Source organism: Pan troglodytes, chromosome 4 (genome assembly GCF_028858775.2).
Source record: "Pan troglodytes isolate AG18354 chromosome 4, NHGRI_mPanTro3-v2.0_pri, whole genome shotgun sequence".
Lineage (NCBI taxonomy): Eukaryota > Metazoa > Chordata > Mammalia > Primates > Hominidae > Pan > Pan troglodytes.
Window position 1 is genome coordinate 53,919,357 of NC_072402.2, and position 144,179 is coordinate 54,063,535.

A 144,179-nucleotide genomic window follows, 5' to 3' on the forward strand; every position below is an offset into this window, starting at 1 on the left:
TGGTAGGGAGGACAGGTATTTATCCACGCGGCCCAAAGCTGGGTTTCGGTCGCTGGATAACACTTATTATTGACCCTTTTGTAGAGATAGCGTTGGGTGTGTTTGTGTTGCGCGGACGCAGAAATCTGGGAAGGGCGCCGCACAGCGTTGTCCAGCGCTGGGGAGACGCCCCCGGCCCCTTAGTCGCACCTGCCCAGGTGTGCTCGCACGGTGGGACCAGGGTGGGCAACAGATTTCGCCCCGGGCAAGTTCGCACCCGGAGCTCCCAGCGCCGCGGGTCTCGGAGAAGACGCCTGCCTCCCCGCCCACCCCGCGCATTTCCGGTGACGTGCTGCCGCGCCGCCCAATCAGCGCCCGGAGCCCGCGGGCTTGGGATTCAAACTGCTGCTCCTCCGGCTGGCGGGGATCAGCGCTGGCGCGGCTGCGGCCGCTGCTGCCTACGCGCCATGGAGCATCGCATCGTGGGGCCCGGGCCGTACCGAGCTACCAGGCTGGTGAGTGAGTGTGCTGGGGCCTGGGCGGAGCACCCGGTGCCGCGAGCCCCCAGTCAGCGCGCGGACAGAGTGCTTGTCAGTCTTCGCTTCCGCAGGCCAGCGGGGCTCGGGTGTGGAGCATTTCAGCTGGGACTACTGGGGCTGCCTTTTAGTGGACGAGCCTCAAAGAAACGCTAACGGGGCCCAGAGCTCAGCCGGCCGGGGGTGAGTGCAGCTTTGTCCATGAGATGTTGACTGGGTTCTCGGCAGTAGATGGCGCCTCTCTGTTTAAAGACCCCAAGACCAGGCTGTTCCCTGCCTTTTGTCCTCTGGAATCTAACCGACCCGGTCGGTAACCTGAGGGGCCACCACGTACCCCGTAACGCTCAGCGTTCGCGGCAGTCCAGGCAGGGCGTGTCTCCTTCCTGAGTGACACCTGATGATACCTGACGAGGTATTCGAACAAACGGTGCCCAGAACAGAGGGGCATCGCGCTGGCCACATTTCCGGCCCCTGGCGTTTCTGTTTCTGTCAGCACCGATCCAGATGAGGAGCTGGCCAGGACAGATGTTTTAGGAGAGTCTTTGCCGACTCTGAGTTCCTGGTTTTTTTTTTTTTTTTTTTTTCTGGGAGAAAAGCTTTGGTATTGAGGTGTACTTGGTCTGCTTTGACTTGGAACAAGTAATTTTAGTGATTTCTACCTCAAAGGCTTACTATAATGCAATAAAGGGTGACAATTTGGTAATGTCTGTGGCACGTTTTTAGAGGACTTTCTGTGGAAGTGTAATGGTAATTTGGGAGGACAGTAACTTGCTCCTTGGTCTGCCGACCTCTCTGGCCACATTTAACATGGGAATTACTCTCATCGTTCCATGCATTGTAATGAATACACAGGAAAAGATGGGAACTAACATCCAAACTCTTACTCAGCTAGACTCATGGAAGAGGTGAGGATGCTGGGATACAGATAATGTAAATAGGGTTTCCTTTTCTTTCCAAAGCCAGCCACACACTGTACCAGTAAGTCAAGCCAGAGCTGAGAAGGCCAGCTTCTGGAAGAGAAATCATAGTTGGGGCTGATGGGTCTTTACTTGTTAAATTTGGCTCATAGATCACTTTGAGAATCTGATGAAGATTAAGGATCTTCTTCACAGAAAACTGCACATGGCACATACTCATGAAATTTTACATGATTTAAGGGGACGGATCACTTGAGGTCAGGAGTTCGAGACCAGCCTGGCCAACACAGCAAAACCCCGTCTCTACTAAAAATACAAAAATTAGCTGGGCATGGTGGCATGCGCCTGTAATCTCAGCTACTCAGGAGGCTGAGGCAGGAGAATCTCTTGAACCTGGGAGGCGGAGGTTGCAGTGAGCTGAGATCACGCCATTGCACTCCAGCCTGGGCAACAAGAGCGAAACTCCATCTCAAAAAAAAGTAATAATAATAAGGAGATTGGGAGAGTCTGTGACATTGTTTTATTTGGCATAAAGACAAGCATTTTATTTGCTCATCCTTTGGATCAGTAATCTGGGCTAGACTCATGTCAATGGTTCTTTTGTGGAGGTCACTCATGTGCCACAAATAATGTGACTTGGCTAGTACTGGATGATGGAAGATGGCTGCTTGACTTGGTCCTGGCTGTTACCTGGGCCAGATATCTCTAACAGGTTATCGGAGGCATCTTCACGTAGTGGTCTCATGGTTCCAACGTAGCTAAAAGGAAGTTTCAGCTTGTGACTTTTTCTTCGAATCTCATTGGTCAAAGCAAGTTAAACAGCTAAATCCAGATTCTAGAAATTCAACTCCACTTCTTGATGGGCAGGGTGGCAAAGCCACAGAGGTGCATGTGGAGAGGATGGGAAGAATCATTGCACTCATGTTTGCGAACACTCTATACAGACACCAGAATGATCTGGGGTCAAGAATATTGATAGGTCTAACTTTAGGGAGGAAAATAAGGCATTTGATCATTCCCTTCACCAGTTTATTTACAGCACTTACATAAGGAAAACATAGCAAGGCTCTGGTTCTTGACGTGACTAGTCTTCATTCTTCCTGCATTAGACTAAAAAAAAAAAAACCTCATAATTGGAATTGTATTTTAGTCTCATATTCACAGAATTGTATGAGGTACTTCTTTTCATGGATGCAGAGGGTCCATATATAGATACTGCTGGATTCTTGAGTCACATTAAAATATTATCAAAGGAATTTGTTTAATTAAAAAAAGGTGCTCTCTGCTCTCTAGAAGTCTTCAGTCCCTAACAAATAATATTCAGGCTAAATTTAGGTTGATTAAGTTAAGAAGATAAATGACATGGATAATTAATGAAACAAACACCTCAGTTTCACCAGAATTTCCCAGGTAATCAATTCAGTTCTCAACTTCATAGTGTTTGAGGAACATAATATTAAACTAAGATGTGGAAAACAGAAAACAATAGCCAATTTTTTTTTTCAAAAGTGAGTATTCCTGCTGTCAGTGATTGCAGCCAACATTGAAGATGCTTCTTTCCATTGTAAAATCTGTAATTGTTTCCCCAGTGTAATTCAGGTGTGACTTAAAGCTTTTGCTAGGTAAATCATATATTTAATAGTTTGAGACTAGTCCTCTTTTTACTTGTTGGACCTAGTTGGCCTTTCCTCCCTCTATCCGCAGCATACAATTTCTCCCTTTTCCCATCATGCTCATTCTAAACTTTCTTCAGGGGAAGCTTGGTAAAAATCTATTGGGATACAAAAACTAGGCCTTTATTTTGTCCTTTCATGGCTCACTTTACTTTCTCAAAGCATGTACAGCTTTAGAAAAAGCTCTTTGGTGCTTTTTCTAAAGCACCAAAGTCTTATTTGAAAATAACATTTTGTGGATTAGGTAAAATGTTATGACAAAAGTCAAATGACAGCCCCAACTCATGATAAATGTGAAGCTAATTAGCCATTTATACATTTTCACTGAAATAACTTTCATCTTTGTAAACTTGGTATAAATAGTTCATTCAAGTAGAGAGAAAAATTTTTTTTCTAGAAACTGCTTAAATCTTTGAACTTATTCTGAGTTATATATATGGTCTGATGCAACTGATAAATTTTAAAAGACATACAGCTTTCATTGAATCTGAGAGTTAGAATGGCAAGATCACACAACGAGGTTGTGGCAAGTGCAAGTAGATCTAGGATTGGTTGTCACTGAACTCCCAGACCAGTCAGTTTTCTTTATAGCACCGCTATCATAATATTTTTGGTACTAAGAAGAAATGAAATGGAATATCCTGGAGAAAAGAACAGGATGCACAGCAGTAGGTGTATGTCTTATAGTTTGCCTCATCATGTTAAGAAAAAACAATTGTGTGATTTTATTTTTTCCTGAGAAACTAGGGGACTGAAATTAATAAGTAGAGCAAAACAAAAAGTGTTTTAAAATCATAAAACAAATCTGTTTTGTTCCATTTGTTGTAAAGATTCTCTTCAAATATAATGTCATGAAAAAAAAATTCAAGCTCTTTCTTGTTCTTTATTGACATAGGATATTTTGTTTCCAAAAGTGACTGAGAATGGTATATTGTTAGATTATTTAAGATAATTATTTTTCTTTCTAAGCAGAGTAGCCAAATAACCCCTTAGTTATATTTGGAAATAAGTGGGAACAGAGACCAAAGTGACCTCAGTAGGCTTTGAAAAATCTAAAGTATCTCATATATTAAGGAAATATAACCCATAATGATAAATGCCATTCAAAATCAAAATGAGTAAATTCAAAAGTCTATTTATAAATGCTCTTTTTAAAAGGGGCAATGAGACTTTGATAAAGATGTTTTATTAGACATTTTCTAGTATGAAATAAAAGTCAGTAGCAATAGAGCAGTTAATCCATTCTGAATCCTAATGGATTTTTTTTTCCTGTGTGGGAGAATGCAATGAATTGAAAGCTCATGCTGAAGAGTAAAATTCTGAGAACTGAAAAAAGTTTTCCCTCACAAAAAGAAATGAACTTCACAAAAAGAAATTTTCACGCTGTGTGCGGTGGCTCATGCCTGTGATCTCAGCACTTTGGGAGGCCGAGGCGGGTGGATCACGAGGTCAGGAGATCAAGACCATCCTGGCCAACATGGTGAAACCCCGTCTCAACTAAAAATACAAAAATTAGCTGGGTGTGGTGGCACATGCCTGTAATCCCAGCTACTTGGGAGGCTGAGGCAGAAGAATCACTTGAACCAGGGAGTCGGAGGTTGCAGTCAGCCGAGATCACGCCACTGCACTCCAGCCTGGGCACCAGGGCGAGACTCTGTCTCAAAAAAAAAAAAAAAGAAAGAAGTTTTCACATTCTCTTACAAAGAAGACAGGGGCCTTGTCCTACCAGGGATTTATACTTGGTATTAATTGACTGTAATGACAACTGTATGATATTACACAGGAACAGATAGTCGCTCAATGGGATAGAAACAATCAAGAACTGTGATATGTAAGGTTACTTAATAGTATTTCTGTTCATTTAGAAAAGCATGGCATAATTGACTCTTGATATGGTTTGGACGTTTATCCCCTCCAAATCTCATGTTGAAATGTAATCCACAGTGTTGGAGGTGGGGCCTAGTGGAGGTGTTTGGGTCACTGGGGCAGATCACTCATGAATGGCCTGTTGCTGTCCTCATGATAATGAGTGAGTATTCACTCTGAGTTCATGTGCGATCTGATTGTTTAAAAGTGTGGCACCCTGTCCCTCACTCTCTCTTGTTCCCCCCTTGCTGTGTTACGTGCCTCCTTCTGCCTGCTTCCGCTTCACCTTCTGCCTTGAATAAAACCTTCCTGAGGCCTCACCAGAAACTGAGCAGATGCTGGCACCATGTTTCTTGTACACTCTGCAGAACCGTAAGGTGATTAAACCTCTTTCCTTTATAAATTACCCAGTGTCAGGTATTTCTTTACAGCAACGCAAGAATGGACTAACACAACTCTCCATCCAGAAAAAAATAGTGATCCCCTGCCTCCCACCATATAAAATTCAGTTAAAGGTTTACATATTAAAAAACATACCCTCTAAAATATTAAAAGAAAATTTTGATAAATATTTTAATACCTCAGGATAGGGAAGCTTTCTTAAGAGAATAAACCCTGAACTGATAAAGAAAATAGATAATTATTTCCTTATAAAAACATCAACATCTACAACAAAATCATTGTATAGCTAGAGACTATGTAAAGAAATTGATAGTCTAAGATAAAACATTCATAACATAACAAAAAGGTTTAATATTCTATATTCATCAGTACATATTAAATGGGTATACTATATGTCTGGCACTGGTCTTTGTTGTGAGGATATTGAACTGAACAAAATCGATTAACTTTCCTGACTTCTGTGCCCTTAAACATTAACAGATTAAACAGTTCTTTAAATTGATTTTAAAAAAGAGATAACCCAGTAGAAAAATGGCAAATCTCAGAAGAAGAAATGAGTATGACTAAAGGTAAAGATATGAAAATGCAAACAAAATATGGATCTATCATTTCTTTTACATAGATTGGCAGAAATGAAAGAAATGATAACATCTAGTGTAGGCCAAAGTGTAAGGCTTTAGGCTCCCACATTGTTGGTGGAAGTGTGAATTGCTACAACTGATTTAAATATGCTGATACTTTCTAGAAATCTATCAAAAGTAAACAAAAGCCTTGGTACTTTAGGTTATATAAACAAGTATAACTTGTAACATATTTGTAAAAATTGAACTGGGCAGAACTTGTATGACCATTTGTTAGAAAATGGCAGAAGAAATTATGGCACATTCTTAAGAATGGGTTAGATCTGCAGGTATGACGCAGGGAGGTGTCTGTTAGGTGCAAAAGCATGTTTTAGGATAACATATACAACATGATTGATCTCATTTTTTAAAATGGCAAACAACAATAAATGACATACCTACAAAGGAAAAATTCTGTCTATGTGTCTGTATGTGATAGGTATGGAGTAAGACATGCAAACTCTTTTGTGTATACTTCTGTATTTAATTTGTTTGTTTCAATGAGTGTTATTACTTCTGTAATTAAAAGAACAACAGAACTGCTAACCAGACTGGGTCAATTAGTGGATATACCTAGTGATATTTGGAAATATTGGGTCCTAGAGAGCCATGTCTTCATTATGTTTATGTAATGCATAAGGTATTATGCATTAGGTAATTTTAGTTCATGATTATGATTGTTCAACCAACATAAACAAAAATCTTTTTTATTACCCCTTCCCCCGGCCCTACATACTTGATTATGCCTTTTCGGTGCAAAAATCTAATGATAAATGAAAGCTAGGTATCAGAGCATGTATTAAAAAATCAATAATCAATGATTAAAAATATGGGAAAATTGTTTAAAGGTATGGTAATATCCATAGGTACTTGGTATAGTGAAATGACTACTCGAAGAAAAGTCCGTAGCACAGGATTCCAGATCTTATTCACAGAGTAAGTACCTGAATGACATTTGCTAAGTTGTGTATCCTGCTAAGGTCTTCATTTTGTCCCAAAGATTTTTTCCAGCTCTAGAATAGATTGAACCTTATAATTTAACAGATATCCTGGACATTTTATATATTATCCTTAAATTTGAGGAACACATTTTTAACAAAGGACTTTTATAGTCATGATCTCATTTGATCTTACAATAACCTTGTAAAGTGGGTGGATAGGTAGAGAAGTTAAATCAGCGTTCTTGGACTCTTTATGGGCTTCCTTTCTACTATTCATTATTTAGCCTTTGCTCTGCTTTTCCTGTTTACATACTTTCCCTCCTTCATCCACTCACTTGGTTTCTTCTCCAACCTCCCTACTGTCTTCCACATCCAGTTTACCACCCCAACCAACCAGTTCATATTTACCAACTTTCATGTGGGTAATAATTTTAGTATGTGAGCATGTGCATATGTGTATGTATGTGTTTTTGTTTTTAGGTGTTAATTAGGCATAATGTACAGAAAAATGCTCAAAAAAATTTGTTGAGTTGTATAAAAAGTGTACAACTCAACAAATTTTCATGAAGTGAGCATCCCATGTAACCAACATTCAGATCAAGGAATATCATATTACTAGCACCGCAGAAGTCTCCTTTCCCCCACTTGGTCCCTACCTCCTTATGAAGGTAACTGCTATCATTATTTTAAATATCATGGATCATTTGGCCTGCTTTTGAGCTTCAAGTAAATGGAATCATATAGTATTTACTTTTCATATGTGGCCTGTTCATCTCAATATTATTTTCTGAGATTCATTTATGTTATGGCATGTAGCAATAGTTTGTTCATTTTCACTGCATTCTATTGGTGAATATATTATAACTTATTCTTATGTTGATGGACATTTGGGTTGTTTCTGCCTATTATGGATAGTGCCATTATGAATAATGTGTCTTTTGGGGAACATATATATGGATTTCTGTTGGGTATATGCTTAGGAGTAGAATTGCTGAGTTATAAGGTGTTCAGATATTTAGCTTTTGTAGATATTGCCAATCTGTTTTCCAAACTGGTTGCACCAATTTACATTCCTTACAGCAGTGTATGAGATTTCTAGTTCTTTCACATTCTTACCAGCACTTAGTATTGCCTACCTTTTTTCTTATTTTTTAAGTCTCTAAAAAAAATTTTAGTTTTGTAAATTGTAAACTGACAAATTATAATTGTATATATTCGTAGGGTACAAAATGATGTTATGATTTATGAATTCAATGGAATAATTAAATCAAACTAATTACCATATCCATCACCTCAAATACTTAATATTTTTTTGTTGTACACTTGCAATTTACTCTCAGATTTTGAAAGTACATTATTATTAATATCTTCACCATGATGTCAAGATATCTCAAATAAAAAAGATAATTTCCTGTCTAGTTGAGGCTTTGTACCTTTTGACCATTATCTCCCTGTTCCCCACTCCCCTCAGCCTCTGGTTACCACCATTCTGCTTTTTGCCTCTTTGAACTCAATTGTTTTAGATTCCACGTATAAATGAGAATAGGCATTATTTGTTTTTCTCTTCCTGGCTTATTTCACTTGGTATAATGTTCTCCACTTCCATCCATGTCGTTGCAAATGACAACATTTCTTTCTTTTTTTAAAGGCTGAATAGTATTATATTGTATATGTATACTACATTTTCTTTATTCATTTATCTGTTGATGGACTTTTAGGTTGATTCCATAACTTAGCTCTTGTAAATAGTAAATGACATGGGAGTGCAGACATCTCTTTGACATCTTGACTTCAAATGTTTTGGGCAAATACCCAAAAGTGGGATCATTAGATCCGCCTGTCTTTCATTTTAGTTATTCTGACAGTCATGTCGTGATATTGACTTGTCGAGTTCTTTTACATTGCACTGATAATTAATGAGGTTTAACATCTTTGTATATGTTATAGGACATTTGAAGATCTTTTTTTTATGATATACCTGTTTAAATTTTTTTTTCATTTTTTAATTGGAATGTCTTTTTCTTATTGATTTTTTTTGTTTTGTTTGGAAATGATAGATATATCTTATCCTACTCAGTGGCTTGCCTTGTTTCTGTGTGTTTTTAAGTTAAAAAAGATTTTAAATTTGGACTAACTTAATTTGGAGCATGACTCACAACAGTGTCAAAAGAAGTAGAAAGATTAACGTAAGAATAAAAAGCTATTTCAATTTGGCCAGGAGAAAGACATGATTAGCAATTAGTGGGATTAAATTTCTTGAGGTTGAGAAGTTGGTTTAAAAAAGTAGAAAAAGTGCTGGGTGTGGTGGCTTACGCCTGTAATCCCAGCACTTTGCATTACCTGAGGTCAGGAGTTCAAGACTAGCCTGACTAACATGGTGAAACCTCATCTCTACTAAAAATATAAAAATAAGCTGGGTGTGGTGGCGCATGCCTGTAACCCCAGCTGCTTGGGAGACTGAGGCAGGAGAATCGCTTGATCCCGGGAGGCGGAGGTTGCATTAAGCTGAGATCATGCCATTGCACTCCAGCCTGGACTATACGGTGAGACTCCGTCTCAAAAAAAAAAAAAAAAGTAGAAAAAGTGAAAGATCGATTAAGCACTTGCTTATTGACTACCTAGTGTGGGTCACACACTGTGCTACACATCCGGGGTACATGCATACACAAACCCCACTTCTGTCCCTCAAGCTCCTGCTGTTGTATGCTCAGGAATTATGAATGTGGCTGAGAAGGTTAGCCATCAAAAATAAAAGAGAAATAGGATAATAGTTTCTCAGGTGGTTGGGCAGCAGAGAGTATGAAGAGAAATCTGGAAGAAAAGTCATGATTAGAAGGGAAAACATGACCCAAGGTTGGGCAAAAACAAACAAACAAAACAAACAAAAAACAACTCTGAGATCAGAAATACAGTTTAAAGAAAAAGGTGACATCAGAAAAATCTGATTTAAATAGGAAGAGAGGTGAGAGACAAAAGATTCAGAGTTTGTAAAGTGACAGACTTGAAAGAGAAGAGTAAGAGAAAATGAGAATATGACTATGAATTTTAAGGACTTTAGGAGGACTGGCAGGGAGCCTACGTTCCTAAAAAGATGTTGAAATAATTATGTAGAAAGAAATTAGAAATATGTTACACAATAAAAGTTGCCTTATATTCCTTCTTCAAAAGAGATGACTTTCCTTTATTTTTAAGTTTGTTGTATATTCATTTAGCTTTTCATATGCATATACCAAAGCAGATAGGATCAGATTAAATATAGTGTTTTGTACATTTTTCTTCCACTTTTTTATATTTATGATACCTATTTCTGTCTGGAACTATTGATAGTATTTTGTTTTGTGGCTATTCCACACTTCAGTCAATTTTACTCAAATTAGTTCTAGTTTTTCTCTGATTATAAAATGGCAAATTAGTTCTAATTTTTCTCTGATTATAAAGCATAAATATACTTATGTTTGTAAGTATATAAAATGCTTATAAATGCTTTCTCTGAAAAAACACTCAGGTTTATTAAATATAATTCAACATGTTTAAATAAAATTTAACTTGTAAATACTTTTATTTTATCTTTCTTTGAGACAGGGTCTTACTCTGTCGCCCAGGCTGGAAGGCAGTGGTGCAATCATGGCTTACTGCAGTCTTGACCTCCCAGGCTCAAGTGATCCTCCCACTTCAGCCTCCCCGCTCAGTCTGCCAAGTAGCTGCAGCTACAGGCACACACCACTACACCTGGCCAAGTTTTAAATTTTTTGTAGAAATGGGGTTTCCCCATGATGCCCAGGCGGGTCTCGAACTCCTTGGTTCAAGTGACCTACCCACCTCATCCTCTCAAAGTGCTGGGATTAGCGGTGTAAGCCACTGCACCTGGCCTGTAAATGCTTTTTAATCCGTTATATTTCTGCTTCTACATGGTGAATCCCTAAAAGTAAAGTGGCTGAAAAAAAAAAAAGAGATCACATCTTATATAAGCATTTATTAAACAAGTACTTATGAGATTCTTTTCTAGAGCTAGCTTTAAAACAATATGGAGATGAGACTGTTATTTCCCTTTAACATTTTTGTTAAAGCAAATAAAAGTCATTTATTTGCTTCCTGATTTCCTGCTCACTGATATAACTTCACAGATATAAGGAGAAAGAAGCTGAATTGTCATGAAGTTATTTGAAAGTAACATTTAAGAGAGACATCTGGTTTTTGTCTTCAAGGATGCTATGAGACATGGCAGTTCACCTGCCGCCTAGTGGCATCTTGTAGTGGAAGGAAACTGGATTTTTTTTCAGTTCTTAACCATGTGCCAGGGCCTGGGCAACCAGTATATGGCAGAACTGGGATTTGAACTCAGGTCTGACTCCATACCTCATGTTTTCCCCATTCCTCAGGGATTGATTCTGTTATCCTGAAGTGGTCCAGTGTTTCTTAACTTGAAGATTAGGATCATTGTGTGGTGAGCATGGCCAGCAGAGACACGCCACTGCACTCCAGCCTGGGCGACAAAGCTAGACTCTATCTCAAAAAAAAAAAAGTTTTTATTTTTTTTTAATTGTGGTAAAATATATATAATATAAAACTATTTTAACTGTTTTTTATGTGTATAGTTCTACGGCACTAAGTACATTCACAGTGTTGTACAGCCATTACCACCATCCATTCTCCCAAACTTTTCTTTATTAGAGTTTGAAGCCTGTAAATAAAACATTTTCAAGGCTCTACCTGTTATTAAAGCAGTTTAAGTGGAAAAATTGCATTCTTTGCTTTAATTATTTGAGATGTAGTAATCTTAAAAAAATCAGTTGATTACTAAATGCCATTCTCTTTCTTTCCCCTAGTGGAATGAGACCGTGGAGCTTTTTCGTGCTAAGATGCCGTTACGGAAACATCGCTGTCGTTTCAAGAGCTATGAGCATTGTTTCACAGCGGCCGAAGCTGTGGATTGGCTGCATGAGCTGCTGAGGTGCAGTCAAAACTTCGGCCCTGAAGTGACCCGCAAACAAACGGTCCAGCTGCTAAAAAAATTCCTGAAGAATCACGTTATTGAAGACATCAAGGGAAAATGGGGTCAGGAAGATTTTGAAGACAATCGTCACTTATACAGGTAATGGCAACATGTAAACCTGGAAGGTGAGGAATTGGGGAGATTGCTGAGAATGATGGTTTCCAGCTTCATCCATGCAAAGGACATGAATTCATCCTTTTTTATGGCCGCATAGTATTCCATGGTGTATATGTGCCACATTTTTTTTTTTAAATTATACTTTAAGTTCTAGGGTACATGTGCACAATGTGCAGGTTTGTTACATATGTATACATGTGCCATGTTGGTGTGCTGCACCCATTAACTCATCATTTACATTAGGTGTATCTCCTAATGCTATCCCTCCCCCCTCCCTCCTCCCCATGACAGGCCCTGGTGTGTGATGTTCCTCACCCTGTGTTCAAGTGTTCTCATTGTTCATTTCCCACCTATAAGTGAGAACATGTGGTGTTCGGTTTTCTGTCCTTGTGATAGTTTGCTGAGAATGATGGTTTCCAGCTTCATCCACGTCCCTACAAAGGACATGAACTCATCCTTTTTTATGGCTGCATAGTATTCCATGGTGTATATGTGCCACATTTTCTTAATCCAGTCTATCATTGATGGACATTTGGGTTGGTTCCAAGTCTTTGCTGTTGTGAATAGTGCTGCAATAAACATACGTGTACATGTGTCTTTATAGCAGCATGATTTATAATCCTTTGAGTATATACCCAGTAATGGGATGGCTGGGTCCAATGGTATTTCTAGTTCTGGATCCTTGAGGAATTGCCACACTGTCTTCCACAATGGTTGAACTAGTTTACAGTCCCACCAACAGAGTAAAAGCATTCCTATTTCTCCACATCCTCTCCAGCATCTGTTGTTTCCTGACTTTTTAATGATCGCCATTCTAACTGGTGTGAGATGGTATCTCATTGTGGTTTTGATTTGCATTTCTCTGCTGGCCAGTGATGATGAGCATTTTTTCATGTGTCTGTTGGCTGCATAAGTGTCTTCTTTTGAGAAGTGTCTGTTCATATCCTTAGCCCACTTTTTGATGAGATTTTTTGATTTTTTTCTTGTAAATTTGTTTAAGTTCTTTGTAGATTCTGGATATTAGCCCTTTGTGAGATGGGTAGATTGCAAAATTTTTCTCCCATTCCGTAGGTTGCCTGTTCACTCTGATGGTAGTTTCTTTTGCTGTATAGAAGCTCTTTAGTTTAATTAGATCCCATTTCTCAATTTTGGCTTTTGTTGCCATTGCTTTTGGTGTTTTAGTCGTGAAGTCCTTGCCCATGCCTGTGTCCTGAATGGTATTGCCTAGGTTTTCTTCTAGGGTTTTTATGGTTTTCGGTCTAACATTTAAGTCTTTAATCCATCTTGAATTAATTTTTGTATAAGGTGTAAGGAAGGGATCCAGTTTCAGCTTTCTACATATGGCTAGCCAGTTTTCCCAGCACCATTTATTCAGTAGGAATCCTTTCCCCATTTCTTGTTTTTGTCAGGTTTGTCAAAGATCAGATGGTTGTAGATGTGTGGTATTATTTCTGAGGGCTCTGTTCTGTTCCATTGGTCTGTATCTCTGTTTTGGTACCAGTACCATGCTGTTTTGGTTACTGTAGCCTTGTAGTATAGTTTGAAGTCAGGTAGTGTGATGCCTCCAGCTTTGTTCTTTTGGCTTAGGATTGTCTTGGCAATGCGGGCTCTTTTTTGGTTCCATATGAACTTTAAAGTAGTTTTTTCCAATTCTGTGAAGAAAGTCATTGGTAGCTTGATGGGGATGGCATTGAATCTATAAATTACCTTGGGCAATATGGCCATTTTCACGATATTGATTCTTCCTATGCATGAGCATGGAATGTTCTTCGATTTGTTTGTGTCCTCTTTTATTTCGTTGAGCAGTGGTTTGTAATTCTCCTTGAAGAGGTCCTTCACATCCCTTTTAAGTTGGATTCCTAGGTATTTTATTCTCTTTGAAGCAATTGTCAATGGGAGTTCACTCATGATTTAGCTTTCTGTTTGTTATTGGTGTATAGGAATGCTTGTGATTTTTGCACATTGATTTTGTATCCTGAGACTTTGCTGAAGTTGCTTATGAGCTTAAGGAGATTTTGGGCTGAGACGATGGGGTTTTCTAAATATACAATAATGTCATCTGCAAACAGGGACAATTTGACTTCCTCTTTTCCTAATTGAATACCTTTTATTTCTTTCTCCTGCCTGATTGCCCTGGCCAGAACTTCCAACACTATGTTGAATAGGAGTGGTGAGAGAAGGCCTCCTTGTCTTGTGCCAGTTTTCAAAGGGAATGCTTCCAGCTTTTGCCCATTCAATATGATATTGGCTGTGGGTTTGTCATAAATAGCTCTTATTATTTTGAGATACATCCTATCAATACCGAATTTATTGAGAGTTTTTAGCATGAAGGGCTGTTGAATTTTGTCAAAGGCCTTTTCTGCATCTATTGAGATAATCATGTGGTTTTTGTCATTGGTTCTGTTTATATGCTGGATTATGTGTATTGATTTGTGTATGTTGAAGCAGCCTTGCATCCCAGGGATGAAGCCCACTTGTTCATGGTGGAAAAGCTTTTTGATGTGCTGCTGGATTCGGTTTGCCAGTATTTTACTGAGGATTTTTGCCTCGATGTTCTTCAGGGATATTGGTGTAAAATTCTCTATTTTTGTTGTGTCTTTGCCAGGCTTTGGTATCAGGATTATGCTGGCCTCATAAAATGAGTTAGGGAGGATTCCCTCTTTTTCTATTGATTGGAATAGTTTCAGAAGGAATGGTACCAGTTCCTCTTTGTACCTCTGGTAGAATTTGGCTGTGAATCCGTCTGGTCCTGGACTTTTATTGCTTTAATTTCAGAGCCTGTTATTGGTCTATTCAGGGATTCAACTTCTTCCTGGTTTAGTCTTGGGAGGGTGTATGTGTCCAGGAATTTATTCATTTCTTCTAGATTTTCTAGTTTATTTGCATAGAGGTGTTTATAGTATTCTCTGATGGTAGTTTGTATTTCTGTAGGATCGGTGGTGATATCCCCCTTATCATTTTTTATTGTGTCTATTTGATTCTTCTCTTTTCTTCTTTATTAGTCTTGCTAGCGGTCTATCAGTTTTGTTGATCTTTTCAAAAAACCAGCTCCTGGATTCACTGATTTTTTGAAGGGTTTTTGGTGTCTCTGTCTCCTTCAGTTCTGCTCTGATCTTAGCTATTTCTTGCCTTCTGCTAGCTTTTGAATGTGTTTGCTCTTGCTTCTCTAGTTCTTCTAATTGTGATGTTAGGGTGTCAATTTTAGATCTTTCCTGCTTTCTCTTGTGGGCATTCAGTGCTATAAATTTCCCTCTACACACTGCTTTAAATGTGTCCCAGAGATTCTGGTATGTTGTGTCTTTGTTCTCATTGGTTTCAAAGAACATCTTTATTTCTGCCTTCATTTCGTTATGTACCCAGTAGTCATTCAGGAGCAAGTTGTTCAGTTTCCATGTAGTTGAGCAGTTTTGAGTGAGTTTCTTAATCCTGAGTTCTAGTTTGATTGCACTGTGGTCTGAGAGACAGTTTGTTGTAATTTCTGTTCTTTTGCATTTGCTGAGGAGTGCTTTACTTCCAACTATGTGGTTAATTTTGGAATAAGTGTGATGTGGTGCTGAGAAGAATGTATATTCTGTTGCTTTGGGGTGGAGAATTCTGTAGATGTCTCTTAGGTCCACTTGGTGCAGAGCTGAGTTCAGTTCCTGGATATCCTTGTTAACTTTCTGTCGTGTGGATCTGTCTAATGTTGACAGTTGGGTGTTAAAGTCTCCCATTATTATTGTGTGGGAGTCTACGTCTCTTAGTAGGTCTCTAAGGACTTGCTTTATGAATCTGGGTGCTCCTGTATTGGGTGCATATATATTTAGGATAGTTAGCTCTTCTTGTTGAATTGATCCCTTTGCCATTATGTAATGGCCTTCTTTGTCTCTTCTGATCTTTGTTCGTTTAAAGTCTGTTTTATCAGAGACTAGGATTGCAACCCCTGCTTTTTTTTGCTTTCCATTTGCTTGGTAGATCTTCCTCCATCCCTTTAGTTTGAGCCTATGTGTGTCTCTGCACGTGAGATGGGTCTCCTGAATACAGCACACTGATGGGTCTTGACTCTTTATCCAGTTTGCCAGTCTGTGTCTTTAATTGGAACATTTAGTCCATTTCCATTTAAAGTTAATATTGTTATGTGTGAATTTGATCCTGTCATGATGACGTTAGCTGGTTATTTTGCTCGTTAGTTGATACAGTTTCTTCCTAGCCTTGATGGTCTTTACAATTTGGCATGTTTTTGCAGTGGCTGGTACCGGTTGTTCCTTTCCATGTTTAGTGCTTCCTTCAGGAGCTCTTATAAGGCAGGCATGGTGGTGACAAAATCTCTCAGCATTTGCTTGTCTGTAAAGGATTTTATTTTTCATTCACTTATGAAGCTTAGTTTGGCTGGATATGAAATTGTGGGTTGAAAATTCTTTTCTTTAAGAATGTTGAATATTGGCCCCCACTCTATTCTGGCTAGTAGAGTTTCTGCGAAGAGATCTGCTGTTAGTCTGATGGGCTTCCCTTTTTGGGTAGCCCGACCTTTCTCTCTGGCTGCCCTTAACATTTTTTCCTTTATTTCAACTTTGGTGAATCTGACAGTTATGTGTCTTGGAGTTGCTCTTCTCCAGCAGTATCTTTGTGGTGTTCTGTCTATTTCCTGAATTGAATGTTGGCCTGCCTTGCTAGGCTGGGGAAATTCTCCTGGATAATATCCTGCAGAGTGTTTTCCAACTTGGTTCCATTCTCCCCGTCACTTTCAGGTACACCAATCAGACGTAGATTTGGTCTTTTCACATAGTCCCATATTTCTTGGAGCCTTTGTTCATTTCTTTTTACTCTTTTTTCTCCAAACTTCTCTTCTTGCTTCATTTCATTCATTTGATCTTCCATCACTGATACCCTTTCTTCCTGTTGATTGAATCGGCTACTGAAGCTTGTTCATGTGTCACGTAGTTCTCATGCCATGGTTTTCAGCTCCATCAGGTCATTTAAGGTCTTCTCTACACTGTTTATTCTAGTTAGCCATTCATCTAATCTTTTTTCAAGGTTTTTAGCTTCTTTGCGACGGGTTCAAACTTCCTCGTTTAGCTTGCCGAAGTTTGTTGTTACCGATCTTCTGAAGCCTTCTTCTCTCCACTCGTCGAAGTCATTCTCAATCCAGCTTTGTTCTATTGCTGACGAGGAACTGCGTTCCTTTGGAGGAGAAGAGGTGCTCTGATTTTTAGAATTTTCAGCTTTTCTGCTCTGGTTTCTCCCCGTCTTTGTGGTTTTTGTCTACCTTTGGTCTTTGATGATGGTGATGTACAGATTGGGTTTTGGTGTGGATGTCCTTTCTGTTTGTTAGTTTTCCTTCTAACAGTCGGGACCTTCAGCTGTAGGTGTGTTGGAGTTTGCTGGAGGTCCACTCCAGTCCATGTTTGCCTGGGTATCACCAGCAGAGGCTGCAGAACCGCAAATATTGCAGAATGGCAAATGTTGCTTCCTGATCATTCCTCTGGAAGCTCTGTCTCAGAGGAGCACCTGGCTGTATGAGGTGTCAGTTGGCTCCTACTAGGGGGTGCCTCCCAGTTAGGCTACTCGGGAGTCAGGGACCCACTTGAGGAGGTAGTCTGTCCATTCTCAGATCTCGAACTCCATGCTGGGAGAACCACTACTTTCTTCAAAGCTGTCAGACAGGGACGTTTAAATCTGCAGAAGTTTTTGCTGCCTTTTGTTTGACTATGCTCTGCCTCCAGAGGTGGAGTCTACAGAGGCTGGCAGGCCCCATTGAGTTGCGGTGGGCTCCACCCAGTTCGAGCTTCCCAGCTGCTTTGTTTACTTACTCAAACCTTGGCATTGGCGGGCACCTCTCCCCCAGCCTTGCTGCTGCCTTGCAGTTCCATCTCAGACCTCTGTGCTAGCAGTGAGCAAGGCTCTGTGGGCATGGGACCCTCTGAGCCAGGCGTGGGATATAATCTCCTGGTGTGCTGTTTGCTAAGACTGTTGGAAAAGCACAGTATTAGGGTGAGCGTGACCCAATTTTCCAGGTGCTGTCTGTCATGGCTTCCCTAGGTAGGAAGGGGAATTCCCCGACCCCTTGCGCTTCCTGGGTGAGGCGATGCCTCACGGTCAGTGGGCTGCACCCACTGTCCTGCACCCAGTGTCCGACAAGCCCCGGTGAGATGAACCCGGTCCTTCAGTTGGAAATGCAGAAATCACCCGTCTTCTGTGTCGCTCGCACTGGGAGCTGTAGACTGGATCTGTTCCTATTTGGCCCTCTTGGAACCTCCATGTGCCACATTTTCTTAAGTCAGTCTATCATTGATGGACATTTGGGTTAGTTCCAAGTCTTTGCTATTGTGAACAGTGCTGCAATAAACATACGTGTGCATTTGTCTTTATAGTAGCATGATTTATAATCCTTTGGGTGTATAGCCAGTAATGGGATTTCTGGGTCAAATGGTAATAATTCAAGATGGATTAAAGACTTAAATGTTAGACCTAAAACCATACTGATTTCTGTAGTAGTTATCCTAATTTACTTTCCCCCCAACAGTGTATGAGAGTTCCCTTTTCTCTGCCTTCCTGCCAGCATTCGTTGCTGGCATTTGTTATTTTTTGTCTTTGACAATAGCCATTCTAACTGAAGTAAGATGGTATCTCATTGTGATTTTCATTTGCATTACCCTCATGATTAGTGATGTTGAGCATTTTTTTCACATGCTTATCGGCCAATTGTATGTCTTCTTTTGAGAAATATCTATTCAGATCCTTTGCCCATTTTTTAATTGGATTATTTGAGTTTTGTTGTTGAGCTCCTTGTATATTCTGGATATTAGTCCCTTGTTGGATGAATAGTTTTCAAATATTTTCTCCCATTCTACGGGTTTACTCTTCATTGTGTTGTTTGCTATGCAGAAGCTTTTTAGTTTGATATAGTTCCATTTGTCTATTTTTGTTTTTGTTACCTGTGCTTTTGTAGTCTTACCCATAAAGTCTTTGCCTAGATCAGTGTCCTTGAAACATTTCCCCTGTTTTCTTCTAGTAGTTTTATAGTTTCAGGTCTTACAGTTTAGTGTTTAATCCATTTTGAGTTGACTTTTATACATGGTGAGAGATAGAGGTCTAGTTTCATTCTTCTGCATAAGGATATCCAGTTTTTCTAGCTTATTGAAAAGGATATCCTTTCCCCAATGTATGTTCTTGGCATCTTGGTTGAAAATCATTTGGTTGTAAACACATGGATTTATTTCTGAGTTCTTTTTTCTGTTCCATTGGTTTATGTATATTTTTATACCAACACCATTTTGTTTCATTACTATTGCTTTGTAGTATATTTTGATGTCAGGTAGTGTGATGCTGTCAGCTTTGTTCTTTTTGCTTGGGATTGTTTTAGCTATTCAAGGTCTTTTGTGGATACATACAAATTTCAGGATTGTTTTTTTCTGTTCTCTAGAATGTCATTTGTAATTTGATAAAGATTGCGTTGAATCTGTAGATTGCTTTGGGTAGTATGGTCATTTTAACAGTATTAATTCTTCTGAGCCATGAGCATGGGATGTCTTTCCATTTTTTTGTGTCTCTCTTCAATTTCTTTCAACAGTGTTTTGTAGTTTTCATTATAGAGATTTTTTTACTTCCTTGTTAAATTTATTCCTAGGTATTTTTTTTTGTAGCTACTATAAATGGGATTGCTTTTTTGATTTCTTTTCAGCTTGTTTGTTATTGGTGTATAGAAATGCTACTGATTTTTGCGTGTTGATTTTGTATCCTATAACTTTATTGAATTTATCAGTTCTGAATTTTTTAGTGGCATCTTAGGATTTTCTCTATATAAGTTTATGTCGTTTGTGAAAAGGGAGTACTTGACTTCCTGTTTTCCAATTTATATGTCGTTTATTTCTTTCTCTTGCTTAATTGCTCTAGTTAGGACTTCCAGTACTATTTTCAGTAAGAGTGGTGAAACTGGGCATCTTATCTTGTTCTAATTCTTAGAGGAAAGGCTTGCAGCTTTTCTCTGTTCAATGATGTTAGCTGTGAGTTTGTCATATATGGCTTTTATTGTGTTATATTCCTTCTGTACCTAAGTTATGGAGAGTTTTTGTTATGAATGAATGTTGAATTTTATCTAATGCTTTTTTTCTGCATCTATTGAGTGGTCATATGGTTTTTATCCTTCATTCTGTTGTTGTGATGTATATATATAAGTAAATCTTTATTTCTTTCACTGCATTCTCTCTTTCTTTTTGAGACAGGGTCTTGCTCTGTTACCCAGGCTGGAGTGCAGTGGTGCGATCTTGGCTCACTGCAGCCTCAACCTCCCAGGCTCAAGCGATCTTCCCACCTCAGCCTCCTGCATAGTAGGGACTACAAGCGCACGCCACATGCTCAGCTAAATTTTTTAAAAATTTTTTGTAGAGACAGGGTTTTGCCATGTTCCCCAGGCTGGTCTTGAACCCCTGAGCTCAAGAAATCTGCCGGCCTCAGCTTCCCAAAGTGCTGGGATTATAGGCATGAGCCACCATGCCTGGCAGATTTGTGTATACTGATCCTTCCTTTCATCCTTGAGCTATGTCCCATGTGATTATTGTATATTACCTTTTTGATGTGTTGTTGGACTTGGTTTGCTAGTAATTTGTTGAGGATTTTTGTATCTATGTTCATCAGGGACATTGGCCACTTTTTTTCTTTTTTTGTTGTATCTTTGTCTGGTTTTGGTATCAGGGTAATGCTGGCCTTATAGAATGAGTTAGAAAGAATTTCCTTCTCTTCAAATTTTTTGGAATAATTTGATAAGAATTGATATTAATTCCTCTTCAAAGGTGTGGTAGAATTCATTAGTAAGGTTGTCCAGTCCTGGGCTTTTCTTTGTTAGGAGACTTTTTATTAGTGATTCAATCTTGTTACTTGTTATTGATCTATTACAGATTTTCTATTTATTTCTGGTTCAATCATGGTAAGTTACATGTGTCTATGAATATATCCATTTCCTTTAGGTTTTCCAATTCGTTGCTTATATTTATTCATTAAATAGGTTTTCTATGCCTTTTGCCATCTTTCACTTTCTGAAATGCTCAAGATACACATATTTATTTGCTTAATGGTAATCCCATATGTCATGTAGGCTTTCTTTATTTTCTTTATTCCTTTTTCTTTATTTATTTTTTATTTTTATTTTTTTAATTATACTTTAAGTTTTAGGGTGCATGTGCACAATGTGCAGGTTTGTTACATATGTATATATGTGCCATGTTGGTGTGCTGCACCCATTAACTCGTCATTTAACATTAGGTATATCTCTTAATGCTATCCCTCCCTGCTCCCCCCACCCCACAACAGGCACCGGTGTATGATGGTCCCCTTCCTGTGTCCATGCGTTCTCATTGTTCAATTCCCACCTATGAGTGAGAACATGTGGTGTTTGGTTTTTTGTTCTTGCAATAGTTTGCTGAGAATGGTGGTTTCCAGCTTCATCCATGTCCCTAACAAAGGACATGAACTCATCCTTTTTTATGGCTGCATAGTATTCCATGGTGTATATGTGCCACATTTTCTTAATCCAGTCTATCATTGTTGGACATTTGGGTTGGTTTCTTTTTCGTTTTTATCAGACAGGGTTATTTCAAAAGACCTGTCTTCAAATCGATAAAGTTTTTCTTCTGCTTGGTCTAGCCTATTGAAATGTTGGTTGTATGCTTTTTTATTTCATTTACTGAATCCTTAATTTTCAGGATTTCTGTTTGGTTCTTTTTAATTATAACTATCTTTTTATTAAATTTCTCATTCAGAGCTGGGTGTGGTGGTGTGTACCTACAGCCCCAGCTACCCAGGAGGTGAGAGTATTGCTTGAGTAGGGGAGTTTGAGTCCAGCTAGGGCAACATAGTGAGACCTTGTCTCTTAAAAAAAAAAATTATAATTCAGATCATAAGCTATTTTCCTTATTTCTTTGTATTGTCTGTCTGTGTTATTTTGTATCTTATTGAGCTTCCTTGAAATCATTATTTGAAATTCTTTTTCAGACGTTTCATTGATTTCCTTTTCTTTGAGATGTTAATGGGGAGTGATTGCGTCCCTTTGGAGGTTTCATGTTTCCTTGCCTTTTCATGTTTTTTATGTCTCAATGTTGTTATCTGTGTATCTGGTGGAACAGTTGCTTCTTCTAGTTTTATGGATTGGCTTTTGTAGGTAAAGACTTTTTTCCTGTAGATCTATCTATAGTGTTGGCTGGTTAGAGTGCCTTCCCTTTGATTTTGGGTATGCACAGTAATTTAGTCTCTATTATTTCTTTGGCTGTAATCAATGCCAGTGGTGTCTGTGAGTTCCTCAATGGCTTAGGTTGTTGGCAGAGGCTGTGGCAAGGCTTTTCTGATGATGTAGATGCCAGGCAGGCTGGTCCTGCCGCTCTGGGTGGTGTATGTGTGCCCTTGGGTGGTGGTAGTGGGCAAGGTGTGATGGTCCTCAGGTCCCTGGGTGGTATATGCAGGTGCTGGCATTGGTGGTGGGGGGCCTGGGTGGGCTGGTCTGAAGGGAAACATTTTGTAAGTAGTTCTGAGAATACCGGAATGGACATTGAAGGGTTCTTGCTGGAAAGGAAGGAACTAATGTTCTAGAGCTTCTATGATGTTCCATCCTCATCACATAATTCATTATTTAACTCAACACCTGTAGGTGGAAATGGTAGTATCCTAGTTGTAAAGATTAGGAAATTAATAAAGCCCAAATAACTAACTTGTCCAAAGTAATCCAGGTAGTGGTAGAAGAGTCAGGATTTGAAATGAGGTCTTCATCTCTGAAGCCTATGCCAGGCTGCCTCTATTTTCACAACATGAGGTTGACTTAGTTTATCAAATATATTAGTGAATGAAAGAGTAAACACACAGAAAAAGCAAGAAACATTTGATGTAATCAACACATTTATATTCACAAAGTTCTTGCAATGCATTAAGTACCATGTAATACGTATTAAATGATGAACTGTCTTCTTCAAGAAGTTCTTCTCAAATAAAGAAGGCAAGGGAAACATAACCTAAATACTTATATAAATATAGCAAAAGAGAGGTGGTTTCCTTTATCTATTTGTTAGAGAAAGCTACCTGAAATATAAGGGTTCTTTTTGTATATTTTGAAGAGAGGGAATTTGCATATATATATGTTAGAGAATTTTATAACAAAGATGATTAGTAAAGCCCTTATTTTGGAATATGTCAAAAATGATTTCTAGATTTAAAAAATGCATGTCATATTTGTTCTGTGAATGCATTTAAATTTGTAAGTTTTTTTTTTAAAGACTCAAGATGTTCAGTATAGAAAAATTGAAGGGAGGAGTGAATTTTAGTGTATAAGAAAGGAAAGCAAGTTTGTAATATCTGAATGCCTATAATAATAATGAGATGTTACAGAGATGTACTCAGCACTATACTTCTTTCCTGTTAACCAACAGCAATTACTAGAAAGAGTTCTGGGTTTGCTGCTGGTGAAAACAATTTTACATTTCACTAAATGGTGCTCATGGTTGAACCAGATGTTGTTGTCTGTGTCTTAAATCTTCATGACCCTAAACTTCTAATGGATAAGGAGATTGAATTATACTACTTTATATGTTTATAAGAAATTTTGGTTTATGAACCATTTCTACTTCTGTGATGTCATTTAATCTTTGTGATCTCCTCTGATCTTTACGACAATTCTATGAGGTAGACAGGGTACATATTTAATCCTCAGACACTTTCCCCTTTAAAATGTCTAAACAAAACACCAAGAATGTTCTAATTAAAGAAATTCTGTACTTACTGCTTCTGCCCATCTGTGTATGTGAACAATTATGTAATATTATTTAAACCTAACTTAGTGGGTTCTATACAAATAAAAATATATATTATGATAATTGTTTTGGATTATTTAATGAGAAAGGTGTTTGTCCTGTTGTAGCCCTTTAGCAGGAAAGGTTTCTCTGGCATGGAGCCTATACATGGCTCCTGACTTGCTCTCATCACTGGTGCTAGCTCTGGTGGGTGGTTGAACTGGGAAGGTTTTCATGGCTTACAGGTAGAAATTCACAGCTCAGATGGTGGGGATTGAGATCTAACATGTAGGGACCATTTTCTTTTTATTCTCCTGCCTGTCTCATTCCTTTTTTTCTTTCCTTCTCTTTTTTCTTTTTTGTTTCTACCTCTGTGTGTGTCATTCTCATGTTTCAACTTCTCTTTTTCTTCCTCTTTCTTTCTATTCCTTTTCTCTCATACTTTCTTGTTTTTCTGGCCTATTTCCAAAATACTGATTTTAATTTGAAACTAAAGTTTGTTATGTAGCTATCGCCAGATTTATTGAATAATGTTACTTTCACAGTTCTTAATGTAAAAAGCAGAGGAATCATACTACCCAGTTTTATGGCTTAGTATAGAAAGCCACAGAAGTTAATACTATGGTGTTGGTGAAGTGAAAGACATATAGATCAGTGGTACAGAATAGAGAGTCCAGAAACAGATACATATAAATATGCCAATAGATTTTTTTACAAAGATGTAAATTCTATTTAATGGGAAAAGATGAGTATTTTCAGCAAATTATGTTGGAATAATTGGGCATCCATCCATGCATGTGCCAAAATAAAAAAAGAACCTCAACATAAACCTTATACTTCGTACAAATATTAGTTCAACGTGGATCATAGATTTAAATATAAAACTATAGAACTTTTAGAAAAACAGAAGAAAAATCTTTGTTTTGGTATTAGGCAAAGAGTTTTTAGACATGACACTAAAAGCACCAAACATAAAGGAAAAATATGATAAATTGGATTTCATCAAAATGAACAATTTTTGCTCTGTGAAAGACATTGGATGAGAGGATGAGAGGACAAGCTACAGATGGGGAAAATATTTGCAAACCACATATGTGACAGTGGAGTGGTATCAAGAATATGTAAAGAACTCATCACCTCAACAGTAAGTAAACAAGCAATCCAATTGAAAAATGAGCAAAAGACTTGAAAAGACATATCACCAAAAGTATGCAGTTAGCAGATGGGCATTTGAAAAGATGTTTAATGTAGTATACATTAGGGTGATGCAAATTAAAGCCCTAGGGAGATACAACTATGTATCTATTAGTATGTTTAAAATAAAAATACTAATGATATCTAGTGCTAGTGAGGATGCAGTCACTGGAAATCTTATACATTGCTGTTGGACACCTAGATTGTTAGTCACTTTGGAAAAGTTAGTTTCTTTTAAAGTTAATAAGTACATTGACTATATGATTCAGCATTCCTACTCCTGGGTATTTATCCTAGAGAGACAAAAACAATGTTTACACAAAAACTCGTTAAGTGAATATTTATAGATTGCCAGTAACTGGAAATAACCTAAACATTCTTCCATGGGTAAATGGATAACTGTTGTACATCCATACAATGTAGCACCATTGGGTGGGAGCAGGGTGCGACTGTAAAGGGAGAGCAGGAAGGAGCGTTTTTGGGAGTAATGAAATAGTTCTGTTTCTTGATTTTGGTGGTAGATACACAAATGTATACATGTGTTAAACTTGATAGGGCTATACACCAAAAAAAAAAATTTTTTTTTACCATATGCTAATAACTTTCTTAAGCTAGAGATTTGCAAAACCTGTATTTGTACCTCCAGTGAAAGAATCTCAAATTTAAGTTGTTTGAGGGAGGTGGCCCTTAAGTCATTTTCTGTGGCCCTGGGAAAAATTCTTTCATCACTACCCAGTAGGTCTTTTGGACCCGTTTTAGATACCTCACCTTTAAATTAATGGACTACTTCCTCCCTCTAGTGGACATCTTTTGTTTTTCTAGGAAAGCACAAAACTTGTTAGTGTGATTTTATTTTTCTTTTGTTTTTACTCATTTCATCGTCATGGGTTGTTGTCCTGTGATTAGTTGGATAAGTTCTTAGCCTTACTGGGCATTGTTTTTCTCAAATATAAACTGACAGGGCAACAAAGTGATACCCTGTCTTTACAAAAAGTTAAAAGTTTAGTTAGGTGAAGTGGTGGCATGTACCATAGACCAAGCTACTCCAGAGGCTGAATGGGGCAGATTGCTTGAGTCCCAGAGTTCAAGGGTGCGGTGAGCCATGATCATGCCACTGTACTTCAGCCTGGGTGACAGAGAGAGACCTTGTCTCATAAAAAAAAGAAAAAATAAAAAAGAAAAAAATGACAGGGAGGACTAGATCTTTAAGATCCTTTTTAGTTCTAAACTTTTATGTTTCCAGGTATGGAGTACCTATCACATGTTTTCCAATCCGTGGCAGTGAAGGATCTAAAAAGGAAATACAACGTGATTCTTTATCTGCCTGACTTTATAATCTCTTTTGAGAGAGAGAGAGAGAGAGAGAGAGAGAGTGTGTGTGTGTGTGTGTGTCTGTCTGTATGAAAAAGATTCTGCTACTTAGCAGAATCAAGACAGTATTTAATTAATTACCTAAAATAACCCATAACAAACAATCAGTTACACTGGCAGTCATTGGGTTGACATATCTATTTTGTTTGACCAGCATTGTGGTTTAGTCATCAAGTTTTTTCTATCTCCTTTTTATTTTTAAATTTTGTATATTTTGTGAAGATAATACATTTATGTGGTTCAAAATTTACAAAGTACAAAAGGGCATATGCAATGAAAAGCCTTCCTCACATATCCCTCCCCCAGCCACTCAGTTCTCTTTCTCATAGACACTTAACATTATTAACTTCTAGCACAGTGTCTTAATACATTATGAACTGGAAAGTCTTTAGATGGGGCAAACTCACTCCAGTGGCCACATTCCCCACCATTTCCCTATAATATTATACCAGACTGTATTATGATTATGTTATCTGCCTGGCCATTGTAGGAATTGTGTCTGTGATCCAGTTGGTGTGGACTGGAGTGTTTGGAACCTCATGGAACGGGAGGGGGATGGGGAGGAGAAGGAGAAGGGGAAGGAGACGGAGGAGGAGCAGGACTTCAGCCTGGGTCTGCTAAACAGTGCAGGATCTGGATAAAAAGAAGGGATGGGAAGGAAAAGGAAAGATGGCAAGATCAAGGCTGTCAGTCAAAAACACACAAATAAGCTTCCTGGGAGAAAAGGGAGGAGGATGACCTGGCTGGAACAGAAATCTTAGGTCAGGAAATCATGAGGGATACATTTGGTGGAATTTCTTACATTTCTGACTACGGAGTAGGGTTTTATTTCAAAAGGAGAAGTTATTAAAGCGAGGCATAGTGCCATGCGCCTGTAGTCTTAGCTACTTAGGAGGCTGAAGCCAGAGGATTCCTTAAGCTCAGGATTTTTTTTTTTCATTATTATACTTTAAGTTCTAGAGTACATGTGTACAACGTGCAGGTTTGTTACATATGTATACATGTGCCGTGTTGGTGTGCTACAGGATTTTTAAGGCCAGCCTGGGGAACATAGTGAGACCCTGTCTCTTAAAGAAGAAAAAAAAAAAAAGGCCGGGCACGGTGGCTGACGCCTGTAATCGCAGCACTTTGGATGGCTGAGGTGGGCAGATCACGAGGTCAGGAGATCGAGACCATCCTGGCTAACACAGTGAAATCCCGTCTTTACTAAAAATACAAAAAAATTGTAGCTGGGCGTGGTGGCGGGTGCCTGTAGTCCCAGCTACTCGGGAGGCTGAGGCAGGAGAATGGCATGAACCCAGGAAGCAGAGCTTGCAGTGAGCCGAGATCGCGCCAGTGCATTCCAGGCCTGGGCAACAGAGCAAGACTCGGTCTCAAAACAAAAAACAAAAAAACAAAAAAAAAAAAAGAAAAAAGAAACAGAGAAGGCAGCTACTGTTAGTGTTTTGAGCAGTGATGGAGTCTTTGTTCTAGAACAGAGTTAATTGAATAATAGGGACAGAATAGATTGTAAGGCAGAGAAGCTGGTGAGGCGTTTAAGGTAACTGGTGAAAGCGATATTGCCTAGATGAGAATGCTAGCCATAGGGCTGAAAAGGAAGGAAGGGCCTGTGTTTTATAGGCAAATTTCAGGCTAGACCCTGTAACTGCTTTGTATGTAGTCCGTAAGCTTTGAAGTCTGATTATTTTTGAACAAAGTTTTAAACATATTGTTCATTAATCTGAAATTGCTATTTACATTTAGAATCTTTGTTAATGTTTAGCATCTGCTTACAGAGGCTTGGAATGTAACTGTAACTGTTTTCAAGCCAATGAACAGTTCTTCAAACATACCTGCAGTGTTTAGTGGGTGTCTAAGTCTTTGTGATGGCTTTGTTCCTAGGTAATCTCTCAAGGATTTTGGAGTCCCTGGAGCTGGGTGACTGTCTCAGAGTCTGTACCCACATCTCCTACAAAGATCAAGAATGAATGCCCAGGTTGTTGTGGGATAATGATGAAAAAAATATATAGGGACAACTTTGTTGCTGCCAGGCATTTCTTTTCTATTTCTGTTTCTTGCCAAACTCCTTTTCTATTTTGTGGGAATCCCCATTTGTGTGGGTGTTGGTGGGAGGCAGGGCCCTGTGCCCTACAGTGGAAACCGACAGGGGTGAGACACTCCTGCTTCCTACCCCTGGCAGTGAGGGCTCAGGCATGTCTTCTCCTTGGCCATTTGTATGTTCCTCCTTAGGACTTTGAATCTTGAATGAGGCATGCAAAGGGGAAGGGACAGCTTAGAATCCTCCTGTGACAGAAGTGGTGGACTGCAGGAGCAAGGACAGAAGTACACAGAGGCATCCAGAGCTACTGGCAGTGGCTTTAGGACCAGATTATTCCTGGAGCATGAACTCACTTGTGCTTCCTTCTGTGTGTGCTGGGTGGCCTCCTTTTCCCCCTTTGTCTTATCCGCCACCCCCATCCTGTTTCTCCAGCTGTCCAATTGATTTTGTGCTCTATTTGATATCTCCAAATTCCTTTATGGTTAAATCAGCCAGAATTTGTTTCTGTTCCTTACAGTTGCAACTAAGAACCCAGATGGATATAACAAGCAATGGCTGTAGAGTGAGCAAGACTGGGGCAGCTTTTTGGGCCTAGGAAATAGCACAATGACTATTATGTGTTTGTGACTGCAACAGATTATTAGGTGTATGTGAAAGCAAAGCAACAGATCAGATTGATCTGTAGCAATCACAGATATGGGGGATGGATTTGAGTTCAGGATCCTTTGTAGGCACTGAGGCACAGGAGCAGAGTCTACCAAGTATAAGTAGTAGGCCAGTTATATGTGGACCCAAGGTTCAAAGTTATGTATTAAGCTGTTAAGTCAAACTGATTCTGGGGTTATGTTATCATTGCCATCTTTGCAAAAGAACTAGTACATGTAGGTGTGTTAAATAGAATGTTGAAATATATTGCCCTGAGTCATAAAAGGTAATTCCTGGTTATTGATAGACTTTTGTTTTATAATGTCATTTTTTAGGCTTTTTGGTGATTAACTCATGATAATTTCAAATCCTTGGCTTATTCTTCTATCCTGATCCTTCATTTGGGGTCATAGTTCCTGCTGATTTCTTTATCCTTTTCTTTTATATTTATTTGTTTTAAACACTTGGTCTTACAAACTGGCCTTGAAATTTTTTTTTTTTAAATATCCTTACCCAGGTTTCTTTGCTGAGAATTCATGATGCCTAGTTATCCACTAGTGTCCTTAACCTGTTTATTCCTGAGGTTGCAATTTTTTGAATTTTTGCAATCAGACCTTGGTGGTGACCTTGAGCAGTAGGATAGAGATGACTCCCACATGCTTAGCGTTCCAATAATGGAACACTAGGCATAAATGAGTTTAAATGGGACTCCAGAAATATGAAAGGAGCACGGCTGACTGAAAGCTCCCAATTTACACAGAAGAGAACACTCGTTTGGAGAGAACAGGGATTGAACAAGAGTAGTTCTCAGATATTATTGACCTAGAAACAAAATAATAAATATCATATAGGCATTAATCAGTTGTAAACTATAACTTGCTGAGAAGAGTGGTAACTTGCCTTGAGATGTTGGTTGTTAAGACTAGATTTATAAAAGTTGTTGAAAGCTGGGGTATACTAATCCCTGAATTTGTGGAGTTGACAAGCTCTCAAACTAGGAATGGGAGAGGCCCACCAAATGTTTCCTGTGAACATAAGGAAGCACAGTCAGCTTAAGCATTTTATGCAGCTAGTGCCCAGTCAGCATTTCCCCAGTCACTTGATTAACACTTCTTTTCTGGCTTCTTAGCTCAGTTTTGTGTTTTTGGGTCTCTGTTAATTAGATCCTCACATATGCTGCTTCTTCCAGTGCCCCCCGCTCCTCCTCCTCTCCTTTCTCAGGCATCATGGAGTTCCTGTTGTATGCCAGGCATGGTGCTAAACACTTTTGATGCATGCCCCTATCTATAGTTTAGTTAGAAAGACAAACAGATAAATTCGAATTTATTGTTTCAAATACTGTAATGTATGTGAATTCATTGTTATAGGAGGGCTGAGGAATTAACTCTGCTTGAATCAGTCAGAGAATAGTTTGCTGTAGAGGTGACACTTGAGTCTTGATGCATCAACAGGTGTGTGTCAGGGAAGGAAGAGAGACAGGTTGGTCAGGGTGATCAAGGGCGCGGGAACCCAGTAAACAAGTTAGGTATTATTACGCAGGCAGTTGTGGGAGATAAGGCTGTGAAAGAATTTGCCTTTTATCTCTGTGTCCTCAACACCCAGCATAATGCCCAGTATTTATTGACAAAGAAGTTCAAAGGTTAGTCAGTGAGTTCCCTTTCTTACTGTGAAGGAGTTAAACAATAATCACCCCACCTCTGTTCCCCAGTTAAGGTCTCTCAGTCCTCCCCATATCAGGTGAACTGCAGTTAAGTATAATGTGAGCTTAGTATGGAAGGACTATAACAAACACAGGTTTAGAATGAGGCAGGCCTGGGGTCTAATCTCAGCTTTCAGTTACTACCATTCATATGATCTTAAGCAAAATGCTGACACTCTCTGAATCTCTGTGACCTCATCTACAAAGTAAGACTGCTAACATTTCTGTTTTTAGGATATACTGGTCACCAAAATAGATGTAGGTATGACATGATTTGCCTCTGTGTCCCCACCCAAATCTCATGATGAATTGTAATCCCCACATGTCAGGGGAGGGACCTGGTGGGAAGTGATTGGATCATGGGGGAGGATTTCCCCCTTTCTGTTCTTGTGATAGTGAGTTATCACGAGATCTGATGGTTTAAAAGTGTGGCACTTTCCCCTTTGCGCTCTTTCTTTCTCTCCTGCCACCTTGTGAAGAAGGTGCTTGCTTCTCCTTTGCCTTCTGCCATGATTTTAAGTTTCCCGAGGCCTCCCCAGCCATGTGGAACTGTGAGTAAATTAAATCTCTTTTCTTTATAAACTACCCAGTCTCAGGTAGTTCTTTATACCAGTGTGAAAACGGACTAATACAAGGTATTTACCAAGTCTGCTGTAACTTGCGCTCAAATTGAATGAGCCAGTTGTTGGGGATACAGTGGGAACATGACAGACAGACTTTTTACCCTGGTGAAGGCTATACAACAAGCAAATAAGTGTTCCTTTATCTCTGTATCCACCAGACCCAGGTCAACAAACTTGTTCTGAAAAGGGCCAGATAGTGAATATTTGCAGGTCATATAACCTCTGTCAGAATTGCTTAACTGCAGTTGTAGGGAGAAAGCAGCCATACACGGTGTGTCAATGAATGGACATGGCTGTGTTCCACCAGTAAGACTTTACCTCTAATAAAGCAAGTGGTGGGATTTGGCTCACAGGGCATAGTTGTTAGACTCTAAGTTTCTTGAGGGCAAAGACTGTTGTTTATTCTTGTATCTTTGTTACCTATTGGTGTCTGATATGTGGCAGCTACTTACATTGTTTGCACTGATCTGAATTCATTACACATAAATAAGTACAAACTAATAGGAGACTCCATTAATTCAGGTCCTCTGAGAAGAGAAGCAGATGCCAAGAGGGAACTAGATGTGCAAGAGATTTAATGCCAGGGGTTGGGGTGGGGCACCAGGAAAGGATAAATGGGGAAGGGAACAGGAGGCGATGGAGTGAGCCTATAGGCTGTGATGAACGCCTGACCTCAGGGAAAGCAGAGGGGAAAGAATTGGGTAGCAAGAGCCTAAGACCACATGCCACAGTTCTGAAAATTTCCCCGGGCTGATGGGGAGTTCCCAAGCAAAGGATGCTGTTAGAGGAGTCTTAGGTCTTCTGGAAGTATTATCTTGGCTCATTACCTTGCTGTGCTCCTTGGTGGGCTGGAAGCAGCCTGGGGAAGTGTGAAAGGTAGAGCAGCTGGGAGCTGTTGGCTTCTTGGAGGGAAATGTGAGCTGTGCACCCCTATGGCCAGCACAGTCCATTTCTTGTGCTTCACGGATCCGCTTGCCCACACGTTGGTGCTTTCTTCTTGAGTGGAAACCTAGAAGATGGAAATTACTAGGAAGACTATAGCCCCTATTGTTGCAGTTAGTCTCATTGCTGCAGCTGGTACTCATTCTCTCCCTCCTTGACTCTTCATCCTCAATCCCCTTACTGTCAGCCATCACCTTGGCAGGCCTTGGGTGCCTTACCTGGTAGTGTGACCCAAAACTTCATTCCTAAAGATCTGGACCCATGGTAATCATGCACTTTTTGAGCTAATGTTTCTGTACAAACCCATTCACAGTTACAGTGGGACAAGGAAGTATCAGGAAGTGCCATGTAGATCTCCAGGAAGTGCCACAGGTGTTTCTCCCTGCCCCGATTGTGTAAATGCAACTCTCCTGCCTGCTGATCAGGATCCATGACCTCTGCCAAGATAGTGATTCCTTTTCTCTTCTCACCTGCTGCTCCCTGGCCACAAGGAGTCCAAATTACCCTTAGTATGTCCCCTGTCAAGAATATGTCCCCTTGAGTGACAAGACTGCTAATTGCAGAGCCCAGGGTTATAGAGATGGGAAGCACAGGGAGGGATGGTAAGTAGGGCCACTCCTGCTTCCACCCTCTGGTTCCCAGTACCTGTATTCTTCCTAGGGGGATACAATGCCATATAGAGTCCTCTGACTTAATTCATATACCATTCCATTCTACATGTGTAGCTTGTCTCCATTGAAATCAGGTAATGTGAGTCCTCCAACTTTGTTCTTTTTCAAGATTGTTTGGGTTATTCTAGTTCTTTTTCTTTTTCATATACATTTTAGAATCAACTTGTTTATTCCTATAAAAATTCTTGCTGGGATTTTGAGTGAAATCATATATTTAGGTGCTTAATCTCTCAGCATTTTTTTTGTAGCTTTCCTGAGTATATAGATCCTGAACATATTTTGTTATTTTTTATTTTTTTGAGACGGAGTCTCGCTCTGTTGCCTAGGCTGGAGTGCAGTGGCGCAATCTCAGTTCACTGCAAGCTCCGCCTCCCTGGGTTCATGCCATTCGCCTGCCTTAGCCTCATAGTAGCTGGGACTACAGGCGCCTGGCACCACGCCCGGCTAATTTTTTGTATTTTTAGTAGAGACGGGGTTTTACTGAGTTAGCCAGGATGGTCTTGATCTTCTGACCTCGCGATCTGCCCGCCTGGGCTTCCCAAAGTGCTGGAATTACAGGTGTGAGCCACTGCGCCCTGCCTGTTATATTTATATCTAAGTAGTTCATGTTTTTTGGTGCAATAATCACCCCACGTATTTCTGGGGTGATTATTTTGGTGCAGTTTTCACCCCACCTATTGTGGGGTTTGGTGCAATAATCACCCCACTTATTGTGGGGTTGTGCTTTTTTAAGTGGTTGTAGTTTTTCTTGTAAATCTTGTATATGTATATATTTTTAAGTCATAGATATTTTATAGATTTTTTTCTGTTGCAAATGGAATTTATTTTCTAAATAACTATTGTTAATTTAAGGTAGGAGTGTCTTTCAGATAAGCTCACCTCTCTCCTTAAAAATGCTCACTTGATCCTTTACTTACAATGGAATCTTTATTCATGTGGAATAAGGAAAGATTTCTGAGTTTGGATTTTAAAGCCTTCCTTAGTTTGGTTTCCAGCTTCATCTCCCATTCTCCTTTCCTCAAACACTTTATGTTCCTGACACACTTTCAGAAAGTATTGTGAAATGTAATCATTAGCAGTTTTTCAGCATTTAGGTGATATATACCACTAATGGGCTCAAGAAATATGTTGAATGGGTTTACAGAGCACAGCAAAACCCTACAAATTGGTATGGTTTTGCATAACTCATGGATTTCTGGGAAATAGTAGTCTCAGAAGGATCAGCCCATATAATAAACAATATCTGGCTGTGTTTTTTTGTATTGTTGTTTGCTTTTTGTTTTGGGGTACAAAGTCTGTAAGTTAGTAAGGCAAGGAGGCAGGCTGGCCAAAGCTGTTGATGTTGCAAATTTCTGCTGATGCTTCCACAGTATATAGTTAATCTCTTAAAAGGGCTTTAAATCATTGAGAGAGCTATCATTTATCAAGTTTATTAAGATTTATAACTATGTTTCTTTGTGGTTTAGATGACTTAGAATAATTTTATTGATTTATTAGGTAATAAATCCTAATTTTTTTACAAGTAAATTCACCAGAGGATAGTTCTGGTATGAATTATTTTTAAATTGCTTTTCTCCAGCCAATATTTGGCAGTGGTGGTGGCACTAGGAGACCTGCTTGTTTGGTTGGACAATTAGCTGTGGCCAGTAACTTTTCTGGCCTTAATTTCTTCAGTGTACAAATGTGTAATTTGTTCTAGATGTTTTCTAAGGGAGTTTATAATTCTGGAATCCATGATCATGTTAGGATTAAATTTACAGTTTTTAAAGCAAAATGAAATTTAGCCCACTAGAGGGAGCTCTGCTCTTTTTTTAAAATGTCAGTTTTATTGAGAAAGACATCCTTCATAAAAGAACGTATGCTAATTTTTCTTTCAGTAGCAGAAAATATTTGATGTTGACTTAAACTTTTGCCAATTTGATGTGTGTGAAATTCTGTTTCATGATGTTATTTTGAATTTCCTTGATTACTGATGAGCTTGAGTATATTTTTATGCTTATTCACCGTTCCTAATTCCATATCTGGAAATGCCTGATTCATGTGTTTTGCCTTTCTTCACAGAAGTTTTTTCTTATAGATTCATTGTGGTTTAAAAAAATATATTCTGGGCCGGGCATGGTGGCTCATGCCTGTAATCCCAGCACTTTGGGAGGCCGAGGCAGGCAGATCACCTGAGGGCCAGGAGTTCGAGACCAGCCTTGCCAACATCATGAAACCCCGACTCTGCTAAAAATACAAAAATTAGCCAGGCGTGGTGGCACACACCTGTAGTCCAAGCTACTTGGGAGGCTGAGGCAGGACAATTGCTTGAACCTGGGAGGCGGAGGTTGCAATGAGATGAGATTGCACCACTGCACTCTAGCCTGGGCGACAGAGCGAGACTCCATCTCAAAAAAAAAATATATATATATATAAAATATCCATTTTATATATATATATAAAATATCCATTTTATATATATATATAAAATATCCATTTTATATATATATAAAATATCCATTTTATATATATATAAAATATCCATTTTATATATATATAAAATATCCATTTTATATATATATAAAATATCCATTTTATATATATAAAAATAAAATATCCATTTTTTATATATATAAAATATCCATTTTTTATATATATAAAATATCCATTATATATATAAAATATCCATTATATATATATAAAATATCCATTTTTTATATATATATATAAAATATCCATTTTTTATATATATATAAAATATCCATTTTTTATATATATATAAAATATCCATTTTTTATATATATATAAAATATCCATTTTTTATATATATATAAAATATCCATTTTTTATATATATATAAAATATCCATTTTTTATATATATATAAAATATCCATTTTTTATATATATATAAAATATCCATTTTTTATATATATATAAAATATCCATTTTTTATATATATATAAAATATCCATTATATATATAAAATATCCATTTTTTATATACAGAAAATATCCATTTTTTATATATAGAAAATATCCATTTTTTATATATAGAAAATATCCATTTATATATATATAATATCCATTTTTTATATATATAAAATATCCATTTTTTATATATAAAATATCCATTTTTTATATACAGATAAAATATCCATTTTTATATACAGATAAAATATCCATTTTTTATATATATATAAAATATCCATTTTTTATATATATATAAAATATCCATTTTATATATATATATAAAATATCCATTTTTTATATATGTAAAATATCCATTTTTTATATATGTAAAATATCCATTTTTTATATATATGTAAAATATCCATTTTTTATATATATGTAAAATATCCATTTTTTATATATATGTAAAATATCCATTTTTTATATATATGTAAAATATCCATTTTTTATATATATGTATTCTGGATATTTACACTTTATCAGTTATATGGATTACAAAGATCTTTCTTTTTTTCACTTTATGGTGTCTTGATGAACAGAAAAGTTCTTAATTTTAATGTAGTTGAATCTATCAGTCTTTTCCTTTATGTTGTATGGTCTTAATACCTTTCTTAAAACAAGTCCCTTCATTACTCAAAGTCAGAGAGATATATTTTCTTTTATCTTAGAATAAGAGATATTTTTGTGCCTTATGTTTAATGGTTTTGCCCATGATTTTTTATTCATGCTGTGAGTTAGGAATTGTTTTGATTTTGTATTGCTGAGAAACAATCTACCCCAAACTTTAGTGACTTAAAGTAACCATTTTATTTTACTCATGGGTTTTGTGGCAAGCATTTAGAAAGAGCTCAACTAGTAGTTTTTCTCTTCCAATAAAGGTGATGTCAGTTGGGCTAGAAGATTTACTTCTAAGATGGCTTCTTTCTCTGCTCACAAATGTGTCTTTGTGCTGCTTGACCTCTCTTTCTACATGAGGTTTCATTCTCTAGGTTATCTCCATGTGGGTTGTGCTTCTTGTAGCGTGATGGTCTTAGGGTAGTCGGTGCCACCTCTGGGCTGGAGGCCAACCAACACAAAACCAGTCACTAAACAAAACTACAACCAAGGACCCTCACAGAGTCCACTTCACTCCCCTGCTACCCTCACCTGAGCAGATGCTGGTATCCATGGCTGAGGGACCTGAAGACAGATCACATCACAGGAATCTTGGCAGACACTCCCCAGTACCAGTCCAGAGCCCAGTATGCACTGGGTGGCTAGACCCAGAAGAGAAATAACATAATCACTGCAATTTGGGTCTCAGAAAGCCCATCCTTAGGGAAAAGGGGAGAGTACCACATCAAGGTGTTATAGGGGGGTCTTTGTTCTTAGAGCTCCCAAGATGTGGCGGTTCGCTCCCAAGATGGCAGCAAGCCTTTTGTTCTCTGACCTGGGGTTTTTGGCTTCACGGATTCTAAGGAATGGAACCTTGGGCCATGCGGTGAGTGTTATAGCTCCATTAGAAGCAGTGGATCACGGAAGAGAACTGTGGAACCCAGCAACTAGTGTTCAGCTCGATTAGACGAACCCTGGGCCCTTAGCCATGCAGGAACAATGGCAGGCCTCTAGCCCTATCAGGAGTGGCAATGGGCGCCTCGCTGGGTTAGAAGCACAGCCAACACCCTCCCGGATCTGGAGGGGTGGAAGTCAGTGGCGAGTCTGCGACAGTGGCAAACAACAGTGGTGGACGGCGAGCGAAAGCTCAGCTCGAGCTGTAACAAACGCGGACCAGAAGAGTGTGCAGTTGCAAGATTTAATAGAGTGAAAACAGAGCTCCCATACAATGGGAGGGACCCTAAGGGGGTTGCTGCTCCCTGCTGGAATGCCTGGGTTTATATCCCAATCATTGTCCCTCCCCCTGTACTCTAAGGCGATATATGATTTGACTATTTCTTTACCTCCTGCTTTAGCCTAATTTGTATTTTAGTGAGCCCTCTTTACTACGTGATTAGTTGAGTGTGAGCTGAGTTACAAGCCCCGTGTTTAAAGGTAGGTGCGGTCACCTTTCCCAGCTAGGCTTAGGAATTCTTAGTCGGCCTAGGAAATCCAGCTAGTCCTGTCTCTCGGTCCCCGCTTCCAACAGGAAAACCCAAGTGCTGTTGGGGAGGTTGGCCGACTACCACTCTTAACTGCTTCCTGCTGAATTGGGGCGTGATAGGGGTCATGCAGTTGAGATTTCCTTGGGAGGGGTGCCTTCAATGTCATTAACATCGGAGCATGGGCTAGCAGGCCGGTCCAGGGGTCCTGCGGTAGATCTTCATCATGGACTGCATCTGGGGCTTCATTTGAAGAACGATTTGTAGTTTTACAGCTTTGATTTTGGAAGAGACAAACTTAACAAGGAGGTTAAAGATACAGAGATTGAAATGTATAGCCTGAAGTGCAGGGGATTATTTCTTTGGCACACTTTACAGGCCCTGACTATCTGCTTCATAGTTTTGAAAAGGCCTGGTCCAGTAAATAATGATTTGGCCATATCATGGGTGCTATTAATGCCTAAGTGAAAGGTCTGGTGAAGGGTTTTAAGTAATTTTCATTGGTTAGCTGCAGGCAAAAGTATTTTTTCTTCTTCAGTGGCTAGCAATCCTGAGGGGAGGAAACTATGTCCTCGTGAGGTTCCCCTTTCTATTTCTTCTGCTGAGTACTGGGGTTTGGTTTCCCAGAGGGGATTACTCCATACTAGGGGTCCTCTATAAGCATTTCTAATGGAGGGTCCCACCTTGCGGCTCTTTTGGTTTTAATATCCACTTGGCGGTTCCCTTCTATTTCCCTTTCCTTTCCTTTCTGATGACCCCGGCAGTGTAAGACTGCCACCTCTTTAGGTTTTTGTACAGCCAATAATAATTTCCTAATGGCTTCCTGATGTTTGATAGGTGTTCCCTCGGAAGTTAGGAATTCCCTTTCTCTCCATATTGTTGCACAGGCATGGAGGACTAGGTAAGCATACTTAGATTCTGTATATATATTTACTCTTTTTCCTTCTCCTAACTCTAGTGTCTGAATGAGGGCTATTAGTTCTGCCACCTGAGCGCTAGTTCCTGGAGTGAGGGGATTACTTTCAAGTATTCCATTGTCACTGACCACTGCATACTCCGCCTTTTGAAGTCTTTTTTCTACAAAGGAGCTTCCATCAGTATACAAGTTGAGGTCGGGATCAGCCAAGGGAACCTCTAGAAGGTCCCCTCGAGCAGCGTAGGTTTGAGCAATTACTTGTTGACAGTTACGTTCTATCTTTTCTTCATTGTCTGGAAGAAATGTGGCTGGGTTAAGAGTTGCACAAGTGCACAGTCGCAGCACTGGCCCTTCAAGTAATAGAGCCTGATATTTAAGCAAATGGTTGTCTGACAGCCACAAGTCTCCTTTAGCAGTGAGTATGCTGTTCACATTATGAGATGGCCACACAGTAAGATCTCTTCCCTGTATCATTTTAACTGCTTTAGATACTAAGACTGCTACTGCTGCCACTACCTGTAAACAATGAGGCCAACCCTTTGTCACTACATAAATTTCCTTACTCAGGTATGCCACGGGTTGCAAGCTGGTCTCTCGGACATGTGTAAGGACTCCTAGAGCTATTCCTGTTTTTTCTGTGACATATAAAGAAAAGTCTTGCCCCGTTGGCAAGCTTAACACTGGGGCTTAGGTTAGGACCTTCTTTAGGGCCAGAAAAGCCACTTCTGCTTCAGGTGTCCATTCTACTAAATGGGTATTGGCTTTCTGAGTTTCCTTAATTAGTGTATATAATGGCCTGGCTATTTCACTGTACCTGGGAATCCATATTCGGCAGAAGCCTGTTATGCCAAGGAACCTCTTAATTGCTTCAGGGTTTTGGGATGAGGATAAGCCAGTATAGGCTGGATACATTCCTCACTGAGGGCCCTGGTGCCTTTGGATAATTTTAGCCCTAAGTATTTAACCTGCTGTAAGCAGAGCTGAGCCTTTGGTTTGGAAACCTTGTAGCCACAAGTGGTGAGGAAGTTTAAAAGCGCTTGAGTGGCTTGATGGCACAAGGTTTCTGAATGGGTGGCTAGAAGTAAATCATCCACGTACCGAAGGACAAGAGTGACCAAGTATGAGAACTGGCTCAAGTCTTGGGCTAATGCCTGGCCAAATAGATGGGGGCTATCCCTGAACCCTGTGGGGTAAAACAGTCCAGGTGAGTTGAGATGTTGGGTTTGAAGGATCTTTAAAGGCAAATAAGAATTGAGAGTCAGAATGTACAGGGATGCAGAAAAAGGTATCCTTAAGGTCCAGGACTGTAAACCACTCTGCTTTCTCTGGTATTTGGGAAAGCATAGTATAAGGGTTAGGTACAGCTGGGTATAGAGGGACAACGGCCTCATTGATAATCCTGAGATCTTGCACTAACCTCCACTGTCTGTTGGGTTTCTGTACTCCTAAAATTGGAGTATTGCAGGAGCTATTGCTTGGTTTTACTAGGCCTTGGGCTTTTAGGTCCTTAACAATCTTTTGGAGTCCTTATTGGTCCTCGGGTCTAAGCAGGTAATGCCTTTCGTAGGGAACGGAGGTGGAACCCTTTAGTTTAACTTGAACGGGACGGGCATTGTTTGCTCATCCATATTGTCGTTTTGTTGCCCAGACTTCAGGATTAATTCCTTCCTTAAGTAGGGGACAAAAAAACGTGTTTCTTTTCCTATGTTCAGGTGTATAATGGCCCCTGCTTTTGCTAGAATGTCTTTCCCTAACAAAGGAGTGGGCTTTCAGGCATAATTAGAAAGGCATGTGAAAAGAGTGAAGTTCCCCAATCATAACTTAGTGGCTAGGAGAAGTATTTAGTGACTGCCTGTTCTAGGACTCCTCGGATAATGACAGATCTGGAGGACAGTTGGCTGGGACAGGAGAGTAAGACTGAGAAGGCCACGTCAGTGTCCAGGAGACAGTTAACCTCCTGTCCCTCAATGGTCAAGCATACCTGGGGCTCTGTGAGGGTGATGGCATGGGCTGGCACTTGTCCTGGGCATCCTCAATCCTGCTCCTGGATCATCTGGTTAGTGGCTTCTGACTCAGAGGACTTTTGTCCCCTGAGGCAGTGGGCCTTCCAGTGATTCCCTTGACATCACCGGCATGGACGAGGGGGCAGCTTATTTTTATTCGGACAGTCTTTTTTAAGGTGTCCTTGTAGGCTGCACTGGAAGAAAGCCCTATTAGGCATTCGATTTGCTCAACCTTTCCCTGTTTTAGAGCCTCCAAAGTCCGCTTGCCTGAGGGCCATGACTAAAGCAGTGGCCTTCTTTTTATCCCATTTGTCCCGTTCCACCTGTTCCTCTTGATCTCTATTATAAAAAACCGAGGTTGCCAAGTTCAATGGGGTTTCTAAGTTTTGCTCTGGGCCTACGGCAGACTTTTGAAGTTTTTTTTTTTGAGACGGAGTCTCACTCTGTTGCCCAGGCTGGAGTGCAGTGGCGTGATCTCAGCTCACTGCAAGCTCCGCCTCCCGGGTTCACGCCATTCTCCCGCCTCAGCCTCTGGAGTAGCTGGGACTATAGGCGCCTGCCACCATGCCCGGCTAATTTTTTGTATTTTTAGTAGAGATGGGGATTCACTGTGTTAGCCAGGATGGTCTCAATCTCCTGACCTCGTGATCCACCTGCCTCAGCCTCCCAAAGTGCTGGGATTACAGGCGTGAATCACTACGCCCGGCCTGAAGTTTTTTTTTTAATGTCTGCAGCTGACTGAGTGATAAACTTATCCTTTAAGATTAGTTGGCCTTTAATAGAGTTAGGTGACAAAGAGGTATGCTTTCTCAATACCTCCCTTAGTCTCTCCAGAAAGGCAATAGGATTTTCTTTCTTTCCCTATATTATGGTAGACATCATTGAATAATTTATAGGCTTTTTCCTAGTTTTTTAAAGTCCTTCTAGCACGCAAGTTAGTAAATGTCTGCAGCACCAATCTCCATGTTCTGATTCTGTGTCACAATGAGGGTCTACACTGGGAACTGCCTGCTGGCTGATGGGGAATTGTTCTTTTTCCTCTGTTGTCATCCTATCATTGACCTGACTGAGATACCAGAGATCGCCAAACTCTCGGGCTGCAGTTATGGCGGCACTTTTCTTATTTAGGGTTAGTATCTGATCTAGCAGTAACATTATATCTCTCCATGTCAGATCAAAGGATTGTCCTAGCCCTTGTAAAACATCAATATAGCCATCAGGGTTATCTGATAATTTACCTAGGTCTGTTTTAATTTGCTTCAAGTCTGAGAGGGAAAAAGGTACATGCACTCTGACTGGGCTGAATTCTCCAGAATACATCTTAAGGGCATTTTTGCCTTGGGGGGAACGTTTCCCGTCTGAAAAAAGTACATAGGGATGCCAGGACCCCTAGTCTTTTTCCGACGAGCATAGTCCTGGAGTGTTCTCTATGGTCCTAATGCTTATTCCTTTCCAGGGTGTGTAACCACCCATGGACCTCTGCTTATCGGATTAGTTACATTTACCGATGTAGCAGTCCTGCACCCCTTTTCCTGCTTTTCTTGACCACAAAGAAAGGATTCCAGGCTGCTGGATTCTAGTGGTCCTTTACCAGCGTGCCCAACATTGCCTTTGTGCTCTGGGGTGAGTCCTAGAGCTGAGCTGGGTTCCTGAGTATTTCATAACCCAGCTGCCCCATTAAGATGTATTCCCATAAACAACAGTTCTTATGCAAATTTATTTCAGAGAGGGTGTAGGTAACCTTTTGAGTCAGGATTGAGATAGAGTTTTTTTGTTTTTATTCCGTAAGTGCTTTAAGGCTTGGCTGAGTGCAAACAGCTTGCACGTTTCAGCAGACCAACTATTAGGCAATTTTCCTAACTCTGCTTTTACAAGAGTTTCCCTATTAATTACTGAATACCCATTGTGTTTTTTCCTTAATCACCTGGGAGGAACCATCTGTCCTCCTTTTCTGAAGGGAGTTCCTCCTAGGTCTGGTTGGACCTTTGTATGGTAATTAAGATTTAAATCCTCTGTTAGGAAGTCTGCTGGGTTAAGGGAATTTTCAGTGGTTAGTGTTAAATCACCTTTTTTCTAACAGAATAGCCCCATACTTTAAGATTTTTGAGTTAGTAAGCTACCTTTTTGCTTTTTTTGACTTAGGATAGTTCTGAACTGGTGAGGTGTGCTTACAATGAGGTTTCCCCTAAAAGTTATTTTTTTACTTTCTTCTGCTAGCAAAGCAGTTGCTGCTACAGATTGAATGCATTTGGGCCATCCACGGGTTACTGGGTTAAGGATTTTTGATAGGAAGGCTGTGGGTTGTCAGTGGCCTCAGTCCTTTTGGGCTACGCTCTTGTTTATACTGACAACAAAGTGGTATTGGAGTGTTATAGGGTCCCGGAGAAGACCTTCAGTTATTAATTATAGGTTTTAAATTTACCCTGGCTTTTAAAGGAATAGGGTACACTTTTTTCTTTACTGCTTCTTTTCTTTTTTTTTTTTTTTTTTTTTTTTTTGAGACGGAGTCTCGCTCTGTCGCCCAGGCTGGAGTGCAGTGGCGCGATCTCGGCTCACTGCAAGCTCCGCCTCCCGGGTTCACGCCATTCTCCTGCCTCAGCCTCCCGAGTAGCTGGGACTACAGGCGCCCGCTACCACGCCCGGCTAATTTTTTGTATTTTTAGTAGAGACGGGGTTTCACCGTGTTAGCCAGGATGGTCTCGATCTCCTGACCTCGTGATCCGCCCGCCTCGGCCTCCCAAAGTGCTGGGATTACAGGCGTGAGCCACCGCGCCCGGCCACTACTTCTTTTCTTTCTCTCTCTCTCTCCCCCCCCCTTTGTCTCTCTCTCTCTCCTGTCTCTTTCTCTATCCTCTCTGTCTCTCTCTCTGTCTCTCTCCTCTCTGTCTCTCCTCTCTGTCTGTCTCTCTCCTTGCTTTCTGTCTCCTGTTTTTTTCTCTCTCTCTCCTCTCTGTCTCTCTCTCTTTCTCTCTCTCTCTCCTCCTGTCTATCTCCTTGTAGATGGATTTTGGAAACACAGTGGAAGGACGTTTGCTTGTTGCCCCCATTTGCCACTATAGGAATACGCGCCTCCCTTTAATTTACTCAATTCATTTTCATCCTGATCTATTATGTTGTTGTAGATCCAGTTCCAGTTGTTAAAGTACTGGGTTATCAGTTCTAAGGCCCTGCAAGGGTGGTGGGGAACAGGTCCCACATAACTGCCCATGTCAAGAGCTGTATACCTAAATTGGAGGGACACCAGGGACAAGACTCCCTGGGTTCATAGCTTAGATGCCTAATGATACAGCATAGAGCTTCTTTAGATCCCTTGGGAGATACAACTTGCTAGAGGGAATGAAAGTCTGAACCATTAGTACCTAGAAGGCAGGGATCAAAGGAAGTAGATTCAGAGATAAGGAGAATTTGGGGGCTACACTTTCAAGAAAGTCATGGTTGGGACCCAGGAGGTATGGGTCAGAAGGAAAGGTGGGGCGCACGCATGGGTGGCTGGTTGAATAGAGACTTCTGGCTGTGCCGTGATCTCAACTGGCTAATGCCAGGAGTTCGGGATGACGGCTTTCTGCCACTAGTCAGCCCTTGGCTTCCCCAGGAAAATTGTGAAAGTAGAAGCTGGTTCCAGGCAGACCAATGCTCCCAAGCCAGAAGGGTTGGGGGTTGTTAGAAAGTCCTTCCCTAGATAGCCTCACACCTGAGTCTTAAGTCCAGCAGCCACGCTACTGTTTTTAACTAGCTGACAGGTGCCCAGTATTTTACTCCAATTCTAAGGAAGTATAGGACAGAATAGCAAGCGAAAGTGGTCCGATATTACTCACTGCTTTGGAGAATCCCCATAGGGGCCACCAGATGTTACGGGGGGTGGAGGGGGTCTTTGTTCTTAGAGCTCCCAAGATGCGCCGCTCTCAAGATGGGGGTGGGCTGCTCCCAAGATGGCTGCAAGCCTTTTGTTCTCTGACCAGGGGTTCTTGGCCTCATGGATTCCAAGGAACGGAACCTTGGGCCATGCGGTGAGTGGTATAGCTCTATTAGAAGCTGTGGGTCATGGAAGAGAACTGTGGAACCAAGCAACTAGTGTTCAGCTCAATTAGGATGAACCCTGGTCCCTTAGCCATGCAGGAACAATGGTGAGCCTCTAGCCCGATTGGGAGCGGCAATGGGTGTCTCGTTGGATCAGAAGCACAGCACACACCCTGCTAGATCCGGAGGGGTGGAAGTCAGTGGCCGGTCTGCGACAGTGGCAAACAGCAGTGGTGGATGGTGAGCGAAAGCTCAGCTTGAGCCGTAACAAACATGGACCAAAAGAGTGTGCAGTTGCAAGATTTAATAGAGTGAAAACAGAGCTCCCATACAATGGGAGGGGACCCTAAGGGGGTTGCTGCTCCCTGCTGGAATGCTTGGGTTTATATCCTGATCATTGTCCCTCCCCCTGTGCTCTCAGGTGATATATGATTTGACTATTTCTTTACCTCCTGCTTTAGCCTAATTTGTATTTTAGTGAGTCCTCTTTACTACCTGATTAGTTGGGTGTGAGCTGAGTTACAAGCCCCATGTTTAAAGGTAGATGTAGTCACCTTTCTCAGCTAGGCTTAGGAATTCTTAGTCGGCCTAGGAAATCCAGCTAGTGTTGTCTCTCAAAGGGATCACCCCATGGGACAAAATAATCTGAACAATAGCCCTTGATCCCCAGATCTTCCCTTTGACATAATCTACCCAAATGAAAAGGAAGCAGAAAAACAATTCTGGTAATATAACAAAACAAGGTTTTTTAACACTGCCCAAAAGATTACACTAGTTCACCAGCCACGGATCCAAACCAAGAAGAAATCCTTGAATTACCAGAAAAAGAATTGTGAAGGTCGATTATTAAGCTTCTCAAGGAGTCACCAGAGAAAGGGGAAGTTCAACTTAAAGAAATTTAAAAAATGATACAGGATATGGATGGAAAAATCTTCAGAGAAACAGATAGCATAAATAAAAAACAATCACAACTTCTGGAAATAAAGGACAAACTTAGAGAAATGCAAAATACACTGGAAAGTCTCAGTGATAGAATCAAACAAATAGAAGAAAGAACTTCAGAGCTTGAAGACAAGGCTTTTGAATTAACCCAATCCAATAAAGACAAAGAAAAAAAGCATTAAAAAAGTGAACAAAGCCTCAAAGAAATTTGGGATTATGCTAAATGACCAAACCTAAGAGTAATTGGTATTCCTGAGGAAGAAGAGAAATCTAAAAGTCTGGAAAACATATTTGAGGGAATAATCGAGGAAAACTTCCCTGGCCTTGCCAGAGATCTAGACATCCAAATACAAGAAGCTCAAAGAACATCTGGGAAATTCATCGCAAAAAGATAATCACCTAGGCACATAGTCATCAGATTATCTAAAGTCGAGATGAAGGAAGGAATCTTGAGTTGTGAGGCAAAAGCACCAGGTAACCTACAAAGGAAAACCTATCAGATTAACAGGAGATTTTTAGCAGAAACCCTGCAAGCTAGAAGGGATTGGGGTCCTATCTTTAGCCTCCTTAAACAAAACAATCAGCCAAGAATTTTGTATCCAGTAAAACTAAGCTTCATAAACAAAGCAAAGATACAGTCTTTTAAAGACAAATGCTGAGAGAATTTGCTACTACCAAGCTACTATAAGAACTGCTTAAAAGGAGCTCTAAATCCTGAAACAAATGCATGAAATACACCAAAATAGAACCTCTTTAAAGCATAAATCTCACAGGACCTATAAAACAATAAAACAATGAAAAAAAACAACAAGGTATTCAGGCAACAAGTAGCACAATGAATAGAATAGTACCTCACTTCTCAGTACTAACATTGAATGTAAATGGCCTAAATGCTCCACTTAAAAGATACAGAATGTGGCAGAATGGATAAGAATTCACCAACCAAGTATCTGTTATTTTCAAGAGACTCACCTAACACATAAGCACTCATATAAACTAAAGGTAATGGGGTAGAAAAAGATATTCCATGCAAATGGATGCCAAAAGCGAGCAGGAGTAGCTGTTCTTATATCAGACAAAACAGACTTTAAAGCAACAATAGTTAAAAAAGACAAAGAGGAATATTATATAATGATAAAAAGGACTGTTCCAACAGAAAAATATCACAATCCTAAATATATATGTACCTAACACTGGAGCTTTCAAATTTATAAAACTATTACTACTAGACCTAAGAAATGAGATAGACAGCAACACAGTAATTGTGGGTGAAATGGTTTGGCTCTGTGTTCTCACCCAAATCTCATCTAGAATTGAAATCCCTACAATCCCCATGTGTTGAGGGAGGAACCAGGTGGGAGATGATTGGATCCTGGGGACAGTTTTCCTCATGCTGTTCTCCTGAGAGTGAGTTCTCATGAGATCTGATGGTTTTATAGGGCAATTTTCTCTGCTCTTGTTTGCTCTTTCTCTCCTGCTGCCTTGTGAAGAAGGACACGTTTGCTTCCCCTTCTGCCATGATTGTAAGTTTCCTAAGGTAAGTTTCCTAAGGCCTCCCCAGCAATGCAGAACTATGATTTAATTAAACTTCTTTTCTTTATAAATTACCTGGTCTCTGGCAGTTTTTATAGCAGTATGAAAACAGACTAATACAGTGGGGGACTTCAGTACTCCACTGGCAGCACTAAACAAATCATCAAGACAGAAAATCTACAAAGAAACAGTGGACTGGGGCTGGGCACGGTGGCTCATGCCTGTAATCCCAGCACTTTGGGAGGCCGAGGCGGGTAGATCACGAGGTCAGGAGATCGAGACCACAGTGAAACCCTGTCTCTACTAAAAATACAAAAAATTAGCTGGGTGCAGTGGTGGGTGCCTGTAGTCTCAGCTACTCGGGAGGCTGAGGCAGGAGAATGGCGTGAACCCAGGAGGCAGAGCTTGTAGTGAGCCAAAATCGCGCCACTGCACTCCAGCCTGGGTGGCAGAGTGAGACTCCGTCTCAAAAAAAAAAACAAAAAAAACAATGGACTTAAACTATACCTTAGGACAAATGGACTTAAGAGATATTTACAGAACATTCTATCCAGTGAGTGCAGAATATACATTCTATTCATCAGCACATGGAACATTCTCCAAGATAGACCATATGATAGGCCACAAAACAAGTCTCAATAAATTTAAGAAAATTGAAATTATATCAAGTACTCTCTTAGACCACAGGGGAATAAAATTGGAAATCAACTCCAAAAGGAACCCTCAAAGCCATGCAAAGACATGGAAATTAAATAACCTGCTCCTGGATTATTGTTGGGTCAATAACAAAATCGAGGTGGAAATTAAATTATTTGAACTGAACTATGGTAGTGACCCAACCTATGAAAATCTCTGGGATACAGCAAAAGCAGTACTAAGAGGAAAATTCATTGTATTGAATGGCTACATAAAAAAATCTGAAAGAGCACAAATAGGCAATCTAAGGTCACACCTCAAGGAACTAGAGAAAGAAGAACAAACCAAAACCCAGCAGAAGAAAATAAATAACAAAGATCAGAGCAGAGCTAAATGAAATTGAAACAAAAAATAATACAAATGATAAACGAAACAAAAAGCTGGTTCTTTGGAAAGATAAACAAAATCAATAGACCATTAGTAAGATTAACCAAGAAAAGAGAGACGATCCAAATAAGCTCAATTAGAAACAAAATGGGAAATATTACAACTGATACCATATAAATACAAAAGATCATTAAAGGCTACTAGGAACACCTTAATGTGCACAAACTAGAAAACCTAGAGGAGATGTATAAATTTCTGAAAATATATAACCCTCCTAGATAAAACCAGGAAGAAATAGAAACTCTGAACAGACCAATAGCAAGCAGCGAGATTCAAATGGTAAGAAAAAAATAGCCAGCAACAACAAAAAGTCTAGGATCAGAAGGATTCACAGCTGAATTCTATCAGATATTCAAGGAAGAATTGGTACCAATCCTATTGACACTATTTCAAAATATAGAGAAAGAAGGAATCCTCCCTAAATCATTCTATGAAGCCATTATCACCCTTATGTCAAACCAGGAAAGGATGTAACAAAAAAATAAAACTATAGACCAATATCCCTGATGAACATAGATACAAAAATCCTCAACAAAATACTACCTAACCGAATCCAACAGCATATCAAAAAGATAATCCACCATGGTCAGTTGGGTTTCATATCAGGGATGCAGGGATGGTTTAACATCTGCAAGTCAATAAATGTGATATACCACATAAACAGAACTAAAAACAAAAATCATGATCATCCCAATAGACACAGAAAGAGCATTTGACAAAATCCAGCATCACTTTATGATTGAAATCTTCAGCAAAATCAGCCTAGAGGGGATGTACCTTAAGGTAATAAAAGCCATCTATGACATACCCACAGCCAACACTATACTGAACAGGGAAAAGTGGAAAGCATTCCCCCTGAGAACCGGAAAAAGACAAGGACGCTGACTTTCACCACTTCTATTCAACATAGTACTGGAAGTCCTAGTTGGAGCAATCAGACAAGAGAAAGAAATAAAGGCATCCAAATTGGTAAAGCGGAAGTCAAACTGTCACTGTTTCTTGATGATATGATCGTATACATAGAAAACCTTAAAGACTCATCCAAAAAGCTCCTGGAACTGATCAATGAATTCAGTAAAGTTTCAGGATACAAAATTAATGTACACAAATCAGTAGCACTGCTATACCCCAACAGTGACCAAGCTGAGAATCAAATCAATAACTCAATTCCTTTTACAATAGTACCCCCCACCAAAAAAAAAAAGAAAAAAAAAACACCAAAAAACTTAGGGAATATACCTAATCAAGAAGGGGAAAGACCTCTACAAAGAAAACTACAAAACACTGCTGAAAGAAATCATAGATGACACAAACAAATGGAAACACATTCCATGCTCAGGGATGGGTAGCATTAACATTGTAAAAATGACTGTACTACCAAAAGCAATCTACAAATTCAATGCAATTCCCATTAATATACCACCATCATTCTTCACAGAACTAGTAAAAACAATCCTAAAATTTATGTGGAACCAAAAAAGAGCCCACATAGCCAAAGCAAGGCTAAGCAAAAAGAACAAATCTGGAAGTATTACATTGCCTGACTTCAAGCTATGCTATAAACCTATAGTCACCAAAACAGCATGGTATTGGTATGAAAATAGGCACATAGAGCAATGGAACAGAATAGAGAACCCAGAAATAAAGTGAAATACTTACAGCCAACTGATCTTCAACAAAGCAAAGAAAAACATAAAGTGGGGAAAGGACACCCTATTCAACAAATGGTGCTGGGATAATTGGCAAGCCACATGTAGGAGAGTGAATCTGGATCCTCATCTCTCACCTTATGCAAAAATCAACTCAAGATGGATTAAAGACTTAAATATAAGACCTGAAATCATAAAAATCGCAGAACATCGGAAAAACCCTTCTAGATATTGGCTTAGACAAAGACTTCATGACCAAGAACCCAAAAGCAAATGCAACAAAACAAAGACAAATAAATAAATAGATGGGACTTAGTTAAACTAAAAAGCTTCTGCATAGCAAAATAAATAATCAGCAGAGTAAACAAACAACCCACAGAGTAGGAGAAAAATGTTCACAAAGTACGCACCTGACAAAGGACTAATATCCACAATGTACACGGAACTCAATCAAACCAGCAAGATAACAACAAACAATCCTTTCAAAAAGTGGGCTAAGGACATGAGTAGACAATTCTCAAAAAAAGATATGCGAATGGCCCACAAACACATGAAAAAATGGTCAACATTACTAACGATGAGGGAAATGCAAATCAAAATCGCAATGTGATACCACTGTACTCCTGCAAGAATGACCATTAAAAATAAAAAGATGTTGAAATGGATGTGGCAAAAAAGGAACACGTTTAGACTGCTGGTGGGAATGTAAACTAGCACAACTATGGAAAACAGTGTGGAGATTCCTTAAAGAACTTAAAGTAAATCTGCCATTTGATCCAGCAATCCCACAACTGGGTATCGACCCAGAGGAAAGGAAGTCATTATACGAAAAAGACACTTGCACACACATGTTTATAGCAGCACAATTTGCAGTTGCAAAAATATGGAACCAGCCCAAATGCCCATTAATCAATGAGTGGATAAAGAAAATATGGTGTGTATATAAATATACACCATAGAATACTACTCCACCATAAAAAGGAACAAAATAATGACATTTGCAGCAATCTGGATGAAATTGGAGACCATTATTCTAAGTGAAGTAACTCAGGAATAAAAAACCAAACATTGCGTGTCCTCACTTATAAGTGGGAGCTAAGCTATGAGGATGCAAAGGCATAAGAATGATATGATAGACTTTAGGGACTTGGGGAATGGGTGGGAGGGTGATGAGGGATAAAAGACTATACATTGGTTACAGTATACACTGCTCGGGTGATGGGTGCACCAAAATCTCAGAAATCATCACTGAAGAACTTATTCATGTAACCAAACACCACCTGTCCCTCAAGACTTATTGAAATAATAAATAAATAAATAAAAAGGATTCTACAAAAAAGAAACCTTAAAAACTGAGTTCCTAGCCATGATGGGATAGGGGGTTGGACAAGCCTCAATATGTCCCTTCCTTAGTAACCTTTAACCAGATTTCTTTCCTAAGAAATAAACAGAAACCAGCTCTGGAGAACAAGAAACAGATGACTCATTGCTTTATCATCTTAAGCCAATCATCTGAGGCTGTGACTGGACTCTTCCTACTTTTTTTGCAATTTCACAATACATCCCTTGCTAAAAACTGACCACCATCTCCAGACCAGTTTTGGCTGACTGGTGGAGGATACACGGTGATGGTTTTGTGTCCTCTGCTTCATCTTTTGACATCAGTGGGCTGAAAACTCCATTTTCAGATCATGCTAATGCCACCATTTTTTGAACATGCAACTCATGAAAGGTGCATGAAGCGCAATTGCACATGTGCATATTTCTTCTTTCATAAATATTCATGACTCTTCCTTTAGCTTATTAAATATGCATATTTGGCTACCTCACTCAGCATAAATTCCTGTTCCCTTTACCCCTCCCTCAAAGTGCTTGCTCTCAGCTGCTGTTGGAGGCTTTGCTTCCCATCCTGTGGGATGGCCAGCATACAGGCTGAAACCCTTTATGAGAAATAAAGCTCTTCTTTTCAAATTTATCCACCTCATCATTCTTAAGTTGGCACAATCCACACCTGGTTATTGCAGCTGTTATGAAAGAAACCAGTTGTCATTTTCATCATTCATCCTGGGAAATTTGTTCGCCAGATCCACCTTTTCTAGTTTCCCTATTAACACAGGTGACAGTTTTACTGAAATTTATGCCACTGTGCAACACAGATTTTTTTCTCCACCTTCCATACTGTTTCACAACAACTTCCTTACTGTTCTTTCAACCTCTATTAAGAAGTCCATCTGAGGCCCTTCATGCATCCATTTCACTGCCCGATCCTGTTGCATATACCACACATTTCTTTTCTAGTTATCTGTTGTGTAATAAAACTATGTCAAACTTACTGGATTAAAATAACCATTGTAGTTTTTTTTTTTTTTTTTTTTTAGATGGAGTCTCGCTCTGTTGCCCAGTCTGAAGTGGTGCAGTGGTGCAATTTCAGCTCACTGCAACCTCCGCCTCCTGGGTTCAGGCAATTCTCCTGTCTTTGCCTTCCGAGTAGCTGGAATTACAGGCACACGCCACCATGCACGGCTAATTTTTGTATTTTTAGTAGAGACGAGATTTCACGATGTTGGCCAGGCTGGTCTCGAATTCCTGACCTCAGGCAATCCACCCACCCTGGTCTCCCAAAGTGCTGGGATTACAGGTGTGAGCCACTGTGCCGGCCCATTGTAGTTTTTACATAATTGTGTGGATCAGGAATTTTGGAAGATTGCTTAGGTGGGCATCAGCTGTGGCTGCTGAGGCTAGAGAATCCACCTCCAGGAATATTTGTTTATTTGCAGATCTGGAATTTTGGTGTTCCTTTACCTCAGTTTATTTCCTTGCAGTATCTCATCTTCTAGGGCCTCTTCCTGTTGCTTAGGTATTTGACAACATGGTGGGCTCACGGTAGTCATACTTCTTATAAGATGGCTGGTTTCCAAGAGGGAGCTTCATAATAATGAGTTATACAAGAGTGAGAGTTTCAAGAGGCAGGAAGAGAGTTCTAGCCAGTTAGGCTAGTGCTTCTTCCTTATTGTATTTATCAAAGCAGTTAGACAGGGCTCACCTAGACTTGAAGAGGGTAGAGAAAGACATTCTGCCTCTTGATACAGTAGTGGCAAGATCATATTGCAAAAGAGCATATGGTTAGGAGGTATGATTGTAAACACCTTTGGAAATATGGCAGGCTGAACCGGGATGCAATTTCATTTTTCCCAAATGGATAACCAGTTGGCTCAGTACTATTTATTGAACAGTCCATACTTTCCCACTGATCTGTAATGTCTGCTCTATCATAAATCATGTTTCTAAAGAGTAGTGTGTATTTGTTTTGAATTCTCTTTGTTTAGGCCCATGATTCGCAACTGGGGGCCATTTTGCAGAAGACATTTGGCAATGTCTGGAGAAATGTTTTGTTGTCACAACAGGTGTGTGTGTTGTGTGTAGGGTGCTACTAACATCCAGTGAGTAGAGGCCAGGGATGCTTTGCACTTAGCAGCATCCCCCAGTGCACAGGACAGCTCCCCACAACAAAGAACTATCCGGCCCTAAATGTCAACAGTGCGGAGCTTGAGGAACTATGGTCTCTGCCATCAGTATTGCCCTATTATGTTAGCCTTGATATCTGATAGGACAAGTCACCTCACTTTGTTTTTCTTCTTTAAGAATGTCTTATCTTTGGGCCTTTGCATTTTCATAAAAATTTTAGAATCAGTTGATCATGTTTCTTATTTTTTTACTTTAGAGATGGGGTCTTGCTTTATTGCCCAGGCTGGTCTTGAACTCCTGGCTTCAAGTGATCCTCTCATCTCAGCTTCCTGAGTAGCTGGGACTACAAGTGTAAGCCACCGTGCCTGGTTTGGAATAAGTTTACGATGTTTCATAAAAATTTTTATATTAATATTTTTATTAAATTTTCTTTGTAACTATGTATCTTCATGGGGGAAAATTAACATTGTATGATATGGAATCTTATTCACCAAGCTGCGCACAGTGGCAACTACTTGTAATCCCAGCTACTTGGGAGGCTGAAACAGAAGGACAGGAGGATTGCTTGAACCTGAGTTTAAGAAAGAATCTTATTCACCAGCATAATATAGCTATCAATTTAGTTCTTCTTTAATGTCTTTCAATAAAATTTTATAGTTTTCTTTCTTTTTAGGGGGGCACACTGTCTTTTTTTTGCATAAAAATTTTATAATTTTCTTAATAAAAGGCTTGCAAATCCTTTGTGTAAGATGGTTTGTTCTCTTGGCCAGTTGTGAGGCTTTTAAATTAGTTGCTTTCCTCTTTTGAGCCTTAATTTCTCTGAGTGAAAAATGTGGCATTTGAACTGGATCATCTTTAACAGGTGAAATATTACATTATTAAAATATTAGGATTAAATAGCTAACTTTCAATGCCCGAAATAGAAGTACTCCACTGGAGGGAGCTCTTCTGCATTTTTTCTCAGACAAAGTTGTCAGACGGCTGTGAAAATAGATAGCACACCTTCTATTGGTAACTGCAGATATTACTGACAGCAAAGATCTCATCTTCTTAGTGTGGAGGAAAAAAGTGATTTCCTGGTATTTCTTCAATCACAGTTTTGCATGTAACAAATTCTGTTTTGGTCTTTGGAAGATACTACTTTTTTCTGGTTATGGGAATATAAGAAGCATCTTTTTGAACTTAGGAGAAAATTTATGGGTCATCCAATTTAATTCCTTCATTTGACAAATAAATAAATTATTATTTAGAGAGACTTATACTTTCCAAAAGACACATAGAGAGTTTGTGAGAAAGCCTGGAATTCAGGTCCAAAAATTTTTATGCCATAGTCGAGGGAATGAAGTGGGAGAATAAACAGAGGGCATTAGTGGTGGGATGGGAGTAGGGATTGCGTTTAGTTTTGAATGAACTGAGAAGTGGGTGATCTGTGAACTCCGGGAATTACATTCAATATCCTACCTGTATGTGAGCATATGTGCACATACACATGCATAAATGCTGTACTTTGTCTGGAAATGGGCATTTGTTGGGATTGTTGACTTGTAGGAAATAAAATTGGACTTTTATAAGCCACCCTTTATTTATAAAGAAAGATGCTTTGGCTATAGAGATTCTTTTAGTTTATATTTTGGAATCTTTTGGGAACACCTGCCTTGGTAACTTGATTACCAAACTTTAAACTATCTTTAACTTAATTTACTGATTTCCAGAACTCTCTTTTTTTAACTGACCCAAAACTGATGTTTAAAATAGTTATTGGATATTCTTTTCAGAAAAGATGAAATGCAACTTTTCTCCACTTGTCATTCCTTTTCAAATCTATTGCGACTGTTTTTGAAATGTTTCTCTATTTGAAGATGAGAAATCATAGTTTTCCTCAACCTTCAGAAGTTCATACTTGGGACATATTCCTGCAAGAAAAGACAGATTAACAAGAGAAAAACAAGCAAGTTTGTTAATGTGTGCAGTGCACATCCCGTGGGAGAAAAATAACTAGATGCAGTGCCTTAGAGTCCCAGCTTATATGGTCTTCAACAAAGAGCAATAAATTTTAGAGAAGCGTCAGGACACATGAAAGCAGTTTAAGGCTTCCAAAGGCAGGAAGGTGTGGGAAGGTAAATTTATGGGGAAACTAATGAAGTCTGCTTAGATGCCTCTGGTGCAGTCTCTAAGCTGATAAAGGTTGTAAAGGAGAATTTACATACTGTTTTGAGGCAGGAAAGAGGGAAAGATAGACTTTTTGTCTTTATATTAATAATACTCCTGCTCTTAGGCAAACAGAGGAAAGACAAAGCACTTTTCCATATTTGCTTCAAATGGCCTTTAGCCCCAAAAAATTATGTCAAAGAGGAATGTTTTGAGGTGACACATTCTGTTTCCTTCAGTACTCTCATTGGTGAGTCTCCGGATTCACCTTCATATAAACTTCCCTTGAACACTATAGACATTTTATAATTCTTTATTTCTGCATTTGCTTTGAGATAAGGTCTTTAGTTATTTGTATGATTTTTTTCTGTGGATAACTTGGGTAAGATTTTTAAGCTGTTATTTTGGCTTAAGTAAATAAAAAGTCAAAATAAAAGTCAACAACCCGCTGCCTTTTATGTCAACATTAAGAACTAGAGTTCTTACATTACTTTTGCAGTGCAATGTAATGCATTGTATCCTTTTCTAACAAGCCTACAGAAAAAGATTATCTGATAAAAAATATGTATTCAATCACCTTTCTTTTCTTTATCAGGTATGGTATAGAGCAGTTTAAAAAATTAAAATTTATGTAATCATTGTATAAATATTGTACAAATTATTGTATAAATTTTCAGATACACCAAAGTGGAGACTCTTGTTAAAATATCTGTGTCTCCCACTGACTGCAGTAATAGAGAATTTCTTCTTGGGTTTTAGATTTCCTCCTTCTTCACCCCTGAAACCATATCCAAAGAAGCCCCCATACCAAAAGGATGTTATTAAATTTCCAGAATGGAATGATCCCCCACCAGGCACTTCACAAGAGAACATCCCAGTGAGGCCAGTTGTGATGGTAAGTGCCGTGACTGAAAGATGGAGGGGCTGGCAGCAGGGAGAATCATCCATGAACTCCTAGGCTTGGTCTTTCTGTGGTCCTTTATGAGCAATAGTTTAAAGGTACTTTAAAACAAAATTGTACCTGCCAACAGCTGGGAGACCAGTAACAAAGAAAGAATGACTCTTGCAGTTTTTCACTCTTGCATGTAAATAGTTGTTGTACTGTATTGTTTAGGGCAGCAGTCCCCAACCTTTTTGGCACCAGCGATGGGTTTCATGGAAGACAATTTCTCCATGGACCAGGGCTGCTGGGGTGGGGGTGGGGGTGGTTTCGGGATGATTCAAGTGCATTACATTTATTGTGCATTTTATTTATATTATTATTACATTTTAATATATAATGAGATAATTATGCTACTCACCATAATATAGAATCAGTGGGAGCCCTGAGCTTGTTTTCCTGTAACTAGATGGTCCCATCTGGGGATGATGGGAGACAGTGACAGATCATCAGGCATTAGATTCTCATAAGGAGCACACAACTTAGATCCCCCAGATGCACAGTTCACAAAAGGGTTCACGCTCCTATGAGAATCTAATGCGGCTGATCTGACAGGAGGTGGAACTCAGGCAGTATGTGAACAACAGGGAGCTGCTGTAAATACAGATGAAGCTTCACTCACTTGCCCAACGCTTACCTCCTCCTGTGCAGCCTGGTTCCTTATAGGCTATAGACTGATACCAGTCTGTGGCCTGTGGGTTGAGGACCCCTGGTTCAGGGAATAACAAGAAGAAGAAAATGCTACATGTTTAGTACAGATGCAACCATCCATTTTTTTCCTCTGAATATTTTCAATCTGTGGTTGGTTGAATCCATAGATGCAGAACCCATAAATACAAAGAGTCAATTGTATATGGCAGCTGTTTTTATATATTCAGACTGAGCAGGTTTCTGTTAAAACTCTCTTGTAATCCCCTTTTCCTGTACATTCTATAACTTACTACTCTTCTTCCTCTTTGTCTTTTCCTCCTAAACTGTTATTATTGCCAGTTGAGGGTAAGAAGGTTAGGATGTGGAATACTGTGTAATAGCCCCTGACCAAATATATAAACAAAGGTAGATTCTTTTAGTCTTAGAAAACCGAAGCTCATTGTAGAATTGACTGCCTCTTTTTTTCACATTTTTTCCTTAAAATACCCCCAGTAGAAGACCACCAGGACTGAGGTGTAATGCTAAAAAGCAAACAACAAAAAAATTTCTGTTCCTTTTGCCATCTTCAGCTGTCCTTGTGGAGCCTTTTGCAGATGGCTAAGATGTGGGGACTACTTTCGAACATTGCACTTACTTGATGTTTGCTTATAAAAAATAAGACAGTCCTCAAAAGTAATACATTTTAATTCCATTTTCAATAATCAGTCTGTACAGTGTATGAATTTAGATATGTATTCCTTAATTTTGAATTGATAAAATTTTATTTCATTGCTATTTCACTGATTAGTTGAAACGTCCACAGGAAAAATTAGCTAGTTAATGCCATACTTACTGCCATAGCTCTTTTGTAATTCATGAATATTCATTTATAACATGACCTAGTCTTAAGAATCACGCTTTACTTCTCTGAGGTCCATGTAAAGAAAGTTAGTTTATATTTCTAATTATTATTTAAAATCAAGTTACAAGTAACCAAATCAAAGACATTTCTCATAAAAATCCCACCACCTTATATTGAAATATTTATTCACTGTCTTTCTACCGTTTCTCCTTCCCTCCCTTCTTACATCCCCCCTCCATTAGAATTCTGAGATGTGGTACAAGCGTCACAGTATTGCAATTGGAGAGGTGCCAGCTTGCCGTCTTGTCCACCGCAGACAGCTGACAGAGGCTAATGTAGAAGAGATATGGAAGTCTATGACATTATCATAGTATGTACATTTGATATTAATGAGAAATTTTAGAGATATTGTTTCCTATTTTGCTACTTCTTCACTCTCTGCATATTTAATTTTCTGAAATTATGTATAAAAATCCCAACTTTGCATTATTTGCAGTTGTGATCAGCAAACATAGTTTAACTGAATTCTGGGGATTATCTCCTGCTATTTACATAATAGGAGTTTAAAAGTTCTTAAGAGTAATAAGACACATAATAGAAAATTTGGTCTCCTAGATACTGATGTACTGTATGTATAAAGTTAACAATCATATACAGCAAAATTTTGTTCCTCATGAAGATATGCTAATAGTAGTTTCTTATCATTGGATAAGTTAGTTTTTATGTTGTAGTATTTTTACTTACAAAATTACTTTCTTGTCATTTGGTGTGTTACTAAATCTGTGAAGCAAAATGTTAATAGCAAAAGGATATCTTTTACATTTGTTTTATTGTACTCCATTTCTACCCTTTTTGCCCCACAAAGATTGGGTGCAATGCATGAAAATAAAGCATTATAAAGATTGATTTTTTGTAGTACCAGGTTTTTGAGTAAATATAGTATTAAAGACAGAACTAATTAATATAATTACTTATCTTTTAGCTTACAGAAAATTCTTGGCCTGGATTCCTTAGAAGAAGTTTTAGACGTCAAACTTGTCAATTCGAAGTTCATCATCCATAATGTATATAGTGTTAGCAAGCAGGGAGTTGTTATTCTTGATGACAAGTCAAGTAAGTGCATAAATATAATTTTGTTACTTATTGACATAATATATTGGCTGCATAGGTCCATCAGCTCCTATCTGACCCTTCCCTAAACCCTGAATAAGTTTGTTCCTTCATTACGTATATTCTTTCTAATACCTTTTAACAAATTGTTTGGAATAAGGGAATGTCATAGGAAGATGAGTATCTAGGAATGAGAGCCTCAGCAAAATCCATCCAGAAGCTAGTTCAGTGTTAGCCACCTTGGGCATTAAGTGGTTCCATATTCCCAGGGAAATCTCTGAAAAGTGAGAATATTCAAGACATAACTAAGAGTTAGAGTCAGTTTTCAGGTGGGCCCTGGGGTCTGACTGCATTTAGAATTCTCACGTTTTTGTTTTGGCTTCTCTGTGTTAGATTTTCTGGAATAGTCTTGGTTCTTTTTAATAAGGTAGTTTTTGAAATGTTGATATTGCTTTGATTTTTTATATTTCCCACCCTAGACCAGTTTACAAATCAGAAGAAACAAACAAACAAACAAACAAAAGAACCATATAACAGCCACCTAACATGGTTTTTGGTTTGTAAAAATGTGGTTAGGGTACTGAAAGTGGACCACAGTCCCCACTCTGATTTTAAATCTTTCTGTGGATAAGGACCAGATTTGGATGGGCTCATTGATTTGTTCTTCCTTTAGTTCAAACCCTTGATGCTGGGAATTGGCTGGAACTTGATGATCTTTGGATGTGGGAAGATGGCATAATACTTCTTGACTTTTTAAAAATATGATTAAATTTAGGGCTGGAGGCTCCTGAGAAGCAGACAGAATGTAGCAGAATAGCCTGAGCAGTGGTGAGAGGGGAAGAGATTTTTCTATGCCATGTTTCCTGACAGGAGCAGAACCTATCTTCAGACCTGAAACACTTCTCCTTTTATAGTCACTATATGAGGAATGGAGGACAATGAGAGACAAATAAGTTTGTGGTGACTTTATGAGTTTTGAGGTTAATATCAACATATAAAATTAAGTTCCATAGAATGAAGGGAAGAGTGCAGCCTTTGAAATACATCTAAAATTCTTCCACATTCTCTGAGTGTAGCAAATTAATATTTTTAGTTATCAGTTAGATGATCAATCATCTTTCATTTTATTAAGTAAGATCTTAAGAAAGAAGAGAGCATTTTACAAGACTCCGGTTCATTAGATCTAACAGAATTCAACAAGTGTCTTCGCAGTTTTACAGAAATAGAGAAGATGAAGTGGCAGCCTGAGTGCTAGCCCATCTCATCAGATGTCTGTGGCAGGGCGTGGAGGGAAGAGATTCTGTACCAAATGGTTCAGCTGGGATTTTTTTGTAGCAATGTTCAGTTACTATTATTTAAAGGTTGTCCTAATACTAATAGCCTAACATTAATATGTCAGTGGAACTTTCTTGGCCTAAAGCATTTTGAAAATGGAAACATGTAAAATGATACTTATATTGGACCTACAGAATTACCCTTTTTGAGGGGCTGGTGGTGTTTGATGAACTTGTTTCACAAATGTGTTTGACGACTAATATTTTTTCTTTTCTTTTTCTTTTTGTAATTCTTAAAATAATTGGTTTGTCTTTTGGTTTGTTTTTTTTGTTTGGAGCAAACTATACATTTTTTTCTTTTTACTATAGCTTTAAAAAGGTGCATTGTGTCCTTAGAGAAATCTGTAGGCATTATTTATGTAAGTGCATGTTATAACACTGCTGACAAGGAAAGGTTTCCATCTTTTAAATGTTCTAATAACATAAATTGGTGATTTGTGATTAGCAGATATGGTTCATATTACTTGGGCAAGTAATACATTCTTATGATACCAAGTATGTATATGATTTCTTGAGTTATATGGAATTGAGTACAAATTTTCTTTTTCCTTCAGAAGAACTTCCTCATTGGGTGCTGTCAGCTATGAAGTGTTTGGCAAATTGTAAGTACTAATTATCTGCCAGTTTTGTGAAATTAACAGAAATTAGTGCCCTAAATTAGGAAAAATTTCTGCTCAATGGCCTGAACATTGATTTGACACCTGTGAGACTGGCAGTTAATTATTTTGGGACTACTGTGCTTTTAGTGATAAATTTGTGACTTAGTGAAAGGACTGAATTCTAGAACAGTTTTAAAGGGATTTAGTACTTCTACTTTCTAGTAGATCCATCCACACTAGTTCTAATTGCTTCATCACAGGATGAAGGATGGTTTGGAAGGAGAAGAACCTGCCATGTAGAGAAATGAGAAAGACTGTTTCAGTAATTTGGATGTTAGATGAGAGGGCCTGGACCAGGGTGGTCCCTGTGAGGATTTTTATAGGTATATGAAATCCATTTCATAGGCATGTGATTTCCATATCATTGAATATCATAGGCACTGTGAAGGCATTAGTTGTTATAGTATCTCAGAAACACTACCATTCTTCTGGGAATTTTCAGAAGGGTTAACCCAAAGAAGGGATTCTAATGATTAATGGCTTAACCCAAACAAATAATTTTGATGGAAAGAGTTCTAGTTATTTTGGCTGACTGATAATAGTGATATTTGGTCTGGAGTGCCTTTTGAGTCTCACAGATACCACAAGGTAGTAGTTCATTTTCATTTCTTTTGTACGGAACTAGCATTACAGATATAGGTGAAAATTCCCTTTAAATTCGTGAATTAGTAAACCCTAAAACATGGGTTTAACTGAAATTAGTTTTGTTTGATTATAGAATGAAACTAAAATAACTCTTAAGCTTAATGTGGGGAATCTTAGTGGTAGTATATGGAACATGATCCTATGATTTTGAATAGCCTTTTGAAGATGAATGCTATTCATTCATTCTATACTATCCTTCTGTATATGAATAGTAACCATTGGTTTGTGTGAAGCCCAAGGTTCTCTGAATTTAACTGTTAACATTTTCATTGGTTTTTGGTTAAAATTTGGAGCCTCTGAGATGCAGAGTACTATGGTCTTAGCTTGGGGAAGTGCTTTTTTTTCTTCCTGCTCAGGCATTTGAAGTCAATGAAATTTAAATTACATCCTTGTCTAGGGTTGACAATGATGAGATAGAGAGTATAAATGAGAAGTTAAACTTCCCATTTCTGAACTGGCAAATCAAGGTTTTAGAAGTTCATCAGGCCAGGTGCGGTAGCTCACGCCTGTAATCCCGGCACTTTGGGAGGCCGAGGTGGGTGGATCACAAGGTCAGGAAATGGAGACCATCCTGGCTAACATGGTGAAACTCCGTCTCTACTAAAAATACAAAAAAAATTAGCTGGGCTTGGTGGCGGGCGCCTATAGTCCCAGCTACTTGGGAGGCTGAGGCAGGAGAATGGCATGAACCCGAGATTGTGCCACTGCACCCCAGCCTGGGTGACAGAGCAAGACTCCGTCTCAAAAAAAAAAAAAGAAGTTGATCAGCTAGGAATGAACATAGGAAGCTAGTATAACCAATCTAGCCTGTAATATGTTGTAAAATATATAGTAAGATGCTTATGATGTTGAATTTTCAATGATTACTGAAATGTAGTAAAGAACATAATTTTCCCTCAAGCAGCATGTGCACCGAAAGCCAAAAAATTTCTGCAGAAAGCTTAGAATAACTGGAATTTCTTATCAGTGGAGAGCAAAGATGTGAGGGGTGAATTACTAATGATCTTCATGTGTGTGAGGTGGCATGATACTAGGTGGCAAGTGCTGGGAAAAGGGAACTTGTCTCATATGTATCAAGTACTATGCTTTATGAGTGGCTGGCATATCTGTAAAGATGTTTATTTATGTGTCAAACAAATAAAGGTGGCCAAAGGGCAAGATTAACCTTTTGAGTAACTTTATAAAGTCACAATGTTTTCTGAAATTCCTGTTGACCCTCAGAATCTACTTTGAGTCTACCAAAGTCACAACCTGTTTCTTGTCCATCCTATCCTTAATAAGTCCCAATTCATGTTTCAGTCATCTAAAAGGGAACAGAAAGGATAGGCTGATTGTATGGTATTTTGAAGGCCTATTGCCTCCTTTTCTGAAAGAGGTGCTGCTCACCTCTTTCTCTTCAGCCCATCTGTGTTTATTGTCACACCCGTGTGCACATGGGCCTGTATACATTCATTGTTGGCCAGCCTCAATGCTGGCTACATAAATGCAAAACCAAGTTAACTGTGTTTTTCTTCTTTGCGCAAGTCCAGGATTCAATAAAAAATAGACACAAAAAAGTCAAAGCATTTCTTTTCCAGAATCTGTCAGGAATAACATTTATAAAAAAAATTTTTAAATATTATTAAAGTTCAAGATGACTGAGAAAGAAAAGGTCATAAAAATATGGCTTCCTCTCATAGGGCTCACCATGCACTGATTTTTTTTAGGGAAACCTTTAAAATTTTTTTGTGTATTTTTAAGAAGGATGATGAGATGTTCATAAAGGGGTACAACTGCTTAGAATGAACCGTATACTTATCCTGACAGGGAGTAATTCTAGGCAATGTGTATTGCTTGCTGAGACATATCAACCTAATTATTTTAATTGATTAAGCTTGGGATATGTCAGAGCAGGAGGCAAGCAAAATGGCAGCTACCTTTGCTGCTGGATTCGTGCTGTACCACACACATAGATATTTCACAATTTTCTTTATTTTAGCCAATCAAATTATTTTATAAGAAGAGAACAGAATATTGAAAGGTAAGAGAGTCTTTAAGGAGGCCGAAAAGGCCATTTGATCATGTCACAGTGACCTTGAAATGTAAAGACCCAGAATGCTTTACTGTCCTTTTTAGCTTGATCCCCTTTCTTTAGTTATAGAGATTCTGTAGGAAGAATTTCCTTTCAGTTTATCTTGGCTGCTGCTTTTGTTCCTCTGGGGGTAGAGGTCTATTTGGGTACAGTTGTTTAGTCTTCTGCTGAGCCAGAACTAGGCAATGAGGATGTGGTCCTTTCTTCCATGCTGTAATGGAAATAGAGAAGGCTGGCTACACTGTTCCTCATGGGACGACTTGCTATTTTCCTCAAGGTACAGGCAGCTCCAGTTCATCTCTCAACTTGGCAGTGTAAATCTGTGGTCTGTGGATGGATTGGTGGAGCAGTTGTTGCCAACTCTGTAGAGAACATTTCTTGTTCCTCTTTGGGCCAGACACAAGTGGATGTTTTCCTTGCTTGTTGCTGGAGTAGGATATGGTTGGGAGCAGGCTGTTTCAGGGTTTCAGTGGTTGCTTCAACTTTGCAGTATGACTTTGCTTGATAAACTGTCTTTTGATGGTTGGCCAGTGATCAAATAAAGAGTTTATAATCAGAGTGAATTAAGACAAAATATAAAATCCCCTTTTAAGGATTTTTTTAAGTTTAAATATTTATTAGTCTGAAATAGAGGCAGAAATTGATTATTTTGCTCAACTCTATGACTGTAGGATTTTATAATATAACAAGAATGAAATAATGAAAGTCTTTAAAATTGCTTTATAACTTGTCTGTTACATATGTGAGCTAATTGTTATCTTGGTCAACTTTATTAAGACTAGGATAATGTTGAGTATTTCAAAGAAAATTATTGTTTACATTTAATAAAAATGCCTTTCAGAAGAATGTTTTTTTCTTAAAGAAAGGTTTCTTTTAAAATGGAAGTAAGCCAGTGATTTTCTTCATTGTTTTATAATAGATTTCAATTTAGACATAAAACATATTTGTGTAGGCAAAATGTAAAATGCCTATTTAATTAATATCAGTGTAGAATGCCTATTTAATTAATGTCAGTTTTCCCCATAAAAACTTTTCTGTATATGTCAAATATCTGAATATCTGTACACGCCGCACATATTCACAGAGAATAATACTTAGAGGTAATTACTCCATTAATGTTTCTCTTTCACTCTCTTTTTGAAAATAGGGCCCAACTGTTCTGATTTGAAGCAGCCTATGTACTTGGGATTTGAAAAAGATGTCTTTAAAACCATAGCTGATTACTATGGTCACTTGAAAGAGCCTCTACTTACATTTCATCTTTTTGATGCTTTTGTCAGTGTACTGGGTAAGTTGGAATATAATGAACATATATCTACATCACTGATATTGAATCGTTTCATTTTTCACTATTTTGAGACTTCCATTAGCCAAAACTCATGCCATTTTAAAAATAAAAACTGATAGAGTATTTGGCATAGCTAGAGTCTTACTCTGTTGCTCTGTGAAGAAGTAAAAGAAAGTGGTTAAGCTCTATTAAGAAACTCAAAGCAAGGACCAGTAGTTTTTGTTTCTTAAGAAAGAATATAATATGTTGTATGGCATTTTTATTCAAAAGACTATAACTTTATTGGCAGAGGAGAATGTAAGTTTGACATTTACTATTCCTGGCTAAATCTGTTATTCTGGCTATGACTTCATGAATAGTCAAGTGTGGGAGGTATATTTTCATTTAGAAATCTAATTTCTTTTTATAGAAGAAACAGGTTTTTTGTAGTATTTTGTAATTTGAGACATATGAAATAAATATAGTGACTTTATCATTAATTAAAACATGTAGCTATTCCTCATATAGATTTATACTTTAGAATTTACACTGAAAGGAACATGGTAGAAAGGAAAAAAATCAACATTATTGTTATAGTTCGTTCCGATATTCCTTTCTTCTTGGAAATCAGATTTTCTTGTTCTTGTAATTGTTCATTAAGTATTATTGTTTTCTTGTCAAAAGAGCTTTAAGGATGAAATTATTGTGTGGGTATCATATTCTGTTAGGTAAAGTTGTAGGAATTAGCACACTTTTGTTTTTGATTGTTGTTGGGTTTAGCCATCTTTCCCTTTCCCTTCTTTTCACTTGCTTACTCTTCCTCCTCCTTCTCTATGTCGTTCTTTCATTTTGGAAACTATGGATGCTGCCATTGTATTGTAACAAAGTATCAGCAATATGTAAATAAGTTACTTGATCTCATGAGAAATACTTTGGATTTTATGCTTTTATAGATTTCCTGATAATAACAAAATACAACAATTATCAATCATGTAAATAAGAGTCAGTGTTTTCCCACAGAACAACACTGGAACAAATTAAAAGATTAGGCCTATTACTGGGTTTTGAGACTACTGGACCTTCTTGGTATTTTGGCTCCAACTGAGGAGAACTGGGGGCCCGTGGACTTGTGAGCATCATGGCTAATGATGAATATTTGCTGTTGCTTAGTATGCTTATGGACTAATTGGGTAGATTCCTATTACAGCAACTGTATTAGGAATTGCATTGCTATAGAGAAATACCTGAGACTTGGTAATGTATAAAGAAAAGAGGTTTAATTGGCTCATGGTTCTGCAGACTGTTTAAGAAGCATGGCAGTGTCTGCCTCTGGGGAGTCCTAAGGGAGCTTTTACTCATGGCAGAAGGCAAAACGGGAGCAGGCATCTTACATGGCGGGAGCAGGACCAAAAGGATTAGGGGAGGTGCTACACACTTTAAAATAACTAGATCTTGAGAGAACTCACAGTTGCAACAGTGTCACCAAGGGGGATGGTGCTAAGCCATTAGAAACTGCCCCCATGATCCAATCACCTCCCACCATGCCCCACCTCGAACACTGGAGATTACCTTTCAACATGAGATTTGGGCGGGGATGCAGATCCAAACCATACCAGCCACTTACTGCCTTTATGCCACTGGCAAAATAAGAGTTCTAAAGATTGTATTAAAAATAACTTCTTAGATTTCATTCTCATTTTCTATTTTTATAGTGTTCTATAGTAAAAGTATCTGTTTTGGAAACTTTTTCAAAAACAAATTCCAATTTGTGTCAGTTATATTTACGATGTCACTGTTCTATTTTATCACAATTATTCATTTTAATCTCAGCTAGGCATGAAAGCTGCTTCTAAATTAGTATCGGAGTCAGCTGCCCTCTAATATATCATCTTTAGTGGCTTCAGGGTGGAAAAGGATGGGCAGATTGGGGGAATTTATTGCCTTTAGGTATCAGCAGGAATGCACTAATGCATATGGATGGTAATACATTAACCTTGCCTCATCCAGTCCTGTTCAAGTGAATATATTTGAGATATCTTACATCGAAAACTATTTTCTTAGATCCTTTCATAGTGGAAGAAGAAAGAAGAAGGCCTTCTAGATACGGAAGACCACAGTTTGTTTATCTGTTTAACAAAGTATCTAACATAGCAATCCTGTTAGATTCTGTGGGAAAAGGTAAATATCTACATATGTAGGTTGGATCCCAGTGGGGCTGACCCATCCTTTAAACCTTTTACTTACTTTGATTGGAATAGGATATCATTAAAGTATTTTAAAGTAAATAATAAGTCTACTTTGCGGAGAAGCTAAAAATTCTGCAGTGTTTTCAATGGAAGTGATGTTCAGCTTAGTTAATGAACTTCTTCTGAGGTTTCTTCCTTTGCTTGTGGCATGGTTGGGCTTGGTGGCAAAGCTGTATGAGAGCAGTTAGTCATCACTGATACATGAGATAGGACATCTAAAGATTCTTTAAAAAAGACTTGGCAGTTTTGGAGATGAAAGACTTGTTACTTATATTAAAAAAAATATTTAATTTGGCCCAGCTGTCTGACCTGCAAGTATGACTCCATTGTAATTGATCTTCATTTCCAAAATAGCAATTCCTTGTAGTGAGATCAGAGCTTAGCTGACTCTTGAATGGGGTGATTGAGATAGAGTAGCATTCTTTACTCACACTCCATACCCAACCTAGAGTCCGTTGAGATGTGTAGCATGCAATAATTTGGCATATTGAGGAAAGGAGGGAGGCAGATAGGAAGCAGAAAAGGCTACAGGAGCAGGGTAGACTGTTTTGGAAAATTGAGTGACTTGTAGGCTGTATAATCTGAGAACCCACACTGTTCATTTGTAGGCCAAATATGGCCCAAATAAATTCACCATGAAAACGTCTGATTTGACCTGTGTTTTTAAAAAGAGAATTTAATTAAATTGCCAATCCTTAAGAAATGGGAGATTCACATCAGAATTCATATTTCTGTTTTTTTAAAAAAAATTTAGAAGATCTGGCAGCCCTGGGCTTGAATTTTTGGTGATACAAACTGCTGCAGCTGCATAGTGAGTGCTCCCACTAGAAGCAGCAAGTGTTTAAGGAGTGTGAACTCCAATTTGCCAAATCTCTAATACTCCTCATTGCTTCTCAGACTCTGAAGCCAAGTTCACTTGATTCTCTTCACTTATTTATTTCATTTGTCTGCTCCCGTAGGCAGTTGAGCTTGCAACTCCTGGTTTATTTGTTAGGAGGCTGGAATACTGAGATAATAGCTCTTTGCTGTTCCCTTTCTCCTAAATGTTAAATATAGAAGATGCCATAGACATTCACTAGATTGATTATGCACTGGATCATTTAACTCAATAGGTTGAGATCTTCGCCTGTGATTTTTAACCTAGAAACATCCTTAAGGTTAGGGTTTCCATTCATTGGTTCTTTTGTCTAGTGACTTCAAGGAGACCCTCTGGAGCAGTGAAATCTTTGCCTTATTACCTCTCTGCCCTTATGTTCTTCAAGTTATGTCAGGGTCCCTATCCCATGGTAATTCTTAAGGGAAAACAATTTTTTGTTTTGTTTTGTTTTTTTGCAGAGAGTGCCTAGTTTGTGTGCTTGACCAGACAGAGGGCTTTTGCCCATGTTAGTCCAAAGTTCTTGCCAATGGTGCTATCTGCTCTCAGAGCCCAGGGCTTATGGCCGGAGTTTTTTTTTTTTTTTTCCTCTTGAGATGGAGTTCTGCTCTTGTTGCCCAGGCTGGAGTGCAATGGCGCAATCTCAGCTCACCGCAACCTCCATCTTCTGGGTTCAAGTGATTCTTTTGCCTCAGCCTCCTGAGTAGCTGGGATTACAGGCATGCACCACCGTGCCCAGCTAATTTTGTATTGGCTGGAGCTTTTAAAGATGCAGATGGGCCAAGGTAAGGATGTTGAATTACCTCAAAACATAATGACTGTCGCTGCCTACCAAGATTGTCAGAATAAAGTGGAGTTAGGTACTCATTAAAGGTAGAAATTTAGGGAAATGCCTAGGTATTACCTGGCTGTAACTAAATACACAAGCTATTTATTTATTTATTTTTATATTTATTTATTTATTTATTTATTTATTTTTTTGAGACAGTCTCACTGTGTTGCCCAGGCTGGAGTGCAGTGGCACGATCTTGGCTCACTGCAAGCTCCCTCTCCTGGGTTCACACCATTCTCCTGCCTCAGCCTCTCGAGTAGCTGGGACTACAGGCACCCACCACCATGCCCAGCTAATTTTTTGTATTTTTAGTAGAGACGGGGTTTCACCATGTTAGCCAGGATGGTCTCGATCTCCTAATCTCGTGATCCGCCCGCCTCGGCCTCCCAAAATGCTGGGATTACAGGCATGAGCCACTGTGCCCGGCCTATTTGTTTTTATTTTTTAAGAGCATTTGGAATGATTTATTTCCAAGATTCATGATTGCAGATAATGTATGGTCAGCAAGTGGTCACAAAGGAAGTCTGCTGTATGTGTCTGACTTGGAAGGAAAAAACACTGATAAGACAGTGGGTTCTTTGGCTTCCTCATTCAGACCATGCATGCCAGTGCTTCTGTTTCCTCCTTCTTGGCCCTTGCTTGGTGTCTAGGCAGATTAAATTCTTAGAAGGGTACTGGTCACCCAGAGATTGCAGATGTGCAAAAGTTGGCTTTTAAAGTTTAGCGTCCCATAATTGGATTTTTCACTGCTGCAGACTCTACTGCATGCCACTCTCTGCCATTTGCCTATGCCTGTCCATAGTTGCCTCTTCTGCATTTTCCTTGGTAGTAGCTTTAAGTCTCTGTCTCACACACCCAACATTGTGCTTCCTGGATTTGTGGGTATAATTTGCGAGTGTAAAGGGGTGCCCTGTACTATCTATTTCTGAGGCATAGTTTCAAATAAAATGGTATTTTATAGCCTGCATTAATGGGAAATTACTTTCAATTAGGATTCTGAGTAATTTACACATAATGTTTGTAAAGTGAAGGAAAAATGCCAAGCATTTCACTAACAAATGAAAGCAAAGCTCACAAGTCTCTGCCAGAAATGAATTCCAAGAACACTTTCTTTATCATTTCTCTTTTCAGCTCACAAATCTACAGGCTGGTGATTTAGCCTGGACAGCTCTTCAGGTCTCAGCTGGGCTCACTCCCAGGACTGCAGGCTGTTGGTAGGGGCCTCCCAGGTCTGGAGGTTGGCTGGGGTGACTCAGTTCTGCTCCACATGTCGCCCTCCAGCAGGCCAACCCTGGCATGTTCTCACGGTGAAGGCAGAGCTTCTATTGGAGTACTTGCCTACAGCTACTCTTTTTTCCCAAGCCTCCAGCATAGCTTTCTTGTGTGCTTCCCAAGTCTACTTCACAGTTTCTCCACAAGAATCCAGTCATTTTACATGGAGTAGAGAGAGAGTCTTGCAGATCCTCTCCTTGGCCAGAGGAAGACATCAGAGTAAGGAAGGAGAGAAGAGGCAAGGAAGGCAGCAGGGCCAGCTCCTCTTGTTAAAGTGTGAACACTAACTGAACAGTACCTACCATAGAGAAGGCAGGAGAGTAACTTCAGGGGTAAGGAGTCCAGGCTCTAGAGAGAAGCAGACATGGATTCCAGTCCTGGCTTCTGCACTCACTGTGGGCAAGTTATCCCCTAGCCTCAGATTCCTCAGAAGTGAAATGGCATAATGCTATTAACTATTGCCTTAAGGCCTTTGTGAAGTTCAGATACACACAAAGAGCTTGGCACAGCAGCTGGCACACAGCAGGCACTCAAGGAAATGATTGTGGTAGTACTTAGGTGAGGGCATAATGCAGGTTTTAAAAGGAATCTCCCAGCCTGTGGCTTATTCTGCTGGCATCAGGACAAGGACAGGGACAGACATTTCCCCTGACTTCTCTTCGCTTCCAGAAGTCCACTGGCAACTTGCCTCAGTCTCCTGTCCCCAACACCACCACAGCCACCTAAAATCCCAGACCTGGATGCTGCATTATCCCCACAGCTGTGGAGGTCTCCATTCCCCAGGCTGGCTTATATAAAGTGGTACCAGGGACCCAGCCTAGAGGGACCCCTGCTAGTTTGCCAGTGGTCCCTGGTGGTCAAATGTCCAAGGCCCTGGGTGCTGAGCACTTTGGAGGCCATGGGCCCTTGAAGCAAGGCCTGTGCTGGGCACTGCAGAAGGCAGAGGCCAGGTCGGAGTAGCCACTGCTGTCCAGCTTTGGTCTTGTGGGGGCAGACGCACCCATGGCTCTTAGGCAGGAGCTGGATATTCTGGGCAAAGTTCCGTGTGGCCGCTGGGCCTGACTTCGCAGAGGGGGCGCTCTGGCCAGATGGGTGGAGGCTGCAGGATTTGGGGCTGAGTGGGACCAGGCTCCAATCAAGGCAGGTGGCCTGGCTGGCTGCTCAGTTTGCAGCAGCCGCCTTTCCCCAGCGTGCCTGTGGTGGTGGCATCAATGATCCTAGCACCTGGGATGATGGCTGGCAGCCGATTTGGGGTGAGGAGTGGCTTCCAGGACACGGGCATGGAGTGCTCCAGCCAAGCATTGCCATCGCCGTGGCCCTGTGTGCTCTGAGTGGCCTTGGCTGCCCCGACAGATGGCCTTTTAGTGCCCCTGGTGCCCCAGGTTCAGGCAGAGAGCACAGTGCCCAGGCATGCAGTCTCATAGTGAATTAATGAAACAGCAACAAAATAGACAAATTGTTCCACTGGTCCTTTATATAGGTTATTTCCAACAGCTTTGGAGAGTGAGGGTGTCTCTTCATCCTCATCAGCACAGGACATCATTCATGTTGAACAGTTTTGACATTACGTACACCAGGAATGGGTTTAGTGTATGGGGAGATTCCCAGGATAGCCAGAATGGTTAGAAAAATGGCAAAGTTCAGATAGTGTGCCCCACTTATTAACTTAGGACAGCCACTAGCCACCAACCAGTTTTCTGTTCTGTGGGTGAACTCTGTGATCCTATGAATAAGGCTGACCACAATTTCAGTGAGACCCTAGAACCCTGTGTTGATTGACTATTTTATAGTAGATGGCAAGGAGGAAAATAGCTATAATTGGAGGCCCTGTAATGAGCAATTTATTCTATGTAATAGAAGAGTGGCCCATTTGGAGATATCTGTGCTAATAGGACCCATATGATGCAAATGAGACTTATCAGGATGAGAAATAACCTGGAGAGTCCTCCTCATCACTTATCCTTTCCAGAATCCACTTGCTTTCCCTGGCAGTTGATGATATATTGCCAGTGCCTTCTTCCTTTTCAGATCTGGTTTCCACATGGTCCTTGCAGGGAGCTGGAGAGTCCTCCCCATCACTTATGCTCTCCAGAATCCACTCTGGGTCACATGAAGTTGACAACGTGTGGGAACATGTCATTTCCCTGAGAAGAAATCTTCCTCATTTCTGCTGAGAAGATCCTCAGGAGCAGCTGATGAGTCTTCGTCATTACAGCTGCCCTCATAGATGATGTCCAGGGGCTAATCATATTCATTGATTCTTGAGGCTGCCATTGTCTTTCATGGGACCTTTTCCAATGCCCAGTAATGAGGAAGCTGTTCCAATATTTCCTCAGTGGGAAGGTTTTCACTTGCTTTTGAGTCTACCTTGACCTCAAATAAGGTCTCCTCCTCTGACCTGTCATCTGGAGGCTCCTCCACCAGGTCTTCAGCCTGAGCTTCAATGAATTGTTCCCCAGGGTACATTCTGTTATGTGACCAGATGTGGATTTTTTTCACCAACTGCTTGGCGTGGGCAGCGGATCTTCTGGACCACTGAAGACACATTCTCATATTCTCAAGGCAAAATTCTGAAGAAATCATAAAACTGTTCCCACCACAAAATGTTCTTTGTAGGTGGTTCATGTCTGATGCATTCTTCTAACATTATCCACAATGTAGAGGTATTTCTGGAGGTTCACACCCTTTCAATAACAGGAGCACAATATTCTGCTAGGTACAGATGTCTTCAGCAGTAGGAGTTCTTGCGCTCATTTGTCTTCTGAGAATATTGTTGAGAATTTGAACACGTCTTTTTGATTCTCAAAGTCAGCGAGCTGTGGATCAGCTCCTAAGTGCTAAAGAGCCCACAGTTGCAGAGTTCCTGAGTGGGTTGAGTGCAGTTTCAGTCTGTGGCTGGTTTTTATTTGTGCTTGCAGAATTTCTTTCATGGCAACCAGAGTTTTGGAAACTTCTAAAGGCTTTTCTGCTTCTTTGTTTTGTTTTGTTTTGGTTTTTGGTTAGAAATGCCTTTCTTTTCCAGAACAGCCATGCTTTTCAGGGCCTGCACAGTGCCTGTCGCAGATGTGCAAGGCATCCCAAGAGGAAGCAAAGCCCTCACTGCTTGGTGGGGCCAGGTTGCCTGCTCTTGGTCTCCATGTCCTCCCTTTCCCCGTCCAAGGCCGTCACTGGCTTGGGCTGCTCCGTTGGTCCTTGCAGCCGTGCCGAGCGCACATCTCCCGATAGCTCCTACTCTGGGCAAGGAGCTGACTCGGCAGTGGACAAATTGAGGCAACCAAATAATAAACACAAATGGATAGTCAACACATTTTTTGAAAGAACATCTGAAAGACAAAATGGGGAATGGCGAGTCTGTCTAATAAACCATTTTGAGAAAACTGGATATTCATATAAAGAAGTATAAAGAGGACTGTTAATGTTGCACAATACACAAAAATCAACTCAAAATAAATTAATGACCTAAACTTAATATCAGAAATGATGAAACTTTTAAAAGAAAACATAGGGTGAATGTATGTTTAGGGAAACTCAAATTTATGTTCACAGGTTGCAAAAAGAAAAATATGAGAAAAACATAGAGGAAAATGATTCTGCCAATAAAATGAGTTGGAAATAATTTTTCTGTTTTCACAAAAATCATTGCTAACAAAAGCAAAAACAAGTGTGGGACTATAGAAAACTGATGAGCTTCTGCATAGGAAAGAAAAGAATGAACCAATACAGAAGGCACCCAGTAGATTGGGACAAAATTATGGGGGATTATATATCTGAAAGGGTTGTTATCTAACATGTATAAGAAATTACCACTACTAAGTAGGAAAAACAACAACACAAAACAACAAATAACCAGATGGAAATTGGGCAAAGAACCTGAATAGATGTTTCTGAATAGAAGACATGAATTTGACTACCAGGTAAAAGAAAAGGTTCTCAACATACCTAATCATCAAGAAAATGTACATTAAAACTCACTGAGATATCTTCTCCACTCTAATTGGAATTAATGTTACAAAAAAGAAACAAATTTTTTACAATGAAATGATCAGTGTGGAGTTGGACGAAGGGGTACTATTACACTACTACACAATGTAGGGTGGAATTTAAGTCAGTATACACACTATGAAAAATAGTTGGAGGTTGCTCAAAAAATAAAATACAACTATCATTTGCTGTAGTAATCCCACCACTGAATATACATTTTAAGAAAATGAAATCAGTATATTGAAGAGATACGTGAAATCCTACATTTCTTGACACATTATTCACAGTACTCAAGATGTGGAATCAACCTACCTGTCCAGGAACAGATGAAGAGATAAAGAAAATGCAGTGTATATACACAATGGAATGCTCTTCACCATAAAAAATTCACGGAATCATGTCATTGCAGCAACATGGTGGACAATGTAAGAAAACCTCCCCGGAGAAGCTGTACAGAAGCTGCCTCCTCAGCAGTCAGGGCCAGGGACCGGAGCTGTTTTTACCCCAGGACAGGGCCGGCCCCAAGTCATCCCAGAGCTGCCATGGCACCCCCTCAGTCGGGTCCTGAGGAATCCTACACAAGCTACTTATATCAGTGATCACTAGGATAATCCATAGAACTTTTGGGAAAGAAGTTTAAGACCTTTCTCCCACCATTTCAGCAGGATAAATTCCAACTGGATTAGAAAATGAAATGTTAATAATGCAAATAAATACATATTTGTATCTGTATATAAAATACAGTTGATATTTGCCTGGTGTTTAGGTGTCTAAAGGACTTTCTAAGCATAAAAGCAAAAAAAAAGTCATAAAAATGCTATAGCAGTTTGAGACTCTATTCAGGAAAGGGCATCATCACGTGCATGGATGAATCTGTATCTAATTTTAAACAATTTCCAATGGTGCCTGTTTCCTTTTCTTTGAAAATCTCTGGAGAAATAGTTCCTCTTGCTGTGTCTTTCTTTAGGCAAGAATTTTTACTAATTGATGTGTAGTCTGAATCCTGGCTAAGTATAAACCTTTTATTTTTTATACCTGTTCTTAGTGAAAATGAAACTGTGACTTTTTTTTTAAATTCCTTTTGTTGGTCAAAAACTACAATTAACTCTTCTGAGTTTCTTCTCTGGCTGAACAAACAATGGTCCCATTGGCCTTTCAGGGAACTCCAGGCCGTCTCAAAAACCTTCATGTTTCATTTCTTTTCAGAGCTCCCAAAAGGAATAGCTTGCTCTTGACGTTGTACATGTTAGTGGAATGATCAGGTCTACTTTGCAAAGATGAAAAATTTGTGTTTCTAGTGATTTGAAAATAGAAATCTGATGTAACTATTAGATATTGGGAAAGAAGGTGACGAAGGTAGGTATCACCGAAAGCACTTAACAATTCTGAATAATTCTGTACTTGATTGCATTTATGTGTATCATAGGAACAGTTGGGTTTCCTTGAGTGTTAAATTATTTATTCACTTATTCCACTTCAAGCCAGCTAAATGATTGTTTCCCTGATTGCAAAAGTCTCAGATTGATTGCACAGTTTATTTGGTTGGATTGTTTATGCTCTTTTTATTATTTATTCTTATTTCACCAATGAAAATATCACTAAGTTCTTTGGTTTGTTGACCTGATTGTACCTACTTTGACAAATCAATGCCTTTCTGGACCCAGTTTTCTCATTAAGTGGCAGTGATAACCTGTCATACTTACAGATATAAAAACATGAAAGTTAAAGTATTGGGTAATACTTTCCTCCTTTTTTTTTATTTTGAAAAAGATAAAAAAATTGGCATAATGTATTAGTTAAGATGGAATAATCATATGTTGATATCCAGCCATTTCTTCTCTCAAATGATAGGAAGATTTTTATGTGAAACTACTTGTGAGAGATCTTAACAATCTGTAGTTAGAGGAAGCACTATTATATCATTTGGAAATGCAAGAAACAAGTTACCTTTGGGGCAACAGAGGCCCTTGTCATTTTCTCAAAAGAAGGAAGAATCAGCATTTTGATGATAATGTTGAGATTGTAGAAATGATGAAGGTAAAAAAGTTATTCTAGCTTATGTTTAGCAAAATGAAATGAACCCAAATAATAAAACAGTTACAACATTGAATCTCTTTGGGAGAAAAAAAAAAAAGATAGAATGCTAATGTCCTTCAGAACTTCTTAAACCAGAACCTTAAAAAAAAGAGAAGCTTTTAAAAAATCATAATAGTTTATGATCTTGAAGGGTTTAAAAGTATTTGATGAAGATGTCTTTTGAATTTATTTGTAGGTCTTCTTGTGTATTTAAAAGCTAAGTTATCTTGTAATCATTTTTTTCTATACCTTTGTCAGTAACCTCTTAGTGATGAAATAAAAAAGATTAGGTAATCATCCAGCAATGGGGAAGAAGTTAAGGAACAAAGAGCTCAGATTAAACTAGTTTTTAGAATCTAAGCATTTCTGCATGAATTTGAATCATGGAAAACAAAATGTAGCACTCCAACATTTGATGCAAAACTAAAATTGGAATACTGCTTTGACATTTGAATGAATTGAAAAATAATTAACATCCTTGGAACTGTATGTAAAGAAGGACTTCACAAGTATGATGGATACCCCCAACCTTAGCCCTTTTCCCATGTATCTCTTTGATCACATCCCTACCTCATAGATCACCCATGTGCTGAAGACTTTCAGTTCTGTATCTTCATTCTAGATCTCCTGAACTCAAGATCAGAATATCTTTCTGACTTCTGACTGTGTATTTCTGGATGTTATACAAGAACCTCAGCTCAAACTCAGTATTCCCTAAACCATTGTTTTTGAAACTTTATGTTGGATGTGAAATCTGTATTGTAGAATAACATTAAAAAAAGAAAAAATAGAATAGTATGCAAAATATCAGAGTGCATTGTATGTAGCAAGAGTAGGTATTTTTGTAAACTTTTTTGTTTTAATTAAACACATATATATTTATTATTGCAGTGTAAAATGTATTTCTTAATTTGGATAAGTGTTAGTGAGGATGTGGATAAATTGGAACTCTTGTACATTACTGGTGGGACTATAAAATGGCACCGCCGTTTGGTAAAACAGTTTGGCAGTTCTTCAAAAAGTTAAACATACGGTTAACATGTGATATAGAAATTTCACTTTTAGATGTACACCCAAAAGAATTGAGAACACATGTTCACACAGCAACTTGTACACAAATGTTCATAGCAGCATTACTCAGAAGAGCCAAAAAGTGGAAACAACTGAAATGTCCATCAAGTGATGAAGCAGTAAAATGTAGTATATCCGTACAATGAAATATTATTCAGCCATAAAAAGGAATGCAATGTTATTGCATGCTACAACAACTTGGATGAATCTTGGAAACATTATTCTAAGTAAAAGATTCCATTTTTATGAAATGTCCAGAATAGGCAAATCTATAGAGACAAAGATAAGTGGTTTCCAGGGGTTGTGGGGAGGAGAGAATGGGAAGGTGACAAAATGTTCTGGATTAGATAATAGGGATGGGTATAACTTAGTGACTATACAAAAAAAATCACTAGAATCATATACTTTAAAAAAGATATTCCCATAAAAAAAAGAACAAGCAAGAAAAAATAACTAAATTTGACTTTAGGAGTTAAAAAGAATATAGTATCTCGAATGAAAATTTTGCTGGATAGGATTAGGGGTAGATTAGACACTCCAGAAGTTAAAGATCAGTGAGCTTGAATACACACAATAGAAGCTAGTCTAAACAAAGCACAGAGAGAAAAAAGAACAAAACAAACCTCCCACAACAAAACAAAACAAAAGCCAACCAAAAATACAGCCTCAATGACCTATGGGAAATATTTAGCAGTCTAATATACATGTAATTGGAATCCCTGAAGGAGGAGGGGGGTCGAATGTATCTTTTTTTGTCTCCTATGACTGCTGTTAAGATTTTATTATTGATTTTTAGGAATTGCATTATATCTTGGTGTGGTTGTTTAAACAGAGGTATAGCTTATCAACCAATGGTGGAGCTAAAATAGAATACTTGAAAGTACTTATGGATGCACAGAATCCAAGATGGCCCCCAATTTTCCTGCTACCTTGTACCCTTGAGTATATGTGGGACCTATTACTTGCTTCTAACCAATAAAATCTCACACCAGTTAGAATGGTGATTATTAAAAAGTCAGGAAACAACAGATGCTGGAGAGGATGTGGAAAAATAGGAACGCTTTTACACTGTTGGTGGAAGTGTAAATTAGCTCAGCCATTGTGGAAGACAGTGGCAATTCCTCAAGGATCTAGAACTAGAAATACCATTTGACCCAGCCATCCCGTTACTGGGTATATAACCAGAGGACTATAAATCATTCTACTATAAAGACACATGCACACGTATGTTTATTGCGGCACTGTTCACAATAGCAAAGACTTGGAACCAACCCAAATGTCCATCAGTGATAGACTGGATGAAGACAATGTAGCACATATACACCAGGGAATACTATGCAGCTATAAAAAATGACGAGTTCATGTCCTTTGCAGGGACATGGATGAAGCTGGAAACCATCATTCTCAGCAAACTATCACAAGAACAGAAAACCAAACACCACATCTTCTCACTCATAAGTGGCAGTTGAACAATGAGAACACATGGACACAAGGCAGGGAACATCACACACCGGGGCCTATGCGGGGGGTCGGGGGCAGGGGGAGGGATAGCATTAGGAGAAATACCTAATGTAGTTGATGGGTTGATGGGTGCCACAAACCACCATGGCACATGTATACCTGTGTTACAAACCTGCATGTTCTGTACATGTACCCCAGAACTTAAAGTATAATAATAATAAAATAATATGTATGTCAAGGGTGACATGTAATTAAGCAAAGCTCAGTAAATTTAAAATGATTGAAATTGTACTAAGTTTTCTGACTACGCTAGAATTAAGCTAGAACTCCAGGTCCAGATGGCTTACTGATCAATTTTACCCAACACTTCGGAATGAATAATGACATTTGTATGAAAGTCCTTTCAGAAAATAGAAGATGAGGGAATATTTCCTGAACCATTTTATGAGGCCAGTATTGACATGGGTAATAAAACCAACAAATACATTACACAAAAAAATTGTAGCACATGATATCCCTGATAAAACCAAATGCAAAAATACATTAAATTTGCAAATTGAATGCAGCAGTAGATAAAAAGGACAATAATACATCATGGCCAAGTAGGGTTTATCCCAGCAAGGTAAGACTGGTTTAACATCTAAAATCAATCAGTATAATTCATCATATCGATAGGATGAAGGAAAAAAACTCATGTGACCATCTCAACGATTGCAGAAAATGTATGTGACAATATTCAACACCCATTAATGATAAAAATGTTAAATACATTAGAATAGAAGAAAAATTCCTCAGCCTTATCAAGGGTACCTGTGAGAAAATTATGGATAACATTTTTCTTAATGGTGGTAGACTGAATGCTTTCCCCCATGGTCAGAAAAAGACAAAACTCATCACTTCTATGCAACATTTCATGAGAGGTCAGCAGTGCTTTCATGCCTTAAAGGCATGAAAATGAAATAAGTGATTTAAGATTGGAAAGAAGAACTAAAACTACGTTTGCTGATATCAAAAATCCCAAGAAATCTGCCCCCAAAAAGCACTTATGAATTAATAATTAAACTTAACAAGGAAGCAGGATATAAGACCACTGTATAAAAATCAATTGGAAAACTAAAACAAAACCCCAAAAAACCCAACCTAATAATCTGTTTCCAATAACACCAAAAAACATGGAATACTCAGGGATGAATTATAAGTAGGGATAAACAAGGTGTGTGCAAGACCTGACAATGAAAACTATTAAATATTGTTGAGAGGAACTAAGGATGACTTAAATAACTGGAGAGACAGACTATGTTCATGGACTGAAAGATATGCAATATTGATACGATGTCAATTCTTCCAAAATTGATCCATGGATTATTTAGCTTGGTAAAAATCCAAGCTTTTTTTTGTAGAGTTTTCAAGCATTTTGTAAAATTTATTTGGAAATACAAATAATCTGAATAGCCAAAACAATGTGGAGAAAAGGAGAAAAAATTAGAGAACTTACATTACCTGTTTTTAAGACTTACTATAAAATCTTACTTTCAGGTGTGGTATTGGTATCTTACTGTAAAGTCTTCCTGTAAAGTATATTGATATTTAGTGTGGTGTTGGCATAAGGATAGATATTTAGGCCTATGGAATAGAATAGAGGGTCCAATAGTAGATTCATGTATCTGTAGTCAAGTGATTTTCAGCAAAGAAGCCAAGGGAAGGGATCATCTTTTCAGGGTAGTGTTGGAACAACTGGATATCTATTATGGAAAAAGTGAACCTTTATACTGTATACTGTATGCACTCAAATTTTACTTTGGACTGGATCACAGATTCAAATATAATAGAGATATCTAAAAACCTTCCAAAAGAAAGTATAGGAGAAAAATTCTTGCAATTTTGCATAGACAAAGTTATCTTAGTTCCTAGAAAACATAACCATAAAATAAAAATTATATCAAATAGACTTCATCAAAATTGGAAATTTCTGCTCTTTGAAATATACTGTTAAGAAAATGAAAAGACAAGAAAATTCCCATTACATAGCTCACAAAATACTTATAACTAGGATATGTAGAGAACACTTCAATACTAAGACAATGCAATAAAAAAACAAAAAAATTGGACACAAGAATATATATGAAATACTCATAAGCACATGAAAAGATTATTAACATCATTAATCATACAGGAAATGCAGATTAAAACCACAATGAGATACTACCATGTACACACTAAAATGGCTAAAGCCAAAGACACTGACATAAATTTTTGGTGAGATGTGGGGCTCCTGGAGCCCTCAGACATTGCTGATAGGACTGTGAAATGACACAGCCACTTTGGAAAATGAGTTCATCATTTCTAACTAAGTTAAACATACACATACCTTAATTTCATTCCTAGGTATTTATCTAAGGGATAAGAACACATGTGTTCACACAAATTGTGTGGTGTTCATAGCAGCTTTATTCATAATATCAAAACACTGGAAACAATCTACATGTCTATCAGCAAGTGAATGGAAAAATATTTTGTAGTATATCCATGCAATGAAATATTACCCAGTAATAAAAATAAACTATGGGTACATACAACAATATAAATGAATCTCAAAAATATGCTGAGTGATAAAAGCCATTCTGGTTCCATTTACATGAAATTCTAGGAAAGGGGAATCTATGGAGGCAGAAAGCAGGTCAGAGGTTGCTTTGGTCTAGGGGATCGAGAGGCCTTACTGCCAAACAGCACCAGTAGATTATTTGGGGGGCGGAAGAGTATTACATTTTCATTGTTGTGCTGTTTACATGGGGATATGAATTTGTCAAAACTCACTGAGCTCTACATTTAAAATGGGTACATTTTTGTAGTATTTTAATTATAAATCAAAATTGAACAAAAAAGTAACATGTTATTTGAGGACTTTTTTTTTAAAAGCATCATGTTTTATTTTTATTTTTTATTTTTTGCAGACAAGGGTTTTATTTAATACAACTCATAAATTACATTGCCAATATCCTAAAGGTAATAAAGAAGTCAAAAGCACTATTTGTGAAAATCAGTATATCATATGACGGTAAGCATAGTTGCTATTCACCAAAAACGTTCAGAAAACATTTGAATTCATTGTCTGAAAGAGCTTAGGCTCAAGACTTGAATTACTAAGAAAAGAAAGTAGTATATAATTATACAAAGATGAGTAATAACCAAAAACTGTTCTTTAATGCATGTTTGTTTTTCCTGAAAGCCATTTCTTTCTTTTTTTCTTTTAATACTTTAAGTTCTAGGGTATACTTTAAGTTCTAGGGTACATGTGCACAACATGCAGATTTGTTACATATGTATACATGTGCCATGTTGGTGTGCTGCACCCATTAAGTCGACATTTACATTAGGTATGTCTCCTAATGCTATCCCTCCCCACTCCCCCTACCCCAGGACAGGCCCCAGTGTGTTATATTCCCCTTTCTGTGTTCAAGTGTTCTCATTGTTCAATGAGTGAGAATATGAGGTGTTTGGTTTTTTGTCCCTGCGATAGTTTGCTGAGAATAATGGTTTACAACTTCATCCATGTCCCTACAAAGGACATGAACTCATCCTTTTTTATGGCTGCATAGTATTCCATGGTGTATATGTGCCACATTTTATTTTTATTTTTATTATTTTTATTTTTAGAATTTTATTATTATTATACTTTAAGTTAGTGTACATGTGCACAACGTGCAGGTTTGTTACATATGTATATATGTTCCATGTTGGTGTGCTGCACCCATTAACTCATCATTTAACATTAGATATATCTCCTAATGCTATCCCTCCCCCTACCCCCACCCCACAACAGTCCCCGGTGTGTGATGTTCCCCTTCCTGTGTCCATGTGTTCTCATTGTTCAATTCTCACCTGTGAGTGGCAACATGCGGTGTTTGGTTTTTTGTCCTTGAGATAGTTTCCTGAGAATGATGGTTTCCAGTTTCATCCATGTCCCTACAAAGCACACGAACTCATTATTTTTTATGGCTGCATAGTATTCCGTGGTGTATAGTGCCACATTTTCTTAATCCAGTCTATCACTGATGGACATTTGGGTTGGTTCCAAGTCTTTGCTATTGTGAATAGTGCCTCAATAAACATACGTGTGCATGTGTCTTTATAGCAGCATGATTTATAATCCTTTGGGTACATACCCAGTAATGGGATGGCTGGGTCAAATGGTATTTCTAGTTCTAGATCCTTGAGGAATCGCCACACTGTCTTCCACAATGGTTGAACCAGTTTACAGTCCCACCAACAGTGTAAAAGCATTCCTATTTCTCCACATCCTCTCCAGCACCTGTTGTTTCCTGACTTTTTAATGATCACCATTCTAACTGGTGTGAGATGGTATCTCATTGTGGTTTTGATTTGCATTTCTCTGATGGCCAGTGATGATGAGCATTTTTTCATGTGTTTTTTGGCTGCATAAATGTCTTCTTTTGAGAAGTGTCTGTCCATATCCTTCGCCTACTTGTTGATGGGGTTGTTTGTTTTTTTCTTGTAAATTTGTTTGAGTTCATTGTAGATTCTGGATATTAGCCCTTTGTCAGATGAATAGATTGTGAAAATTTTCTCCCATCCTGTAGGTTGCTTGTTCACTCTGATGGTAGTTTCTTTTGCTGTGCAGAAGCTCTTTAGTTTAATTAGATCCTGTTTGTCAATTTTGGCTTTTGTTGCCTTGCTTTTGGTGTTTTAGACATGAAGTCCTTGCCCATGCCTATGTCCTGAATGGTATTGCCTAGGTTTTCTTCTAGGGTTTTTATGGTTTTAGGTCTAGCATTTAAGTCTTTAATCCATCTTGAATTAATTTTTGTATAAGGTGTAAGGAAGGGATCCAGTTTCAGCTTTCTACATATGGCTAGCCAGTTTTCCCAGCACCATTTATTAAATAGGGAATCATTTCCCCATTTCTTGTTTTTGTCAGGTTTGTCAAAGATCAGGTAGTTGTAGATATGTGGCATTATTTCTGAGGGCTCTGTTCTGTTCCATTGGTCTATATCTCTGTTTTGGTACCAGTACCATGCTGTTTTGGTGACTGTAGCCTTGTAGTATAGTTTGAAGTCAGGTACCGTGATGCCTCCAGCTTTGTTCTTTTGGCTTAGGATTGATTTGGTAATGCGGGCTCTTGTTTGGTTCCATATTAACTTTAAAGTAGTTTTTTTCAATTCTGTAAAGAAAGTCATTGGTAGCTTGATGGGGATGGCATTGAATCGATAAATTACCTTGGGCAATATGTCCATTTTCACGATATTGATTCTTCCTACCCATGAGCATGGAATGTTCTTCCATTTGTTTGTATCCTCTTTTATTTCATTGAGCAGTGGTTTGTAGTTCTCCTTGAAGAGGTCCTTCACATCCCTTGTAAGTTGAATTCCTAGGTATTTTATTCTCTTTGAAGCAATTGTGAATGGGAGTTCACTCATGATTTGGCTCTCTGTTTGTCTGTTATTGGTGTATAAGAATGCCTGTGATTTTTGCACATTGATTTTGTATCCTGAGACTTTGCTGAAGTTGTTTATGAGCTTAAGGAGATTTTGGGCTGAGACGATGGGGTTTTCTAGATATACAATCATGTCATCTGCAAACAGGGACAATTTGACTTCCTCTTTTCCTAATTGAATGCCCTTTATTTCCTTCTCCTGCCTGATTGCCCTGGCTAGAACTTCCAACACTATGTTGAATAGGAGTGGTGAGAGAGGGCATCCCTGTCTTGTGCCAGTTTTCAAAGGGAATGCTTCCAGTTTTTGTCCATTCGGTATGATATTGGCTGTGGGTTTGTCATAGATAGCTCTTATTATTTGGAGATACGTCCCATCAATACCGAATTTATTGAGAGTTTTTAGCATGAAGTGTTGTTGAATTCTGTCAAAGGCCTTTTCTGCATCTATTGAGATAATCATGTGGTTTTTGTCTTTGATTCTGTTTATATGCTGGATTACGTTTATTGATTTTCATATGTCGAACCAGCCTTGCATCCCAGGGATGAAGCCCACTTGATCATGGTGGATAAGCTTTTTGATGTGCTGCTGGATTCGGTTTGCCAGTATTTTATTGAGGATTTTTGCATCAGTGTTCATCAAGGATATTGGTGTAAAATTCTCTTTTTTTGTTGTGTCTCTGCCAGGCTTTGGTATCAGGATGATGCTGGCCTCATCAAATGAGTTAGGGAGGATTCCCTCTTTTTCTATTGATTGGAATAGTTTCAGAAGGAATGGTACCAGCTCCTCCTTGTACCTCTGGTAGAATTTGGCTGTGAATCCGTCTGGTCCTGGACTTTTTTTGGTTGGTAAGCTATTAATTATTGCCTCAATTTCAGAGCCTGTTATTGGTCTATTCAGAGATTCAACTTCTTCCTGGTTTAGTTTTGGGAGAGTGTATGTATCGAGGAATTTATCCATTTCTTCCAGATTTTCTAGTTCATTTTCATAGAGGTGTTTATAGTATTCTCTGATGGTAGTTTGTATTTCTGTGGGATTGGTGGTGATATCCCCTTTATCATTTTTTATTGCATCTCTTTGATTCTTCTCTCTTTTCTTCTTTATTAGTCTTGCTAGCGGTCTATCAATTTTGTTGATCTTTTCAAGAAACCAGCTCCTGGATTCATTGATTTTTTGAAGGGTTTTTTGTGTCTCTATTTCCTTCAGTTCCGCTCTGATCTTAGTTATTTCTTGCCTTCTGCTGGCTTTTGAATGTGTTTGCTCTTGCTTCTCTAGTTCTTTTAACTGTGATGTTATTGTGTCAATTTTAGATCTTTCCTGCTTTCTCTTGTGGACATTCAGTGCAATAAATTTCCCCCTACAAACTGCTTTGAATGTGTCCCAGAGATTCTAGTATGTTTTGTCTTTGTTCTCATTGGTTTCAAAGAACATCTTTATTTCTGCCTTCATTTTGTTATGTACCCAGTAGTCATTCAGGAGCAGGTTGTTCAGTTTCCATGTAGTCGAGCGGTTTTGAGTGAGTTTCTTAATCCTGAGTTCTAGTTTGATTGCACTGTGGTCTAAGAGACAGTTTGTCATAATTTCTTTTCTTTTACATTTGCTGAGGAGTGCTTTACTTCCAACTATGTGGTCAGTTTTGGAATAGGAGTGGTGTGGTGCTGAGAAGAATGTATATTCTGTTGCTTTGGGGTGCAGAGTTCTGTAGATGTCTATTAGGTCCGCTTGGTGCAGAGCTGAGTTCAGTTCCTGGATATCCTTGTTAACTTTCTGTCGTGTGGATCTGTCTAGTGTTGACACTGGGGTATTGAAGTCTCCCATTATTATTGTGTGGGAGTCTACGTCTCTTAGTAGGTCTCTAAGGACTTGCTTTATGAATCTGGGTGCTCCTGTATTGGGTGCATATATATTTAGGATAGTTAGCTCTTCTTGTTAAATTGATCCCTTTATCATTATGTAATGGCCTTCTTTGTCTCTTTTGACCTTTGTTGGTTTAAAGTCTGTTTTATCAGAGACTAGGATTGCAACCCCTGCCTTATTTTGTTTTCCATTTGCTTGACAGATCTTCCTCCATCCCTTTAATTTGAGCCTATGTGTGTCTCTGCATGTGAGATGGGTTTCCTGAATACAGCACACTGATGAGTCTTGACTCTTTATCCAATTTGCCAGTTTGGGTCTCTTAATTGGAGCATTTAGCCCATTTACATTTAAGGTTAATATTGTTATGTGTGAATTTGATCCTGTCATTATGATGTTAGCTGGTTAATTTGCTTGTTAGTTGATGCAGTTTCTTCCTAGCCTCGATGGTCTTTACAATTTGGCATGATTTTGCAGTGGCTGGTACCGTATGTTCCTTTCCATGTTTAGTGCTTCCTTCAGGAGCTCTTTTAGGGCAGGCCTGGTGGTGACAAAATCTCTCAGCATTTGCTTGTCTGTAAAGGATTTTATTTCTCCTTCACTTATGAAGCTTAGTTTGGCTGGATATGAAATTGTGGGTTGAAAATTCTTTCCTTCAGGAATGTTGAATATTGGTCTCCACTCTCTTCCGGCTTGTAGGGTTTCTGCCGAGAGATCAGCTGTTAGTCTAATGGGCTTCCCTTTGTGGGTAACCTGACCTTTCTCTCTGGCTGCCCTTAACATTTTTTCCTTCATTTCAACTTTGGTGAATCTGACAATTATGTGTCTTGGAGTTGCTCTTCTTGAGGAGTATCTTTGTGGCGTTCTCTGTATTTCCTGAATTTGAATGTTGGCCTGCCTTGCTAGATTGGAGAAGTTCTCCTGGATAATATCCTGAAGAGTTTTTTCCAACTTGGTTCCATTCTCCCCGTCACTTTCAGGTACACCAATCAGATATAGATTTGGTCTTTTCACATAGTCCCATATTTCTTGGAGGCTTTGTTCGTTTCTTTTTATTCTTTTTTCTGTAAACTTCTCGTTCCATTTCATTCATTTGATCTTCCGTCACTGATACCCTTCCTTCCAGTTGATCGAATCAGCAACTGAGGCTTGTGCATTCGTCACGTAGTTCTTGTGCTGTGGTTTTCATCTTCATCTGGTCCTTTAAGGACTTCTCTGCATTGGTTATTCTAGTTAGCCGTTCGTCTGATTTTTTTTCAAGGTTTTTAACTTCTTTGCCATGGGTTCGAACTTCCTCCTTTACCTCGGAGTAGTTTGATCATCTGAAGCCTTCTTCTCTCAACTCGTCAAAGTCATTCTCCATCCAGCTCTGTTCTGTTGCTGCTGAGGAGCTGCGTTCCTTTGGAGGAGGAGAGGTGCTCTGATTTTTAGAGTTTCCAGTTTTTCTGCTCTGTTTTTCCCCCATCTTTGTGGTTTTATTTACCTTCGGTCTTTGATGATGGTGACGTACAGATGGGGTTTTGGTGTGGATGTCCTTTCTGTTTGTTAGTTTTCCTTCTAACAGTTAGGACCCTCAGCTGCAGGTCTGTTGGTGTTTGCTGGCGGTCCACTCCAGACCCTGTTTGCCTGGGTATCAGCAGCAGAGGCTGCAGAACAGCAGATATTGGTGAACAGCAAATGTTGCTGCCTGATCGTTCCTTTGGAAGTTTTGTCTTAGAGGAGTACCCGGCCATGTGAGGTGTCATTCAGCCCCTACTGGGGGGTGCCTCCCAGTTAAGCTACTCGGGAGTCAGGGACCCACTTGAGGAGGCAGTCTGTCCATTCTCAGATCTCAAGCTGCGTGCTGGGAGAACCCACTACTCTCTTCAAGGCTGTCAGACAGGGACATTTAAGTCTGCAGAGGTTATTGCTCCCTTTTGTTTGGCTATGCCCTGCCCCCAGAGGTGGAGTCTACAGAGGCAGGCAGGCCTCCTTGAGCTGCAGTGGGCTCCACCCAGTTCAAGCTTCCCGGCTGCTTTGTTTACCTACTCAAGCCTGGGCAATGGCGGGCGCCCCTCCCCCAGCCTGGCTGCCACCTTGCAGTTTGATCTCAGACTGCTGTGCTAGCAATGAGCAAGGCTCCGTGGGCGTAGGACCCTCCGAGCCATGCACGGGATATAATCTCCTGGTGTGCCGTTTGCTAAGACTGTTGGAAAAGTGCAGTATTAGGGTGAGAGTGACCCGATTTTCCAGGTGCCGTCTGTCACCCCTTTCTTTGACTAGGAAAGGGAATTCCCTGACCCCTTGTGCTTCCCAGGTGAGGCGATGCCTCACCATTCTTTGGCTCACGCTTGGTGCGCTGCACCCACTGTCCGACACTCCCCAGTGAGATGAACCCGTTATGTCAGTTGGAAATGCAGAAATCACCCGTCTTCTGCGTTGCTCACGCTGGGCGCTGTAGACTGGAGCTGTTCCTATTTGGCCATCTTGGTTCCATCCTCCCTACTTTTGAGATTTTAAACTTGGGATGCCTTTGATTCATTTTACTCAAGTATTAATTTGAGTAAAAAGTCATGTATGTGCATGAAGTATTAGCTGCAGGGGTGGTTTTGTTCTTCATAACTTTGCTCATAATAGCTTTGTTTATTTATTTATTCATTTATTTATTTTTGAGACAGGGTCTTGCTCTGTCACCCAGGCTGTAGTGCAGTGACATGATCTTGGCTGACAGCAACCTCTGCTTCCCAGGTTCAAGTGATTCTCCTGTCTCTGCCTCCTGAGTAGCTGGAATTACAGGCATGTGCCACCATGCCTGGCTATGTTTTGTATTTTTAGTAGAGACAGGGTTTTGCCATGTTGGCCAGGCTGGTCTCGAACTCCTGACCTCAGGTGATCCACCCGCCTTGGCTGCCCAAAGTGCTGGGATTACAGGCATCAGCCACCATGCCTGGCCTGCTAATAATAACTTTAAAAAACCTAACATTTCATATTTGGATAAATAAATGCAGTACTCATATCCAGTTGAAAGGGAAATACAACATTATTTAATAAACATATTACATCTAAATATTAAAAAATTCCTATCATATGATAAGTTAAAAAAAAGAGAAGAGATTAAGCAGGGGCTTGGAAACAAACAAATATAAAAAACTTTACAAAACTGAATGGATTAGCAGGGTGTTGGGGCACATGCTTGTAGTTCCATCTCCTTGGAAGGCTGAAGCAGGAGGATCCCTTGAACCTAGCCCAGGCAATAAAGCAAGACCCTGTCTCTTAAACAAAACAAAACAAAACAAAACACAAAACAAAACAGAGACGATTGGAGGAAGACAGAAACTAGAAAGAAAGTGTAAAAAAATAAAAACACCCCAAAACTCACAGAAATTAAAGTGATTTTTAAAAGTTGGGTTGTTTATTTATTAACTATGAGCATGACCGCTCTACAGTCAGAAAAGATAAAATCAAGGCTCAGATGGGGAAATGCATGGTGCTGCTTTTAGAACCATGCTCAGAAAGATTTGGTGGAGTTTAAACAAACAAGTTCAGACTTCTGTTGCCCTCTTTTATAGGAGTGAAAGAGAAAGGAAGGAAAGATTTACAAAGGTGTAAATCCCTTTCATCCCCTGGACCACAGAGGTGTAGCAGAGAATGGTTCCTGTAAGACTTGAAAACTGAAAGTACAACATAGGTGCAATTTGTGACTAAGTATCACTGGTACAAAGAACTTAACTGATTAAAATATATCAATAAGTAATCTCTTGGGTGGTCATACAGGAATGCTTAAAACCTCAGACCCAATTAATGGCAAAACAATGACCCTACATCTGTTTTTTATGTGTATACACACACACACACACACACACACACACACACACACACACACACAAATACATATGTAACAGCCTTTTTTCATGGACTGTCTTAGTTCATCTCATTTTGAGGAAATAGTTGTTGAATGACTTCTGTGTGTTTCTGTGACATTGTATTAAGTATTCAAATACAGACTTAAAAAAGTAACTTCCTCTTATGGCTATTATATTTTAATCTTCCTGAGGCAGATCATTATCGATTACCTGTCAGTCTCCTTGGGGCTTCCATGATATCCCCTTGACACATCTCTATTGTTGTCTTCCACATTGCTTTGTGATGGCTTCTGTTCGTTCATCTTCTTCTCCAGACTGTGAGCTTCTTGATAACAAGATCTTTGTCTCACTGTTTTGGGATTCTCAGATCTTAGCACAGTCCTAGAACATTTTATGCTCTTTTCAAACCTTCGTTGAATGAATACATTAATGATTCTCAAGTATATATTTCAAGTGTTGACCTGTCCCCTAAATTCCAGAGCTGCTATCGTCATCTGCCTGTTGAATATTTCCATGAGTCTACTATCTTTCACAAACCCAAACTGCTTCTCTTCCGTGACAAATCAGCAGCCCCTTCTGGCTCCACTGTTTTTGAAGTAGGCCCCCTTAAAGCTGAAGATTCACAGTTTATTTGTCCATAGTTGCCCTATCTTAGCACCCTATTTTAAAATGTGTTTTTGTTATGCAGATATTGTAAGGGTCAAATCATGGCCTTCAAATTGATTTAGAGAAATTGAAATCTCGCAATGAATATCTCATGAGAAGAGAAGCATAATGAAGACTACAAAAAAGCAATGCATTTAAAAAGTAGCATGTTGCTCCTGTGTGTGTATAGCACAAGAGAAGCTTAGAAGAGTGACGATATCTCCCAGCTGTCACACTTTTATTTTATATCCTTCAGTTATTTGTGGCAATGATGGAAACCAGAACAATATGATTGACATCCTTAGAGTATTCATAACACTATTCTTAGCTCACATGTGACCTTGCATTCCCTCAGACCTTTCACCATTTCTCTTTTAAACAAATTTTTAAATTTTCTAACAATCTCCAGTTTACAAGAACGGCTATAGCACAGTCCAAAGACTTTTTTTTTTTTCTGAACCATTTGAAAGTAAATTGCTAATCAAATGTTCTATCACCTATAAATACTTCTGTGTGTTTTTCCTACAAACTAGGTCACTTCCCTGCAGGACCCTCAGACAAGCATAAAAATCAGGAAAGTAACACTGATTACTTACTATTACTTACTATTCTTTTTTTTTTTTTTTTTTTTTGAGCAGATCTCAACAGTGGGCTTAAAATCTTCACTAAACCATGTGTTGTCATTTCTGGAACACAGGTAGAATAGATGTAGCATAATTCTATTTTTTTTTTTTTTTTTTTAGGTGGAGTCTTGCGCTGTTGCTCAGGCTGGAGTGCAGTGGCGCAATCTTGGCTCATTGCAACCTCCACTTCCTGGGCTCAAGCAATTCTCCTGCCTCAGCCTCCCAAATAGCTGGGACGACAGGCACATGCCACCATGCCTGGCTATTTTTGTATTTTTAGTAGAGATAAGGTTTCACCATGTTGGCCAGGCTGGACTTGAGCTCCAGACCTCAGGTGATCCACTCACCTCAGCCTCCCAAAGTGCTAGGATTACAGGCATAAGCCACTGCACTCAGCCAGATGTAGCATAATTCTTAAGGGCCCTAGGATTTTTGGAATGGTAAAGGAGCACTGGTTTCAACTTCAAGTCACCAGCTGTATTAGCCCCTAACAAGAGAGCCAGGCTGTCCTTTCAAGCTTTGAAGCCAAATATTGACTTCTCCCTTCTAGTTACAAATGTCCTAGATGGCATCTTTTCCCATTAAAGGCTGTTTTTGTCTACATTGGAAATCTGTTGTTTAATGTAGCCACTTTCATCATGATCTTAGCTAGATTTTCTAGATAACTTGCTGCAGCTTCTACATTAACCCTTGCTGCTTCACCTTGCACTTTTATGTTATGAAGACAGCCTCTTTCCTCAAACCTCATAAACCAGCCTCTGCTAGATTCCAAGTTTTCTTCTGTAGTTTCCCCACCTCCCTCAGCCTTTATAGAATTGAAGAGTTAGGACTTTTCTCTAGGTTAGGGTGGGGCTTAAAGAAATGTTGTGATTGGTTGGATCTTCTATCTAGGCCACTCAAACTTTCTCCCTATCAGCAACACAGCTGTTTCACTGCTTTATCATTTGTGTGCTCACTGGAGTGGCACTTTAGTCTCTTTCAAGAACTTTTCTTTGCATTCATAACTTGGCTGTTTGGCACCAGAGGCCTAGCTTGTGACTTCTCTCAGCTTTTGACCTGCCACCCTTACTAAGGTCAATAGTTTCTTTTGATTTAAGGTGACAGATATGCGACTCTTCTTTCATTTGAACACTTAGAGGCCATTGTAGGGTTATTAATTGGCCCAATTTCAATATTGTTGTGTCTGAGGGAATAGAGAGGCCCAAAGAGAGGGAGAGAGACAGGGGAACCACCTGTTGGTGGAGCAGTCAGAACACACACATTGGTTGATTAAGTTCACAGTCTTATGGGCATATTGTGTGGTTCCCCCAAACACTTACAGTAGTAACAGCAAAGATTACTTATTGATCATAGGTCATAATAATAGATAAAATAATAATTAAAAAATTGAAATATTCTGAATTACCAAAATGTGATACAGAGACATGGTGTGAGCACATGTTGTTGGAAAAATGGTGGTGATAGCCTTGATTAACACAGGGTTGCCACAAAACTTCAATTTGTAAAAAACATAATACCTACAAAGCAACTAAAGGGAAGTGCAGTAAAACGAGGTTATACCTGTATATTAATAGGTGACTCCAATAAAGACTTTGGTAATCTATAACAAGGAGCCAACTCTCAAATGGCAACTGCAAAGATAGTTCTCTCACTGAAGCTAACAAAAACATCTACAAACTTTCAGCTGAAAAATCAAAAAAGTTTGAGTTGTTTAGGACATTCTAACACCAGGGAATGAGACATATCTTTTTGTATGTAATAATAATGCAAGCCTGAAAATCTTCCAGTGACTCACAGAGTAATAACTGTGACAGAGGCTTTCTGAATTACACATGGTGAATTTTACAAAAACATAATATATGGATGATGTTTACATAAGTTTATATCTTCTTCCATACTATGTAATGTGGTTCTACAAATGTTTAGGTAATTAGGGTTTAGGAGGGTATAATTAAATGATTTATTATTCAATAATATGCTTGTGTTGGGACATTGTGGAATTTTACCTGCTATTGTTGTGACACCCAGAGCCAAATTTAATCTTATCTATTAGTGCACAATATATTTCTTAACCAGATTTTAAAGAAAATCTAGCCAAAGTTGTATGTGATTCATCATCAGCTTCCTCCTGATGTTAGTTTTAATGCTTTAAGATAGTAGTAGCTATGATTGATGCCACTGAAACTTTTAGTTCACTTGACTCCTCTATATAGCCCATGGATACCCAGTGTAGTACATTGATTTGGTTTTATGACTATTGACAACATTTTCTGATTTATGAAGGTTGACTTGTCCACAATCGGTGAGAGCTGGGATTTAATCCAGATATTCTGGCTACAATCCCAATAAGAGATGGGTCATTCTTATCCTTCATTCATGTATTCATTCATTCATATCATTCATTCATTCATTCTTTACACAGAAATGTGTTGGTACCTATGATGTACCAGGTATTTTTCTAGCCATGGGAGGCATATCAACAAATGAAAATGATAAGAACCCCTACCCTGTGGAGCTTACATTCCAGTAGGGCAGAGAGGAAACAATGGCAGATAACATAATAAGTAAATTCTGTAGTATATTAAGTGGTAGTAATGTATACTTGGAAAAAAGTAAGCAGGTAAATGGAATTGGGCATACCAGTTTTATACCTCTTTGGAGGGAGATATGAATTAATTTTTCAATTTTATCTCATAAATTATGTCAAAATAATAGGTTTTGTCCCAAGCCTTTCCAAGCAGGTAGCTTGGAACAAGTGTTCTGCTCTTCTCCTCTCTCTCCACTACTCAGAACATTGCTATAAAAGATAGCTAAATTACAAGATCAACTTACAGAGTCCTACTTAATTCATTATGTAGCTCAACTGTGGTTCAAATCTAGTAGTGTTATAGACCTAACCAGTCCTTACAGTGGGTTTTCTCCCCAGTCTGGTAAACTGTATTCCATGCTCCAGCTGCAGGTGACAGGAACCTCATCCTTTCATGCTGCTCTTTTAGCTTTGGGAGTAAGCAACTCCCTCTCCTTCCACATTATCCAATATTGTGCGGCAGAGACTTGCTTCCATTAAAGATACTGATAGTGGCTCCTCCACTGCTAGAAGCAGGAGGATGATCTTGGGGAATGATTATGGATTTAAAGGAGGAAGAGATAGTAGCATAGGCTTCTGTTTTCACAGGAAATAGGAAGGTTGACAGTTGGAAGAAATCGTAGAGGAGTCCCAGCTGGGATCAGTGACAGGAGGGAGGAAAAGGGAGGCCCTGGTCTCACAGGAAGGTTGAGTTATTGGGATGTTTATGAGTCAAGGATGGTCGCTTATCACCCAGTATGTATGTTTCTGTAGATAAATTCCTGAGATGAATTTACCTATGCCTTCTTGCTTGATTTCTTTTTTGCTTTTTCTTTCTTTGTCCCTTTCCCTTTCCTTTTCTTTTCCCAGGGTATTGCTCTTTTGCCCAGGCTGGAGTGCAGTGTGCAATCATAGCTCACTGCAGACTCAAACTCATAGGCTCAAGTGATCCTCTTGGCCTCAGTCTTCTGAGTAGCTAGGACCACAAGCATGCACCACTATGCCTATCTAATTTTTTAATGTTTTTGTAGGGATGGGATTTTGCTATGTTGTCCAGGCTGGTCTTAAGCTCCTGGCCTCAGGTGATCCTTCCATCTTGGCCTCCCAAAATGCTGAGATTATAGGTGTAAGCCACCATGCCTAGCCTCATTTAATTTTCATAAAGTCTGAAATTATTATCTACTCTAAGTTTGGCAAGCAACTGGTTGTTTAGAGTTTAGTAATAATTTTTTGAAAAGATATAATGGATATAATTTTTACATATTTGTTTAATAGCATCCTCACAAAGAAATTTTTAAATTTCTTTTATAAAATTCTGATTATTTTATAGCCCTGAGGTACTCTTAATTTTAAAATATATTTCTTTTTTAATACATTATTTTTCATAAAGGCTTTATAATCAGCATGCTTTTATTTTTTAAAAATATTGTACTACTAATATTGTTGCATAACTTCAAAAATTATCATTTAGTAGCCATATAATACTGGCTAATAATTAACATAATATAATAAATATAATATAATATAATATAATATATAGTCTATTGATAAATAGGTATTTGAGTGTTTATCTGTTTGCCTTGTATTATACTAGGAAATGTGGCTTGCCAAAATAAATGCATTATGCTTTCGGTTAGCTTGTAGTCTCATTCATAAAGCAATATAGATACAATGCAGTAAGGATAAGGTGAAATCTGCCTTTGCAAAGGGATTTTTAATTTGGAAAAAGAAGGGATTTGTGGGACAATGAGATAGAAGGCTTTACAGAAAAACTAGATGGCTTTGTGGAGAAAGAGAATTTAACTAGTTATTACCAGTTCAAGCACTACATCCCCATTCAGACCATCAGCATGCTGTGTGTCTTCCTTTTTCCCTGCTTTCCCCTTGCAATCTATTTGCTATACAGGTGCCACAGTAAAAAGCAATTCAGATCAAGTGACTCCTCTGTTCAGAACCCACCAGTGGTTTCTCAGGTCATTTATAATGAACCCCTCAGTCTTTAATGACATAGCCTACAAAGTTCTGCATGATCCGCCCCTTGGCTGCCTCTCTAACCTGATTTCTGACTTGTGTTTTCCTTACACACACTGTCTCTTGATGCTGGACGCATTCCTGTACGTCACACACTCCCAGCATGCTCTCACATTACAATGTTTGTAATTGCCATTCCCTCCACCTTGAAAGTTTGTCTCTGCAGTATTTCCCTGGCTTGCTCTCATTTCCTTTGGGTCTCTGCTCACATGTTACCTCCTTAGAGAGGGCCTTCCTGAAAATGATAGAAGTGTTTTTTTTGGAGCACATCCCCTCACTCCCCAGCTCCTCTCCAGTGTATTTTTCTCCATAGCATCTTTCCGCCTGACCTTGTATTTCTATATCTTTTTGCTTTTTTTTTTTTTTTTTTTTTTTTGAGACGGAGTCTCGCTCTGTCGCCCAGGCTGGAGTGCAGTGGCGCGATCTCGGCTCACTGCAAGCTCCACCTCCCGGGTTCACGCCATTCTCCTGCCTCAGCCTCCCGAGTAGCTGGGACTACAGGCGCCCGCTACCACGCCCGGCTAATTTTTTGTATTTTTAGTAGAGACGGGGTTTCACCATGTTAGCCAGGATGGTCTCGATCTCCTGACCTCGTGATCCGCCCGCCTCGGCCTCCCAAAGTGCTGGGATTACAGATCTTTTTGCTTTTTATCTTCTGGAAAACAAGCTCCATGAGATCACACAGGGATTTTGCTTTATTCCTCACTGCATGTCCCCTCCTAATACAGTTCCTGGAATACAGGTGGGGGTTCATAAATATTTGTTGGGTAAATGAAAGAATATATTAAAATATTATCGTAAACCTTTTTTCTTTCCATGATTTGATGATGTGGAATTGAAAACAGGTCTACATAGATGATAGTGATATAATCAACAGCATTCCTGAGTACGTCTAGGATCAGCACTTGGTCTAGAAAAGATCTGCCTTCTGCCCTCCTTTCCCGTCCATGCACATCCACTGCCTTTGGGATCAAACCCAATCTCCTTCCTCTGGCAGTCAGGGCCTTCTGAGACCTCATCTCTGTTGATCTTTCTAGCTTTACTTCTACCAAGTCATTCCCCTCATAACTGCATGTCATACTGAGTGGCTTATAGTTCCCCTCCTGTGGCCCTTGCAGATATTTCTTGCATTGCTTTTCATTTGTCACTTATTTGTTTATGGGTTTCTCCTCACAGTGCATAAGCTCTTCAAAGGAAGAGGCCTGGTATATCTTTGTATTTCTGGGATCTAGCGCAGTTCTTGTATATTGTAGATGGTCAGAAAATACTTATTCAATCTAAAAGATGTTTTTTGCCTTCCAAAGACTAGTGGTAACTTGAAATGGTTGGATATAGGACAGATAAACTGATAGAAGCAGTTTTACCTCATTAGAGGGCTTGGATATAAGTATGTCCAGGGACAAATATAGTAAAAAAGAGAGCAATATTATAATATCCTTTAAAAAAAAAAAAAAGAGACAGGGTCTTGCTGTGTTGCCCAGGCTGGTGCCATTATGGCTCACTGTAACCTCAAACTCCTGGGCTCAAACAGTTCTCCTCCTTCAGCTTCCTGAATAGCTAGGACTACTGGCGTGTGCCACCATGGCAGCTAATTAAATTTTTTTTTTTTTTTTTTTTTTTTTTGTAGAAATGGGTTCTCACTATGTTGCCCAGGCTGGTCTCAAATTCCTGGCCTCAAGTGATCCTCCCATCTCAGCATCTCAAAGTGCTGAGATTACAGGCGTGAGCCACTGTGCCTGGCTAGAATATCCTAACTTTTAGCAAAATCATACCTGAGATGAGGAAGGATGGCATATAACATGATTGAATCAGCACACTTAACTAAGAAAGATAGCCTAAGTGGAAAGAAGGGTTATTTGAAAGGCATTATTTAGAAAGAAGGGGAGCCATTTGGCAGTGGACTGACTATGTGGGCATCAGTCCTTTATTTAGTCACTGAGAGTCATGCAAGGTGGTGAGCCTGCTGATAATGAGGAAATAATACAGAGGGGAGAATTCAGGGGAGTGATGACACGTTCACGTTCTTGCTATTTTGGACTTATTAACAACGTGAGTGTTGAGGGTTATGATAGTGTTAGCCTGGCTGCTCCTGGTTCGGGAAAGAGTGCTATGAAAATTGAGATATATCTGTCTAGTGTATGGGAGGAGAAAATGGCTGTATTTGGTTCTATATATTTGTCATGCCTGGTTGATGGTTTGTATTTTCTATAGTGATTTGTGAGTGACAATGGATCTATATTCAATTGACCCAGTATAGTTGAATATGTGAAAATATTTTATGTAATTTTACTAATATATATTTTGTTAAAATACAACCACATAGAATCTACTAGGCTATAGGTGTTGAAAGATAACATTTTTTTTTTCCTAAATCAGGTTTGTTACAGAAGGAGAAAGTGGCAGTTGAAGCATTTCAGATTTGCTGCCTTCTCCTACCTCCTGAAAATAGGAGAAAGTTACAGCTATTGATGAGGATGATGGCAAGGATTTGCTTAAACAAAGAGATGCCACCCCTGTGTGATGGCTTTGGTACCCGAACACTGGTAGGTTGATTTTTAACATCAGGTATGACTTTTTGGAATGAAAGTCGACTGAGTAAGGTGTATTAGTTTGGGTGATCAGAGGGAAGTACAAAGCAGGCTTGCTTAAAAGAGCCACAGTCAGTGTCCACCCAGACTTGTGTCGTGCTTTTGTTCTAAGTGTCTTAAAGAACATAATGAGAAATGGAGACTTGAGTAGGGCAGACTCTGTAGAGAGATCTGCTACATCCTGTTCTCCCACTTAAAATTATTTTAAATTTATTCTTAATTGACAAATAATAATTGCATATGTGATGTTTTAATTCATGTATACATTATAGAGTCAATCAAGCTAATTAACAGATTCATTACCATACCAACTTATCATTTTTTTGTAATGAGATCATTAAAAATCTATTCTTTTCGCAATTTTGAAATATACAATATATTATTATAATTGTCGTCACCGTGCTGTGCACTAGAGCATTAAGACTTGCTCCTCCTGTCTTACTGGATCTTTGTACCCTTTGACCAACATCTTCTATTTCCATGTCCCTGTATCCCCCAACCTGTGGTACCTACCATCTAATCTCTGCTTCTATTGGCATATGTTTTTAAAGAGAGTTTATTTTAGAATTTACTTACTAGCAAAATCTCTTAATTTTCCTCAAAAAATGTCTTTGAGCAAAACTGGTGCTTCAGTGGAATGTATGTGCTTTCCATATCCTGTTAAAACACTGTGTACTCCCTGGGGATTCACTGGCCCAGTTTTAGAAGTAATAGAGTGAGATCAGAGGAGCACTTAGTGCCCAGTAGGATTCTTGATCTCTATATTTTTTTGGAGTGAGTGGATGGTTAGAGAGGCTAATAGACCTTTTTGAAAAGCTGAAGAAAACTTTATATCTATTCTGCATATAAAATACACGTGCAAAACTTTGCATGCAGTTTCAAGGCGATCACAGAGTCCCTGGGGTCCATGGTCTCCAGGCAAAAAATTCTCTGCCTGTGTGTCTCTCTGTACATGTAAATGTAAGTGAAGATCATTTGCAGTGTGTTAATGAAGTGTTACTAAGCAGAATTACATGATTTTTTGCTTAAAGATTTTGAAGGAAGATTGTCAGCGATAAAAGTAGTAGGAAAAAACAAAAACAAAACAAAAGCCAGTCCAAAGAACAGTATTAAGAATGGAGTAGTTAGGCTGGGCATGGTGGCTCACTCCTGTAATCCCAGCACTTTGGGAGGCCGAGGCAGGTGGATCACCTGAGGTCAGGAGTTCTAGACCAGCCTGACCAACATGGTGAAACCCCGTCTCTATTAAAATTACAAAAATTAGCTGGGCATGGTGTCAGGCGCCTGTAATCCCAGCTACTCGGGAGGCTGGGGCAGGAGAATTGCTTGAACCTGGGAGGCGGAGGTTGCAGTGAGCCAAGATCACACCATTGCACTCCAGCATAGGTTACAGAGCGAGACTCCGTCAAAAAAAAAAAAAAAAAAAAAGAATAGTTAATTTCAATTCTATGGAAATTATTACATTGATGCTATAATATATTTTGCATTTCTGCTTGCCTCAAAGAGAGTCTCATCACTTAATGTACTTCTTGAAAAGTCCCATGGCTTTGTTCAAAGATGATTGTCAAATATACATCGAAAATCCTAGAGAAAATAAGCTAACTAGGAAAAGATGTAATGGTTGAGGCATGTGGACTGTGTTAGCGGTTTAAAACAAATCAATAATGAAATTAGGATAAATAATAATTGACTAAATGGCTATAAAGTGCTTTGAACTTAGTAGTGCTACATGATTCAAGTCATGGTGATAATGATTTTCAAAATTTGTTTTCATATATTTATATGTGTGTATGTGTGTGTATATATATATATGTATATTTAAAATCGTGTAAAAGGAGGTTTAAAAATTGCTCAGATAAGCATCTCTCTGCAGTCTCTTAACAGGAAGATGCACATTTTGTTTGTTCTGGTTGTTGAGACCATCAACCCATCTGAGATGGCTGGGTACTCTTGGTAGAATATGCACCCTGTGCCTTAGACCATTTCTCATATTTGCCTTTTGCAAATTAGATTGCACTCAGTTCAGAAAAATACTCATCTGCGTTTACCCCCCACCCCGCTCTTTTTTTAGATGGTTCAGACGTTTTCCCGTTGCATCTTGTGTTCCAAGGATGAAGTGGACTTGGATGAGTTATTAGCTGCTAGATTGGTAACATTTCTGATGGACAATTACCAGGAAATTCTGAAAGTCCCTTTGGCCTTGCAGACCTCTATAGAGGAGCGTGTGGCTCATCTACGAAGAGTCCAGGTAAAGGAAAGGATATTATCAGTTCTATGAAATTGGCAATATAAAGTCACGTAAGCTTGCTAGGCTTCTTGGGGCATTTTATTATGAGGATTAAGTGAATTAATGTTTATAAAGTACTTACAACAGGTCTTGGCACATAGTAATCCCCTGCATGTGTTTGTATTGTCATTGAAAAGTTTACAGAATGCACATTTGGTTTTGTTGTATCAATCCATGCGGCATATTTTTTATTGCTAATTCCTTGAATGAGTTTGTTTAGAATCTACATACACCTACTGATGGAAATGATTTTATGTGCAGTAAGTGTCTTGATTCATAATTGCCCTGTGACCTAGTTTAATATTCCCACTCTTTGCATGAAAAAGCTAAGGCACAAAGAACTTAAATAACTTCGCTTAAGGCCACAGAGCCAGAATTCTGACTGTTGCAGTCAGCCTCTGTAATCAGTGCTCTAAACTATCATTCCATATTGCCTGTCTAAAAATCATAGTACAGTAGAAGAACACTGGCATGAGAGCCATGAATCCCTGGCCAAATTCCTAGCTGTATCCTTTCTGTCGTGTGACTCTGGGCAAGTCCCTTAACCTCTTTGGATTTTACTTTCTTTCCTCAGGCATTAAAATGTGCTATTCTTTCTTTATAAAGTTGTGAAGATTAGAACACTATACTTTACAATTCCTAGGATGAATTTCTGATATATGTCAGGTATTCTTTGAAAGGTAGCTGCTGCTGTTGTCATGGTGGTTATATAAAAACAATGCAAAAGAAATATAATATATTATTATCGTGTGGACCCCAAAGTGGGGTTTGTATGTCAGCCTGTGGGAGCAGAAACCTGGTAAAGGCAGGCAGAAGGTCCACTTGACTCCTTCGGACTGATTGGACCTCTTCTCATTTGAGATCTTTTTGAGGCACCACAATCAAGGACCAGTGAACTGCCTCCTTCTGAGGTATTACAAAAATAATTAAAAGGCAATTTTAAAATTAAATTTTTTTCTATTTTTTTGCAATTATCAACCTAACACATTGAAGAAACTTGGGAAATATAGAAAAAACACACCAAAAAGTATCAGAGTTACACTAAAATGTTCATAGTCAGTATTATAGTCTTTCAGATTTTTTTTTTCTGTGTCTGTCTGCTGTCTATGTCCATGCCTACCTTACTTTCTTCCCTCTCTCTTCCCTCCCCACCCTCCCTTCCTTCCTTCCCTCCTTCCCGCCTTCCCTGCTTCCTTCTTGCCTGCCTCCCTTCCTGCCTGCCTCCCTTCCTGCCACTTACATTCTGTTAACAATGAGAAAAAAATTCCCCCATCATTAAATATTGTTGATTGGCATGAGAATGGCCAAGAGCACAGACTCAGGAGCCTGTGAATTCATGACATGCCTTTTGTTAGCTGTGTCACCTTAGGCAAATTATATAACATGTCTGTGCTTCAACATCTGTCCCAACATTTCTTTTTCTCATCTGTAAAATGGGAATAATAGTAGTTAATATTTACCTCATAGAGTTTTTCTGGGGAATTAAAACATGTGATTAAAATACATGTGGGCTTAATACATGTGAAATGCTCACAATAATGTTTATCACATTGTAAACCTACAATTAGTAGCTGCCTTTGTTGTTGGTATCATCATTATTGTTATATTATTCCATAATAATATTATTGGCAACATAGTATTCCATAATATGGATATACCATAATTTATTTAAATGATACTTTTTGGTTGGTATTTAGATTGTTTTCATGCTTTCCCCCATTTTGGAAGCAATATAGCAGTAAATATTTTTAAAGGTAGATTTTTTTTGGCTAATCTGTGATTATTTTTTAAGAATAAACTCCTAGGGGCAGCATTGCTTGGCCAAAGGCCATGAACATATTTTAAATATCTATAGCATATTGCCAAATTTAGAATGATCATTTCAATTTACATTTCTGTCAGTGGTATAAGAGAGTGTTCATTTCTTTGCCCCTTTGCCTACTTTGGATATTATCATTAACACGTATATATCTTTGCCACTTGCATGGGTGAAAAGTGTAATTTTAACTGCTGTTTTAGTTTAATTTTTTTCCTCTGATATTTTTATGAGCCAACCCTAAAGAAAATAAAAATGAACAGAAATACTTCACCAAGTTTCTGCAAGGAAATGTTATAGCAGTGTATTAGTCTGCTCTCATGCTGCTAATAAAGACATACCCAAGACTGGGTAATTTGTAAAGGAAAGAGGTTTCATTGACTCAGAGTTCAGCATGGCTGGGGAGGCCCCAGGAAACTTACAATCATGGCAGAAGGGGAAGCAAACACATCCTTCATGAGGCAGCAGGAGAGAGAAGCACCGAGCAAAAGGGAGAAAAGCCCCTCATAAAACCATCAGATCTCATGAGAACTCACTCACTATCATAAGAACAGCATGGGGGGAACCACCCTGTGATTCAGTTACCTCCCATCTCCCACAGCAAGGGGATTATGGGAACTACATTTCAAGATGAGATTTGGGTGAGGACACAGCCAAACAATATCAAGCAATAACTGTGTTGCCCTGTATACTTGCTAGGTTTGTGTATTCACATGCATAGCACAGGCATATATTGTAGTAACTTAGTCTTGTGAGCCCTTTGCTATTACTTGAAGTTCAGAAGGCTGAGCTATGGTGATTAATTTAACTGCAGGTAAACATGATCTTGTTAAGAGACACTGCAGTGTGCTCTGAATAAAATCAGTAGTGATTCATTTGTCCAGTTACCTTTTCTCTCTTGCAAGTACATATTAGAACTGCCAAGCACCTGTTCCATTCAGCACTCAGAACCTATAGATCTTTGTTCTTTTGATTAGGCTCCTAAGCCTCTACACTGTATCACATTTAGGGGAGTGCTTCTCTGAAAATGCAGTGTTGCTTGGATTATTCCAGTGATTGTTTTAGGACAGTTTCAGGGCTGACCCTGGGATACATTATTAGGTAGGCAATGTTTTTGACACAAGCCTTCTATGATCCTCATCTGCAACCTTCTATTTCAAAGGACTCCAGGCTCTGAAATTAAATATTTTTAATGTATGTTCATTTATTCACAGGCCTTGGTTTCCTTTTTCCTCTTATTTCTCTCTTCTCCCTTATCCCTTCTGCAATGTCTGCACCTTTGTTGTTTTACTTGATTCTCATGGGTAAGATGTTAGGAAATGATTTTAGTACCCCTCTCTTCCTAAAAGCTTAGCTAAATGCGTGCCACTACCATCCCCAAGGCATTGAGAATCACACTCTTCAGATGTGGGAATGCGCCTGGATAGTTCCAGTGGATATCCAACATTATCAATGTTTTGAATCATTTTAGTCAATGTGTTTAATTTATGCTTGAATTTCAGATCTTGTTAAAAGAGGGAATGCCGAGACCAGCTCGGTCATGGAGACCCTAACCCTGTGGCCCTAGAGGAATTAAAGACACACACACACAAATATAGAATGTGGAGTGGGAAATCAGGGGTCTTACAGCCTTCAGAGCTGAGAGCTTTGAACAGAGATTTACCCACATATTTATTGACAGCAAGCCAGTCATAAGATTTACTAAAAGTATTCCTTATGGGAAATAAAGGGGTGGGCGAAATAAAGGGAAGAGCTCTGGCTAGTTATCTGCAGCATGAACATGTCTTTAAGGCACAGATCGCTCATGCTATTGTTTGTGGTTTAAGAATGCCTTAAGCGGTTTTCCGCCCTGGGTGGGCCAGGTGTTCCTTGCCCTCATTCCTGTAAACCAACAACCTTCCAGCATGGGCATCAAGGCCATCACGAGCATGTCACAGTGCTGCAGAGATTTTGTTTATGGCCAGTTTTGGGGCCTGTTCCCAACGAGGGCACAAGCTTTTTTTGTTATTGAAATGGCTCTTGGGTTTACAAAGGTAAAAATCCAATTTAAAACCGTGGCTTTAAATAATATTTTGAAGTTATGGAAATACTTTTACTTTTCAATATAGAGTTTCCCCCAATCAAATTTTGAGGACTAACATGGCATTGCTACAGTACAAGGAGATATCCTGTATTTGATCTAAACTAATTCTTATAATTTATTTGAAAATATGCTATATTCTTTCACTACTAATCCTTTTGCCTCAGATAAAATACCCAGGAGCTGATATGGATATCACTTTATCTGCTCCATCATTTTGCCGTCAAATTAGTCCAGAGGAATTTGAATATCAAAGATCATATGGCTCTCAGGAACCTCTGGCAGCCTTGTTGGAGGAAGTCATAACAGATGCCAAACTCTCCAACAAAGAGAAAAAGAAGAAACTGAAGCAGGTAAAAGGATATTCTTTATAAGCCATTTTTTCTCCTCCCTACTGTTTTTATGTTTTTTTTTTAATTTTAATAGGCTTCATGTAAATCTCATCTTCTGAGCCATAGCAGTTTTCTAAGTATATTAGTTCATACATTCTAGAAGTCTCACTGATTTACACACTTGTGGTCAGTTTCCTAGATCTTTATTCTTCAGTGTAAATCTGTTACCATTGCCAAACTCTTCATTTTTGGAGCTATTCTCTAATATTTGTCCTTTGTTTTGGTATGTGGCATGATGTGAATTAGCAGAGCATCTGCTTTAATCTCAGAGAAGCTATCAGTGAGGGTGGATTCCTTTTCATGTTTTCAAAAGGCAAATCAGATGGAATTCACAGGTGTAAAATGTTTAGAGTTTAAAAGCCGTTGGTTTTAGATAGCCACTATCAAATTAGTTTCTTGCCTCAGGTATCAGTACAAGTTTTTAGTTCCTCTTATGTTAGGGAACACAGCTTAGGGTTCCAGCGAATCGTTTTTAACTCACAATATGTTACTTTTGACTATTCATAAAGGTTGATCCATGATCAGGTGAGTGGTTTTTGTTTTTAAAGACTGAACTCTACATAGTTGGATTCAGGGAACACCGTACATGTGGGATTACACACAGAGCACCAGAGTTCTGGGCTTCTGATCATATTATTCTCAGAGTAATTTTGGAGGAGTTTAGTGGTAAAGATCAACAGAAAGTATACTGCCTCTCTTTTAAGCTTTTCACAAAGTAATATACACCAGAATATTCCCTCTTCCATTTGAGCAGAAGCTGGTGGGGCTGAGTTGGAGAAACAGAGAAATGATGAAATGTAATTGGGCCAAAATTTTATTTAACTGTGTAGAACAGAAGTTATTTTGAAGTCAGAGTTACTTGTGAATATATAAAAAGTGAGGTCTATTTATAGTTGGCAGTGGGGGGAATTTTCAGAAACATGATTAAAAGGGGAACTTATTTGAAGCTTAGATCAAAGGAAAGATGGATTAGCTCTATAGAAATTGGAATGAAATGTTTTAACAAAAATAAACAAAAACAGGAAAATACAGGCTCAGAAACTCTTAAAATTTGGCTGCCAAATTTTATTGGCTTTTATGTGTCTTTTTTTACTCTTCTTGGACCATTCATTTTTTTAGTTTCAGAAATCCTATCCTGAAGTCTATCAAGAACGATTTCCTACACCAGAAAGTGAAGCACTTCTGTTTCCTGAAAAACCCAAACCGAAACCACAGCTGCTAATGTGGGCACTAAAGAAGCCTTTCCAACCATTTCAAAGAACTAGAAGTTTTCGAATGTAATAATACTTCCACAGCAACAGGTGCTAGAGACCACTGTTGTTGTTTTGAGTGAATGGTGGTTAGGAGAAAGACTTTGGTGGTGGAAGAAAGAAAAGCATAAAACAAAGACTACTGAAATATAGATAAAGATTGCCTTAGTTTTTAAAAATGTTTGGCCATTAGTATTTTTATAAAACTCAATGCTATTTTTAAAGTGTATAAATTGGTTAAAATTTATGAGTCAAATATATAGTGATAATGTTAACATGTTTGTAATTGCTACAGAATTTAAGGGTATTTTTATCTCTTTGCTTTCTTTTTCATGGTGTTTATTAAATAATTGTGTATATACATCCTAGCTACTGATATCTTTATTATAGCCTTAAGACTTAATTTTAAGTCTTAAAAATAGTGTGTATACTTGAATAAGAAAGACACTGGGTACTGTTACTGTGATGCTATTGACTTAGTAGCCAATTATCATTTCTCCTGTATAAATTCCAGTTTTTATTGCTGCACATAAATTTTTTAATGTCTTATATTGTGATAGCTATGTCTTTTATTGCAGATTTATTGGATGTTATGACAGATTTTACTAAAGCTAGTGTTTTTATAACATATATATTAGTTGATGTTTACCTATAAGTGGAGTAGATTTTCATCTGCCTGCAATGGTATAATTTCAGTCTTAGCTAAAAATGGAAAGTTGAACTGGATAAATTCTTTGGGTACCCTTAGACCTCTGATTCTAAGTCAAACGCAAATGGGTTAAATAAAATGAGACTACTTCCTTTATAAATATATTTTCATCCTTTTGAAAGTAAGTGAAATGTAAATAAACTTATTTTTTTTAAAAATGCCATACCTCGTGTTTCTTTTTTGGCATTTATTTAGATCAGTTAGAGAGCATCCTCAAATGCCTTTGCCAATGGTCTTCATCAGTCATTTATTTCTCTGAGAAAATGAAAAGTAAGATTTGGGCTTTTGTACTGACTGGTCTTTAGGTGAGCACTTTGCCAATTTTTTAGCATTGCTTTGTCCTTTTGTAAAATTGTGGTGCACTTGGATTATGGAGCATCTGAAAGTCTTCCTCTGAGCGCAATTACCCAGAAAGCTGAGAGCAACACCCACTAATTGGCTTACAGTACTCCTTGGACTGATTTTTCCTTGCACTTAAGATTTGCTCCTGTTCTCTTGTAGCAAAATACCTCCTACATCTGATGCAGATTTTGCTTTTAAAAATGGACCAAAGTATTCCTATTGGTTTGGGTACCACCTTACATTCCAAATACATAATGTAATGGGAGATTTTTAGTGTTTCAGGATTCATTCTCAGACTTTGGCATTCTGTTTAGAGCCAAGAATAATTCTTCTTTCTGCTCTATTTTCACTCCGAGGTAGAGTTTATTTTTCAGAACCTCTTTTCCTGTTGCTTGTCTTTGGAAGTATATGTGGTTGTTTTCTTTCCTTTTTTTTTTTAAGATTACTTTTTTTAAAAAAAATAACATATTTATGGAGAGATCATAAAACATAAGCACCAATTAAGTGTGAAATTGATGAATAGATAATAGCAGTTATCCAAAGTGGTTGTCCCAATTAACACTCCCATTAACAGTGTATGAGAACTCCTTTTGTTTAATATCCTCACTGAAACTTGCTATCGTCAGAGTTTGAAATGTTGTCAATGTGGTGGTTATTAATAGTGTCTGATTATGGTTTTATTTTGCATTTCCATGATTATTAATATGGCTGAACTTTTTTTTCCATTTTTTTGACTTTTTCGTCTTTGTACAAATTTTGGTATCAGATTGTCAAGCCTACACACACACACACACATGCAGAGACACACACTAACCCTGTTGAGTTTTTTTTTTAATTTTGATTGTATTATATGTATAAATCAATTTGCAGAGAATTGCTGTCTACAATATTAGGTCTTCTAGTCCATGACCATGGTTTACCTTTCCATTTATTTGAAATAAATGAGAAAAAAAGTTGCTTTTTTCTGTGAAGATTTACAAATCTTTTGTTAGATTTGTTCCCAAGTATTTGATACTTTAAAAAAAGTATCAAAATTTTCAAAGACTGTAGTACCCATTTCCTGTTTCAACAGTTACTCAGCTGATCAATGTTGACGTTTAATTCTTTTGTAAATGCTGATGTTGTAAATTTCCTTATAGTGTTTGTTGCTTGTGTATGGTATAAAACTGATTTTTCCTGAGTTTTGTTTACAGTGAACCTTGCTAGACTTGTTAATTCTAAACATTTATTATGATTCTTTGGCATTGTCTACATATTAGGAAAAAAACAGCTTTTGCTTTTCCGTTCCATGGTAGACAGCATCTATATTGTCCTCAGTGATCCTTGCCTCCTGGTATTTAATGCCTTGTGTAATTTCCTGTCCTTGAGTGTGGGTGGAGCTAAAATGACACATTTCTAAATAATAGAATACATCATCAGTGATGGGGTATCACTTCTCAGATTAGATTCCAAAACTCTGGCTTCCATCTTGCTTGTCTTCCTTCTTATTCTCTCCCTGGCTTGCTCTGAGGAAAGCCAGCTGTCATGTTGTGAGCTGCCCTTTCAGAGGCCCACCAGGCAAGGAACTGATGTCTCTGGCCAACAGCCAGCGTGGACATGAAGCCTGCCAACAGCTTTTCGAGTGATCTTGGAAGTGGATCTTCCCTTGGTCAAACCTTGAGGTGACTCTACCCTAGCTGACACCTTGATTGGAGACTTTTGAGAAACTCTAAGCCAGAGGACTTAGCAAAGCTGTGCCTGGATTCCTTATTCACAGAAACTGATGTAATAAATGTTTATTGTTTTATAACCCACTTAGTTGAAGAATAACTTGTTATAAAGTGACCTAGATACAATATACTTTCCAATCTCCATACCCTTCCCTCCCTTCCCTTCCGTCCCTTCCCTCCCTTCTCTCCCTTCCCTTCCCTTCCTTTCCTCCCTTCCCTCCCTTCCCTCCCTTCCTTTCCTTCTTTTCCTTCCTTTCCTTCCTTCCTTTCCCTGGCTCCCTCCATCCTTTCCTTCTTTTTTGTCTCAGGACACTGGAGATCTTCAGTACAGCAGTTCCCTGGTTCCCATTTATCTGCTGTTTCACTTTGTACAGTTTCAGTAAGCCACGCTCAACCACAGTCAGAAAATATTAAATGGAAATTTCCAGAAATAAACAAGTTTTAAATTGTGTGCTGTTCTTATAGCATGATGAAATCTTGGACTGTCCTGCTTTGTCCACTCTGAAAATGACTTATCCCTTTGTTTCATGGATCCATGCCTGGTAGACCAGGTACATTGTCAATGAGCAGTAATATTTTGAAAGGAATCTTTTTTTTTGAGCAGCAGATCTCAATAGTGGGCTTAAAATATTGAGTAAACTATGCTGTAAACAGATGTACTGTTATCCAGGCTTTGTAGAGCACAGGCAGAGTAGATATAGTGTATTTTTTAAGGGCCCAAGGATTTTTTGAATGATAGATGAGCATTAGCTTCAGCTTCAGGTCACCAGCTGCTAACAGGAAAGTCAGCTTGTCCTTTGAAGTTTTGAAGCCAGGCATTGGCTTCTTTATAGCTATGAAAGTCCTAGATGACATCTGCCAATAGAACGCTGTTTTATCTACAGTGAAAAGCTATTGTTTAGTGCAACCACCTTCATCATTGATCTTAGCTAGATTTTCTGGATAACTTGCTGCAGCTTCTCCAGCCTTTGTTGCTTCACCTTGCACTTTTCAGTTATGGAGATGGCTTCTTTCCTTAAACCTCATGAACCAGGCTTTGCTTGCTTTCAACTTTTCTTCTGCAGTTTCCTCACCTCTCTCAGTCTTTATAGAATTGAAGAGTTAGGGCCTTGCTCTGTAGTAGGCTTTGGCTTAAGGGAATATTGTCGCTGGTTTTATCTTCTGTCCTGACCACTCAAATGTTCTCCATTTCAGCAATAAGGCTGCTTAGCTTTTGTATCATGTGTGTGTTTACTGGAGTGGTGCTTTTAATTTCCTTCAAGGACTATTCCTTTGCACTCACAACTTGACTAACTGTTTGGCACAAGAGACCTAAACTTTCCTTCTATCTTGGCTTTCAACATACCTTTCTCATTAAGCTCAATCATTTATAGCTTTCGATTTAAAGTGAGAGGCGTGCAACTCTGTTTCACCTGAACAGAGGCCATTGTAGGGTTATTAATTGGCCTGACTTCAATATTGTTGTGTCTCTGGGAATAGTGAAGCCCAAGGATAGGGAGAGTGATGGGGGAATGGCTGGTGGGTAGAGCAGTCAGAACACACAACATTTATCGATTAAGTTCTCAGCCTTATATGGGCATGGATTGTGACACCAACAAACAATTACAATAGTAACATCAAGTTCACTGATCACAGATCACCGTAACAGATGTAATAATAATGAAAAACCTTTGAGTATTGTAAGAATTACCAAAATGTGACTCAAAGACATGAAGTGAGCACATTACTGTTGGAAAAATGGCACCAAGAGACTTTCTCAATGCAGGGTTGCCACAAACCTTCAATTTGTAAAATAAGCAGTGATCTGGATACAATATACAATATAATCTGTGAAGTGCAATGAAACCAGATAGGCCTGTGTATATAGTGTTCAATACTATATGGTTTCAGGGCCAGGCATGGTGGCTCACGCCTGTAATCCTAACACTTTGGGAGGCCAAGGCGGGCAGACTGCTTGAAGCCAGGAGTTTGAGACCAGCCTGGCCAACCTGGTGAAATTCTGTCTCTACTAAAAATTTAAAAATTAGCCAGGTGTGGTGGCGGGCGCTTCTAGTCCCAGCTACTCTGGAGGCTGAGGCACGAGAATCACTTGAACCTGGGAGGCAGAGGTTGCAGTGAGCCCAGATCACACCACTGCACTCCAGCCTGGGTGACAGAGTGAGACCCTGTATCAACAAAACAAAACAAAACTATATGGTTTCAGGCACCTATGGAGGTCTGACATATCCCTAGCAGATAAGGGGGAGTTACTGTTTAATGTGGAATAGAGTGGGGATCGCAGCAGCATCATCTTGCTCCTAATTTCAAAGAGGAGGTTTTTAGCATTAGAGTATTTGTAGATACCCTTTTATAATTTTAAAAGAAGTTATTTTCTATTTCTATTCTATTGTCAAAAAATTTTTATTGCTCGTTTTAACCATAAGTTGATGTTGAATCTTAATCAACTACCTTTCCTACATTTGAGGATTTTATAAGTTCTATCTTTTAGTCTATCATTGGGGTTATATTACATTAATTGATTACTAATATTAAGCCACTTTGCATTCTGGGAGTGGCATAAATCTAATTATGATGTATTATCATTTGAATATATATATCTAGATTCTTTTGCTAATATTTAGTTTATAGTTCTTGTATCTATGTTCATGAGTAAAATTGGCCTGAAAATTTCCTTCTCTTACTATCTTTGTTGACTTTCTGATCAAGGTTATAAATTAAGCTGAAAATTACTCTCTTTTTCTATATATGGTTGGAATGATTTCTTTCTTGAATCTTGGGTGAAACTTAGTTAACTTTTAAAAAATAAATAATGTAATTACACCGAAGTCAGAAAAATGGTTTGTATAATTTCAGTCTTTGAAATTTGTTGAGACTTGTTGCATAGCCTAGTATATGGTCAATTTTTGTTAATATTCTGTACACATGAAAAGAATATGAATTTTGCATCGATTACAGTTTTTTTCTCTCTCTATAAAATCTTGTTTAAATTTCCTACAATTTTACTGATTTATTTTGCCTGCATGTGTGTGTGTGTGTGTGTGTGTGTGTGTGTGTGTGTGTGTATGTTTTTTTCCCCCTTTTCTTTTTAGAGACAGGGTTTCACTCTGTTGCCTAAGCTGGAGTGCAGTGGTGCAGTCATAGCTCACAGCAGCCTTGGCCTCCTGGGCTCAAGTGATGCTCCTGTCTCAGCCTCCCAAGTCGCTAGGACTAATTATGCTTAGCTAATTTTATTCAAATTTTTTAGAGATTTTGTCTTGCTGTGCTTGTTACCCAGACTGGTCCCAAACTCCTAGTCTTAAGTGATCTTCCCACCTTGGCTGCATTTATATTTATTATTGAGAGAATTATTATAGATTTCTGATTAAATTCATTTTGAATTTTCATATTTATCTGGTGGACTGACCTTTTTATTTATCATTATAAAATGTCATTCTTTATCATTAGTAATGTGTTTGTCTGTAGTCTTTCTGTATTATATTTTAGGTGTATCTCTTATAAACAGCATGTAGTTTATGTTTTAAGAAGCCAGCTTCACAGTCTTTATTTTTAATTGTAGCATTTAGACAGTTTTGGGTAAAAGCACCTTTACTGATGCTTTCTAACATTATCTTCACTTTCTTGCCTTTGTTTGGATTTTGGAAATAATTTCATGGTTTCTCCTGCTAATTTTGAAACTTATGCACTGTTTCCAATCTTCTTGTTGGATTCCCTAGGAATTATGTCTTTTATACTAACATATCAAAGTTTAAAGTTAGTCAGTATCTTTTCCCTCATCCCAGACTATTTAGGGACCTTAATGCAGTAAGAACACCCTTCCAATTAGATATTATTATAATGTATTATGTTTTATTGCTTTTTAAACTTCATAATATATTGTTGTTATTTTATATAGTCTTTGTTTACTAGACTTACCCATGCATTTTACCACTTTTTTTCTTCTTAAAGTAAATTCTTTAGAATTTATCTGCAGTAAGGGATTGCTTTGTTTTTGTCTGAAAACTTTTTAAATTTTGCCCTTATTCTTTTTAACAGCTTTATTGAGATATAAGTCACATAACCATACAATTCACCCACTTACAATGTATAATTCAGTGATTTGGGGTATGTTACTTTTTTTTTAAGTTGTGGTAAAATATATATGGCAGAAAATTTGTATTTTAGCCATTCAGTGTACAATTTAGTGTAAAGAATGCCATCATTGTTTAAAGATAGTTTAACTGTAAGTTATGGACTAAGTATTTGTCTCCCCAGAAAACTCATGTGTTGAAATCCTAACCCCCAAAGTGATGGTATTAGGAGATGAGGCCTTTGGGAGGTGATTAGGCCAAGAGAGTAGACCATGAATAGAATGAGTGCCCTTATAAAAGAGAACCCACAGAGCTCTCTTGCCCTCTTTCTATCATGTGGGGACACAATAAGAAGTCAGTAGTCTACAACATGGAAGAGAGCCCTCACCAGAAATGGACCATGCTCACACCTTGATCTTGGACTTCCAGCCTCCAGGATTATGAGAAATAAATTTCTATTTATAAGCCACCCAGTGTATGGTACTTGTTATAGCAGCCTGAACTGACTAATACACTGTGTATAGAATTCTAGGTTGATAGCTATTTTATTTCCATATACTGCAGTTATGCCTTTGTTAGCTGGCTTCCATTACTGCTGTTTAAAAGTCAGCTGCCACTCTAGATATCACTTCTTTATCAATAATGTGCCCCTTTCTTGGCAGGCTGCTTTTCTCTCTGTCTTTCGTGGTCTTTCATTGATGTTGCTATATCTTGGTGTGTACTTTTTAAATAATTATCCTGCTTGGGATTTCTTGAGCTTCTTGAATCAGAAGTTTGAGGTCTTTCGTCAGTTTAAATATTGCCTTTGTCACAATCTCTCCTCTGCTTTTGAATCTTTAATTAAATATATGTTAGCTCTCACTCTGTCTCTTAATCTCAATGTATGTCTGTATTTTTGTGTTTCTATGCTGCTTTCTGGATAATTTCTTCAGAATGTTCTTATATTTCAGCACTTCTAGTCTCCTGTTCAATTCATATATCCACTATTATGGATTTTACATTCATTTTACTGTCCATTTTACAGCTCAGGAAACTGAGGCTCAGTCAGGTTGTGTAATATCCCTAAGATTACTCAGCTTGCAAGTAAAATAGATGGCAGTCAAAACAAGCACTGTCTAACTGCAAACTCCAGGCTCCTGACTAATGTGTTGTGTAGTTTCCAGTGAGCAATGTTTTATGGTTTTTAGCACATTTACTTTGGATACTTATGTATAAGCTCATTTGTCATTTTTCAACCTATACTTTAAAAAATTTAAGATCTCAAATTTCTTTTTGATTTGCAGCACTTTCATTGTCTTAACCAGCTTTGCCAAATTCATTTCCAATTTCTTTTGGTCTCTTTCTACAAATATATGCTAAAGATTTTTCATCGAATTTTCCACAAATTCCCACAAAAGATACTGCAAGAGTGATGAAAACAAAGTCTTTCTTTGATGCTCTATAGACATAAGCATGTATTTGTTTTATTTTTATGTATGATTTTTATAGTATTTTTCATTTTTATGTATAATTGCTTTTATTTTTAGGTATGATAAGTCAAAAATGTCATAGGGAGTATCATTGCCCTAAGAGACTCTGATAAGAAATTTATCAAATGAATGTTCCATACAGAAAATTTTGAAAGAGTACTATAGCAAATTTTCAAGGTTGAAGACACTCTGTATGAGCAGGGTGATGGAATTCAGCCATTTCTCATTTTTATTTCTCACACGTCTTTGTGTTCCTGCATCTGCCTTCAGGGAAGTCGTGTCTGGGAGTCTAGCAAATTTAATAGACATATGGGTCACGACTTAGCACTTATGTTATCCAAGAGTTTGGTTTTGATTCCCACATATAGAAGAGTTTCTGCACATTGTTATAGGAAATATAACTTTTAAAAAGCTGATGTTTGTGAGCTGCTTGTGTACAGGAAGAAGAAACTAAAAATGTCTTATGTTTGGAAAGTCACAAAAATCTTAAATCATGATTAAAAGAGGAATCAGTTAAAATGGTCCTTAGTTATATGGGTGTGGCTGTGGTAAATCATTACTTTTACCCTCAAGAACAAAACCCTATATATGTCAAAGACCTAGGAAAAAGTAAGAGTTTTATTACCTATCAAAAATCAGTATTTAGGAGAGATTCAACTGTATTTATATTCATCATCATAGTATTTTGAAGTACTCACTTCAGCATGAAACATAGGAAATTCCAATTTTACAGCATTTGCGATCGTGCATTTTCTTGCTTAAGACAATATAACCTGCAGAGTGTAATACCTTGACATCACTGGGTCTTCCAAACAAGTTGCCATAAGACATAAACTATGATTATTGAGTCTTAAAGAAATTATTTGCTCATGGGTACTCAAGTGATTTGAAAGTTGGGATCTAAGACCACGTTAATAAACAGAATTTGCTACTTTGTATCAACTTGGAAATATATTTCTTATTTAATTTTGTAGAACAAATATACTTCCTGGGATAAGTGGAGGATATATTAAGTACCCTCTGATGAATTTTTTCAGTGTCTAGTTAACTTTAACGTTTAAATTTTCAATTTGAAGAAATAAACTAGGAACAGTAATGGGACAACAGGGTGCTAACCCAATAAAAAAAGTCACTTTCAGTTTGTTAGTGCATATTTATGTTGCAATGTAAGTTTCATAATTAAGTAGTGAATCTAAGTTAAAATTCTGTTTACAGTTTTTGCAAATTTCACCTTGGAGATGTTGAGTGAATTGTTTGCTTCATTTGAGGATGTAGAATAAATTATATTTTCCATAAAATGTCACCAACAGTGCTTATTTCCAAACAAAAAATAATTATGTATGTGGCTAGGTCTGCTCACTTTGTAATACCTCTTTTGGGGCTCTTCTGTCAGAACTGAGGACACTTACAGTATCTAGAGCCTTTTCTAGGGAATATAACAAAAGCTTTTCTCCCTCTTCTAGGCCCCACAAATTTTACATCTTGCTGCCAGCGTATCTTTCAAAATAATAACAAGGTAGTCTTCTTGAGTAGTTTTTAATGGATTTCTTTCTATGTTTAATAAAGCAAATGAAACTTAATTTTTAAAAAAACTAGAGGACTAAAAATTATTTTCATGAGAACTAAGTAAAATATAATTGATATTTGTATTAGTCCATTCTCATGGTACTATGAAGAAATACCTGAGACTGGGAAATTCATAAAGAGAAGAGGTTTAACTGACTCACAGTTCTGCATGGCTGGGGAGGCCTTAGGAAACTTACAATCATGGTGGAAGGTGAAGCAAACACATCCTTTTTCACAAGGCGACAGGAGAAGAAGCGCTGAGCAAAGGGGGAAAAGCCCCTTATATAACCACCAGATCTTGTGAGAACCCACTATCATGAGAACAGCATGGGGATAACTGCCCCCATGATTTGATTACCTCCCATTGGGCTCCTCTCACGACACGTGGGAATTATGGGAACTACAACTCAAGATGAGATTTGGGTGGGGACACAGCCAACCACATCAATATTTAAAATTGAAGTACTTCAGTTTTGATTAGTGTAGACTAATACAACATGCGAATGTAGAGGCCTTTTGCTCACTCTTCCCACTAAGAACTCAAGACCTTTGAAGGGTCCTGACAACAGACATTTCAGTGATAATTTACCAAGATAGCAGAACTGTTTGTTGCTAAAAATAGTTATGCAGGATAAAATGCAATCTATAATTTTATGAGAACCTGTGATTCTAGTTTACCTCCAATTACTAATATCCATATCTATGTTTGTATATTTTTTAATCAGGTGTGTTTTGGACTCAGAAGTTATTAAAAATTCAGTCAAATGATGGGAGTGATGTTTTGAAGATTAGAATCATGTAGCTGATTCACATGCGTTATTAGACCATGATAAGAAGCACAGAGGAAATATAACAAATGAAATCAGCCTTCTTGCCTACTGATTCTGCATAATTTTAAAAATTAAATTTGGGTTTTTGTCCATATGCAAATTTGTCCTAAAAATTTCCATCTTTTGAAAGCGTTTTGATACTTAGAAAAAAAAATTTAAGACTTTTCTAAATAGAATATACAAGATGGTACAATCTGATTGGATAATAATGCATCAGTGTTCTAAGTTAATAATTGTCTAAGGCAATAATTAACATTTAAAACATGCAGTGACATCATTTCTGAATTTTTTTCTACTTTCTACTTATCAAAATGCCAAATATAATTATACACAATTACTGCTTAAAGATGATGAAGGTTTTGATTTCAGAAAGTTTATCACTCTTACCTTTTCACAGAGAATTTAATTTGATGATCTATTAAGGCGCAACAGCTGTCTGATTTAGCATATTTGACTATTTTCACAAGTCACAATCCATCTAACAAGGACAGATGTTCCCAGTAGAGGTCAGTCTTGTGTTGATAGTTATTGTATCATAAAGGAAAAACTAGGGATTTTATGTTTAAGTCCAGTATATTTGATATAGGTAGTAAGCCATTAATTGTGGAAGAAAGAAACTTAAAGATTGGTCATCTTTATTGTAACAAAAATTACTGTGGGTAATATTTTGGGTCATTTATTACCATATGTTTTCCTCAAAACCCCAGAAAGCTTTACTATTTGCTAAATACTCCCTAAAAGGAACTTATCAATGGTAGAAATGAACAATTATCTAAACGTAGCAACAGATAATTTGGGATAAATGTCAGATTATTGGATTTGAAACTGAAAATATTTCTTGCAAATTTCAGTTTGAGAAGAGAAACACAGAGGTAGGATAATTTCACGCATCATCCCCTCACCTTAGCTGTCTTCTCTGCAATATGGGGACAACTGTGCTTGTTCTCTTTCCTTCAGATAAATCTTGTTTTATTCCTCAGACTAATGTTTTGGTCTATAAACCAAGAATTTTATAATACATGCGGAGATGGCAATCGGAGATAAAGCATATGTTTACAAGTAATGCCTTTGGAGTTGTTGATGCCAAAATACAATAAGCAGTCAAACCAGCATAGCCCAGGAAACATCTTTGAGGTTACTGAGATGATAAATGAGTTTACTGCAGGTAGATGGTGTGATGGAAAGAGCAGTGTGTTAGCAGCAGTGGTTCTGCCACCAGATAGCTTGAGGAGGCTTTAATTTCCCACACCTTAAATAAACATAATTAAGTAAACTGTGTTTGCTATGCAAATACAGTCTAAAAGCAAGACTCCTAGTTCCTTCTTTCGAACTAAATTATTACCCAACGGTCCTTCCTATTAGAATTTGTAGCACCAATATTAGTTAGAAATCAGAATATTTGGATTTTAACTTGTGGCACTGCCAGTTGGGCAAGTGACCTTGAGCAAGTCACAACCTCTCTGAGATTTGTCTTTTTCTCAGTAAAGTGAAGGGATTGGATATGGAAGGAACAAACTCCAGTGTTTTCCAGGACAGGAAGATATTAGAAGTTGCTGAGAATGGAGGGGTCAGTGGAGAAATGGAGTGTGCGGACCTTACAATAAGGTATCTGATAGAAACAAAGTGTTGAATGCTCTATGTTGTCCAAACTTATGCTTTATGTAGAGGTGGGCAGACAGATGCAGATAAGAAAACTGGGAGAGAGGTGCCCAGTTACAAATGCAAAACTTCAACTCTGGTCTTCTGTCCGATGATCTGGAGTTCTTCCCACTTCGCCACACTAAGTCTTGTCGCTGACAGGAGTGCGTGGGCTTGATCTAAGCAAATCTCTGAAAGAGAGGGCTTATATTTGGTTCCCTTTATCCTCCATCTATGCCCCTTCTTTATTTTTTGGGTCCCTTTCTCTTTATCCACTACATCCTCAGTTGTGCTCAGGTGTTTCCTGAGCATGAGCTTTGTAGGCGACACCTTTCAGGAGCTGAAACAGCCCAGTCCCCACCTCTCTTTTCAGGCTCCACACTATGATGTTGACATTTGCCCTCCACAGAGCTTATACCAGGCTGCCTTATGTTTCTTCATGAAGACTAGTTAGCTAAGCAAGTACTTAGAGCCCTTTCATTCATTCAGTTTATTGCAGAGCCGTAATACTGCAGGTGCTAGGCTGGGCAATGATGAAGGGAGAAAGACGGCTTTAACTCTGAAGGAGCCTCAGCCCAATGAGGAAAGCAATATGTCTACGTGTAACTCTAGATGATGAAATCAGACCCCTGTAGTGTGCAGGGTACACAGAGGAGAGGTAATTTTTCCAGGGCAGTGGAGGGATATGCAAGGTGTTACTGAGGAGCTAATATTCAAGCTGAACCCTGAAGAATGTGTCCACCAGTGAGGAAGGCAGGGCAGAGGCATTTTCTCAGAAGAAATAGCATGAAATAGGATCTGGTGACAACTAGAAATGACTTACCATTCCATGTGGTCCAGGTAATGCTAATACTTCAATATAAAGTCTGACATGGCTCTCTGTAAAGGACTGAGTAATAAGGGGATTTCATGAACTGTGGCCAGGCAGGCAGCGGACTTATTTTTAAGTAAGGAGTTTTTTGGCACCTGTCAAATAACATCTCCGAGGTGGCTTCCTTTACATATTCCAGGTCAGTTGATCCAGATCTCAATGCTCTTTGCAATTTTTGGATTCTTAGTAGGTTGCTGCTACACCATGGTTTCTCTTTCCACATTTTCACAGGGCATTCCTGCATTAGTCTGTACTGATGAGTTTACAATGGTTGCAATAATTGTTGGTGTTGATGAACCTTCCTTGCACTTTATGTAAAACAGTGATCCTTTTATTGCCAGTTTCTATTTTTCCATCAACAGCCTGATATTCCATGCCTCTGGGTCCATACTGTTCCATTTCATAACGTTTAATGGATGTTAGAAGTGGCTCTGCAAATGCATTGCCTTAATCTTGTTGCCTGCAGTGAGATGCTTTTAATATTTTCTCCACATGTGAACTCAGTGTTTTCCTTTAGGTTTTCTTTAATTTCCATGTGGTTAATGTCACTACTGCAGGGAGCCTGGATATTTATAGATTTTTCCCTTTCACTCTATCTTCAATAATTTGCTTTTGCATTCAGTGAACACATCCATCACAATAAATGGTCCTTTTCTCATTTGTATTGACTTGCATTTATATAAACCAGACTTCCTTTTTATAGTATTATTAATGTTCATGGCAATTTTCAGTAGCTTGGGGAGCTGGGTATGAGAGTTGGCACAGAGCTGCAAGTTTTCAAATGACTCATGTCATGATGCCTGGTTTCAAGCTTTATCATTAAGTCAAGACCAAAGTTATGTGGGTTTTTTTCCTTAATTGCCTCAATATAAAATGAGAGTATTAAATAAGCATCTCTAAATTATTCCCAATTTCATTAAAATGTTCTTGATTTGATAGCCCTTTTGTGCACTGAAAGATGTAAAATATTCCAATTACATTGTTGACTATTCATAGTCAGTTCAATGTTATAAACTTGTATAGCTCCTAGTAGAAATAAATAGGGAACTGAGTTATATACAGTTCATATTGATCATTCTTAGATGCTATTGCTTTCTGATAGCTCAATTAATTTTAACAGAGTCTACAATGATGTCATTTTAAAATTATTATATTATTTTAATACTTCATTTATATTCTTTTAATATAAGTTAATTTTTTCCTATCACTGTGCATGTCATTGGTTTGCAGATTGTTGGGAAGAATATCATTGGCAGGACTTGTATTGCTGTTCTTTAGGCAAAAGCAAACTGGTCAACCTAATCAAACTTTTTCTAGCTTGTGGAAGGCCTCTCAGAAAATATCTTTCAGAAGTAGCTCTGTGTGCTCAGACCCCTGGAACCAGTCATTCTGCTGCAACAGAGGCCTGTGCTTTCCTATTGCCACCCATTTTCACTGCTCAGTGGCCTCTTCAGATATTAGTGCTATTTCCATAATTCTAGTTGCATATGCTTTTTTGTTTCTTACCTATGCCACTTAAATATTGTGACATTTTGGGAGCACTTAAACATTTACTTCAAAACTTCACATCTTTGTGGTATTTTTCTATAGTAACTTGTGGTTGTTAGAAATGCTGAAAATAAATGGTGCTGGGATAACTGGGTAGTTAAATGCGGAACATTGAAACTGGACCCCTTTCTTTCACCATATAGCAAAATCAACTCAAGATGGATTAAGGACTTAAATATAAAACCTTAAACTATAAGAATCCTAGAAGAAACCCAGGAAATACCCTTCTGGACATCAGACCTGGCAAAGGTTTTATGATGAAGATTCTAAAAGCAATTGCACCAAAACCACAAATTGACAAGAGGGACCTAATTAAACAAAAGAGCTTCTGCACAGCAAAAGAAACTCTAAACAGAATAAACAGACAACCAACAGAATAGGAGAAAATATTTGCAAACTATGCATCTGACAAAGGTCAAATATCCAGAATCTATAAGTAACTTAACAAATCAACAAGCAAAAAAACAACCCCATTAAAAGTAGGCAAAGGACATGAACACTCATCAAAAGAAGAGAGATGAATGGATGAATGGCCAATAAGCATATAAAAATGCTCCACATCACTAATCATTAGAGAAGTTTAAATTAAAACCACAGTGAGATACCGTCTCATACCAGTCAGAATGACTATTCTTAAATGAAAGTAAAAAAATAACATGCTGGTCAGGTTGCAGAGAAAAGGGAATGCTTATACAACTGCTGGTGGGAAGGTAAATTAGTTCAGCCACAGTGGAAAGCAGTTTGGCTATTTCTCAAAGAACTTAAAACAGAACTACCATTCAATCCAGCAATCCCATTACTGGGTATATGCCCAAAGGAATAGAAATTGTTCTACCATATAGACACATGCATGCTTATGTTCATTGCAGCACTATTCGCAGTAGCAAAGACATGGACTCAACTTAGATGACCATCAGTGATGGACTAGATAAAGGAAATGTGGTTCATATATACCACAGAATACTACGCAGCCATAAAAAAGAATGAGAGATCATGTCCTCTGCTGGAAGATAGATGGAGCTGGAGGCCATTAACCTAAGCAAATTAATATGGGAGCAGAAAACCAAATACCGCATGTTCTCATAAGTGGAAGCTAAACATTGAGTACACATGGACACAAAAAAGGGAACAAGAGACACTGAGACCTAGTTGAGGGTGGAGGGTGGGAGGAGGGTGAGGATTGAAAACTACCTATGGAGTACTATGCTCATTTTCTGGGTGATGAAGTAATCTGTACCCCAAACTCCTATGACATGCAGTTTACCCATAAAACAAACCTGCACATGTACCCCCCGAACCTAAAATAAAAGTTGGAATGGCAAAAAAAGAAATGCTAAAAATATATTATTTCATTATCCCAATAAGCTCTTACTGTAATTTTTTTTATCTGTGTGGCTTTTTTGGGGGGTATATCTCCAATATAATTTAAAATAATCAGTTAATTTTTGTTTTCTGGATTCAGTCATCTTTACTACCATATTAAATTACTTCGAAGACATATTTTTTTCTCCACATTTTAGCATCTCTGAAACTAGAATGCATCTTTCAATTAAGGATGTATCACAGTTTAATTGGAAGCATTTTTTTTTTGTAGTGGTAGAAAAATTAGTTGTGTCCTAGATTTAATAAAATGTGGCATTTTATTTTTATTTTCCAAGGACAGATAATGGAAGGTGGTTCATTATGTCAGTGATTTCATTTGTTTATGCTTTGAGTAAGCATTCCTGAGTATTCTCTGAGCTTCTTTTCTGTCCCAATCTTTTCTATGCAAGTCTATCTTCTATCTTGTTCATTTATTTATTCATTCTCTGCAATTAGTAGAAGTATTTAACAGAAGGTAAAAACATTTGAAATTTTTTTACTCTCCTCTCCTAAATTTCTATGCATATGACTTTATACCTGGTCAGGCCAAAGAATTTTTGCGTAGCAGGGGATGGGAGAAGGAGAAATTATGGGAATAGTGGTGGGATTAGGACTTTCATAACAAGAATGCAAAGAAGAACCAGTGTTCAGCTTTTAATTACTGTAGGATGTTTCTAATAATGCTGGCAATGAGGAAAGCTTGACTTTGTCAGGAGAAGGAAGGATTTTCTAAATTTCTTTAAAGCTCAGATATGTAGTAAAAGAAAAATTTCTAGAATTTCTTCCAGAGTCTCAAGGTACTGGTTTATCTAGAAAGAATGATTTGGATTAGAGCAAGTAGATGCCCTCCCCTTTTGGTCTCATGGAGTAAGAGTCCCTGTTTTTTCTTTAAGGTCCTTGCTTTTCCCCTTCTTAGGACTGTGTCTCAAATGGGGTGAATGTAGAAACATCAGGAAAGGCATGGAGGAGTCTGAGAACATTTGAGCTAGTGGTCTGCTCCTCTGTCAAAGCATGAGGGAGCACACAGACATTAGTTGGCTCCACTTCAGCCTTCAGGTCTGGGACACAATCAATAGTGAGAGAGCAGTGACATGGAGGTAACCTTGGAGACAGCTAGAAGGATTGAGACTGAGGATGTGCTCCTGGCTCTCCAGGGCCTGCGCTTGGTGTGCAGGGTATTGTGTGGGTTTCCATGCCTGGAGCTTTTCTACTGCCTCAGGGACCTCTGAGGCCAACAGATCAGAAAAGGCTGTATCGGAGTGAAGAGACTGTAATAGAAGGAGCCTTTAAGACTAGAGGCCAGGATCAGTTTCTAGTAGTGGTTGTCAGCATTTTCCACCCCAAACCAAGTGTGAACAGTTTTACTCATTGTAACTGGTCCAGGGAGCTGAGCAACTTACCTACCTGCAGTAGAATACAGTGGAGATTCAGAGAACATCTCTTGAATCTGAGGTCTGCCTCTCTCTGTCTCTGTCTCTCTCTCTCTGTCTCTCCCTTACTCTGTCTCTCTCTCCTTCCAAAAAGAATAAAGTAAATGTCTTCACATACCTAGATGCCATCTTTGGGAGGAGAAGAGGGTAGGGACAGAACTCTGAAATGCAGGTGTATCTGTTTGGGTTCAATCAGAAGATAGAGAACATACAGTAATCTGAATAGGGGAATTTTAATATAAAGATAACTATTAATATAAATATAATTACTAAACAAAAATAAAAGAGTAGCTATAAGATGTAAGAAAACACATTATTGTACCCTGTGACTGAATGAGAGTAGTCAGGAAAGACAAACTCGGAAGGAGAGCCCTCTTCTTGAGGCCGGAGTTCAGACCTCATTGGAGAACACGAGATGCAGATCTCTGGATGTTAGAGGAGTTTCCCTGGTTTGCCCATGCCAGAGCTGGTCTGTAGTCACTGGGCAAGCAGAAGTAATCCTCTGGAGTGCAGGTGGGGCACAGGTGAGCTGCAGCTGGTGGCTGGGTGGGTACACATGTAGAGAGAATGGGGATGCTGGTGGCAACCCTCTGGGGAGTGGCAGTTTTCAGTTACCCATGGCTGTGTAAGAGGAGTGTGCTGAGGGTTTGGGGGTACCAGTGTAGGCAAGAGGCCTAGAGTGTGCAGTATGCAGATTGTGAGGGTGTGGGAAGGTGATCAGGAGTCCTGGCCTACGCTGTAAGGTGGCCAAGGGACTGCACCTTCTGGACTAATGGCTGAGGCAGAACACCACTGGAGTCCTCACACCCACACCACTGACCCACTGTGCAGCAGCAAGAAACAGCAGAAGAGTCATTTCCTCCGGCATTGCCCCTCCAGCACCTTTAACTGTGAGAGTTTAGTATCATACACACTATAAAGGAGAAATGCTTAAAGGAATTCTGTTCATTATCACAGAGCATGTATTGAATGGTGAATTTGGAACTGAAAGGTGGTAAGTTGATAACTGGCACAATAAATCTTTATTCAGAAGAGACTAAATCATCCAAAAGAAATTCTAACAGCTGGCACTCTTTTAATGGGCCTCCAATGAACAGAGTTGTTGGATTAACCAATGCATTCTGTATCCTCCATAAAATTGTATATAGATTCATGTCCACTGTGTGGTGTTGACTCATAGCCAGTTGGCTGTGCTCTAGTATACCATTGTACCTATGTTTCCATACCATTTGGGAGCTGTGTTTATTCTCCATATGTTTATACTAGTTGTATTAAGTATCTATTTATTCCAAGTCTATTTATAGTAGTTGTATTAGTTTTCTATTTTCTAACACATTTTTATTTCCATTTTATAACAGATAATCTGAAAACTTAGTGACTTAAAACAACAATAACAACAGTGGACATTTAGTCTGCCACAGTTTCTGCAAATCTTGAATTCTGGTTTGCATAATCTGGGTAGTTCTGACTTGGGGGTTTCTCAGATGTTGCATTCGAGTTACTGGATGGGCCTGCAGTCATCTGAAGACTTGACTGCAGTTGTAGGAAGGAATTCCAAAATGGCTCACTCATGTGGTTGACAAGCTGATGAGGGCTGTTGCCAGGAGCGTCAGTTTGTTGCCATGGAGATATCTCCACTAACTGAGTACCCTCATGACATGACAGTTGGTTTACCCCAAGTTGGGTGATCTTAAAGATAGTGAGGCAGAAGCCACAATGCCTTTTATAACAGTCTCAAGAAGTCACAAAGTGTCATTTCTGCAATATCCTGTTGGTTACACAGCTCACCCTTTTTAATGTAGAAGAGGACCACACAAAAGTGTTAGTACCAGGAGAGGCCACTGGAAGCTGTCTTGGCTACTGGCTACCACACTAATATCTGTTATTGTAATCACAAAATTTAATTAAATACCATAAAAACAATTGAAATATGAATATAAAAGTATTTTTTATAAAAACTAAGTGCTTTCAAAAAACTTCTTAAAGTATAAAAAAAATCTGTTGTATAAAATGAGGCTAAGACAACTAAGAAATTGAGGATATTTTGTAAAAATCTGGATAGATTCTGCTCCCAAGTAACTTTGCAAGTGACATGAACTTTTTTTATTCCACTTTAAAGAAATTAATTGGTGATGCAAAAAGTTTTGGAGTAATAAATGGCTTGAATGTTAAGGGAAAAAAATACCCAACCCAGCATGATACCCATGTACTAAGCACCATTAGGGAGAAATTATCTTGCTGTTCCAAAGAGTAATGAAGTTAATGTCAATTCTTGAGAGATAACATTTGATTGAAGAACAAGCCTACAATACCACATCATAAGATATTATCTACAAAAATGGTAATAATAGCATAGGTATGAGGTTTTAATAAATAATATTTTACAACAATCGTTAATATTTGCAGCAATGCAACTAGAGTAAAAAATTGCTGTTATTGGCAAATTGACAAAAGAGGTTTTAGAAATAAAAAATATATTATTAATCTAACTACAGTACCAAAAATAAATTTGGAAGAATTCTGAAGTTTTCATCTATCATGACAGTAGAAATTAAAAAAAAAATCAAAAAACAACCACCCAAGCCATGGTACCTATATCAGTTTTCAATTGTAGCTTAACCAAAATCACCCTAAAATTTAGTAGTTTAAATAAATGGTTTATACAACAATCATATTATTATCTCTCGGGCTCTCTGTGAGTCAGGAATTCAGACAGAGTACAGTAGGGATGATGGGTTATTTTCCCACCGTGTATAGAGCCTCATCTAGGAAGACTTGTAGGCTGGGAATGACTCAACAGTTGGGGGTCTGGAATCATCTGGTGGAATCTACATTCACTTGTATTGCAGTTGATTCTGCTTATCATTTGGAATTCCAGCTGGTCTTGCTAAAGCACATACACATGGCTCTTCCATGTGACCTCTGTGTTTGTTTGGGCTTCCTTACAGCAGGGTGGGTGCCTTACAAGAATAAACATCACTGAGAAAACCAGAAGAAAGCTGTATTGCCATTTAGGACCTTGCCTTTGGAAGTCACACAGCTTTACTCCCTTTGTAGGCTCCATCTTGCTCAGATTCAGGTGGAGGGACCATATACACCACATCTTGATAGGAGGGTGGGTATCAAAGTCACACTGTAAGATGGTCATGCAGGATGGGAAATACTATTGTGGCACTCTTGGAAACTGCAATCTGTGCACATACACACACACACACACACAGGGAACAATCTTACTTCCTAACTGTATGAACCTTAAGGATGAAGATATGTAAAGGCCATATTTTTACCACTGAATATCATGAGAAAGTGTTTTAGTTCCATTTTGAAAAGATGGAATATAAGAAGATGAGTTTATAGAATTGATAAAATTCCTCGTTGATATGGTTTGGCTCTGTGTGCCCATCCAAATCTCATGTTGAATTGTGATCCTGAGTGTTGGAGGAGGGGCCTGGTGGGAGGTGATTAGATCATGGAGGCAGATTTCCCCCTTGCTGTTCTCATGATAGTTAGTGAGTTCTCATGAGACCTGGTTGTTTAAAAGTGTGGCACTTCCCCATTCTCTCACTCTCTGTCTCCTGCTCCACCATGGTAAGTCATGCTTGCTTCCCCTTCGCCTTCTACCATGATTGTAAGTTTCCTGAGGCCTCCCAGCCATGCTTCCTGTGCAGCCTGAAGAACTATGAGTCAAAGAAACCTCTTTTCTTCATAAATTACCAAGTTTCAGGTGGTTCTTTTTAGTTTAGTTGAGAACTAATACAGAAAGTTGGTACCAGAGAAGTGGGGCATTGCTATAAAGATACCTGAAAATGTGGAAGTGACTTTGGAACTGGGTAATGGGCAGAGGTTAGAAGAGTTTGGAAGGCTCAGAAGAAGACAGGAAGATGAGGGAAAGTTTGGAACTTCCTGGGGACTTGGTGAATGGTTATGACCAAAATGCTGATAGTGATATGGACAGTGAAGTCCAGGCTGAGGTGGTCTCAGATGGAGATGAACTGGTGCTGGGAAAACTGGCTAGCCATATGTAGAAAGCTGAAACTGGATCCCTTCCTTACACCTTATACAAAAATTAATTCAAGATGGATTAAAGACTTAAATGCTAGACCCAAAACCATAAAAATCCTAGAAGAAAACCTAGGCATTACCATTCAGGACATAGGCATGGGCAAGGACTTCATGTCTAAAACACCAAAAGCAATGGCAACAAAAGCCAAAATTGACAAATGGGATCTAATTAAACTAAAGAGCTTCTGCACAGCAAAAGAAACTACCATCAGAGTCAACAGGCAACCTACAAAATGGGAGAAAATTTTTGCAACCTACTCATCTGACAAAGGGCTAATATCCAGAATCTACAATGAACTCAAACAAATTTACAAGAAAAAAACAAACAACCCCATCAAAAAGTGGGCAAAGGACACAAACAGACACTTCTCAAAAGAAGACATTTATGCAGCCAAAAAACACATGAAAAAATGCTCACCATCACTGGCCATCAGAGAAATGCAAATCAAAACCACAATGAGATACCATCTCACACCAGTTAGAATGGTGATCATTAAAAAGTCAGGAAACAACAGGTGCTGGAGAGGATGTGGAGAAATAGGAACACTTTTACACTGTTGGTGGGACTGTAAACTAGTTCAACCATTGTGGAAGTCAGTGTGGCGATTCTTCAGGGATCTAGAACTAGAAATACCATTTGACCCAGCCATCCCATTACTGGGTATATATACCCAAAGGATTATAAATCATGCTGCTATAAAGACACATGCACATGTATGTTTATTGAAGCACTATTCACAATAGCAAAGACTTGGAACCAACCCAAATGTCCAACAATGATAGACTGGATTAAGAAAATGTGGCACATATACACCATGGAATACTATGCAGCCATAAAAAATGATGAGTTCATGTCCTTTGTAGGGACATGGATGAAATTGGAAATCATCATTCTCAGTAAACTATCACAAGAACGAAAAACCAAACACCGCATATTCTCACTCATAGGTGGGAATTGAACAATGAGAACACATGAGCACAGAAAGGGGAACATCACACTCTGGGGACTGTTGTGGGGTGGAGGGATGGGGGAGGGATAGCTTTAGGAGTTATACCTAATGCTAAATGATGAGTTAATAGGTGCAGCACACCAGCATGGCACATGTATACATATGTAACTAACCTGCACATTATGCACATGTACCCTAAATCTTAAAGTATAATAATAAAGTAAAATTAAAAAAAAGAAGTTTTACATATAAAAATAAATAAATAAATATATAAAGATCTGTGGAATTTTGAACTTGAGAGAGATAATTTAGGGTATCTGGTGGAAGAAATTTCTAAGCAGCAAAGCATTCAAGAGATGGCCTGACTGCCTCTAAAAGCCTAATTCATTTGCATAAACAAAGAAATGACCTGAAACTAGAACTTGTATTTAAAAGGGAAGCAGAGCATAAAAGTTTGGAAAATTTTCAGCCAGACCATGCAGTAGAAAAGAAAAACAATTTTCTGGGGAGGAATTCAGGGCTGCAGAAATAAGCATAAGTAAAGAGGAGTCGAATGTTAATAGCAAAAACAATGGGGAAAATGCCTCCAAGGCATTTCAGAGGCCTTTGTGGCAGCCCCTCCAATCACAGTCCTGGAGGTCTAGCAGGGAAAAATGGTTTCATGGACCAGGCCCAAGACCCCGCTGCTCTCTGCAGCCTTGGGACATGGTGCCCTGCATCACAGCTGCTCCAGTTCCAGCTGTGGCTAAAAGGGGCCAAGGTATAGCTTGGGCTGTTTCTTCAGAGAGTGCAAGCTCCAAGCCTTGGTGGCTTCCAAGTGTATTGGGCCTGTGAGTGTGCAGAAGGTAAGCGTTGAGGTTTGGGAACCTTTGCCTAGATTTCAGAGGATGTATGGAAACTCCTGGATGTCCAGGCAGAAGTGTGCTGCAGGGGTGGAGCCCTCATGGAGAACCTCTTCTAGGGCAGTGCAGAGGGGAAATGGGAAATGTGGGGTTGGAGCCCCCACACAGAGTCCCTCCTGGGGCACTGCCTAATGGAGCTGTGAGAACGGGGCCACCATACTTCAGACCTCAGAATGGCAGATCCACTGACAGCTTGCTCTGTGTGCCTGGAAAAGCTGTAGGCACTCAACACCAGCCTGTGAAAGCAGCCATGGGGGCTGTATTATGCAGAGCCACAGGGGTGGAGCTGCCCAAGGACTTGAGCCCACTGCTTGCATCAGTATAACCTGGATGTGAGACATGAAGTCAAAGGAGATAATTTTGAAGCTTTGAGGTTTAATGACTCCCCTGCTGAGTTTTGGACTTACATGGAGCCTGTAGCCCCTTTGTTTTGGTCAATTTCTTTCTTTTAGAATGGGAGAACTTACTCAATGCCTGTACTCTCATTGTATCTTGGAAGTAACTAACTTGTTTTTGATTTTACAGGCTTATAGGCAGAAGGGACTTGCCTTGTCTCTTCAAAGAGTCTCATCTTTGTCTCTCATAAAAGATGAGACTTTGGACCTAGACTTTTGAGTTAATGCTAGAATGAGTTAAGACTGTTGGGAAGGCATAATTGTGTTTTGAAATATAAGAAGGATATGTGATTTGGGAGGGGCCAGGGCAGAATTATATGGTTTGGCTTTGTGTCCCCACCCAAATCTCATGTTTAATTGTGATCTTAAGTGTTGGAGGTGGGGCCTAGTGGGAGGTAATTAGATCATGGGGGCGGATTTCCCCCTTGCCATTCTCATGAGACCTGGTTGTTTAAAAGTATGTAGCACTTCCCCCTTTGCTCACTCTCCTGCTCCACTATGGTAAGACATGCTTTCTTCCCCTTTACCTCTGCCATGATTATAAGTTTCCTGAGGCCTCCCAGCCATGCTTCCTGTACAGCCTGCAGAACTGTGAGTCAATTAAAACTTTCTTCTTATACCATTTGATCCAGCAATCTCATTACTGGGTATATACCCAAAGTATTATAAATCATTCTACTATAAAGACACATGCATACGTATGTTTATTGCAACACTATTTACAATAGCAGAGACATGGAACCAACCTAAATGCCCATCAATGATAGACTGGATAAAGAAAATGTGGTACACATACACCATGGAATACTATGCAGCCATAAAAATGAATGAGATCATGTCCTTTGCAGGGACATGGATGAAGCTAGAAGGCATAATCCTCACCAAACTAACACAGGAACAGAAAACCAAATATCGCATGTTCTCACTCATAAGTGGGAGTTGAACAATGAGAACACATGGACACAGAGAGGGGAAAAATACACATCCAGGCCTGTTGGGGTGTGGGGGGTGAGGGGAGGGAACTTAGAGGATAGGTCAATAGGTGCAGCAAACCACCATGGCACATGTGTACCTATGTAAGGAACCTGGACATTCTGCACATGTATCCCATTTTTTAGAAGAAATCAAACAAACAAACAAAAAACTCTTTTCCTTGTAAATTGCTCAGTCTCAGGTAGTTCTTTATAGCAATGTGAGAAAAGACTAACATCAAAGGTCACTATTCACAGTGCAGTACTGGAGTGAAATGTGTTAAGAAAAAGATTTCCTAAACTTGGAAATAGCCATATTGGAGAAATGTGCAACAGATCCATCATTGATGATTTAATTATTTAAGGCTGTTAACTTTGATTTAATGCTATTTATTGGGATATTTACAACTCTATGCATAGATGGTGACTTATGAAAACTGAGAGTGGTGCAAATACATTCTTCCCAGTAGAAAACAACACTCCAGGGGATATAGTTAATGCAGGACATTAACCAGTTTTATATCTCTTTTAGCATTTTTTATTCAGTCATCTTTTTTCAATAACTATAAATACTTCTGCTTCTGCTGTATTCTTTTTTCTCACCTTTGCTATTTTATTGGTTCCCATAATAATGAGTTAAATAAATCTTTGATACATGCTTACTTTATTTTATATGAGAGTCAGGTTTTTAAAATTATACTTTGACAAATGAAAGTCCTCAGTGAACATGTACTACATCTTGAAAAAAAGGATGGCCTGGGGCTGATAATACTATAAAACAAGAGTTGACAGACTATGGCCCCATGGGTCAAATGCACTTGTAAGAACGTTTTATTGGAACATAGACACACTCATTGATTATGTCTTGTCTATGGGTTTTGTTCTACTATAGCAGAATTGAGTAGTTGCAACTACGATCATATGGCCCATAAGGCCTAAAATATTTATTATCTGGCCTTTTACAGAAAAATTTTGCTAAATTCTGCTATAGGAAATCCTGAATTTTAAGACTAATCATGAACACAATTTGTTAATCATTCTCAGAAAATTGACAGCACTAATGATTTATAAGACATCAAACAATAGAATATTTAATTTGATTTACTAGAAAATTATGAATAATGCAGAATAATATATACTCTGAATTAAACTTATTGATCTCAATTTGGAAAACAGAAAACAATGAAGAGATATAATCAAATCTAGAGCCAAAAGTGGCCAATAACTACCTAAATATTACCATATATTAAACATCAGATGGAATCAACCGTCAAGAATATAATTAAAAAGGTGGAAGGACTATGCTGTGAAAAAAATCTATCATCTTAACAACTTGAACTCATTTTTATTAAATGTATATACATTTAGTTTAAATGAAAATATAGTATTTGTGTTATATACTTTATTTCTCACTTTGACTTTTTAAATATGTCTTGATTTCATCAGATAAGAAGGCATCTGGTGTATTAAGTTTTGTTAATTGAAAAATCTCAACTTTTTTATTGCCCAGCAGGGTAGAGGCTTGCTCGGAAGCTTGGACTAGCAAACATAACTAGCTTTTTTTTTTTTTTTTTTTGTCTTTCCTTCTCTTTTCTCTCCTGCCACCTTAATGTAGGGTGAATGAATTTGCCACCTCAAAGCTATCTACAATGGGTCAGGCAAAATAACCACAATATGGGTTTGTACATAATTTGGGAAGGAGTTCTTCTCCTGTCCCTTCTTCCTTTGGCAATGCCTCTTAAATCACCATTGTGTTGGTTGAACAGCTCTATGAATATATGAAAAGCCACTGAATTGTGCACTTAATTGGGTGAGTTGCATGGTATGTAAAATACATCTTAATAAAGCTGACACCCCAAGAAAATCACAGGAGAAAAAAAATCGTACCGAGTTAATGGTATATAATGAAAAAGAAAAATTGATGTTCAGTGCCTACTGTGTACTAGAAACTTACAAATGGACAGATATATGAGTATGAAAATCAAAAGTGCACAGCAACCTAAAACAGCTCTGTCACCCAGGCTGTAGTGCAATGGCCTGATCATGGCCTATTGCAGCCTTTGCCAAAGGAGCTCAAGGGCTCCTCCCACCCCAGCCTTCGGAGTAGCTGGGACTACAGGCATGCACCACCATGCCTGGCTAATTTTTTTTTTTTTTTTTTTTTTTTTTTTTGTAGAGATGGAGTTTTGTCATGTTGTCCAGGCTGGCCTTGCACTCCTTGACTCAAGCCATCTGCCCATCTCAGCCTCTCAATGTGCTGGGGTTAGAGGGATGAGCCACCATGTCTAGCATAGAGTTGTATTTTCTAGGTTTAAAGTAATTAAATTATGGATCTGCAAGCCCAAATGATTTTTATAAGTTATAATTTTTCTTATTAATTATAAAGTATTCCCAGGGACTCTGTGAAGTCCTGTTATGTCTGGGCTCACGTATGAGGCACATAAGGCAGGCAGTAATGAGACTGCTTTTAATCTGTAAATATATAAGTAAACATTCAAATTAATTCCATTATTTTAAAGAGTGAGATTAAGAAATGTTAAAATGCACTCATTTTAACAATGTTTCCATTGTGCAAAACATTTTTGGCATTATTTGTCTTTTTCAGGCAGGAAAACCAGTGTCAAAACTTTATAATCATGTCTTATTTCTGTGTGTATGTGTCCATATAAAGTATTAATTAGCATCATTGCTTGTTTCCAAATGCCTTTTGTCTGTTTCAAAACTCAAATCTACCATTAAAGGAAAAAAAATTCACACAATTGAGAATATTCCAAAGAATGGGCCTAATGGGGATCACAGAACTGATTGGAAGACTGAGACTGAAGATCTAGGCTCAGAAATTTGGCATGAATCTTGGCAGTGGGTGACACAGTTCAGGTCACACCACAAAGCAATCTGGTGTAGCATGTCTCACTGGCATGGCCACCATTAGACTTTATCCTCACTGGCACCAATTGGCAATGGAGTGTTGTACCACTTCCTTTAGATGCAGTCATCCCAGGTGGGAGTGTTCGTGCAAGCCAAGCTTATGTGCCATGCACCAGATGCCAGTGGATGGGGGTGTGTGAATCTGTTAGGTAGCAGAACACAGTTTGCCACCAAAATATACACAATGTAGGATTTCCCCACAATTGCCCATTAAAAATCTTTTACATTAAACATTACTGACATTATAGAAGTGTCTTTGGATTCTTTTATTAGTTAAGGTGAGCATATATTACGTTTGTAATTTTAAGTCGAGTACATAATAATTATAAAAGAGAGATTTTTATTCTTTCAAGTTTCAGGTACAGAGATAGTCTCTTTGCTTCGATATAGGGTACACTAGAGAGGGTTGTACACCTCAGTTCATTGCTCCACACTCTCCCAGCAGGGAGCATAGAACCTTGACCTTTAGAACATTCCACTTAATGGTGCAATAACCTGTATGCAGTGTAAGCTGGTAGGAGAAATCAAGTAAGAAGAGGAAAGAAATGGCCATAAAATGCTCACACATTTCCTCTTCGCCCCCACCCGCCCCTCCAATCATAAGTGATGCTCCATTGGGCACTCTTTACCTCAACTTAAGTTTCACCTTTTTCTGGTTTGGAAAGTGAAAACTACGTTTTTTTGTTTTGAGACGGAGTCTTGCTCTGTCACCCAGGCTGGAGTGCACTGGTGCGATCTCGGCTCACTGCAACCTCCCTCCCAGGTTCAAGTGATTCTCCTGCCTCAGCCTCCTGAGTAGCTGGGATTACAGGTGCCCGCCACCACACCCGGTTAATTTTTGTATTTTTAGTAGAGACGGGATTTCACCATGTTGGCCAGGATGGTCACGAACTCCTGACCTAAGGTGATCTGCCCTCCTTGGCCTCCCAAAGTACTGGGATTACAGGCGTGAGCCACCGCGCCCATCCAAACCACATTTTTTAAAAAAGTTAAAAAGCAAAAACGAAACAAAAGTTGGGAAGGCAAGTGTTCTGTTCCATTTCATTAGGAGGCTGACTCTCTAGGAACCTCTCCCGGTCGCTGGGACCATTGTTACACGGTTGAGAACTGTGAGTGTACGGAAACCCAGGGGAAACATTTTTCCTCATTTACTTCTCAAAATAGAGGTAGGAATAAGGCATGGAAAAATATAAATGAGTAAATATAATCCTTGTTACCTTGGAATAATTGGTGATAAAGTGCAGGTGCATCTTATTTTCATTCTATCAAGTCGTTTTCTAATTGGATGTTCTTGAAACAGCGGCTCATTGCTTGTACTTGTTCACTCCTATTTTCTTGCTAATATCCTGTTTTGGGGGCAGGGCAACTCTACCCTGGGGAACGATCAAATGTTTAGGCAAATATATCCTGGTGTTATAAGCTCATTAAATTTCTTGTCATTTCTTGCAGTGTGCTGGGAAGTGCTGTTTGTGGCCCGTTTTTGCAATGTAGAACCTCTCTTTTGTGAGAGCCATGGAAGTTCCTTATTTGATCATTAGTCTCTTGCTTTAGGCAGTGCCATTAAGAACTCCATATAAGCTGCCAACACTTTGTGGATGTGCAGAACCCCGTAAGCTTCCTATAGCTACTACTGCAAGTAAAATTTTCAGATGCTTCTGAAGTCTTACCCACTTATCTTGGCGTAGAGGTTCTCAAGCTTCAGCACTGGAGGATCACCTGGAATTGCTCGTTAAGACACACATTGCTGGGATCCACCTCCAGGGTGTCACAGTCAAGTCTGGGGTGAAGCCTGAGAATGTGCATGTCTAACCAGTTCCCAGGTGATGCTGATGTTGCTGGTTTTGAGACCATATTTTGAGATTAAGAGCTGCCTTGGATTAAGAGCTGACCTGGGATCTACAGCTCAAATAGTGAAGTAAACATCCTAAAGAAAATGGAAAAACCAGTGAAGTGAGTGATTGAATTACTATTTGTTCAATATCACAGAGAGCATAGTATTACATAAGGGCTTTGGGGAATATTTTAGGTAAGTATATATAACTCTTGCCACCTAGGATGTTCATAGTAACTATAAGACAGTATTTTTGTTTTCCAAGTAATTTTAATGATCCTGTAGATCCTCTTCCTTTTTGTATATAATATCAATCTAATAGTTTCTTGTTTAATATAAAAATGAAATCTTATTTTACACAAGCAGCAAGCAGCTATTTTTTCAGATTTTCCCCCTATAATCTAAGGGAAAGTTATTTTAAAATAGAAAAGATGTGGGCTTCAAAAAAAGCTTTGCAAATATGTTGCAATAATACGAATGATTTCAGTGTTGAAATCCATTTGTGAAAGTAGGCTTTGCTTATATTTTGGGTCCTGCCTTCTATAAAATGCTCAGATTTGCTTTTATTAAGATCATACACTCAGTGACCTGAGGACCAGATGGAGGTTATAAGCAGCTCTTTAAGGCTTCAGAGCTTAGCCTAGAGAGTCAAACAGCTCTTTGAACTGGCGTCTCAGCTCTGTCATTTAGGCAAATTGTTTATTTTCTGCAAAGAACCAGCCTTAGGCTTTGTTGATCTACGTATGTATATTTGTTTTTTATTTATTTGCATTATTTCATTCATTCTGTTTTCTTTGACTTTAATTTGCTAGTTTTCTTTGAAGCTTGTGAGATAAATGCTTAGATCATTGATTATCAAAATTGTGTCTATTCTAATATATATATAATATATATATAATAAGGCTATATATTTTCCCCTTAGCACAGCTTTAGTAGCCTCCAACAAATTTTGATGTGCTGTGTTTTTATTATAAATCAGTTTGAAATATATATTCTAATTCTATTATGATTTCTTGAGCCTATGGATTATATAGAAATATATTTCTTAAATTGTGAACATATGGGGATTATTTGATGTCTCTAAGCCGCAGATTTCCTATTTTATTTTATTTATTTATTTTTTATTATTATACTTTAAGTTTTAGGGTACATGTGCACAATGTGCAGGTTTGTTACATATGTATACATGTGCCATGTTGGTGTGCTGCACCCATTAACTCGTCATTTAGCATTAGGTATATCTCCTAATGCTATCCCTCCTCTCTCCCCCTACCCCACAACAGTCCCCGGTGTGTGATGTTCCCCTTCCTGTGTCCATGTGTTCTCACTGTTCAATTCCCACCTACGAGTGAGAACATGCGGTGTTTGGTTTTTTGTCCTTGCAATAGTTTGCTGAGAATGATGGTTTCCAGCTTCATCCATGTCCCTACAAAGGACATGAACTCATCATTTTTTATGGCTGTATAGTATTCCATGGTGTATATGTGCCACATTTTCTTAATCCAGTCTATCATTTTTGGACATTTGGCTTGGTTCGAAGTCTTTGCTATTGTGAATAGTGCCGCAATAAACATACGTGTGCATGTGTCTTTATAGCACCATGATTTATAATCCTTTGGGTATATACCCAGTAATGGGATGGCTGGGTCAAATGGCATTTCTAGTTCTAGATCCTTGAGGAATCGCCACACTGACTTCCACAATGGTTGAACTAGTTTACAGTCCCACCAACAGTGTGAAAGTGTTCCTATTTCTCCACATCCTCTCCAGTACCTGTTGTTTCCTGACTTTTTAATGATCGCCATTCTAACTGGTGTGAGATGGTATCTCATTGTGGTTTTGATTTGCATTTCTCTGATGGCCAGTGATGGTGAGCATTTTTTCATGTGTTTTTTTGGCTGCATAAATGTCTTCTTTTGAGAAGTGTCTGTTCGTGTCCTTTGCCCACTTTTTGATGGGGTTGTTTGTTTTTTTCTTGTAAATTTGTTTGAGTTCATTGTAGATTCTGGATATTAGCCCTTTGTCAGATGAGTGGGTTGCAAAAATTTTCTCCCATTCTGTAGGTTGCCTGTTGACTCTGATGGTAGTTTCTTTTGCTGTGCAGAAGCTCTTTAGTTTAATTAGATCCCATTTGTCAATTTTGGCTTTTGTTGCCATTGCTTTTGGTGTTTTAGACATGACGTCCTTGCCCATGCCTATGTCCTGAATGGTATTGCCTAGGTTTTCTTGTAGGGTTTTTATGGTTTTAGGTCTAACATGTAAGTCTTTAATCCATCTTGAATTAATTTATGTGTAAGGTGTAAGGAAGGGATCCAGTTTCAGCTTTCTACATATGGCTAGCCAGTTTTCCCAGCACCATTTATTAAATAGGGAATCCTTTCCCCATTGCTTGTTTTTCTCAGGTTTGTCAAAGATCAGAAAGTTGTAGATATGCAGCATTACTTCTGAGGGCTCTGTTCTGTTCCATTGGTCTATATCTCTGTTTTGGTACCAATACCATGCTATTTTGGTTACTGTAGCCTTGTAGTATAGTTTGAAGTCAGGTAGCATGATGCCTCCAGCTTTGTTCTTTTGGCTTAGGATTGACTTGGTGATGCAGGCTCTTTTTTGGTTCCATATGAACTTTAAAGTAGTTTTTTCCAATTCTGTGAGGAAAGTCATTGGTAGCTTGATGGGGATGGCATTGAATCGATAAATTACCTTGGGCAGTGTGGCCATTTTCACAATATCGATTCTTCCTACCCATGAGCATGGAATGTTCTTCCATTTGTTTGTATCCTCTTTTATTTTATTGAGCAGTGGTTTGTAGTTCTCCTTGAAGAGGTCCTTCACATCCCTTGTAAGTTGAATTCCTAGGTATTTTATTCTCTTTGAAGCAATTGTGAATGGGAGTTCACTCATGATTTGGCTCTCTGTTTGTTATTGGTGTATAAGAATGCCTGTGATTTTTGCACATTGATTTTGTATCCTGCGACTTTGCTGAAGTTGTTTATGAGCTTAAGGAGATTTTGGGCTGAGACGATGGGGTTTTCTAGATATACAATCATGTCATCTGCAAACAGGGACAATTTGACTTCCTCTTTTCCTAATTGAATGCCCTTTATTTCCTTCTCCTGCCTGATTGCCCTGGCTAGAACTTCCAACACTACGTTGAATAGGAGTGGTGAGAGAGGGCATCCCTGTCTTGTGCCAGTTTTCAAAGGGAATGCTTCCAGTTTTTGTCCATTCAGTATGATATTGGCTGTGGGTTTGTCATAGATAGCTCTTATTATTTTGAGATACGTCCCATCAATACCGAATTTATTGAGAGTTTTTAGCATGAAGTGTTGTTGAATTCTGTCAAAGGCCTTTTCTGCATCTATTGAGATAATCATGTGGTTTTTGTCTTTGACTCTGTTTATATGCTGGATTACGTTTATTGATTTTCATATGTTGAACCAGCCTTGCATCCCAGGGATGAAGCCCACTTGATCATGGTGGATAAGCTTTTTGATGTGCTGCTGGATTCGGTTTGCCAGTATTTTACTGAGGATTTTTGCATCAGTGTTCATCAAGGATATTGGTGTAAAATTCTCTTTTTTGGTTGTGTCTCTGCCAGGCTTTGGTATCAGGATGATGCTGGCCTCATCAAATGAATTAGGGAGGATTCCCTCTTTTTCTATTGATTGGAATAGTTTCAGAAGGAATGGTACCAGCTCCTCCTTGTACCTCTGGTAGAATTTGGCTGTGAATCTGTCTGGTCCTGGACTTTTTTTGGTTGGTAAGCTATTAATTATTGCCTCAATATCAGAGTCTGTTTTTGGTCTTTTCAGAGATTCAACTTCTTCCTGGTTTAGTCTTGGGAGGGTGTATGTGTCCAGGAAGTTATCCATTTTTTCTAGATTTTCTGGTTTATTTGCGTAGAGGTGTTTATAGTATTCTCTGATGGTAGTTTGTATTTATGTGGGATCGGTGGTGATATCCCTTTTGTCATTTTTTATTGCAGCTATTTGGTTCTTCTCTCTTTTCTTCTTTATTAGTCTTGCTAGCAGTCTATCAATTTTGTTGATCTTTTCAAAAAACCAGCTCCTGGATTCATTGATTTTTTGAAGGATTTTTTGTGTCGCTATTTCCTTCAGTTCTGCTCTGATCTTAGTTATCTCTTGCCTTCTGCTAGCTTTTGAATGTGTTTGCTCTTGCTTCTCTAGTTCTTTTAATTGTGATGTTAGGGTGTCCATTTTAGATCTTTCCTGCTTTCTCTTGTGGGCATTTAGTGCTATAAATTTCCCTCTACACAATGCTTTGAATGTCTCACAGAGATTCTGGTATGTTGTGTCTTTGCTCTTATTGGTTTCAAAGAACATCTTTATTTCTGCCTTCATTTTGTTATGTACCCAGTAGTCATTCAGGAGCAGGTTGTTCAGTTTCCATGTAGTTGAGCGGTTTTGAGTGAGTTTCTTAATCCTGAGTTCTAGTTTGATTGCACTGCGGTCTGAGAGACAGTTTGTCATAATTTCTGATCTTTTACATTTGCTGAGGAGAGCTTTACTTCCAACTATGTGGTCAATGTTGGAATAGGTGTGATGTGGTGCTGAGAAGAATGTATATTCTTTTGATTTGGGGTGGAGAGTTCTGTAGATGTCTATTAGGTCTGCTTGGTGCAGAGCTGAGTTCCATTCCTGGGTATCCTTGTTAACTTTCTGTCTCGTGGATCTGTCTAATGTTGACAGTGGGGTGTTAAAGTCTCCCATTATTATTGTGTGGGAGTCTAAGTCTGTTTGTAGGTCTCTAAGGACTTGTTTTATGAATCTGGGTGCTCCTGTATTGGGTGCATATATATTTAGGATAGTTAGCTTTACTTGTTGAATTGATCCCTTTACCATTATGTAATGGCCTTCTTTGTCTCTTTTGGTCTTTGTTGGTTTAAAGTCTGTTTTATCAGAGACTAGGGTTGCAACCTGTGACTGTTTTTGTTTTCCATGTGCTTGGTAGATCTTCCTCCATCCCTTTATTTTGAGCCTATGTGTGTCTCTGCACATGAGATGGGTCTCCTGAATATAGCACACTGATGGGTCTTGACTCGTTTTCCAATTTGCCAGTCTGTGTCTTTTAATTGGAGCATTTAGCCCATTTACATTTAAGGTTAATATTGTTATGTGTGAATGTGATCCTATCATTATGATGTCACCTGGTTATTTTGCTCGTTAGTTGATGCAGTTTCTTCCTAGCCTTGATGGTCTTTACAATTTGGCATGTTTTTGCAGTGGCTGGTACTGGTTGTTCCTTTCCATGTTTAGTGCTTCCTTCAGGAGCTCTTTTAGGGCAGGCCTGGTGGTGACAAAATCTCTCAGCATTTGCTTATATGTGAAGTATTTTATTTCTCCTTCACCTATGAAGCTTAGTTTGGCTGGATATGAAATTCTGGGTTGAAAATCCTTTTCTTTAAGAATGTTCAATATTGGCCCCCACTCTCTTCTGGGTTGTAGAGTTTCTGCAGAGAGATTCGCTATTAGTCTGATGGGCTTCCCTTTGTGGGTAACCCAATGTTTGTCTCTGGCTACCCTTAACATTTTTTCCTTCATTTCAACTTTGGTGAATCTGACAACTATGTGTCTTGGAGTTGCTCTTCTCGAGGAGTATCTTTGTGGCATTCTCTGTATTTCCTGAATTTGAATGTTGGCCTGCCTTGCTAGATTGGGGAAGTTCTCCTGGATAATATTCTGCAGAGTGTTTTCCAACTTGGTTCCATTCTCCCCGTCACTTTCAGGTACACCAATGAGACGTAGATTTGGTCTTTTCACATAGTCCCATATTTCTTGGAGGCTTTGTTCATTTCCTTTTACTCTTTTTTCTCTAAACTTCTCTTCTCAATTCATTTCATTCATTTCATCTTCCATTACTTATACCCTTTCTTCCAGTTGATCGAATCGGCTACTGAAGCTTGTGGATGCATCACGTAGTTCTCGTGCCATGGTTTTCAGCTCCATCAGTTCATTTAAGGACTTTTCTACACTGGTTATTCTAGTTAGCCATTCGTCTAATCTGTTTTCAAGGTTTTTAGCTTCTTTGCGATGTGTTCGAACTTCCTTCTTTAGCTTGGAGAAGTTTGATCATGTGAAGCTTTCTTCTCTCAACTTGTCAAAGTCAATCTCCATCCAGCTTTGTTCTATTGCTGGTGAGGAGCTGCGTTCCTTTGCAGGGGGAGAGGTGCTGTGATTTTTAGAATTTTCAGCTTTTCTGCTCTGTTTTTTCCCCATCTTTGTGGTTTAATCTACCTTTGGTCTTTGATGATGGTGACGTACAGATGGGGGTTTTGTTGTGGATGTCCTTTCTGTTTGTTAGTTTTCCTTTTAACAGTGAGGACCCTCAGCTGCAGGTCTGTTGGAGTTTGCTGGAGGTCCACTCCGGACCCTGTTTGCCTGATATTACCAGCAGAGGCTGCAGAACAGCAAATATTGCTGAACAGCGAATATTCCTGAACAGCAAATGTTGCTGTCTGGTAGTTCCTCTGGAAGCCTCATCTCAGGTGGGTACCTGGCCGTGTCAGGTGTCAGTCTGTCCCTACTTGGGGGTGCCTCCCAGTTAGGCTACTTGGGTGTCAGGGACCCACTTGAGGATGCAGTCTGTCCGTTCTCAGATCTCAAACTCCTTGCTGGGAGAACCACTACTCTCTTCAAAGCTGTCAGACAGGGACATTTAAGTCTGCAGAGGTTTCTGCTGCCTTTTGTTTGGCTATGCCCTGCCCCCAGAGTTGGAGTCTATAGAGGCAGGCAGGCCTCCTTGAGCTGAGATGGGCTCCACCCAGTTCGAGCTTCCCAGCCACTTTATTTACCTACTCAAGCCTCAGCAATGGTGGGGCGCCCCTCCCCCAACCTCGCTGCTGCCTTGCAGTTTGATCTCAGACTGCTGTGCTAGCAATGAGCGAGGCTCCGTGGGCGTGGGACTCTCCGAGCCAGGCATGGGATATAATCTCCTGATATGCTGTTTGCTAAGACCATTGGAAAAGTGCAGTATTAGAGTCGGAGTGACCTGATTTTCCAGGTGCCGTCTGTCACAGCTTCGCTTGGCTAGGAAAGGGAATTCCCTGACCCCTTGTGCTTCGCGGGTGAGGCGATGCCTCGCCCTGCTTCAGCTCACACTCAGTGCACTCCACCCACTGTCCTGCACCCTGCAGTGTAGCAAAGTTTGAAATGTAGATAGCCAGAAGTCAGTCTGGGGGAAAGCAATTCCAATTTTCAAGCTTGTAAAATTGTTTTCATTGATTTCTACTCAAATTTGAAATTCTTTCCTATCGTCAACATGTTTGATGATGCCTAATATGAGCTACAAATTCACTATACCTTCTTTTTCTTTTTTGCTGGAAAATGTATAAAATAGAATATATCTGAATTTCCATGTAGGGTTGAAACATGCTGTCATAATAGAAACAATATGCATACATCTCCATCTCTCTTTCTGTGTGTGTGTGTATGTATGTGTGAAGTCATATGTTTTATGCTTTCCTATATATCAGATTATGTTTTAGCATTTCAGAGGCACTGTGTCCTGCTAAAATCCTGTGTTTCCAGATGAAATGGCAAACATTATTTCCAGCAATGTGATAAAACAACCAAAGAAAGTGTTCAAGTGACCCGATTCATAAAATTCACCAGTAAGTCAATATATGCAGTAAAATAGTTATTACAAGAGTAGCTAAGAGTAATTAATATGAGTAAGTCTGTAGCTTAACACAGTAAAGTATCACTTTTAAATGCATTTGCATTTCTCATGGGTGAGGGTTAGCAAATTCTGACCTGGAGACCAAATCCAGCCTACTGTTTTATTTGTAAAAAGTTACATTTGAACACAGTCCTACCCATTTATTAACTTACTGTTTATCACTGCTTTTGTTCTAGAAAAGCAGAGTTGAGTAGTTGAAAAAAAGACTGTGGCCAGGCACAATGTCTCATACCATAATCCCAGCACTTTGGGAGGCCAAGGTGGATCACTAACTGGTCACTAACTCTTGGGCTCAAGTGGGTGGATTACTTTAGCCCAGGTGTTAGTGACCAGCCTGGGCCACATGGTGAAACCCTGTTTCTACAAAAAGTACAAAAATTAGCCGGGAGTGG

At 38.7% G+C, this 144,179-nt stretch overlaps 1 protein-coding gene across 4 annotated transcripts; it reads left to right on the forward strand.

The window, feature by feature from the left end:
- Positions 1-317: 317 nt before the first annotated feature.
- On the forward strand, positions 318-107,381 carry DEPDC1B (DEP domain containing 1B). 4 transcript variants are annotated; one of them, XM_517749.9, is made up of 11 exons: positions 318-494; positions 11,761-12,026; positions 56,514-56,649; positions 58,429-58,556; positions 59,169-59,299; positions 61,185-61,232; positions 65,153-65,293; positions 98,473-98,639; positions 100,756-100,932; positions 105,035-105,220; positions 106,379-107,381. In XM_517749.9, exons 1-11 carry the CDS (start codon positions 447-449, stop codon positions 106,538-106,540), a joined length of 1,590 nt encoding a protein of 529 aa, XP_517749.4. In that variant the 5' UTR covers positions 318-446; the 3' UTR covers positions 106,541-107,381. The 4 variants fall into 4 exon arrangements, with proteins under 4 accessions (XP_517749.4, XP_016808771.2, XP_054540334.1 ...); XM_054684359.2 differs by having other exon boundaries at positions 346-698; XM_016953282.4 differs by lacking the exon at positions 105,035-105,220 and having other exon boundaries at positions 320-494.
- The last annotated feature ends 36,798 nt before the right edge of the window (positions 107,382-144,179 follow it).

Excerpts from the sequence above, each read along its gene's own strand:
- DEPDC1B (XM_517749.9), top strand. The coding sequence starts at position 447 with ATGGAGCATCGCATCGTGGGGCCCGGGCCGTACCGAGCTACCAGGCTG. Across the intron at positions 56,650-58,428 it reads CAGTGAGGCCAGTTGTGATG|AATTCTGAGATGTGGTACAA; the intron begins GTAAGTGCCGTG and ends CCCCTCCATTAG. Across the intron at positions 61,233-65,152 it reads TATGAAGTGTTTGGCAAATT|GGCCCAACTGTTCTGATTTG; the intron begins GTAAGTACTAAT and ends TTTTGAAAATAG.